This window comes from Pinus tabuliformis, chromosome 1_2 (genome assembly GCF_031772625.1).
Source record: "Pinus tabuliformis cultivar Carrire ecotype Pingquan chromosome 1_2, CPIR1, whole genome shotgun sequence".
Lineage (NCBI taxonomy): Eukaryota > Viridiplantae > Streptophyta > Pinopsida > Pinales > Pinaceae > Pinus > Pinus tabuliformis.
The window spans coordinates 589,285,119-589,429,297 of NC_142298.1; positions in this window are offsets into that span (position 1 = coordinate 589,285,119).

Genomic DNA, 144,179 nt, shown 5'->3' on the forward strand with positions numbered 1-144,179 from the left:
TTTTTGCATGCCCTTTCCGAAAATGCCAAGTTTTCAAAATTCCTAGCAGTCCTCCAAAATGGTCTCACCCGGGGTGAGACCAAACCGTGGGCAAAACCTGTAATTTTACCAAAAATTTCCAAAATCCAAAATTCTCAAAATTTTCACATTTTGATGCTAGATCAAGGCTGATCAGTACCATGATGAGTGAGGGAGGCTTCAGCCAAGATACGGAGTGGGTTTGTCCTTTTCTTCCTCTTCCGGGCCTCAGACAGCTTCCTTTGGAGAATTTTCATTTTAGCCTTGCAAACATGTAACCACTATGATGACCACCTTTGCCACCCTTACGAGGCCTCTGCTGTGTCTCAACCTCTGTAGAAGAAGACCGGTCATCACCTTGCTCATTAGTCTCAGTGGTTGACATGGTGTTATTGAGCAAGGTGGAATAAACAAGTCAAGATGACCGCTGCCTTGCCTGCAAAATGCTGTGAAGTATGCTGTTTTCAAGGGGAAACATCATGAGGGATACGTTAGGGGAGGGAATTTACATATAGGAAAGGGAAAAATATATACATAAACAGGGAATTCTGAAGGAAAAAATCACATAATGCTAAACATGTCATTCCATCTTTCATCATTTGCAAATCAATACTTTATTTAGGGAAACTGTGTTTTTCAAGCACCAAGGGAAAGGACAATGAAAATCTGATTCATGGAGGGAATGAGGGCATCAGTATAGGGGAAATAGGGTAATGAGGTATTAGGGATTAGGTTTAGGGGGACAATGGAACCCATCAACCAAGTCTGCTGCCAACCAATTTATATAACAGCAGTTCATTTAAAACATAGGCAGCCTTATTTTTTCATTTGCCATGAGTAATTAGGGTTTCACTCTGTGATTTGATCATAGGGAGGGATATTCAATTGCACAAGGAGTTTAACTGAAGGGACAAGCAATTGAATTAGGGTTTACATAGGGAATTAGGTAAGGGAAAAAAAAGAGTTTTTGAGGAGGGAAAAAAGATACCATGTTACTGCAAACCCTAACCACAGCAAGTCTGATTTCTTTGATGGCTATGCAAATGAATTTTGTCATGACTTTTATTTGAGCTTTGAAGTCTTTGACATATACACAAGATGACCTTTTTCTTTTGTTTTTTCTAAGGCTATGCAAGTGGCAAATTTCACTGTTTTTACAATTTTTTGAGTGCATGCCTTGTCATCACTTTTTTATTTGTTTTTTATAATGTTTTCTTTTCATTCACTGCTGTACATTTACATAGGCATTTTGCTGAGTTACTGGTGCTTAGGGTTTGATCATTATACATGGGGAAAAGGTAGGGTTTATAGGGTTTGAAAGGACTAGGGTTTGCAAATGATTTAGGGGTAGGATTTGTATAATTGACTTGCAAATGAGATCAATAAGTTTGACATGTTAACATATGCAATTTGTATGGGGAAAATAAAAGGAGGGACAAAGGGAAAAATTTCCTTGAAAAATAACAAACTGTCACACATATTGCTTGCAAAAACAACTATTCATTTAACCTATTTCTTTATGGATTTCTTGCACAAAATTCATGATCATTACCTTCCTTTCCAATCCCAACACCATCATCAAACATGTGAATGAGGCATACCTTAATAACTTGAGAGAATTTGAGGGTGATTTCAGCGTTTGAGTGAGTTTTTAGGGCAAACAGAAGTTCTGGTCGCGCACGGGCTCAGACTGGTCGCGCCCCTGTAACTGGTCGCGCCTGTGTTATTTAACACTGCGCGTTGGCCTGTAACTGGTCGCGCGCACCCAGATGGTCGCGCACGGTCTCAGACTGGTCGCGCGCACCTTTAACACTTGTGCTTTGCAGAAACTTGCCCGAATTTGCTCCTTCCGCCTCTAACACATATTTTTGACTTTCAAATGCACAATGAGAGTGAATTTAGAGGGAAATCAGCTTTTATAGGGTCACTTTAAAAAAAAATTAACTTTAGAACCCACTTTCCAATGTTTTGAACTTGCTTTGCTTTTTAACACTGTTTAGAGTCTTTTTGTCCTGAAATGAGCTCTTTTAATGTGTTTGACTCCGTTCTTTTTGCAGGTTGACCGCCTGAGGGACTGTAGTGAAGGAACCAGGGTTATTGCCGGCAATTTTACAAATTTTTGAGAATTTCTTTATTTTTTCAAATTTCCACATGGCCTTGGACTTAAAAACAGGGTTTTTAAACCCAAGGCATAAAATGAGCTATAGCTGAAGAAAATGATAATGAAACGTATGTACAAGACTCCTTCCGGCTTGCTGGGCACTTGCTGACCATGACTCATGACCTTGAAAAGATTTTGACTCAAAACCCTAGACCTAAGACCATGGGACCTCAAGACAAAAACAAAAACAAGTATGACTCAATTACATTGTTGTATGACCTGATCCAGCAAAGCCAAGAAGGGAACAAGACCAGCTCCTCCATCAGTGTTATGGCATGCCTAACGGGATGCAAGACTGATGCTGATGAGACACCTACAAATGCATATGCAAAGAGCTATTGATCACCGATGGAGGGCTTAAGACCGACACTAACAGAGTCCACAGCCAAAGTGTGATAGTACATAAGATGGGGAAGTCTGCGCTTAGGCATAAGATAAGTGTGCTTCTAATAGGTATGAAAACATTTAGAACATTAGTATCACTTTTACATTGCATACAAATAAGTGAGAGAGACTAAAAGTTTCCCTAGATCATGTTTCCTAGTAGGTACATCCAAAGACCCCCACATATCAAACTAGGTCATAAATGGGAAATTTTACGAAGCCACAAGAGTAGGGACTATCTTGAAATTGGGAATAAAATGACAGGCCATGACCAACCATAAGGGGTCTAGAGATACCACCTAGGTTCCATGTTGTTACATAGATCATCTAAGCATGGCCCAATACAATACAAGAGTGAAATACAACCAACACTTTTTGCTCATCTTGATACAAGGATACAAATAATCTGCCTAAATGGTGGGTCACATTTGGTGCAAAAATATAGGTTGCACTAAAGTGGATATGAGTTTCAAAACCTCCCTTTTGGAAACAGTAACCATAAAGGTATTACCACATCTATTGAGATGAAAATCACAGCTTCCTTAAACATTTTTCATGAAGCATGCCAACAAATTTCATAAGTTGTTGCTACAAAAAGAGCCTTTCATAAATTCATTTCCAAAACAAATAGGATTCTAAAGCCAATATTCATGAACACAAGTAGAAATGTGTTCATGTTGGGAATATTGAATTTCACAATTTCCTTCCTACAAATCAAATTCCTTGTTATTTTACTTGCAAACATGAGAAAATGTGATATGAGTAAATTGCAAATGTTTAATGTCTCATAATAATGTGTATAATAATAAATTTATCTAGTCAAGTCCCACTAGAACAACCGGTTGAGGATGGGCCTCAACAGTAAGGCGACCCAAGATCAAACCTCACATGCGATGGTTGTGCCCTGTGCTAGGAGGAGGCAACATGCTAAAAAAATCCAATCAGCTAAGGGTTGATGTGGCCTAGGCCGAGTGCAATTCCAAAGTGACTTTGATGGATTAGATGCCCCTAGGACGCAACTCCTCAAACCATAGGTCAAGCCTGGAGGATCACAGACAACTTGAAAAACGAACAAAAAATAAGAAATTTATCTAATCTCCTTCTCCATCCATCACAAGAAGAGAGTTATCACGAGACTTGAAGAAGATTGATTCATTTTTCGATTATAGCGATCAAGAGAAATTTTAGGGATGTAAGCTCACTTTGATTATTTATTGAATGGTCGATGTGAGGTTTGAAGCTGATGGAGTGATTTTGAGAGAGGAAGGTTACACCCCCTGCTCCTCCTCTAGGTGGGGCTCCTTGAAATGCTCCATTGAAAAAGGTCAATGGGGATTGAGTGTTAATGACCATGTCAAAATTCCTCACACACTAATTGCACTGAGAGGAACTCTATAGCCCAGTATGGGAGATATTTTGTCAGATAATGTTCCATTAAAAAAATAAGATAATACTTATATTAAAAAAAATAAAGAATATTAATAAAAATTAAAATATTTCAATGCCGGCCACAAATAAAATACTTCATACCTTAAATAATTGCTTACTAATTTTAGTGTGAGGGAGATTTGTAATTCATTCACTACATTACACTCCCACTATGAAGGGGATGCATAGTTCCTCTATTGCTCAAGGTAGAGTTAACATGTGATATTTTAAGAATAAATATTAAAGGTAAAAATGTATTAGTCATAAATAAATATTTTCTTATGCTTTTACCATCCCATATGAACAAGATGTTGTTGGAAAATTGTCATTGATGGCAAAGGGTGATGGAAAAAGAGCATCAAGGTATGGTGTAAAGGTTGTTGAAATGTTGCTGATCAGGAGGTGAAGTAGCTAAGTATGTTAGAGGTTGCTTGCATATGTTTTGATGTTGCCTTTTGCAGAATTTCTTATATATATTTCTATGTTGTGGTGTTGTGATGCTATGGTTGTAATGATTGCTTGAAAGAGGTGGTTGTTATGTTTTTTTCTCACCATATGTTTATGAGGAGGTGTTGCGATGCTAAGGTGTGTTGTGATGCTTTTTATTCTTCTAAAAGATAGTTGATGTATGTTGAAAAGGCAAGGTATGTTGTTGAATCACCTAAGGAGGTTTGTTTATTGTTGTTGAAGCAGTTTAAGAGGTTAATTGCAGAGGTAATTGAAGAAATTGTGATGCAAGGCAATGGAAAATATTGTTGACAATAGTATGTTGCAACTACGGAGTTAAAGTTTCATGACAGAGGTATATTATTGATCATAAGGTATGTTGTAGAGATTTTTGATGTATGTTGTAGAGGTTGCTGAGGTGTATGTTGCAGAATAGAGAGGTGTGGTTTTCCAAGCAGAACAAAGGTTTGGCCTAGATGTGTTGCTATTCAAATATGGATGGAGTATTATCTAATGGTTTATTGTATGGATAAATAAAACTTTAGAGTTTTGATTTTGTAAGCATTAATATTGGCCTATGTTATTTCAGTTTTTAGAATAATTTAAGGTCAATTATTTTTGTTTTAATTCAAAATATGAAAAGAGTTTGGGAACAAAGAGACAACCTTATATTGTTCACTTCATGTTCTTGTGTGGAATACTAACATCCATAATTTTTTTTTATAAAATATGTGATTTTGGAAGGTTGAAATGCTAGAGGCTATGTGGAAGATTTTAATTGTTGTGAGTCCTTGTTCATGAGTTACCTGACACAAAGAGAATATAGGTAGAAGAGCATATGTGAAGAAAATTTCAGCAGGCGAAGAGGTAGAGATAGAGATGGAAGTATGCTAAACTAAAGACCAAGTAAATCAGCACAATATTTCTTGTATGTATCAAGGAATTGTAGTATCCTTTCAGGGTTTATCCTGAAGAAGAATAGGCTGGAGTGTATTGAAGTGGAAGTAGGAGATTCCAAGCAAGTTCTAGCTGGCAAAACAAACTGAGATGGGAGCCTCTTATAGGTTGTAGCCTATAGAAAATTAATGTAAGAAGGAGTAGGAGCTTCCCAGCAAGTTGTAGCTTTCAAAATAGAAGATAGGTTGTAGCCTCTAAAAGATGATGTAATAGAGGAAGTAGGAGCTTGCCTTTGCATCACAACAACAACAAATTCATGTTTTTCTCCCTTTATGGGTTTCCACTTATATCTGGTGTCCATATGTGTTGATTTTATGTTTTCATGGAATGTCTTTTATATGTTAAATTTTCTCTTTATATGAAGTATTGTTGCTCATTGAATGGTTCAGATAAAGGTTGAAAAGAAAAGTAAACTAAAAATTGATGTCCATGAATGCAATAAACTGATTCACTGCCCCTCTCAGTTTAGTAAAATTTCCAAGAGTTTTGTAGTTCCTTCGTAATTTTAAAATATTTCAAATGCAGAGCTTAAATAGAATGTTGTCCATGTTAAGTAATATTTCGATATCAACTTCATTGTGCCGAGAGGCACTCTACAACCCAATATTGAAGATTTGTTGTCACGTAATGTTACATTAAATAAATAAAATAATCATTATATTTAAAAATTAAAAAATATCAGTAGAAAGAAAAATCTTTCAATTTGGCCATAGATAAAATACTTCACACCTTGTCCTAGGGGGGAGGCCGGGGGGAAGGTGAAACTCAATTGGTTAATCCGAGAATTGTGAAATCATTGAAACTCGAAAGACCCAGCTTCAAATCCCCCTATTGTGACCTAGACTACGAGGAGGAGGACATATCGTAGCCCCCTAAAGGTTTACTAGTAGTTAGGTGTTAGGCGGGTTGTTGGGTTCCTCCAGGTTAAATAAAAAAATGCATCACACCTTAGCAAGAAAATCTTTAAATTTGGCCACAAATAAAAACTTCAAACCTTAAATAACATAATTTTATATAACTTTATACATAAAGAGAGAGATAAAGTAATTGAAAGTAAAACATTTATAATTTTGTCAATAACTGCGTAATATTTTTAACATGAGGAATATTTGCAATTCATTCACTACATTACACTCCCACTATGAAGGAGACACATAATTCCTCTCTTGCTCAAGGTAGATTTAACATGTGGTATTTTAATAAATAAATATTAATGGTAAAAATGTATTAGCCATAAATAAAATATTTTTTTATGCTTTTACCATCCCATATGAAGAAGATGTGCAGTTCCTTCACTATTTAAAAGTATTTCAATGTAGAGCTTAAATAAAACATTTGAATATCCATGTTAAATATATATATATATATATATATATATATATATATATATATATATATATATATATATAGGGAGTGTGTGTGTGTGTGTGTGTGTGTGTGTGAGAGAGAGAGAGAGAGAGAAAGTGTGAATTGGGGCTATCTTGGGTGGTTGGGTGGAATGGTTGTTATATTCCCCACCCAAGTTCAAATCCCTATTGGTGACATGATGAGAATTGTTGTAATGGCTTCATGTCTTTGAATATTGTTGTATTGGCTCCATACCTTGTGAAATCTTAAGTGAGTATACTTGTTGGTTGGCTTCGTACTAGCAACCTCACTCTATCCCTCAGGTTGAGAGGGAGGTTAATTTATTTTCTCACGATATATATATATATATATATATATATATATATATCTTAACCATCGTCAAATGGGGTTATCTCAGGAAGTTGGGCAGAATGATTGTTATCTTCCCCCACTCAAGCTCAAATCCCTACTAGTGACATGATGGCCATTGTAATGGATTCATTCCTATGAATATTGTTGTATTTGCTTCATGCCTTGTGAAATCTTAAGTGAGTATACTTTTGGGTTTTCTTGGTACTCGTAACATCACTCTAGCCCTCGAGCTAAGAGGTAGGTTGATTCCTTTCCTCAATATATATATATATATATATATATATATATATATATATATATAAATAAAAAAATATTTTCATGCCCATCTTATGTAAAATAATTTTATCAATTTGACATATATAAAGATCACATCCCGTTGGCCAAACTAATTAGAGCCTAAGCTCGAGGGCAACGAGGAGAATTGAATCTGTGACCTCCCAATGGCAAGGTGTTTTAGTAAGAGGACCTCGACCAATTAAGTTGACCCTCGAGGATTAATAATCAAGTATATTATAAACATAGACATTATTTTATAGAATTAATATTTAACTAGCGCAAATCCATCCTAATTGTGAATCTATCAAGTGATGAGAGTGATCAAATTCCTCAAGGTGCAAACCTCTTTTTTTAGTGTAAAACTTGAGGAAATGTTTGCACCTCGAGAGATTTGATCTCTCTCGGTGCTTGATAGATCTGGAGTTAAGATGGATCTGCACTAGTATATATACGTAAAATGGAATAACTCATTGTGTCAAGAAATGCTTTGTAGACTGATATGGGATAACTCCCTTGCATTGGTGCTCTAAAGAAACAAAGGACTAATGAAATATTTTCATTCCAAGGAACTCTACCACGTTCTTAGAATTCATAATGTTGATACTGACATATAAGTAAATAGAGCTTGATCCTTGGAAGAGACTAAGCTCGAAATAAATTAATCTAGATATTTTCTTCCCATTCCCTAATGTTAAATGTATTTTGATTATCAGTTCATCTACCGATCTCCTCTTTATTTGGAAATGTGTTTTGGAATAAGTTATAAACCCCTCCCCCCTCTACTCCCTCCTCCTATTCCCCTCTTCCCCTTTTCCCCTATTCTCCCTTACCCTCCACCCCCCATGATTATTTCCCTTCATATCACTTCCTTTCTCCGCATCAAGCTCCCTGTAGGCATATCATATCAGAAGGCACGAATCGATACCCCTTGACGTGGCATAACATGATGTCCGCCACCATGAATTCACTTCTACTTTCTGCTCACATGCTTGTTATTAATTCCTCTACCTACCTAGATCTTAGAAATGACCTCCGCTCAGGATAATGATGGTTTTCATTGGAAGCGAAACTGAGGAATTTAATGGTAGAATTATGAGAAATGTGTGGTTGAGTAGGAAAATTCACAATAAATTGGACTCTCGCCTGACCCCTGAAGCATCCATGTTTTGATTAGCTTCTTGACCTATTTCGCCACCTTTTAGAATTGATAATTTTGTTATAGTACCACCCCGACTTTCATTGGGGCTACCAAGAGCACATCCTTAAGGAATCTCTGTGAAAAGGTCCTCCATCTCATATTTCAATTTCTTATCCACTAGATGGTTTTCTTAGTGGCCTCGACATTCTTGTTTGTAGGAAATATGGCGTAAAGGTCTCTCAAGATCACAATCATCTTCAACATTGCCTGACCTGTTATATTTGGTTAGTAACACGTTGCCTCAAGTTCAATTGCATGAAGATACCTCTAGGCTACCTATTTCCAATTTGGTCATTCTCAATAGAAATGTTTCAGAAGGAAACTCGTTTGAGGTAGGACCATATATTGATTCTTGGAGTTTCGATTCAAGTTTCCCTAGAATGGTTTGGGGCTCTATTGGGTGTCTCTTCTCTTATTCTCAAACCCTTTCCCTTTGGTCGTTTTAAGAATCATTTGGTCTGTAACAACCCCAAGTTAAAGTTTCATGTAATAAAGGATAATAAAGGAAAAATAAGACTGAGGTCACATTACACATATTCCAAGTTGAATGTTGGGTAAGCATTATAATGGACATCACTTTTGGTTTATCTATGGCTATGGAAATTGGCAAAGGAATTGGAAAAGGAAAAGAGGCAATAATAGACATTTAATGATGATAATAAAGGAAAATAAGAGAAAACGAAGGTGAAGAGACAAAAATATTCATGCGAGGGAAATTAGAGTAAAAATTAAGGAAAATGAAGAAAAAGGGAGACATCCATAATAAAAAGGCATCAGAGAATCAGTTCACAACTTTTGTCCATCTTTGGAGCAGGTGTAGCAAAGGAAAGAGAACAAGTAGTTAGACAAGAATGTAAAGGAAGGAAAAGGACAAGCAAAGGAAATCAAGGGAGCGCAAGGAGAAGGTTGGATTATCAGCTTCAACACGAAGGTATTACAGGTAACAGGTTGCATGTGTGGTTTTCTTGCTGAGGTGTGAATGCATGGTACATGCATTTGTTTATTTAGTTCATTTATTTTCATTGTCATGGGTTTTTCCTGAGGTGACAGTAGTTTCAACCTTGCCTTTCCATTTCCTAGATAGCCATGGTGTGATGAGACTCATTCTTAGTTGAGCTTTGGATTGCTGGAAGGTTTTGGAATCAGGTGAGGTGGTCTCAGGAAAATTCCTCAAGGTATGGTGAAGAAATTCTGAGGCATCCAAGCTTGGTTTGGTTTTGTGATATCAGGACCAGTTTAGGTGAGATCACGGTAGCTCGAGGGTGGAGGTTGTTTAACCTATATATTCCCTAGTTGTTTATGTCTTGGTTTATTCCATGAGATCCCACATTCATGCTTGGAGTATGGTACAGAGGTGATTGGTTGAAAGAAATATTTGGTTCAGCCCAATCTATGGTTTAGTGGAATGTGGAAGTCCCTAACTTGGTTGAATTTTGAATATGTTAATAAGATTTATTTTCCTATTGTGATATATGAGCACTTGTACTTCTTATTATGTTGATTTGATGGCAGATTTGTCATGGTTTCTATTCTGGCTATATGTTGGTTATAAACATGGTTCTATGATGTGCTCTACCTATGGATCTTGTTCATGACTTGATAAGTATTTAAATGGTTGATGAATGTATGGACTAACAAGTGTTGTTGCAACTAGTTGAGAGGGCAATAGACCTTCTTGGTAATTCTCAAATGAATTTTAGAGGCTTATGATCATATATGCATTCATGACCTGTAGCTTACAAGTCTGCCATATGTTTGACGAAATGTCTATTGTGTACTAGGAATTCTAGGTCAATTTCTTGATTCAATTTTGAATTTTTGGCATTGTTATCATCTTAATCATGATTATAGAAAGTTACAGGCAGTTATGGGAAATGATCGGGAGGCTAGCCTGAAAAAGTGGCTCAGATCTATGAACCACTTTCACAAAAATGGAGGATTTAGGTCATAACCGTATGGAAGAAGGCTTGTGTGTCCGATTGTGGACCCATAACCACACTCTTTCCTTGTTATGTGTGTGGTTGGGGGTTAGGCTTGTGAAAAGGAAGTTCTAACTCAGGATCTAGTCATCAGAGGTTGTGGACTGACTTCTAGGTGATCTAGTGCTCCTAAGGGATATCAATAAGTTTTTGGATTGTAGGCCCGACTTCCTTAACTGGAACTTGGAGGTCGGGTCATGTCATAGCAACACTAAGCCTCAAATATATCCTAGGATATTGTAAAAGTGGGTAAATGTTGGGAGGGGTGGTTACAAAGTGGTATCAGAGTGAGTTTGCAACACTAGATCTCGAGGTAAAAAGTAGATCCTCATACAGGTTTGTATGTTTGGCATGAAGGTATGATGGTTAATGATTGCTATATGCATTGTGGTTATATGCATACCTATCATTCTGTTGTTGTTGTGGTTACATGCATGATAAATGATAGTTAATCAATGTGGTCATATGCACATGCATCGATTAGTCATGCATGATAGTTAACTTCTTGTTATATGCATTACGGTCAAATGCATGATGATTATGGTCATTACAGTTAAGTTCTTGATATTATATGTATCGTGCTAATCTGGATTGGTTTATGTAGATGGTTATGGTTACAATATGCATGTATGAGTCAATATACTTGTGATATTGTGTCCTACTAATCTAGACTAATGTGTGTAGATGTGATAGCCTCCCCTGAGATACATTGAGGTATGAGTTTCATTATGTTGTCTATTTGGTTTATTTAACATGGTATTTTTGGAGGAAATAGAAGGTTAGGGAAGAAGAGCAGAGTAGTAGACTATGGTTCACGTGACTCCCCTTATAGGCCTAATGTGAATTCATTGGAAAGGGAAAGGTCATTTGAACAACAAGGATAAGGTTATTCTCCTAATCTAGCCAATACATTGAGGATTCTTAGGACAAAGATCATAAGTTGCAAGGAAGACAATCAGAAGTTGATTGAGACACATGAAAGACTTGCAAAGAGCTCAAGAAAAGTAGGCAGAAGTTAATGCAATCATCCTTTAGAGCTTTTCAGATTTGTAGAGATAAGGAAAACCAGGGATCAGTTATGGACAAGAAGAAGAGACTAATGGGGAATATGGCAGTAGGTCTCATAGAAGACACAGGTTGGGTAGAGATGACACAGTCAGAGGTGGAATATATTTAGATACACCTGACAGGAGGGGTGGTACTTATTATTTCATTCTAGCTCCAGTTCTGAGAGAAATCATCACCATTACCACCAACATCCTTTTAGGAGGAGTGAGAAGTAGTAATTTCCATAAGAGTTCAAGAAAGCCAAAATAGATACCTTCAGTTTCAAAGGAAAATCATATATCTGGTGGGAAGGTGTTAAGTGTGTCAAAGGAATTAGGGATGAGGAGCTAATTTGGGATGAGTTTGATGTTAGAACATGTAGAAACATTGTGGTCCCAAACCTGTGATGGAGATCATATAGTGCGCAAGAGGCATAAAAGGTTGGGGATGTAGGTGAGAGAATTCCCCTGATCTATGAAGTAGCAGATAACAGGTAGGCAGGCATATCATCAAGAATTCAGTATCGAGATGGATGGTGGAACTAGGGGGAGAATTCAAGGTAGAGCCTCAATGCTGAAATTAATTTTAAATTATTTTCCATTTAAAACTTTTACAGATTTATTTGTGTGGGAGATCAGTTGCATAGAGATATGAATATGTGTGGAATGAAAGATGTGCATAGGGTGGTGTATGTGCGGTAGAACGAGGGTGAGAAGGGAAATTTATTTTGTGGACGCATAACTAATTTAACCATGAAGAGAAGCTTTAATTTGTAATGTAATAATATTTCACATTTTCCAATTATATACATGCAAATTTTCTTAATATACAAATGTTTTGGTTTGTGTTTTATAGAATAAAGTTTTGATTCCATTTTTGTACTCTGCACAATGAAAACTTTCACTATATGATGGATGTGCAGAGGACGGGGTATGTGCGAGAGAACGAGAGTGCAGAGTGAACTTTATTTTGTCAACGCGTAATAAGTTTAGCTATGAACAAATCTCGAATTAATATTATTATGCTTCATTTTACAGAGCTTCCTTGTGTGAAGATTTCTTTTTGTAGAGTTCTTACTATGCAAAGGATGGAGAATGTGTGGGAGAATAGTGGTGCAGAGGGAACTTTATTTCGCAGGGACGAAATCAATTTTAAACTATTTTCCATTTAAAACTTTTACAAATTTAGTTGTGCGGGAGAGCAGTTGCATAGAGCTATGAATTTATGCGGAATGAAGGATGTGCGGAGGACGGGGTATGTGCAGGAGAATGGGGTTGCACAAGGAACTTTATTCCGTGGACACATAATTAATTTAACCATGAAAAAAAACTTTAATTCATGATGCAATAATATTTCACATTTTCTTATTAGATATATACAAATTTGGTGAATATATAGATTGATTAAGGTAGGGTTGTTTTGGTTTTCATTTTGGACAATAAAAGTTTTGATTTTGCTTTTGTATTTCGCACAATGAAAACTTTCACTATCCTTCGGCACTATGTACAATTGAAACACTTATCCTTAATGTGATAAAAACATTAATTATTGAAATCCATGGAAGACAACTTTCGATTTGCAACATTTAGTGCAAAGAAGTAAGTCATTTTTCGAGTGCATTGAACGTGACATATAAGGACATCATATCTTAATACTTAAAATATACTATTATCTACCTAATTAAGATATATATAAATTAGTAATTTTATACTACTGCAAATGTAAAACGCTACTATAAATAGTTTCTACGCACATTCTTTATGTCGCAAATTGTTTCTCTTTCTTGCACATATTACAAAATTATTCTCCATTATGTAAAGATATAAAACATTGTGAATCCATATATGTGTAGGAGAACGAGTGCAGTCGCGAAATTAATTTTAAACTATTTTGCTTTTAAAACTTTTATATACTTAACTGCGTGGGAGAGCAATTCCTTAAAGCTATGAATCTATGTGGAATGAAGGATGTGCGGAGGATGGAGTATGAATCTATGCACAATGAAAGATGTGCAGAGGATGGGGTATGTGTGGGAGAACTTGGGTGCAGAGGGAACTTTTTTACTGAAGGAAATTATTTTTAGACTCTTTTCCATTTAAAACTTTTACAGATTTCATTGTGAGGGAGAGCAATTTAGTTTAACTAGGAACTGAACCTTTAATTCGTAATGTACTAGGCACACTTAGAAAGAGTAGTTTGTAAAATAAAGTAACGAATATTTCAAATTTTCCTTGCTAGTGACTATAACATCTTCCTTGGTGTCAAATTGCGTTGAATATTTATTATTTGAGTGTAAAAAAATTTCATCCATAGTGTTGTGATTTTTTGGATAAATTTTGTGTCAGTGGTTTTTGTTAGCTAAACAAGCTTTGAAGATTTCACTACATACAGAATCTAATTTGCTAACCTTTTAAGAGGGAAAACCCTATCCGCTATTTACACAATCGACCTTGTTGATGAGTGCCTTGTTGCAAGTGACTATTAAAATAGAGGAAATAACAAAGTGACTTAAAGCACCAGTCATTCCCAGATGAAACCCCTTTCTCCTTGTCATGTTTTCTTTGTATTATCATTTTTTTCTTTCACAGTAACCACTAGCATGTTGATATTATCAAAATTTGATAGAAGTCGCTAACATAATTCATCTTGAATTACACTGAAATTGATGTCATTCTCAGATTCAGAATAAAAAATAGTAACTAGAACTCTCACAAACCACACTATTATTAACTCGAATAGTAACGCAATTGCGTAAGTTATAACATGATTGGGAAGAGCGGCGGGGATTTTCTTCAGTTACTGCTATGGAACTAAGAGAAAACTAGTATTTTCTAGTGTGTTTATCCTTTATTATTTCATTTTAAGCTCCTTTGCATTGAAATTTTTTACAGATTCAATTGTGTGGGACAACAATTTCATAGAGTTGTGAATCTTTGAGGAATGAAGAACATGCATAGGACAGTGTATGTGTGGGAAAATGGGGGTGTAGAGGGAAATTTATTCTACAAACAAAAAATTAATTTAATTAGGAATAAAAACTTTAATAAACAGTAAATAAGAAACACTAATATTTCCTTTTAAATAAGAATCATTAATTTATGCCAATAACTTTACTACAAACTATTAATCACTAATAGGAAAAAACATCATTTTTTATATTCTTCAAAACTTTTGATTAATAAGAAAGTTTCAGTTTCATAAAACTTACATTCATTCAATCAACATAATGGAATATCTAAAAAGAAAACATGTCAAAGGGTTTTGTCCTTCAAATCAAAGTTTGTATAGAATAAAAAATTTCAAAAAAAATCGGCCTCCAATAGGCCCTCAACACAAATATGTAACTTGTTCTGAGTCACTCAATCCTTCTACTATCACCATGGTTTTGTGAGCATTTGATCATTCAATGCATCCAAAAGGGAATTTTTCATAACATTAACAACAAACAAATGAAGTCTTGGATCATTGACCAAAGTCTTGATTTTCTCATCCAACAAGATTTTTTATGCTTTCGCAATGCACGATATGCCCATATTCTCAACAAAGAACATTATATAGTCAAATGGATTTTTAACAAAAGTTATGTCCATTCATTTTCACTAAGGCCCTTAATAATTTAGAAACAAAGAGGTGACCGATTCCTATGTCTGTCACTGACCTTTTTCTACTTCGTGTTGCTTCACCTTCTCATTTCCTTGGTAGGAATCGTCATCACCTTGACCTCTTTACCTTCTTTGTGATACATGGAGGGTTTTTGTAAGAGCGATCTTGTCTGCCCACCAATCCAGGGATTCTTTATTGGAACTCCTCATACCACTCCCATATGCATGAGGATCAAACCCCAATCCACTATTACAACCCCCATTACAGGGACTTCCTAGGATCGCATTGTTGAAATATGGCAACAAGAATATTCCAATTTAATTTGTCCTTGAATTAAATTGTGAACTAAAATTGAATTTAGTATTAACAGCTACTTGGAATTAATTAATTTATTTATTTTAAATTAATTAGTCGGAGAAATTCAAGTTAGAAGTCTTTCTGAAGTCATGCAAGAGTTATCCCTTAAATTAAGGAGATAAGATTGAGCTATATTTGAGTTGTAATTAATTAGCTCAGTTTATTGAGTTAAGTCCAATTAAATTAGTTCCAAATTGTTTGAGGAACTAATAGTGAATTAATAGTCAGTTGATGCATTAATGCAATCAACTAGTGCTACTCCAGTTAACTGAAGATTCCCTCATCAGAAACTCGTGCATGTCTATTCTGAGAAAGACCCAGTTGAGATTAATGTTCAAGGACAATGTACTATCAGTTTCATGTGCTTTCTCATGGAGAAAACTCATGCATGCAATCAAGGATTCATCCTTAAGGATTCTGCAATTTTGAAGGCTTGTTTTTCCACTTGGTAATAGGAAAATCATCCACAGGGAACAGCGCAACGAAATAGGAGCTTGGAAGGCAGAGAGGAAGGCTGGAGAGAAGCCAAGATTTCCTGTGAGCATCTGTGAGGATTGTACTGAGAGCTAAGGCTTTGTATAATTCCTATGTATTTCCACCATGTTAGCGTGGGGTTTTTATCCGAGACTTTCCCCAAAGTATTTTCATGTGTATTGTTCCATTGATTCTTCTTCTTCTGGTTATATTGTTCAGCTCGATCTTTAAGCTTCCGCAAATTGATAGTATAAGTAGGTTATAGTATTCTGCGTTGATTTATATTGCATTATCGGGTTAACCTATCACAGATTTTCTACATGGTATCAAAGCTGTGAATAGTATACTGAGAAGAGAATTCGCAGTTTGAAGTTCGGGGTTGTAGGTGCAATTCGAATTCATATCATACTTCAAGGTTGGACAATGGTGTTTTATGGCTTGAGACTCGAGTATGCCTTGGAAGGTAGCTCGAATTACATAGCATGGAAAGATAGAATGGAGGCTATATTAGAATACAATGGCTTGAAGGAATTCATTGATCAAGAAATCCCAAAGCCAGCTTCAAATAATGCACAAGAGTCAGTTGAGTGGAAAAAGTGTGTGGCGAAGGCGAGACGGATCATCCTTGAGGGAGTTCAAGACCATATTGTCCATGGGAAGGATACTCCATTTTCAATGTGGAAGACATTGAAGGACCTCTACCAGAATAGTAGTGACCAAAGGAAATTGGCGCTCAAGAATAAGCTTCAAAGAATCAAGATGGAGAAGGGTGATATTATTTCCACATATTTGAACAAGCTCACCACCTGCAAAGATGAGCTTGGCAATGTGGGAATAACTACTGTCGATGATGATATGGTGAGCCTCGCTCTCCTTGGCCTTCCAAAGAGTTGGAATAGCTACCAAGACTCTGTAAATGGAAGGGAGAAATTGCCAGATTGGGAAGGACTATGGTCAAATCTTATGCAGGCGGAGCACACGAGATGGTTCTTCATCCAAGAATGATGATGAAGAAAATCTGGCCTTATCAAGTAAGGCAAGGAAAGGGAAGGGGAAGCCTTCCCATTTCAAATCAAATTCTTCTCATGGAGGGAAGAAGGGTGACATGTCTAAAGTAAGATGCTTTAATTGTCACAAGATGGGACATTATGTGACTAATTTCCCATCAAAGAAGTCCAAGAAGGGATCCTCGGAAGGATCAGAAGGTAAGGCATTAGCCTCTCAGTTCGAAATGGACTTTACCCTCATTGCATGCATGGTGTCATCGATGATGGGTTATGTCTGGTATCTTGACAATGGAGCCTCATTCCACATGAACGGTGATAAAAATTTATTCAGTGTCTTAGAGGAGAAATACCTCAAGATGAGCATAGAGATGGGTGACGATGAAAGGTATAGTGTTTCAGGAGTGGGCACAATTGCTTTTCAGAGGGAGCATGGAGCTCCTCTCACCTTGACAGATGTGATGTATGTGCTTGGACTGAAGAAGAACTTGATATCGGTCACGATGTTGGAGGACAAAGGCTATGAAAGGAAAGGCATTCCTAAGACACATAGCCATGGGTCAGACCAAGAGGATAGGGATTCGGGTGAAGAATCTCTATAAACTAGAGGTAGATGATTGTGCAGCATTGAGTATGAAAGCAGAATTGGTACAAAGCCAAGACATTGGTGAGTTGTGGCACAGGTGGTTGGGCCATTTTCATCATGGGGCTTTGAAGATAATGCAACAGATATCTATAGGACTTCCCAAAGGTAAACTTGAGAAATTTGACACATGCAAAGGTTGTACCTTGGGAAAGTACACCAAGTCTTCCTTTCATGATCGAGATAGTCGAGTAGAGGCTATCTTAGAGCAAGTTCATACTGTTTTGTGTGGACCATTCTCGACAGCATCCACAACGAAGCAAAGGTATTATGTGATTTTCATTGATGACTATTCTCATAAATGCTAGATTTATTTCATGCAGAAGAAGGACCAAACTTTCACAGAGTTTTGTGAGTTCAAAGTTTTGGTCGAGAAGAGCCAGGGAAGAAGATCAAGACTTTGCGAAGTGACAACGTTGGAGAATATGTCTCTCAAGAGTTTAAGGACTCTATGCAGTGAAAGGAATTAAACGAGAGTTGACGACACCTCATAACCCACAACGGAATGGGGTGGCCGAGAGGAAGGACAGAACTATTGTAGGGGAAGCACGGGCAATGCTGCATGACCAAGGCCTACCACTTCACTTATGGGCCGAGGCATGCAACATAGCGGTCTATTTGCAGAATAGAAGCCCGCATCGCATACTTGGGATGAAGATACCAGAGGAAGCTTTCTCTAGTAAGAGACCAGATGTGGGTAACTTCAGGATCTTTGGCTCATCGGTATATTTCCATGTGACAAAGGATGCACGGAAGAAGCTTGAGACGACAGCAGAGTTGGGGATATTTTTGGGGTACACTGATACACCTCACAACTATCGGGTGTACTTGCCTACCAGTCGGAGGATAGTGGTTCACAGAGATCTCATGTTTGATAAGCAGAAGGCCATGCGAGTTTCCCTTGAGAGGGAGCTCCAACTACAGGCTGTGAAAGAACTGTTGGTTCCTAAGGAGGAGGAACCTCAGACTGATGCAGAGCAACTGCATGCAGAGGTTCCAAGAGTGGAGACATCCACTCAAGCAGAGTCTTCCAGAGATGGACGGAAACGCACAAGAGAAGCTGACAGATTGTTGGAGGATGCGAGAGAGAATGTGGGAGCACCATCTTCTCAGTGCAAACAGAGGAGGTCACCTGAGAGGTACACTGGATACATGGCCCTTGTTGGGGAATGTGTTGATACTGAGCCATATTCCCTTGAGGAAGCAGTGCAGCAGCCGATTTGGGTTCATGCTATGGTGGAGGAGTATGACTCCATAGTTCGTAACAGTGTTTGGGACGTGGTTCCAAGACTGGAGAACAAGTTAGTTGTGAGTTCTTGTTGGCTTTACAAGGTAAAGCAAGCTGCTGATGGTAGTGTGGAGAAGCATAAGGTAAGATTTGTTGCCCGTGGCTTTTCACAGGTTGAGGGGATTGACTATGATGAGACTTTTTCTCCTGCCGCAAGGTACTCATCTATCAGATCTATGTTGGCACTATCAACACAGATGGGTTGGAAGATCCATCAGATGGATGTGAAAACTGCATTCCTCAATGGCCAGATTGAGGAAGAGGTGTACATAGAGTAGCTGGAAGGTTTTGATACCTTTGATCATGAGTCGCATGTGTGCCAACTCAAGAAAGCGTTGTATGGGCTAAAGCAAGCACCTCATTCTTGGTACACCAGAATAGACAACTACTTCAACGGGTTGGGCTTCACAAAGGGTGAAACGGATGTGAACCTGTACCACATTGTGGTGAAAGGTAAGTTGTTGATCATCGTAATTTATGTTGATGATCTCATATTGACTGGTGATGATTAGTTCATTGTGTCTTGCAAGGAGGACCTTGCAAGATAATTCGATATGAAAGACATGGGTCTCATGCATTACTTCCTTGGCATGGAAGTGTGGCAGAAGGATGGGGAGTTTGTTTGTGTCTCAGTGCAATTATGCCAATGAGATACTCAGGAGATTCCACATGGAGAAGTGCAAGCCCATGCAGACTCTTCTAGCAGGTAATTGGAGGAAGGAGGTTGCTACTTCAAGAGAAGTGGTAGAGGCTATTGTGTATAGGTAGCTTGTGGGTTCATTGATGTACTTAATGAACACACGACCAGATTTGTGCTATGCAGTGAACCAGCTGAGTCAAGTGATGGTTCAGCCTACCAAGATGTTTTGGAAGGCGGCAAAGCATGTATTGAGATATCTCAGAGGCACATCTTAGTATGGATTATGGTATAGATGAACAGAGGGAATGAAGCTACAGGGCTTCACTGATGCAAATTGGGCAAGGATTCCATCAGATCATAAGAGAACATCAAGATGGATTTTCAACCTTGGGTCAGTAGCAGTTTCTTGGTATAGTAGGAAACAGAGGTCGGTTGCACTCAACTCAGCAAAGGCAGAATACATGGTTGCAAGTCAGGCAGCATGTCAGGCCATCTGGATGCAGAAAATCCTAGTTGGTTTGTTTGATCAGAGAATGGATCCAACTGCGATCTATTGTGATAATCATATTTGTTTCAAACTCTCTAAGAATCCAGTATTTCATGATAGGTCCAAGCACATCGACATCCGGTACCATCATCTCAGAGACTGTGTAGCGAGGAGGATCATGTTGCTGCAGTATATTTTGATAGAGAAGCAATATGCTGACATTTTGAGAAAGGAATTGTCAAAGTGTAAATTTGAGTTCCATAGGGACAGGATCGGGGTGGCAGATAATCCCTTTCTTGTTGAGAGGGAGTGTTGAAATATTGCAACAAGAATATTCCAATTTAATTTGTCCTTGAATTAAAATTGTGACGAATTTAGTCTTAACATCTACTTGGAAATAATTAATTTATTTATTTTAAATTAATTAGTTGGATAAATTCAAGTTAGAAGTCTTTCTGAAGTCATGCAAGAGTTATCCCTTAAATTAAGGAGATAAAATTGAGCTATATTTGAGTTGTAATTAGTTAATTCAGTTTACTATGTTAAGTCCAGTTAAATTAGTTCCAAACTGTTTGAGGAACTAATAGTGAGTTAACAGTCAGTTGATGCATTAATGCAATCAACTAGTGCTACTCCAATTAACTGAAGATTCCCTCATCAGAAACTGATGCATGTCTATTCTAAGAAAAGACCCAGTTGACATTAATGTTCAAGGATAGTGTACTATCAGTTACATGTGTTTTCTCATGGAGAAAACTCATGCATGCAGTCAAGGATTCATCCTTGAGGATTGCGCAGTTTTGAAGGCTTGTTTTTCCACTTGGTAATAGAAAAATCATCCACAAGGAATAGCGCAAGGAAATAGGAGCTTGGAGAGCAGAGAGGAAGGCTGGAGAGAAGCCAAGATTTCCTGTGAGCATCTATGAGAATTGTACTGAGAGCTAGCTAGCTGTGAGAGCTAAGGCTTTGTACAATTCCTATGTATTTACACCATGTATGATAATACAATAGTGTGGGGTTTTTATCTGAGACTTTCCCCAAAGTATTTGTATGTGTATTGTGCCATTGATTCTTCTTCTTCTGGTTATATTGTTCAGCTTGATCTTTAAGCTTCCACGAATTGATAGTAGAAGTAGGTTATAATATTCTGCTTTGATTTATATTGCATTATCAAGTTAACCTATCACAAATTTTCTACACGTAGGGCCTTGCCATAATCATAGGGCTCCCCCATAACCCCTGTTGAGTTAACATAATTGGTGCAACTGATCTACCATGTAAACCATCCTCTTGAGTGGAAGGAACACTCTCTTTTCTAGGCCCCATAGCGCAATTGGTCCACCATCAATAGACAAATTCCCCTATTTCCCTTCTACCATCTTTGGCTCTCCCAATGTTTTATCTTCTTCCATAACCACATCATACTAGACTGGAAAACAATATATGCTCTGCCCCACTGCACACTCCTTGTTTCTACCATTCTTTTAACTGCTTTTTGTATTAATAGTGTGTCTTTATCTATCCCTCACACCATTCTTGCACTACTCTTCTTATCAAAATTGCAAACTATTCTATTATGTTAAACTCTCACAGACTCTAAAATTTCCTCTATTGGTTCTTCTACTATATTCCCTCCCTTGGTTGGTGTTTTATAACTCGCGCGGACTCGTAGTAGTTTCTCTTTCCCATAGAAGATCATTACATTGGATTCATGATTAGTACTTGAAAATCGAAATCACTACACTCCTATGTGGAAAATGTGTGAAATCTTTTTCAATTCAGTTTGAAAATGATGGCATGCATATGCCACCTCTCAAATTGATACAATTCTTACTAGTATAATCTTCCTTCGATCATATCATCCTAATACCCAATGGGTCAAAATGGTCATCCACATACTCTCTCTTTTTCCGACATGTGATTTGGGGACAATATCAATTTCTTTCTTTCAATTCAATTGTCATTACCATAACAATGATGTCAATTCTTTCTTCTTCGCATGTGGTTCTCGTTACATTGTTTACTATCACCTTGACTATTTCTTAAGCCTTTAGCTGAAGTAAGCTATTATACATCGTCAATATTTCATCCAAGGCATTGGGATGATAAAAAATCTAGATGGCAGTATGTCTGTCTTTGATAGACGATCTATCTAGGGATGTGTTGTAAATACATCATTTTTCTTCCTTTCCCATGAACGCAACAGCTACAAAGCACTCAAATTTATAATTATAGTGAGTAGAAGAGTGGTGGTTATGGCTACAATTAAATGAAGCTACTTAAAGTTGCATGGTCTCATAGAATCAAAAAACTTGTTAACATTATTTATGGGTGTGAAACCATAGGGAATCGAAGGGTTGACATACTATGTGTAGCTTCCTCCATTCATACATTATGCAGAGTGATTAATATTAAGTTTCTTCGACCATTTAAAAATTAGTATTATGTCGAAGGAAGGTGTGTTGGAGAATTGTGTGGAGGGAGATTGCATGTGTAGGTGTGAAACTTTGTGACAAAAAGATTATGTTTGTCATTGCACACACTTGTTCTTCGACGCAAATCACAAATCAAAATGTCTAAGTTTTATTAATCTTTTGTAATTTAATTTTAACAAGTAACGTGTTCGTAGTTTCAATTGTGTTCATCATGCTTTTTTTTACATGCATGTTCCCAATGCATATTCGATTAGTTCTCAATGGGGCTCGTTATGAATGGTTTTTCCCAAAGTTGTCTAAATTGATAGTCATTAGTGTTGTTCTGAGTACTGTGTGGTTTTCTCATTAATGTAAGAATCAAGCACAAAAGTTTTTTATGAAAACACGGACATATTTTATGATATATGTATCAGGTACATTGTGGTTCATTTGTTTTTTGATTCTATATCTCGTTTGTACATAAGAGTTTTACATGAATCGATGTGTATATGCATATGTTATTAATGTGTGCATTTTCTGTTATCTTATGGATTTATTGTGTGTAGCTATATTGTGTTGTTCATTTTCCTGTACGATGTTTATGTTGTAATTATCATGGAGTAGCAGCTCATAGTGAATTTAGAAAATGTTTGAAGTGTGATTTCTAAATCATCAATGGATGTGTTTGTTTATTATAAAAAGAGATTGTACAAATGAAATTCTAAGGAAACATAATCTATTTCATTTAAACAATTTTGCATATCTTGAAGGAGATTTCCTATTCGATACTATGCAAACTCTATTGGATTTTAGATACATGTCAACAAAGTTACGTGAAGGAATGAAAAAAAAATTCAGGAATTATTTACATGAATGGAATGCTAAAGCGATATTATCTTATGAATGTGAATTAAATATAGATGAATTGATACAAATGCATGGTATAAATAGCCTGAATGTTTACTTGGAAAGGATGACAAAATCAACTTCAAATTCTATGGTTGTGGAAGAACGAGGACATTGGGGGGACATATTTTGTATATATTGGTTATCGAATTGGCTAAATATTTTGATAAGGCTTAGGTCAAATACACAATGAAAGATATTTTCATTTTAATTCAAATTTATGTAAATAAAGTTACGACATATTTCTCCATGAAGAAAATCCAATTGTTAGACATTTTGAACCATTTATGTGCAAGAAAAGCGTTCAATAAGAACTGATCATGAACATATAATAAATATAACAACTTACAAACAAACAAAACATAGATGGATGCACATAGAGGAAACCATGAGTAGACATATTTTTAAGAGGTTTTCTGGGTTCAAATGTATTTACAGTGAAAGTTGTTTTGAAACAACATGCCAATTTACGGAGAATGAATATGATGTTCCCTATTTACGACACATAATTGCACAAAATTTTTTTCAATGCAATCAAGCATAATGATTCGTTTGCATTAAATTACATAGAAAAATACATGAATGAAGATTTAATTATGTCATTTATTGGAATAGTATATTGGCAGGGATACGTTATACAATTAGCAATGCCATATGAAAAAAGGAAGATAGACGGTGGCCTTTTTGTTTATAATTGGATACAATATATCTTGAATATAAATATAGACATATGGTCTATTGATACACTAGTTGTTATAGATGAATTTTGTGTATTCGAAAAAAATGCAACGATATTCCATGTTATGCAATTTGGAACAAGTATACGTCATTTTCATTATAAACCTATTGTAGCAGCTACAACCACCATCCAAAATTTTGCCTTAGCCTATTTTGGAGCCTCCCTACCAACCTTACACAACACTTTGTCTTGCTTCGTCAAGTACTCAAGCTTCAGTGCTTTCCTCGCACAAAGGCAGCCTGTCGAACACAGTCGATCCATTCCCCTCACAGGCTGCTTACCTGGACTTGGTCCAGCTACAGGCTAAGCAGCTTCCCCTTGAAAATTGTGCATTCCTGGAGGGCAGCCAGCCTTTCCCTCCAGGAATTACGTAATCCTCTCTGAAAACCTGCTGGTCTTCTGGATTGCGCAATCCTTCTAGCCAACCCTCCCAGTAGGAATTGAGCAATTTTTCTCACTAACAAGCAGTTCAGCCCAGGATTTGCGCAAATCTGGGTAGCAGTCAGCTTCTGGGCCCAGAAATTGCACAATCCCCTTGGGTAGTCAGCCCATATTATAGTCAAGAATGCGCATTTTCCCAAGAAGTTGAGCACTGGCATACATGGACAGTCCGGTTGACCAGTTCCACCCGGGACCGAGGAAACTTGACTTGCATGCATGCATGACTTGATATTCCTGGGAATAGAAAGAGGCAACATGAAAAGGTATCCAATGATTCAGGGAGATATTTTTAGCAGCCAGGGGTTACATGTGAAGTTGTTTTATAAGTTTTTCTCCAAGTTTCATTTTTTCCTAGATTCGTCGCATGTGCATCTTGAGACCAAACTTATTTATTCGACACACCAGAGCTCATTCGTTCACATCAATCTTGGAGCTCTGACATCCCACAGCACATCCAGGACTCTTCGATACATCTGGCTCAGCTATTCACGAGTAAGTGGCCTCAACTTGTCTTTTTCAGCATTTCTACCGCTTTTTGTGTATTCGCTTGTGTGAGTGTTGTTTTCTTGATTTCTTTGAACACCTACTATCGTTTACATATATTCTAGCTTTTCCTAGCTCTGTTTCAATTTTCATTGCAATCTCACTGTTGTCACATGCATGAAATTGTTTTGCATGGATGTTCACCCAACCGGCGAACAACCTCACCCACATGCATGTTGATCTGTTTGCTCAATCTTCCATTCATATTTTGCATGCACTATTTATCACTTTTGCTATCACTTAGTGTCACCATGCATTTCATCGACTTACTTGCTTTAAGTTTCCTGTCGACGAGTCGGGCCAACCCTGGCCCTGTCTCTGACTTCACCAAGGCTACTTTGCACAATCTGGAGAAGGAAGGCTCACCTTCCTCTCCAGATTTGCACATTCTGGCCCAGCACTAACCTCCTAGACTGAAATGCACATTTATGCAGGTCAGTGGCTACTTGGCCCAAAAATTTGCGCAAAAACTGTCCCTGGGCCAACAGTCTTTCCCAACTGGAATCGTGCATTGCGTAATCCCAACAACCAACTGCCCAACTGGATTACGCATTTTGCAGACACAAAAGCTAGTTTAGCCTCCCAATCAGTCCAGATTGCTTTTTCTGTAGTTCTGGCAGCCAGTCACTCAGCCTCCCAGTGAAATTTGTGCAATCTTTCTCATTAGTTCCCCAAGTATGTGTTGTGACCTTCCCCAGATTTGCTTTGTTTTCACTAACATATTTCTTACCATGGATGTTGCTTGTTTCCAGATCTTTCAGGTGTTCATCTGTCTCAATGACTTCCAAGATGACATGATCCCAAGACACTGATGGTGTTGCAATTGGAACAACAGTTGAACAGGTGTCCTCTAGCATGCCGATCTATGAAGATACGAAGTTGTATCTAGACAAGGACATCAAACTGAAGTGGCAAGAGGTGAATGAAAAATTCGCAGGTACTTTTGGGGAAGACCTTGAAGACTGTCATGTGTACGTGAACATTCATAAGTCCGGCCTGTATCGGATTGCATGCAGATACCCCACGTTCCCATGTGCGGATATGATTCACTGGATCGTCTCTCACACTGACCCCGAGACGATGACCTTGAGAAGTGCTAGTGGGATGAAGCTTGCAACCTTCTGGGCATGATACTATGATGAGATGTATCATATGGACAAGCCCATAACTGACATGACCCCTCCGTTCAACTTGCCCAATAGTTGAGGCCACTCTAGAGATATTCTGAAGGATTGGTTAAAGGAGCTAGCTCGTTTCAAGATGACCCCTAACTGGATCTATAAGATGAAGATATTGAGGAAGGCATACCAATACTTGGTCATATTCACATGTCGATCTAGATGATGAGAAAATCTCGAATGACCAAGGATGCGTGACAGCTCCTTTGATGAATCTCAACATAGAGTTGTGCATCCTAACAGAGTACCAACTCTCGAGGACTAAACATCCCCTGCGCAAGTTAAAGAACAATTGATCGTAACTGATGTGCACAAGGACCCAATTGCTTTGGCCGATGCAACTAGAGTGTATGTCGAAGCCACTAACTCCAGTGTTCACTTCCTCATAACCAAGAATGAGCAAATGGCCAACGAAATACAGGTGGCCAAGCAGGGAGGAGACTTGGTGACAATGTCCGCTCGAGCTGAATTGAAGAAGGAAATACTGGAGGAAGTGTTGTCCTTGGACACAATTTTGCGAGCATTGTACTCTAAGTTCGGTAACGTGCATCAAGCAGTTGTTCATCTTCACGGATGGCAGCATCCATATGTGAGAAGAGCTCATATCTTAAAGAACATACATGATGTCATTGATAGCATGCAAGTATGGATGATGAAGTATAAAGGAGCCTAGCTTCATTTTCCCAAGATGATGAAGGCCAATGTGGTTGATCTGCAAGCATGTATCTGGAGTCAAATCCGGAACTATGAGTACCTACCGCAACTCATCACTGGCATACATGCTTCCCATGCATGAGTATTCAAGAGCATGGAGAATGTTGTGCACACATATGTGATTCCATCACTTGGGACTCTCACCCAAGTGAAGACCAAGAAGTAGGTCCAACAGGATCTTGACTCGTACTTCGATGAGTTGATGCACATCGCCACTAGTCCAGATTTGCCTATCAGTGCAGACATCATGCGCAAGTATTTTGCTGGTCTAGCCACATTGAGGACAATGTTGCACATTCTTTCAGATGAGTTGGACAGAGGAGCCCAAGCAGTGTAGCCGGATGCCATGGAGGCAAGGTTCAGGTTCCATACAGATGTCACAGCAGAACACACAGACACTATCAGAGACTATCAATCTTGGCAGCAATATGTTACTGTTGATCACCATGAGGATGTCGAGCAGTAGGACTTGTATAGTTTTCTAAGTCAGAGTGGTGTCTAGTTTGGCTTGTTCAAGCCATTGTTCACATGGGTACATGCACTTTGTATTTTTGAGTCATGTCAAGTGTAAGTCAATTCTCAAAAGTGAATATAACAGTCATAGAGTAGGTTAAGAGTCATGAGGGTAGTTGAACAGTCATAAAGGGGAATGTCAAGGGTCACCCCACCCTTTGCTATAAATAGTCTCTCATAACTCGTTGTATAGGCTTTTGGTTAGCCAAGCTTCTACTAAGACTATCTTGAAGAAGGCTTGGATAGTATTGTAACATGCCTTCGCTTCTCCACTGCACGGAGCTAGTACATCTCTTTGGAGGAGTAGGCAGATGTGGCTATAACGTTCTACTGATAGGGCTAGCAGTTTTACATGTGTAGTATATGATTGTGACTTACACTTCTTTATATAATAAAAGCCAACACATTTTCATGCATATGTTGTTATTGTAGTTGGACTGCTCCGGTTGCCTTAATGATATATGTTGTTTAACTTACCTACTTGTATATGAAATGATTTATATACAAATATAGGAATTTTGTTGTTAATGTGTTGCATATGTTGTTAATGTTGTCACCGTCTATGTTGACAGCTCTGCCGAACATCAGAAAGACCTTTCTCGAAACCTTGTTATATCGACCATCACACTTGTCTCAAACTGATCTATGAGTGTCGTTCGTGTTATCTTACCTTGTATGTGGGATTGTTGCATCTGTGTCGACTGCTCTGCCGGAAGCTGCGCATGTCCTTTGTGTTGTGTGTTCCTAGCCAAGTTGGGACTGATCCCTTTCAACCTAGAACTCACCTTCACCTTCCTCTCCCTTTGAAGTGTTGGAACCTCTCATACTCTTTCCTTGACTCACTGCATCAATCACACCCTTGCTAGTGACAGAGTTATCTTACTTGCATCTGTGCGAAATCGTGGTTAAGGCATTACCTTACAACCCACTACTGGGACTCCTACACCAAACGGTCTGAGGTCTAATTGGGACTTCTTATCGGGGAGATCCCATTGACATGTTGGCGGGTCTAGAACCATCAACAAAACCTCTGAAAGAGATTGTATAATAGAAAAACATTTCATGTCATGTTGAAGCAATTAATGAAGAGAAATATATAGAAGAATCAAATAAAAAATAGTGAGGTTAGTGCGAGTGAGTCTGAAAACATGAACATAGATGAAATTGTCATAGAATTTTTCAAAAGCTTAACAATGCAAACAAGTGACCGTGACTATCATTGCATCAAATCAAAACACATATAATAAACAAGGATGTTTTCAAAACAAGGGTTCTTAGAAAATTATGCAATCCATTAAAGTCTAAATTTAAAAACATCAACATAGATGAAGATACTATGGAACTTAATACAAATCATGTCAATGTAAACAAGAGATGACATTGCTCATTGCATCGAATCGAAAAATACATAAGAAACAATAACGTTATCGAAACAAGTCTGATTAGAAGATGATCAAAGTAGCGAAATTCAACACAGAATACCATATTTTAAGAAAATACTTTTCATGATTGTGCATTATGTCATTAAACTTTATTTAGCAAAGATATCATAGAGAAAAAATTCACAGTGTGTCCAAAGTCAAGGTTATATGCAAAAAAAGTAAAAAAGCATTAGAAAATGACAAAATTATCAAATTTGCAGTTTCATAACAAATTAGGCGTAGTAGAAAAATTTTCATAGTGAAAGAAATTTATGAATAGGAGGAAAGACTAATATCTTTACGATTATTATTTTAGAAAATACGGGAACTTGGACAATGTTTTAGAAAATCATAGTTGGCATTGATTGGTGGACTTATCAATGTACCTGCTAACACATCTCGAATTCCAATTGCACTTCCTCATGACATAAATGAATCTAATACAATGGTTGTGGAAATTAAAATACGTTTAGTGTTTAAAAGCATATTTTTTACTGGGAAAGTATGTGTTCATAAAGTCATGAAGGCATTGAGACTATTGTGTAAAATTCCACTTTATAGACTGGATAATGTCAAAATAAATGAAAACTAAAAGCAAGTCTTTGATCAAAACAAGGATGAATATGCATGTGAGACAGATACAAAAAGCAATGATGATAATGATTACTATGAGCAAGATCTGGTAACAAAAACACTATTACCTGGATTTAGTAATTCATATAATATTTATGATCTACATAATAATCAAATAAACATTTCTCCAGGTGAAGGCTATAGGCCTTTGGGCATATCTAGAGATAGGTGTTTGGTCAATTTAGAGTGTCCTAAATTTCTATATTAATTGTCAATCCGGGAGTCGTAAATTGTTCAAGTGTGGCGCACTATATGTGCAAGATAACCTATTTCTTACTTTTTGTCGTTTTTGGTTTTTTATTTTGTTTTTGGGTTTATCTTCGTTGATTTCCTAATGTGAGATGGAAATTCTAAAAGACAAGTATGGATATAAATGTTCAAAGCAATGATGTCCTTTATAATGATTTCCAAAACTTCAAACTTCAAAAGGGTTTTAAAACATGCAATGATGAAATTAATTCCTAAAAGAAAATGAAAATGTGCCACTATTCTAATCAAACAAACAGTGAACTATTGATCATGAAACCATTATCCCTGCTGTTGTCTAAATGCAAAAGAAATGAATTAAGCTACTGTACTCAAAGAAATCCAAAAATTGCAAGTAAAGTAAAGCTAAAATCAAATTATATCAGTTCATATTCTGACCCTTCGCTAGTTAGTCTCGCTATGGCTTTTGGAGGTAATCATCAACAACCTGAACAATATGATATCTAATTTGCAGAGAAATAAACTAATATCAAATTACACACTCATACTTCAATCCCTCACCATTAGTCTCACTATGGATTTCGGAGGTAACTGATAATGGCATGAGCAATTTAATATCTAATTTGCAGAAAAATAAACTAATATCAAATTACACACTCATACTTCAATCCCTCACCATTAGTCTCGCTATGGCTTTCAGAGGTAACTGATAATGACATGAGAAATTTAATATCTAATTTGCAGAGAAATAAAATAATATAAAATTACACACTCATACTTCAAGCCCTCACCATTAGTCTCGCTATGGCTTTCGGAGGTAACTGATAATGACATGAGCAATTTAATATCTAATCTAACTAATAAAACCAATGAACAATCTTGAAATAAACAAAACAGAACTGAAATTAAAAGCTAGGAAAAGTAAGTCGGCAGAAAGACAAGACTGATTCCATGTCATTAGTCATTGTGAAAACTATATGCAAATGCCCGGGCTACCTACTGGAATCTGGAACAAATACACTGATCAGCGTTAACAGCAATGTAAAGCATGTCAAATTATGGACAAAAATAAAACGTTAATAACATAAGAAATGCAATATATACAAGTGAATAATTATGGCATAATGAACGTAAAGAAACACAACGTGAAATTATAAAGAAATAAACAAAACCTCGGCGTGTGCAGGGGCCCTCTGCACAACCTCGAGCAACAGCTATCAACCACGAATTATGCTCAGAAACAGAGTCTTCTCATATATTCAGAACACAGTCATAACAACAAAACAGTGTCACGGCACAGTGGGCTCGTTAACAGTCAACAATACATTCAAAAGACTCCCTATTATGCGTATGGAAACGCATTATTTATAACAGAAGGCTACATATCTGATTTCCTAAAAGCAGCACTGACAGAGGACACGTGAACGACAATGTCCATGGATCTAGCACCATGGCTGCCATGATGATTAAATCTATTAAGGGTAGCTGTTGGATTCGCCTTATGGAGCAGTCGACATGTGTTGATATGTCCCCAGAGATCTAGGAACGGCCACGCAAGTCTTCAGGTGCTTAGAAACGGAGTCCTGTTGCTATAGGACTCCTATATTTGACCACCGCTTGACCACCTTTGACCATGGCCTTCTTTGATGAATTCGACTGAGCCAATAGGACTCAGTCCATGTCCACGTCATTTTCAACTTGCCCATGTGGCTCGATTTGCCTGAAGACACCTGCAATATAGACTTTAATAAAAAGGCTGCAGAAAGTTGAACTGGCTGCGGAAAGTGACAAGATTCCGCAGCTTATGAGCAAAAGTCTAGTTCAAATAGCAAACATAGAACATACTTAGAAAACCACTTTATGTGCTCTTTTAAACTCAATATGCAATGATGTTGATAGCTTAGGAGGTCCAGGTAAATGGAAAGAGTCTAGGAAAGTGTATAGGAAAGATGCAAGTTTGGGGCTCAACATACCCCAACTGTGAAGGTGTTGCATGTCCCCATGCAACCAAAATTTTGACCATCCTTTCTTCAATCCATATGCTCTGACACCTCTGCCAGCACATCCAGCCCTCTTCTCCTCTTCCTTGGTACTACTACCATCTTGGGCTTCCTCATCAAGCATCTAAATTTGAGGTTGAAAAATGTTGTACTCAACCTCTTGCATTTCTTCTTCAATTTCCTATTCTTTTTCTGCCACAATCCCAGATGTAACATAGTGTTGTCATGAATGATCTTGTCCAATCTGCTTTGTTCCTTTAGTGCTTCATTTTCTTGTTTAATAGGTCTGTTTAAAACCTCCAATTCAAAGACTTCTTGTTTCAACTATTGGACTAGAGCTGCTTATGCTGTGTGAGGCTGAGTGGATGACGTGCTTGGACCTACAGCTATCTTTTCTAAGGATTCTATATAATCATACATATCCTATTTATTCGAGTCTACCTCGGGTGTAGTCTTCCTAGGGCTGACCCCAAAATCCTGTTAAGAGGGACTGATTTCAAAATTTTACCGAGAGGGACTCATGTCAACATCTGGCTATGAAATGGAAGTATGGTGTGGGCTACGGTCAGGATAGGTTGCTGGAGGCTTTTCTGGGGTTCCCCCCCCAAATCAATAAATTGGGGCCTTTTGGTTTTTACTGTCTCACATGCTGTGGACTAGTATCTTCCTCCATACTCTGCTTTCCTTTTCGTTTCTTCTTGGTTGTAGCCATTTGTTCTCGAAGATAAGCTAATCTTTTGGACAATGTTTGGTGGTCTTCTTTTTGAGAAGGCTCTGAAGTTTGATATACAGCTTCTATGTTTCATTTTTCCTTGGTTTCTATCCTTGGTTCTTTCCAGCCTCTCTTCTTGATTAACTTCTTTGGTTTTGCTAATAGGAGGGTCTTGAATTCTTACACTTGTCTCCTTCCTCCTACTCCTTCTTGTTGTACTGCTCTCAGGTACCTCGGGTGGCTCTTGAAAGTAGTTTCTCACCAAAAACCATTCCCAGGTGTCCCTATTTTTCTTCAATTAGTCTTCAATTAGAATTTTCACAAGCCCATGATGATACAAATGGGGTTCTATGTCTTCTATATTCTTTTGGACTGTTGTGCACATCTTTTTCAAGCTCAGCAATAAAAAGAAGGGTAGATTGAGGGTTTGGTTTTCTAAAAATTTCATCAACAACCGGGTATGATACATATACATTGACCCGAAACGGCCCTCACAAGTAATGAACTTTTGAATAATTAACAATATGATGGCTCACTCCTCTTTTAAAGCATGGACATGAATTCCTCATTTGAATGTAGTTACATCCATACTTGGATTGCGTAGTATGACTCTCCAAGCCTTCTCGTCAAAGCTCTTGTTCTTGAACCAACGTTCACCTTCCTCGGGAAGTTCTGTAGCAGCTGCTATGGATGCCTCGGTGACTGTAAACTTGAGGTCCCCAATTTCCACCTCCAGTCCGTCAAAATACTTTGCAAAAGCCTTTGTAATCTCCTTATTGTAGCCCTTAAATTTTTGAATGAAACGTAGACACCGAGGCCTTCTTCAGTAAGTTTTTCAATTGCGGGTATCCTTCCAAAAACTTGGGCCCTTCCGGTTCTGCCCTCAACAACAGACCCATCCTTCCTTCTGTTCTTAAAATTCGTCTGCATGAAGAGGGTTTAGCGGAAGTGAGACAGCTGGGTTATAGGAGTGAACAGAGTTTATGGAGACAACCAGTGACTGTGAGCGAAAAATAGAGGACAGGCAGTGGAAGTGAATTCGTGAATTGGGGTGAAGGCTTATGTGAGCAAGGTGGAAATGCAGCCGTGATGTCAATAGAACAGTAGGGAGAGTAAAGTACATCCGGCAGAATTTTAAATTGGGTGGCTGCAGAGTAGACGCAAACACATTGATGAAACGGCTATGGATTTTGTGCGGCTGAGAAGAGCCGTAGTCAAATCGACCACGTCCTCATGATTACAGGTGGAGTGTTAAAATGCAGCCAACACAAATTAAATTCGAAGGGTAATCATAAGACCATTTGGAAAATAAATGCATGGTTCGTGGAGGAATGTCGTGGAATGGTTATGGAGGCTATCATGCCAATCATTGCATATAGTGGAGCTTATGGTTTAATAACTATGCAAAAATGTGCTTTGATTGCTATTTGAAATAAATTTCTACTCATACCTTGGAATTTTTGCCATTTGTTGTCCATTAACCCTTGATCAGCTGCTCCTTATTGATGCCTTTAGGTGCCTCATGTCTTCATAATATGTCCTCGGTCATACCTGCATTTGATTTCATGATTATGTAACTAACATCTTGACTGTCAATTTTTTGAAAAATAGAGTGGTAGCTGCGGAAACTGCTTCTGGCTGTGGAAACTAGTTTCAGCTGCAGAAACTTGACACAGCAATCATTTGAATGAATGAAGAAGGATAAATGATGACTGAATGAATGAAAATGGTCATAAAAACTTTTATTGGCATAATGAAATGAAGTGGATGAAATAAAGTGGAATGAAAATGAAATGGAGTGAAATGAAAATGAAGTGGAGTGGAATGAAAATGGGAAAGAGAATTTTTTTATTTTTTTTTTGGAAAATATAGGGCGTCAGAGGATTCTGATTTTCGCCCTGTATTTTTTGTATAAGACTGCCAATCTGTGATTGGTTTTCAGGCTTATACAATTTTTTTTTTTTTTTTTTTTTTAGAACAGAAAGGAACAAAAGTTAGGCTGGTGGAGAAGAAGGATTCTTCTTCACCAGCCTTATTGCAGAACTATCTTGAAACATTTTGAAAAATTCCTCTTTTGAGAGAGGCTTATGATAGACCTTTAATCTGTGGCCATTCACAATAAGAGGAGTTTGATATTCATCAATGGTCTTGATTCTTACTGCTCCATTGCTAAAGATTTTGTCAATCTCATATGGCCCAAGCCAATGAGTTTGAAATTTTCCTTTAAAGTCTTTAAACTTGGAATCAAATAGCAATGCCCAATCTCCCTCTTGAAACTTTTTCTCTTTGATGTATTTATCATGCCACTTAGCTCTTTGATACTGAACTAGATCAGTTCTTAGGATTGCTTCTTGTCTGATCTCATCTAGCTCATTCAACTGCTCCATTCTATGCTTTTGGGCTTCTGATAGATCCATCCCCAACTGAACTGCCATCTTGAAAGTTTTGACTTGAAACTCAATGGGGAGTAGGACTTCTTTCCCATAAACAATTTGATAGGGAGAATGTCCTGTTTTATTCCTCCATGTAGTTCTGTAGGCCCATAAGGCTTCAGGAAGCCTTTCTGCCCAATCTCTTCTGTGTAGATAAACAGTTTTGGTGATGATGCCTTCAATAACTTTGTTTGTAGACTCCACTTGGCCATTTGCTTGCGGATGGTAAGGAGTAGATTTTTTGTGCTTGATTTTGTATTCTTCCATCAGCTTCTCCACCAGGTTGGATGTGAATTGGCTTCCCTAATCTATCACTATCTCTATATCCTCATAAAGAAAATTAACAACTGAATTTTCAGTAGCAGAAAATAATGCTTTGGCTTCTACCCATTTAGTGACATAATCAGTACATACCAATATATAGTTCTTTTTTTCAGATGGTGGATTAATAGGTCCAATGAAATCTAAAGCCCATTTTTCAAAGGGTTCGATGAGTACCTGTGGTTGCAATGGCATTTCATTTGAAAGGGTTGGTTTCCCTACTCTTTGGCAGCTGTCACACCTTTTGACATATTCTTTTGCATCTTTGAAGAGGGAAGGCCAATGATATCCTAAAGAGAGGATTTTATAGGCTGTCCTTTTGTCAGCAAAGTGTCCGCCGCATGGTTCATCATGACATGCCTTGAGGATGTCAGGCATTTCATCTTCCCTAACACATCTTCTGATCACAAGATCTGGCCCTGTTTTAAACAATTCGTTAGAAATCCATGAATATTTTGAACTCTCCTGAATAATCTTTCTTCTTTCACTAGGAAATAGATGTGGAGGTAGTTTCCCTGTAACCAAATAGTTAGCAATATCTACATACCAAGGGGTCTTAGTAGTTACTGCAAATAAATATTCATCCGGAAACTTATCCTCTACAGGAGAATCTTCTTTAGTATTCTGGATCCTAGACAAGAAATCAGCTACTGTATTTTGTTTCCCTGGTCTATCCAACACAGTAATATTGAATTCTTGTAAAAGTAAGAGCCACCTTGTAACTCTTCCATTAGTAATAGATGTATTCATTAGATATCTAATCGCAAAATGATCAGTATGGATAAAAGTTTCATAGCCTATTAGATAATGTTTAAACTTATTGATTGCATGAACAACAGCTAAGAACTCTTTTTCAATTATAGTATAGTTCAACTCAGTGGGAGTCAAATTTTTACTGGTATTGTAAATGGCATAAGGAACTAGATCTTTTTGTCCCAACACAGCTCCTAGAGCTGTATCTGAAGCATGTGTAGAAATATGGAAAGGAAGTTTCCAATTTGGTCCTCTCAAGATGGGTGCTTCAGATATTCTTGTTTTAAAAGTTTCAAACGCTGATTGACAATTAGGATCCCATTTGAATTCACAGTCTTTTGTAAGCAATTTGAAGAGTGGAGATGCTATTTTAGTGAAGTTCTCTATAAATCTTCTATACTACCCAGTAAATCCCAGAAAACTTCTAACATCTTTTTGACAATTTGGAATAGGCAACTTGGAGATGACTTCAACTTTTGATCTATCGACTTTATCCCATCCCCTGAAATGTGATGTCCCAAAACAATACCTTCAGTAAACATCATAAATCATTTTTCATGACTTAATGAAAGGTTTTTTTCTTTACATCTTATAAGGACTTTTTCCAAATTCTCTAATGCCTCTTCAAACGAATTACCATGAACTGTAAAATCATCCATATAAACCTCTACACAATCATGGATTAGATCAGAAAAGATTCCTAGTACTGCTCTTTGGAATGTTGGAGGTGCATTACATAATCCAAAAGGAAGCACTCAATAAGCAAAAGTTCCCCATGGACAGGTAAATGTGGTCTTATCTTGATCTTCAGGTGCTACCTGAATTTGATTATAGCCACTAAAACCATCCAAAAATGAAAAATACTTTTTGCCTGCTAGTGTATCTAATACTTGATCGATAAAGGGCAAAGGAAAGTGATCCTTCAAAGTTGCTTTATTCAATTCCCTATAATCAATGCATACCCTCCATTTACCATTCTTTTTAGGTACTATAACCAAAGGAAAAACCCATCGGCTTTCTGAAATTGGATAAATGAAGTTTACATTGAGTAGTTTTTGGAGCTCTTCTTTCACTATCTCCCTCAGGTTTGGATTCATCCTTCTTTGAGGTTGTCTGATTGGTCTACTGTTTTCCTCAATGTAGATGTGATGAATGCAAGTCTTAGGGTCAATACCTTTCATATCAGTATACTCCCATGCAAATGCAGTAGAATGTCTTTGCAAGATTTTGGTTAGCTCTCCCTGTTGTGATTTTTCCAAGTTTTTGTTGATATTGAATGTTTTACCTGGAAAAATCTCAATGGTAGAACTACCAAACTCTTCCATAGAGTAAAGAGACATTTGTATTGATGATAGATACTCAATGTCAGAATCTAACTGGAATTGTGTGTGGTCATATTCTGAAGATGTTTCAAAATTTTCTAATGTGTTCAGAATTTGACTATCTTCACTAATTTCGGAAATGGTAAAGACAAGTTGTATAGTGTCCTCATCATCGACCCATTCATTATCTCCTACTTCTGTAATTGCTTTTGCTGGAGGATACAAATTGAACTTCTTTGTCGAATTACCATCAGAAATGTACATATCTCCAGATCTACAACTAATGAAAGCATTAGTTGTGGCTAGCCAAGGTCTTCCTAAGATGAGTGGGTGCCCTCCTAAATTACTCTTGGGAGTCAAAATCATGAAATCTACTGGATATTCCTAAGAATCTAGGGAGACTGAAATATTTTCTAATACACCATCTGGTTTGATTATTGATCTATCTGCAAGTTGCAGTAAGGCAGGTGTAAAAACAAGATTAGGAAGTTTAAGATGTTCCATGGTCTGTCTATTCATAATGTTGATAGCAGCCCCTAAGTCAATCAAAGTGTTTGGAATTTCTATCCCATTTATATGTGTCTTGACAATTGGACTACCGGGATCTACATACTTCTGCATGGTAATTTTTCCCATCATGATATCTGCAATTTTTCCTACCACTTGAATTCTTCTTGTATCTCTTGGTTTCCTTCCTGGTCTTTTAAGACTCAACTCCTTTATTGTTTTTTCTAGAATAGGAATCTCTCTAATGGCTTGTAGCAAGGGAATCTTGATACAGACATTCTTTAATTCATCTAGGAAATCATAGTCAGGCAACAAGATTTGTTTTTCCACCCCTTTGTCAATTTGTAATCTTTCAGGGAAAGGAGGTGTGGATGAAGATGCAGGTTGCTCAACTATAGGAGTTGTAGGGGTTGACTCATTTTCTTTTTCTTTTTCAGTGTTTGGGTTTTGAAGAGATGCTTCGGAACCTTTATTGGATTTAAGAGAATCTTCCTCAGAAGTACTTTGCTTTTGAGCATCTATAGAAGGTTTTTCTAAAACTCTACCAGATCTGAGTTGTACATCATTAAGAGGAACAATCATATAGGTAAGAAATTGTTGTCTTTCCACCATGTAAGCATTCTGATGATTTTTATTATTAGGATTTGGCAATGGCTGGGATGGTAGTTGATTTGTATTTTGTTGGAATGGAAGCAAGAGTTGAGAATTTGGATTTTGTTGAGAAGGTTGTTGTTGTGGAAATGGCAATGAAAGTTGTGGATTTTGATTTGGAAGTTGTGGAGCTTGTTGATTTTGAAAAGATGGAGGATATTGATAAATCTCCCATAAGGATTTTGCATACCTTGTACCCATGATTGATATGGATTTTGAGGTTGGGACCAAGGTTGTTACCAAGGATTCCAATTTGGTGGGGGTTGAAAGTTCATAGGGTTATTAAACCCTTGATTTTGTTGCCCCTGCCAAGGTCTCCTTGAAACAAAACAAAGAGATTCCACTGAATTTGGGTCTTCTTGAAAGGAAGCTTTGAGCCCAGGAATTGAAGGACAATCATTGGTCTCATGGCTTTCTGAGAAAATCATACATGTTTCTACAACTTTTGCATCCAAGGGGCATTCCCTTAGAGCATGTTTCTTCCTACATTTTGGACAAAAGATGGCCAAGCTTCAGCTTCTACTTTCTGCTTGTTTTGTATTTTAAGGGTGTCTAGTTGTTCACTAAGGCTCCCTAAAATATCATTTTTGAACTCATCAAACATATTTCCAATCTCTGCCCTACTTACTGATCCAATTGCAGATTTGTTTGCTCTAATAACAAAGGATCTCTAGGCCCTTTTCCAGTTTTAGATTTTCCCCTCGAGAGATGGACACATAGTTCTGTTATGTCATAGAGTGGAAGTTGAGAAATATCTCCCTTTCCCATCATGTTTAAAATATCTATCCATTCACCTCTAATGGCTTTTAATAGAAGGGCTTTCAAGGTCTCCTCATCTAAGTTACTCATTTTTTCTCTGTTTAAGTTGTATTGAAATCTTTCAAGTAAATCCTCCAAGTTTTCATCTTCTTTTTGCACCATTTTGAATACCTCATCCTTATGGTTGGTGGGCATGCAATAGTCCAGGTATCTATCCAAAAATGTTTGTTTCATATCATTCCAAGTCCTAATAGATTGAGTGACTAATCCCATGAACCATTTCAAAGCAGCTCCTTTCAATGTTGAAGGAAACAATTTGAGTTTTTGAGAGTCTTCCATATAGTCATAATTTTGGCACACGACTTCAAACTCAAATAGAAATGTTTCAGGATCCTCACTTCGCAACCCATAAAAGTTTGGGAGGACAGATGGTGAGATGTTTTTCATTGTTGTATGAGATTCCTCATCAACTATAGGAAATCCAAATGAGTTATCTCCATCCCTATTTCCCCCATTGTTGCCTCTACCTCCTCCATTGTTTCCTCCTCCTCCAAATCCGTTTACTACTTCCTTTGTCATGATAGATTCCTCAGATATTTCAAAGTCCTTTGGTTCTTCTATTAATGGCGAACGAGGAGGAATTTCTCCCTCTTCTTCCTCAGGTGATTCTACTTCTTTGATTACAATATGTTTCCCTGTAAAAGTGAAGAAAGGTTCTTTCCCTAGGTCAGATTTGATGGATAGTGTGGGAGAGTCTCCTAATTCAGCTGTTGCCCCTTGAATTCCAGGAATCCTAAGGCTGGGAGTGTGAGTTGGAGATGATGATGGTGTATCTTGTCTATTCCTTGAAGTAGGTGGAGTTGTAAAAATCGAACTCTTGGCCCTAGCTATAAACCTTCCCCTAGAATCTCTTGCTCTATGCATGTCATTTTTTTATTTTTTATCTTCAAGTCGGGCTAATAATTCTCTTTCTGATCTTCCAGATAACACTAGGTGCAAGAAGAGAGCATACTCAAGAAACTATTGAACTGATAACTCTCTTTTCTGATCCTCCAGATCACACTAGGTGCAAGAGGAGAGCATACTTGGAGAAGTTATCAATTTTTCCCTTCTTTGAAAAAAAAAAAATTAAGAAATTGGCTACCTAGTTACACTTCCCTGGCAACGGCACCAAAATGTTTGGTCAATTTAGAGTGTCCTAAATTGCTATATTAATTTTCAATCCAGGAGTCGTAAACTGTTGAAGTGTGGCGCACTATATGTGCAAGATAACCTATTTCTTACTTTTTGTCATTTTTGGTTTTTTATTTTGTTGTTGGGTTTATCTTCATTGATTTCCTAATGTGAGATGGAAATTCTAAAAGACAATTATGGATATAAATGTTCAAAGCAATGATGTCCTTTATAATGATTTCCAAAACTTCAAACTTCAAAAGGGTTTTAAAACATACAATGATGAAATTAATTCCTAAAAGAAAATGAAAATGTGTCACTATTCTAATCAAACAAACAGTGAACTATTGATCATGAAACCATTATCCCTACTGCTATCTAAATACAAAAGAAATGAATTAAGCTACTGTACTCAAAGAAATCCAAAAATTGCAAGTAAAGTAAAGCTAAAATCAAATTATATCAGTTCATATTCTGACCCCTTGCCAGTTAGTCTCGCAATGGCTTTCGGAGGTAATCATCAACAACCTGAACAATCTGATATCTAATTTGCAGAAAAATAAACTAATATCAAATTACACACTCATACTTCAATCCCTCACCATTAGTCTCGCTATGGCTTTCGAAGGTAACTGATAATGACATGAGAAATTTAATATCTAATTTGCAGAAAAATAAACTAATATCAAATTACACACTCATACTTAAATCCCTCACCATTAGTCTCGCTATGGCTTTCAGAGGTAAATGATAATGACATGAGCAATTTAATATCTAATTTGCAGAGAAATAAACTAATATCAAATTACGCACTCATACTTCAATCCCTCACCATTAGTCTATCTATGGCTTTCGGAGGTAACTGATAATGACATGAGCAATTTAATATCTAATCTAACTAATAAAGCCAATGAACAATCTTGAAATAAACAAAACAGAACTGAAATTAAAAGCTAGGAAAAGTAAGTCAGCAGAAAGACAAGACTGATTCCATGTCATTAGTCATTTTGAAAACTATATGCAAATTTCGGGGCTGCCTATTGTAATCTGGAACAAATACATTGATCAGCGTTAACAGCAATGTAAAGCATGTAAAATTATGGACAAAAATAAAACGTTAATAACATAAGAAATGCAATATATACAAGTGAATAATTATGGCATAATGAACGTAAAGAAACACAATGTGAAACTATACAGCAATAAACAAAACCTCGGTGTGTGCAAGGGCCCTCTGCACAACCTCGGGCAACAGCTATCAACCATGAATTATGCACAGAAACAGAGTCTTCTCATATATTCAGAACGCAGTCATAACAACGAAACAATGTCACGGCACAGTGGGCTTGTTAACAGTCAACAATACATTCAAAAGACTCCCTCTTATGCGTATGGAAATGCATTATTTATAACAGAAGGCTACATAATTGATTTCCTAAAAACTGTGCTGACAGAGGACACATGAACGACAATGTCCATGGATCTAGCATCATGGCTGCCATGATGATTAAATCTATTAAGGGTGGTTGTTGTATTCGCCTTATGGAGCAGTCCCCATGTGTTGATATGTCCCCAGAGATCTAGGAATGACCACGCAAGTCTTCACGTGCTTAGAAACAGAGTCCTGTTGCTATAGGACTCCTATATTTGACCACCGCTTGACAACCTTTGATCACGACCTTCTTTGATGAATTCGACTGAGCCAATAGGACTCGGTCCATGTCCACGTCATTTTCAACTTGCCCATGTGGCTCGATTTGCCTGAAGACACCTGCAATATAGACTTTAACAAAAATGCTGCGGAAATTTGAACTGGTTGCGGAAAGTGACAAGATTCCGCAGCTTATGAGCAAAAATCTAGTTCAAACAGCAAACACAGAACATAGTTAGAAAACCACTTTATGTGCTCTTTTAATCTCAATATGCAATGATGTTGATAGATTAGGAGGTCCAGGTAAATGGAAAGAGTCTAGGAAAGTGTATAGGAAAGATGCAAGTTTGGGGCTCAACAATAGGTTTTCGAAAGATATGAGCTTTCCCACATTGTTTTATGGAAAAATTGATCAGATAATGTCACAAGAACTTTACATATCACGATATTGCTTGATGGGAATTTTTGCATCAAGATCATTATTTGTGTATCACATATAACAAATTTGTTTTACAAAATAATGTGAATTATCCTCATTCAAGTATTCAATTGTATTTGGATTCGTATAAGAAAAGGAAAGTTAAAAGGCAAAAAACTAATAGCTAGAGACGTTAAAACAAAGGCATTTTCAAAGCGCATTTTGACATTGAACATTACATATATGGATCTTAGACGGATACAAACATCCCCAGACTATTTTTTGCATTTGTGCAAGAAATTATATGCAATGATCCAACAATTAGGTTCACCAACTTTCTTTGTTTTGTTTAGCAATGTTGAACATATATGTGAGCCTTTAGTAAAGGCTTTGTAACAAATACATCTAGAGAAAAAAATCGTTGACTCAAAACAAAGTAGAGGAAGATGATATTGATACATTGATAATAAATGACCTTGTTACTTGTGTACGATTACAGAAGTAGAATGAATGCTCTATGCCAATTAATTTTACATGATTCCAAGGACTTTGGTGACATCGTTGATTATTTCTTTGTAACATAATTCCAAAATCGTGGAAGCCAACATGAACATGGATTGCTTTGGATATAAAATGCTCCTATCTATGGAACAAGTATGAATATTGAAATTGAAAGTTTCGTTGATAAGTACTTGTGTCATGATTCAACTAAACTCCCTGCAAATTTCAAAGTTATTCAATGTCATCGTCATACAAACACTTGTAGGAAAGGAAAACAAATGCATTGCAAGTTCAATTTTCCAATTCCACCAATGTGAAAGATGCAAATACTTGAGCCTATGGAATTCAACAATGCAAAAACAAAAGCGAATGCAAGAACAATATTTGATGCACTAGAAAATATGGAACATGATGAGACATACATTTTATAGTTTTCTTGAAAAAATAGGTATAAGTGAATCTGATTATATCCATGCAATTCAATGTACTCTGAAATGAAGAACAATTCTATTGAAGAGAGAACCAATAGACATATGGACTAATATCTTTGCTCGACATATTCCATTAATATGGGGTGAAAATTCCCAATTTGTACTTGACTCATATGCTACAACTACTTATTGTAGTTCATATATGAAAAAGTTAGATAAAACAATGAAATCAATGTTTAAACATGTATGAAGTGAATGTCAAAAAAATGATGGTGATATCATAGAAACAATTGCAAGACTTGGAAAAGATTTATTGAACTTACAACAAATGTCTGCACAACAAGTTGTATATATAGTGTTGTCAATGTTGTTGAATACTAGTTCAAGAAAATGTATATTTATTAATACTTTAGCAATAGATGATCAAACATTTTTACTAAAGAAACCAAGAGAGTTGGAGCATGAACCAGATGATTCAGAAAACATAGCATGTTTATCAATTATCGACCGTTATGTGCAACAACCAGAAAACATTAAACATGTATGCTTAGCGGAATTTGCATCGTGTTATACACTACAAGGCAGGAAAAGAGGAGGAATTGAGAGACCATGCGCTATAAGATACGAAAATTATAATAAACATAATGATCTTGATAACTATTACAGAGAACGTTTAATGTTGTATGTCCCATATCGTGCTGACGAGAACAGTTTTAAGGAACAATATTCCACTTGGGAAAATGCATATTTATTATTTGAAAAAATAATAAAATGAAATGAACGAAAATTCACGAGCGAAACAATGACAACATGGAATGATATTGATAGCATAGCAACTAAGCTTGAAAACAAAGAGAGTGAATTGTTTAAAAGTGATGTACTTACATATGAAGAAATAGATAATGAAAAACATCATCAAGAATACAATATCGAATCAAATTTTCAAAATTTGCAAAAGGCCAGAAATGAAAAATAAATTGTTGAGAGACCTTACCAATTTGTAAAACAACCACAAGTACTAGAAGAAACATATTTCTATAAAATCATGAGATTTCTCAACCTAGAACAGGCAAAAATAGTGACTATGAAAAAAAATTCAGATCAACCATTATGTACTTGTAACAGGTGGTGCGGGTGTTGGAAAAACATTTTTAGCTATAACAATATTCCAATCTCTAATTCTCTTGTACAACAACATATTCGGATATGACCAAACTCAAGTAAAAGGAACCATAAAAACATATCTATGGAAGGTAGTGTTCAATGCAAGTGGTATAATGTTGCATTTTGCATTCCATTTACCATTTAACAAATCAAAATATATTTTTCTTAAAGGTGAAAAATTAGACACATTGACCAAACATTGTGAATGAATTCTTCTTATGATTATTGATGAGGTGTCTTTGATAGGTTCAACATTATTATACCAAATTGAAAAACGTTTTATGGGAAATAATGCATACTCTATTGGCTTCTTTTGGAAATATTGATGTAATATTTTCAGATGACTTGTTCCAAGCGCAACCAATCAAATATTCTTTAATTTTTGAGAAACCAATTTTAGTAGGGGAAAGATAGTATACTATTTCTCAAAGGAAAAAGTGAAATCCTATGAATTGCACACCATAATGCATCAAAAATATAACAATTCTTTTGAAGTCCTTAACAGAATGCGAGTCAATCAATAATCTGATGAAGACATAAAATATATAAACGATAATTGCTATAAACCTACTCCATTAGATCCATTGTTTTCATATATATTTTACAAGAACATGGATGTATAGAATCATAACAAAAAAATGTTGTCACATGTAAATGAAGAGCTAATAGTTCTTGATGTGATTGAGGAATATCATGGCAAGGAAATAGACAATGTAGCATATGAGAAAAAAGTGAGATTACCATTAAGAATCCTTATCAAATGCAATGTTACCGTTGAGCTATATGTAGGGAACTCTAATACAGAATATGGCCTTATTAATGGTGCGAATGGAATATGAAAAAAAATATACGAAAAATATCATAATGTTGATGTGTTATGGATAGACTTTATAAACCCAGAATTTGGTAAATTGCAAAGAAACAAGTATTAGCATGAACTATATGATGAAAACATTTCACTAAATTGGAATCCAATATTATGTGTTCCAAAACCATTGACATGTCATGGCAATAGATTTAGAACTATAGTGCATAAAGAATTTCCTATACAACTAGCTTGTGCTAGAACAATTCATCGATCACAAGGTTTAATGTTGAATGGACTTACATTTGATCCGAGTGGAATATCGACACATGGACTAGTTTGCACAACATTGTAACATCTTACAACCATGCCATCATTGTATCTTCTTCAGAAACCAACACAAAAGAACTTTTGTGTGAATAAGAAAATATTAGAAGAAATGAAGCATCATAGAAATCAAGATACATAGAGAAGCCGATAGCAAGTGCAAGTACTTTAACAATTGAAATTTTGAATACACAAAGTATACATGCTCATGTGAATGACATTGTGTGTGATGAATACCTAATGAATGCTATGATTCTTTGTATCTAGGAAACACATCTAAAATTTTCGTCGTCAAATACTGAATTTCACAAATTCAATTTCAACATATCAAATTGTCTTCATGGAGTACTTGCATACAAGAAAACATAGAAATCATATCAACGAAAAGAGTTTTCAATAACAGAATTGAACTTGTTTTGTCATAAGTATATTTCAATACTGAATATGCATAATAAATGTATATGTTGTGCCATTTATATCTATTTCAGTAATCATTGAAGTGACAACAATAACAAGGCAACAATTCATGCCCAGTGATTACATTTTTATACTTATTAGAGATTTTAATATTGACATCAATTCAAATAGAAAACAAAGTAAACAACTATTATAATACATGCAGTGTGAACAATTACAAGAAGTAACAAGAAATTTCATTTCCGACAATAAGACAATTATTGATCACATTTGGACAAAAGTTTCTCTTCAATAATGCGATGTTCATATTTCAAATTCATATTGGAGTGATCATGATGCAATTCATGCTTCACTACACTTTGTGTGATTCTAACCTTGCATAAGCTATGCATTTTTTGTTTTGAAGCAGTAAAGTTCACTGACAATTATAAATGTAATACAACAATTTTTTGTAAATCTTAGCTATTCCATATAAGTTGTAATGGCACATTTGTTTGTTCATTCTCATGCAAAGTCCAAAATGGATAAGTATTATTTTAACCGTTCCAAGGCGATAACGACCATAGATTAAAAGAATCGTATATATCAAGGTTGGGTATTCTTAAATCTTTAAGTATTTTTTTTTTTCAATATTTGATAGTTCAGATTTGTTAATTGTATTATGATAACTTAAGATAATTATTGATTGCATAATTGCATAAGATATGAAAGATGCACAAGTGTTGTGCGAAATGTGCGAATGTGTGGAAGTGTTGTTGCTTTTTTTCATGTTCCTTTCCTCATACATGCTCGTTGCTTCACACATTTTCTTTACATATTTCCATCTTGCATGACACTTTTTTGGTACGTTCATGAACTTTTTTTAAATGCGATTAATTTTTGAGCTAAACTTTATCTATCGAATATATTATGTGTTTACAAGAAAAAATGATATATGGTTAACAAATAAGAGAGCGAAGCAATTTGCAATGATTGGCCAATGCTGCATGTGTCTCTGAACTTTTTCAAATTGATTTGTTAGGTTATTCGTAAATCAAAGTCGACAATGATAGAGTAGTGGGGAAAATCCATGCAACCAAATTGATTCGTAATAGGGATAACTAAGCACATATTTTGCAGTGAGAATTATTATCGGATGTCTATAAGCTAATTGCCATTATCATAATTAATTCATAGTAACGCAAAAGAAAGATGTGTAATAAATGGGCGAGATGATTTTAGAATTTCGAGATTTATTTGCACTAGTTTCCATAAATGTTGGCTTTGGTATCTTCAATTGTTATTTATTGAGAAATGTCTTGTATAACAGATTTCACACTTGCAATAGTAAGATCTAATTTTGCGCTTGCAATAGTAACAACTAGTGATTATATACATAACCAAAAAATTGTGCAGTTAACCGACATTGAGAGGGTTATTGATTGAAAAAGTGTTTTCAAGTACAAAATGAACATGGCTAACAGAGGAAGCATAGAATTTATTTGCACTAATATGATTAAATTCCTTTCTCGTATTGATGATAGCTTTCACTAGTTGACTGCATATAAGCATTATTTGAATCTACCAATGGAAGAGAAGAACAAAAACAAGAATTGGACTAGCGAATTGGCAAATGTTGCATCTATGCCAAGAGTTTTTTTATTTCAGGGAAATTGTTTATTTGTGTGCAAATAATTTTGATTCAAGAACAAGAACAATTGTGCTACTAACAAAAAGAATTCCTCTTAATCCAAAGGCTTTCAAATGGATATTCAAGTTACCAGGACTTAATATGTGCTTGAAATTATCGAAATCAAATATTTTCCCAACATCAGAAGTAGGTGAGACTAACATTGTTGGAGATTTCTTTTCACCAAGTTGCCAAGTTCCTTGCCATATTTTTGTACTAGATATTTCTTTTTTTAAACAACCATTTAGGGACTTTTGTTGACTTTGTGTGCACGTCATGGGCCGAGAAACTACAACAAATGTTCTAAAATTCATTCTCTATATGCTTTATCATACATACAAAAAATATTATATATTCCACTAGGCTAATATCGTTTCTAATGAATTAGCTTTTTAGTTAGTCAATTTATCCAAGACCAATAGGTTCTTCATGATGGTGTATCTCATAACATCTTTGGTTTCCAGCCATGTCTTTCGTGGTTTGTTGTATAATCCTAAATTCAATGTGAATCAAGAACTAATGCAGTTCTAGTATATTATACTATGGAAGCATAATGCTTCTTTAAAAAAATTCCTAATTCAAGATGTCTTTGTAAAGCATGTTAATTGCATGATAACCAGACAAGAGCCTCATAAAATATCTTCACAGGTGCAAGTTTTCCTATGGGGAAAAGGTATGCATGAAGAAAGAGAAAGTAATATGCTAATTCAAATTTATGGATTTCAAGGTAAGTCATTGTTGTTGCCAAAATTTGTTATAGATAGGTATTTTATTGCTAAATTCTGTAGGAAATATTGTGGTTGGTTGATTATATTTGAAAGCAAAAAGACAAAGACAATTCATTTCTTTGTTGTTTACTATTGGAGAAATCACAATGAAGAAAAAGGCTCATATTACAGAGCTCGCAAAGACTTTGCATCCTTTTGAGTAAAGTTGAAGCCATTAAAGCCTTTGATAAGGAGGGTCTATTTGGTGCACACTTGGAAACTATTGGGTATGGGAACTTGTTTCCACAAGTTAGAGAGCAAAGTGAGGAAAGTCAAAATGCATCAACAAAAAATCAAGGGATAGTCAAGGATGTTGAAGAAATTATCAAAGAATCAAGTAGCAGTACTTCTGCAGAGAAATCTACATGTTGCACAAATGATATTGATGCAATTTAATCCTTGAGTGAAAAAAAAGGAAGAGAAAATATATTGCAAATACAAAACTGGTTCACAGTAGGCTATCAAGTAGAAAATATGAAAAAAGAGTCTGATCGAAGATTCATTTGAGAAAGAACGTATACTGGTGAATCAACCAAATCTATATGTCCTATGGAAACAGGAAGAGTTGAAGGAGATATAGACGTAGAAGTTAACAACATTGTGCTACCTAATTGAGTTAGTGCTTGTTTTATAGAATATCATAAAACAATGTGGGAAATTCTTGAAGAATTGATTACTTTTGATGACCGTTTTCTCACATTGCAAATTGAAAAGTAGTAAAAAATTGAAGATTGAGAAAGCAAATATTCGTAATAAAAAGTTTTTTGATTAAATAGAAATGCATGTTGATCTATCTAGAGTTGGAACCACATCAATCTTGAAACTGCATCAATCTAGTAGTGACGTACTTACACAACCTGTTAGACAATAGGAAGCAAAAAAATTGAGACTAAAAACAAGAATAAAGGACCTAGAAGATGCTTTAAATCTGGGTGCTTTGTTGATGACTCCATTGGAAATATGGACAACACCATTTGAAATTTCTACTCCCGACACATCACATAGATTTGTTAATCCTACCAATATCCTTAGATTTGTTAATCCTACCAATATCCTTAATGCAGTGAAAACATATTTTATTAGTAATATGTAAAAGATTGCAAATCATTGAACATGCATGACAAACAAATTTCAATTTGGAGCATTTAGTACAAAGAACAAAGTCATTTGTCGACTGCATTGAATGTGATCTCGAAGGAGACTGGTATTTCATCAACAATGACTTATCTTCTTTTAGCCAGATACTTGATTTACTTTCTAAACTAGAAAAAAATGGGCAAGAACTACCAAATTTTAATTAGATGAAGTAGATCGAAGTTGCATGGTCTCAGAGAATTAGAAGACTAGAGAACATTATTTCTGAATGTGAAAACATAGATATTCGAAGAGGAAAAGCCTACGTCAAGGTCGTACAAATTGTGCAAGATTTGAATATTCCCTATATCACATGTGACAGGATTAATTTCAAGAGAAACATTGATGGTTGAATTAGATAAGTTAAAACAATCAAAGGTAACTGAATTTTATAATATAGTTGATTTTAGTACATAGGAAATTAGCGAACGACTAATTAATTTTGTTAATGTTAATAAACAAAACTCTTCTCTAGCTGCAAAATTACAAGAAGAAGCCAGGGAAATTAAGAAGGAGATATTTAGTCAACGTGTCAAATAGAAAATTACAGCTACGCCTATGAAAGCTTACATCCAGGTGAAGTTAAAGAAATTTCTTGAACAAACCCAAAAATAAATAAATTAAGTTGACAGTTAAACAATCAGTATCTATGCTTTTACATATTGTGAGTCTTCTTAAAACTTGGACATTCATTTTCCTATTTACTAGTGATTAAATGTTCAGGTTTGTTAGATATGTTATTGTTGAAGACCAAAATTGTTCCTTTTTGACACCTTCCTTAAACTCCATTCTCTTCCTTTTTTACCATAATAATTCCAATTAAGTGTCAACTTGCAAGGTTATTGGAAAAAACAGGTATTTAGTCATCTTTTATTCATAGTTTCATATTTTATTTATTATTTGATTTAACATTTGCACAAGTTACCGAATTGCATCAATTATGCAGCTAACAATCAATTTTGCAGCCTACTTGAAGAATCTACATGTTCTGAAACATTAGTTGAGGAACAAAGCATATGAATAGGTAGTTGGCAACTAGCACAATGATATCCACCTATTCCTTTGATCTGAAAAAGTGATATGGACGTTGTATGAGTTGGTCAACGTGGAAGTCGACTCAGCGAAATAGACCAAAGACAAACCAGGCGAGTGAGAAGATCGTGGATTGAAGCTGATATTTTGCCTCATGATTTGCTTCTAAGATAGCAAGTCATGAAGAATCATTATCCCATTTAAGTATTGTTATTTTAAGATGATCATTTGAGAAGGATAGGCTTAGAAATCTCCAAATAGTTTAAAGAAGGAGGTTATAAAACCTACCTTTCGACACGATGACAGTGTGACTGGATATTATTTTTTAAAATCTTTGCGATCGATTAATTAAGCTCTTGATTCCACTGTGTTGTGCGTACAAATGTGTGGTTAACCTTTGTTGATCTTTGCATACCTACACTCACGGGAGGCCCCCCTAGGAGCTGTAAGGCTTCATTTTTATTTAAGTTTTCTATTTCATAGGATTAATTTATCACAATGGATATGATTTTGAGAAGCGTTAGTGACAATCAAGATAGAATTTAATATAGATTTTATAATAGAATTTGTTGTATAATGTTTCTTTCATAAATCTAGATCGCATTGTGTGAATGGTGAAGAAAATAATCAAAGGGATTTATTATGCACATGTAAATTGATCATTTGATTTGGAATTTGTAATTAGTTCAAGGTTTGATTTATGATAGCATGAAGAAGATTTTAATTTTGCTAGTGTGATATTTATTTCTTCAATTTAAGATTAGCTTTATTTTCTACAAGTGTGAAGAGGATTTAGATTTGATTTTGATATTTACTTCTGTACTTCAGTTTAGATTTATTTCTATCAATGTGACACTTTCCTTTCCTGCAAGAGTGAAAATATTTTTATTTTAAGTGATTCTTAGGTAAAACATGTACATGAAAACATCCTAATTCAATTTAAAAATTACTCACATAATAAAGAATCCTGGCACAAATTGTGCACATACACTTCATCAATTTACAAGCCCTAGTCGATAATTTATGAAGTAATTTAAGCTCAATTAAATTACCAAACATTTTGGCGTCATTGCCGGGGAAGTGTATATAGGATTTTTTTTAGGATTTTTTAATTTAAAAATAAAAAATTAAATAAAATGAAAAAAATATATTTATGCATAGGGAAAGAGATTTGAGGGGTAGGTTTATAAGTAGAGATAGGAGTTCAATTCCGGCATCACCACTCACCCCACCAAGACCTTGTAGTGTCGCGCCGTCCACTGAAACTCATATTCCATCATTTTCAGGTAGAATTAGACTTCCTGAGGTACATAGATTTGAGATCCAATTGAAATATTCAACAACTTCTTCTACTGAAGTCGTAGTAGACAAACCTACATGATCCGGATCTTGGGGGGGAGGCCCCCAAGATCTAAAAGATTGAAATGGATCTTGTGGGGGGGAGGCCCCCAAGATCTGAAAATTGAATTGCCATAAGAAAAAGAGGAGAATGCTCAATAAACAAAACCAAAAAGAATTTTTTTATTAAAATAGTTATAAAAGGCTACATTGTGTTGGACAATCTGTCCTTTTACAAAATGCGACTTGTTACTTATAGCCTTTTTCGGTTACAATACCACAGGTAAATACCATGGGTGAATGTCACAATACCATGGGAAAATACTATGGGTGGATTCCACTTACAATACCATGGGTGAATAAATACCATGGGTGGATGCCACTTACAATAACATGGGTAAATTCCAAGGGTGGATGAATAACATGGGTGGATGAATACCATGGGTTGATGCCATTTTTCATTCGGATCATTCCTCCCTCCTTAAGAAGCAATGGTCCTCATTGCGTGAACTTCCCTCCTACAAAGCCTTTGTTGAATATGAAGAGCCAATGAAGTGAAGAGTTTTATGTGGTTAACCCATAACCATGATAAACGAAGATCCGAGGATAGAGATACCCTATAATGCTTGTGACCAACTGTGATACTAACAGTGTGCAACCGAGAAAATGGACTTCGATGTAGTGTAGGTTTGTGGATGACCCATAACCATGAGGAACGAAGATCTAAGGGTAGAGATACCTTGTAATGCTTGTGACCAATTGTGATACTAACAGTGTTCGGCCTAAAAAAATGTACTTCGATGAAGTGTGGGTTTGTGGATGACCCATAACCATGAAAAACAAAGATCCGATGATAAAGAAACCTTGTAATGCTTGTGACCAACCATGATACTAATCATGTGCGGCCTAACAAATGGACTTCAATGACAAGGATTTTGTGTGGTTGACCCATAACCATGATGTTGATTGTTGATGAAGTAGTAGGTGCCTACATAGTCTGGGGTGGGACAAAACGTCTCCAAAGAACCCAAGCTGGATGCTACTATGTTGAAACTGATGAATGTGAAGCAGGTGCCTACTAAAGCGGGGTGGGAGGGCATGCCTCTAACGGGAACCCACTCTGAATGTTGTTGAAGAAATAAAATGGGCATAAATCAATCAATATAACTCAAAATATTTATTGTAACCTGTTTTTGGAAACAGAATGACCATTCTGCATCTTCCCATGTGTTGGAAATCCTTATCTAGACACTTTGGAATCTCAGATTTGCACTGCAACTGTTCCACTATCACAAAAGTTCTGAAAAAATAGCTGATTTAAATCAGTGATATCTTCCTCATCCACCAATTTTTTTTGAAATATGGGTGATTTTTCAAGAGGAGATTAGATATACAATAATTTTTCTGAAATTCAGTACAAAAATTGTAAAAAATGATAGGAAAGCCGCCATCCACGAACTGTCGTGAAAATTTTTCTGCAACATAGCTGATTTTAAATCAGCGATATCTCCCTCTTCTGGACTCTAATTCAACCAATTTTTTTTTTGAATTTGGGTATTTTTTTACAAGGAATCTAGAAATGTTATTTTTTTCAATAAAATTTTCACCAAATGTTTTATATCTGATCTGCAAAATTTCCGCCCAAAAAATTCCTGCAAAAAAAAATGAGAAAAAAGAAAATTCTTCCCACTTTTCCCAAGAAAGTGTTCTATGGAGGTCGTAGCACATGCATCAAGACTACTGAAGATTTTGGCAAAAATTTGAAACTAAAATATAAATCGAATCCTCATTCCCATGGAGTCGTAACTTGAATCTAATACCATTGATCCTAATTTTGGAGGGGAGGCCCCCAAGATCTAAAATATTGAAATGGATCTTGGGGGGAAGGCCCCCAAGATCTAAAATATTGAAATGGATCCTGGGGGGGAGGCCCCCAAGATCTGAAAAATTGGATTGCCAGAAGAAAAATAGGAGAATTATCAATAAACAAAACAACAAAGAATTTTTTTATTAAAATGGAGAATAACTGTAAAAGGCTACATTGTGGTGGACAATTTATCCTTTTACAAAATTCAACTTGTTACTTATAGCATTTTTCGGTTACAATACCACAGGTAAATTCCATGGGTGAATGAATACCATGGGTGGATTTAACAATACCATGGGTGAATGAATACCATGGATGGATGCCACTTACAATACCATGGATGGATAAATACCATGGGTGGATGCCACTTACAATACCATGGGTGGATGAATACCATGGGTTGAAGCCATTTTCCATTCGAATCACTACATCCCCAACATAAGGAGTAACATTTCTATCTTCAACTGGAGAACCAATTCTAGGACATGAATCAGAAGTCCCTAGTGAAGAAGAAGAAGAAACTTATTTTATTACATTGATAGAAGAACAATAAGAGGAGCTAAAAAATCCAATTCAAGAACCGTATATTAGCTCTGAGGAATCTACAATGGAATGGGAAGGAGAAGTACATAATGTGAATGATGAACATAGAATTGCAAGTGGAAGAGGTGGAACAGGTAGAGGAGGAAAAAGAGGAGGAGGTGGAGGAAGAGGTGGTAGAATAGATGCATAACCTTTTGCGTTTCCCATTTTAGATGAAGGCACCACAATTACAATGAATAACATCTCACCCTCCATCCTCCCTAATTCCATGGAGTAAGACATGAGGATCCTGAAACATTTCTTTTTGAGTTTGAAGTCTTGTGTAGATATTGTGGCTACTTGCTTGATTCTCAAAAATTGGAATTGTTTCCAGCCACTCATAAATACGGAGCACTTAAATGGTTTATGGGAGTAGGAACACATACCATAAGAACATGGGAAGAAATGAAAAATGCTTTCTTAGACAAAAATTATTGTATGTCTCATAAACGTAAATATGAAATCTTTAAAATGATGCAAAAAGAGGATGAAAATCTTGAAGACTTGGTTGAAAGATTTGCTTATAATTTTAAAAGGGCTAAGATGCATAATCTAGATGAAGAAAATTTGAAATCTATTTTGTTAAAAGCCATTAGATATGAGTGGATAGATCTTCTCAATTTAATGGGAAAAGGAGATGTTTCTCAATTATCATTTAGAGAAATTTGTGAATTATGTACACACATTTCAAGAGGAAAGGCTAGAACCGGGAAAAATCCAAGAGACCATGTTATGTATAGGAAGTAAGTAGAGCAGAAATAGGCAATTTGATTGACAACTTCAAAGCATATATATCAGGGAGTATTAATGAACAAATAGATACCCTTAAGATTCAAAACAAGCAAAAAGCTGAAAATGTTGCATTATCAATTTTTTGTCCTAAATGCAAAAGGGAGCATTCTCTAAGATAATGTCCTCTTAATAGTGTATAAATATGTGCTATTTGTACATAAATTCATATCACAAAGGAATTCCCTTCAATCCTTGGACTTAAAGTAGTCTTTCAAAATGAAGTTGAAATAAGTCAAGCGGAGTCACTTTGTTTTATTGGTAAAAGACCATGGCCACCACAACAATAAAAAATAGTACAAGGTCTTAATCCTTAATACCAATCATTTGCACAACCTCAGAACAATTGGAATACTCAAAAAATTGGCCACCTCAAAATCCATTATGGACACAAGGTTGGCAGTATCCTCCTAGGAACCCTTAGTATAATCAATTTCAACAACCATTTATCCCATATCAACCTCCATATTAGCCTCCTCAATCATACTCCTTTCCACAATCACAAATTCAAACTTAGCCTTCTAATTAACCACTTCCATTACCATCCACATCATACCCCCAAAAAACCAATCAACTACCTACTCAGCCACTTCCAAATCCGAATAATAAAAATTCACAACCTATTTACAATATAGAAGGTCATAATTTCCAAGCTTGCATGATAACTCCATTAGATCTAAATAATGTCCAACTTAGATCTGGTATAGTTTTGGAAAAGAAGTTATCATCTGTTATTATTCAGGAATTTGGAGAGGATGAACCCCTTGAGAAAGAAACATCTCTTAATCAAGAAGAAATTCCTCAGAAAGAAAGCACCCCTATACATGATACTTCAATAAACTCAACTCCCATTGCAGAACAACCTTATGTTTCTGTTCAAAATCCACCTTTTCCTGAAAGGCTAAAAATTGACAAAGGAATAGAAAAACAAATTATGTTGCCTGAATATGATATGTTAGATGAACTGAAGAATGTTTGCATCAAAATTCCTTTGTTACAAGCTATAAGGGAAATACCAATATTTGCAAAGACAATCAGGGAGTTAAGCATTAAAAAACTAGGAAGAAAAAGAAAAGAAGTTAAAAAAATTCAATTAGATACAAAAATTGCAGATATTATGATGGGAAACCCAACAGTTCAGAAATATCTAGATCCAGGTAGTCCCATTGTAAAAACACACATTAATGGTGTCGATATTCCAAACGCACTGATCAATTTAAGAGTATCTATCAATATCATGAGTAAACAAACTATGGATCAATTAAAACTTTTTAATCTTCAATACACACCAACATTATTACAGTTAACAGATAGATTTGTTATCAAACCTGATGGTGTATTAGAAGATGTGTATGTCTCCTTAGATTCTTGGGAATATCCTGTTGATTTTATGATTTTAACTCCCAAGAATAATAGGAGGACACCATTGGTAGACCATGGTTAGCTATAGCTGATGCTTTATAAGTTGTAGATCTGGTGATATGTTTATTTCTTATGGAAGCTCTACTAAGAAATTCACACTATATCCTCCTACAAAAACAATAGTAGAAGTAGAAAGTGAATTTTGGATAGATGATGATAACGAAGACTTTGATATTCAACCAATATTTTCTACTTCACAAATAGATGAAGAAGATCAAATTTTAAATCTGATGAATAATAATGGTTCTTCTTCATATTGTAAAAAAGAGAAAAAATTTCAAGAACAATGCAATGTTAAATATTTATCATCTCATAAAATGGATTTGCATTCTATGGAAAAATTTGGCAATTCTTAATAGAAAATTTTCTAGGAAAAACTTTCAATATTAATGATAATCTGGAAGAATCCCAAAAGAAAGAATTGATAAAGATGTTACAAGAACATTCCTCTTCTTATGCATGGGAATGCATTGATATGAATGGAATTGATCCTAGTACTTGTATGTGTCATATCTATATTGAATAAAATGTTAGACAAGTTCGACAACCCCAAAGAAGGTTGAATCCAAATTTAAGGGAAATTGTTAAAGAGGAGTTACAAAAATCGTTGAATGTGAATTTCATTTACTCAATATCATATAGTCAGTGGGTCTCACCATTAGTGATTGTTCCAAAAAAAAATGGAAAATTGATAGTATGAATTGATTATAGGGAATTGAATAAAGCTACCTTGAAAGATCATTTTTTTCTTCCCTTTATAGATCAATTCCTTGATACATTAACAGGGAAAAAGTATTTTTCATTCTTGGATGGTTTTAGTGGATATAACCAAATCCAAGTAGCTCCAGAGGATCAAGACAAAACAACTTTTACCTGTCCATGGGGAACTTATGCTTACCTAATACTTCCTTTTGGATTATATAATGCACCTACAACATTCCAAAGGGAAGTTCTAGGCATTTTTCTGATCTAATTCATGATTGTGTGGAAGTTTACATGGATGATTTTACTGTCTATGGTAATTCTTTTGATGAAGCTCTTAAAAATTTAGAAAAATTATCATTAGATGTAAAGAAACAAATATCTCATTAAGCCATGAAAAATGTTCTATGATGTTCACCAAGGGAATTGTTTTAGGCCACCACATTTCAGGAGATGGAATTAAAGTGGATGCATCTAAAGTAGAAGTTCTTTCAAAATTATCAGTTCCTACTTGTCGAAGAGATGTTAAAATTTTTCTTGGTTTTACTATTTATTACAGAAGATTCATAAAAAACTTCACAATGATAGCCTCTCCACTTTGCAAATTACATACAAAAGACTATGAATTCATTTGGAATTTTGATTGCCAAAAAGATTTTGAAACATTGAAAGAAAATATTCTGAAGCACCCATCTTGAGAGGACCAAATTGGAGTCTCCCTTTTCATACTTCAAATGATGCTTGAGATACATCTTTAGGAGTTGTATTAGGACAGAAATATTTGAATCCTTATGCCATTTATTACACGAGTTAAAATTTGACTCCAACAGAGTTGAATTATACTGTAACAAAAAAGGAGTTTTTAGTGGTTGTACATGTTATTAATAAGTTTCGACATTATATCACTTGTTATGAAACTTTTTTTCACACAGATCACTCTGCAACTACATATTTAAAGAAAAAATCAATTACTAATGACAAAATTACAAGATGGTTATTGTTATTACAAGAATGGGCCTGGGAAGGAGAATACACTTGTTGATTTTCTATCTAGAATCCAAAATGATAATAAGGATGTTCGTGTAAAAGATAATTTTCTTGATGAATATGTTTTTGCAATATCTATTAAATCTCCATGGTTTGTAGATATTGCTAACTATTTGGCCACAGGAAAGTTACCTTCATATTTGTCTCCTTGGGATAAAAGGAAAGTTATTCAAATTAGTGCATATTATTCATGGATAAATGGAGAATTGTAAAAGACGGGGCTTGATTTAATCATTCGAAGATGTGTTAGAGAAGATGAAGTACCATAAATATTAGAGACTTGTCACGATGAACCATGTGGAGGACACTTTCCTGATAAAAGGACTTCCTATAAAATCCTTCTCTTAGGATATTATTGGCCTTCTCTTTTTAAAGATTCCAAAGAATATGTTAAGAGATGTGATAGTTTTCAGAGAATGGGAAAGTGTGTTCCTTCAGATGAAATGCCTCTACAACCTAAGGTAATTATGAACCTTTTGAAAAATGGTCTTTGGATTTTGTTGGTCCAATCAATCCACCATCAAGGCAAAAAAGGTACATTCTTGTTTGTACAGATTATGTCACAAAATGGGTAGAAGCTAAAGCACTTCCTTTTGCTATTGAAAATGTTGTAGTTTCATTTATTTTTGAGGATATTTTCACTCGTTTTGGTGTCCCAAGGGATATTGTGACACACCAAAGTACTCAATTTACATCCAAGTTGGTGCAAAAGATAATGGAGGAATACAAATTCAAACATTGAAAATCCACTTCATATCACCCACAAGCAAATGGACAAGTTGAAACTACTGATAAAGTACTAGAAGCAATTCTTACCAAAATTGTACATCTGCATAGAAGGGATTGGGTAGAAAATCTTCGAGAAGCTTTGTGGGCATATCGTACCACATGGAGAAACACAACAAGGCATACTCCTTATGAGCTTCTTTATGGGAAGCAAGTCCTATTTCCTATTGAGTTCCAAATAAAGACCTTCAAAACAATAGCCAAAATGGGTCTTGATATATCATAATCCCAAAAGCCAAGAATGGATCAATTGAATGAACTTGATGAGATACGATAAGATGTTATTCACAGAACCAACATAGTTCAATAGAAAAGATCTAGATGGCATGCTAAGGTTATCAAAGATAGGAAGCTCCAGCCGAGAGATTAGGCATTACTTTTTTATTCTAAATTTAAATATTTTCAAAGAAAAATTCAAACTCATTGGCTTGGTCCTTATGAGATTGAAATTGTCTTTGATAATGGAACAATCATAATTAAAACCTTTGATGAAGAAAAAATAACTTTCCTTGTAAATGGTCATAGATCACGAATATATCATAAACCATTGATAAAGGAAGAGTTCATAACAATTTGCAAGATAATATTGATTTGAATTTGGTCAGGGAATATTCTTCTTCCTCTTCGACTTAGTTTTCTACTTTCTTTTTGAACAAAAAAAAAAATTAAATAAAAAAAATGAATAAACATGAAAACCAACATTGTTGGCATGTTTATATAGAAAATCTAACTTGAAAACCAAGAATTATTGGCAGCCTAGATTTTCTTTAATTTCCTTATTCTTGTCCCATTTATTTTATTCCTCTTTTGCACAAATAAAATAGCTACAAAATTGTTAATAATCTACAACTCTCATGAAATTCTGCAGCTGACTTGAAAGATTACAGCCAAAGCAACCTGAATGGAGATCATAGCTAGAGAAACCTAAGAAACCTACAAAAGAAAAAATTAGTAAGGAAGAATGAAAGGTATGTAAATATTAGTCAAATATTAAAAAAAACATTGAATTATGATATAAATACATGATTATTTTTAAACTAATAACCGTTGCCTCCACCATATTACATAATGATTATCCTTATCACGACACAACATTGGTTTTCACGATTCAATGAATGAATTTTTTATAATCAAGTCTTATCACAAGATATGAATGTCATTAAACCTTGTCATCATTTCAATTCATTCTATTCCATCCATATATCATCCCACTTCTTTCGTACCCTATCTCATTTTCTTCACATCATATCCCACTTCCTTTGGCTCTGTTTCATTTTTCTCTGCCGAAAACATCTCAACTGCTAGCCAAATATCATCCTTGCTGCACTCCATAATCCTATCAAAAAGGGAAATTAAGGACCGAAACTTCCTCAACTTCAGAGTTATTATGCGTTCTAAGCCAAATGGGACCAAGTTTCTTGAAGCCTATCCACAGGTGAAGCAACAATTGCAACATGCAAGATAGTTACAGTTCTTTGAGAAGTTTGATGGGCATGGAAAGGAGGTCACAAAGTCGTTTTCTCGGGCTTATGATGGAATAGAAGTAAAAATTGGAGATATCAGGTTGGTCTTGATAGAGTCATTTATGGCAAAAGCTATAGGATTACCAAGAAATAGGGAAAGTTGGTTTAAAAACCAGAAAATAAAAGAAAAAGGCTAGGAAATCTTCCTTAAAAACCCAAGTATGGACATCTCCATTTATAAGAAAGGAATTCTAGTAACGGATTTAAAAATTAAATGGAGAATTTTATTGTTAATCATTTAGAATTTTATAACCAGTGAGGTTAGGTCTAGGAATATGTTCTTCTATCATGCTCGGTTGATGTTGTTGGCTTGTGTTATATTCTTTCCACGACTACCCCACGCACAGGGGGTCCGATAGTCCCCCCCGTACCTTGCACCAGGGGGTATGTAGGGGGGTAGTAGCCCCCCTGCACAGGGTCTGGGGCAGCGCCTCGAGAAAATTTTTTTGGACCATATATTAGGTGGGCGGACCTACCTATGGTTTTGTGCATGGATTTCGCACATGGTTTTGGGCATGATAGTTTACTGTCCATGGCATTTTATAGATCCAGTCAAGAGAACTATGATTATGTTCTAATCCAGGGTTAATGGATGCTTTGATATGTAAATATATCTATTATAACATTAAAAGGAACATAATGAAAACTCAATCTAGTAGTCCCGGTTTTGGGATCCAGGGGAAAATCTCTGTGTATATCTGTTTTATGTTTTATGCTTTCGCCCCCTTGTTTATTTTCTATTTTTAGAATTTGTATACGGGTAATTTTTGTAGGGGTTAAAACCTACATTTGGTATTAGAGTTGTTTGGCTTCAAGGGGACGCCTTTGTTGTTGAGTGGTTTTTTGCTCGAACTTGTGGTAGACCTTGTTCAGTGGGAGATCTATGGGATCGATTCTAGTGGTGAAAGAATATGACGAGCAGTGGAAAGATAGAGATCGAGAAATTTAATGGTCATAGTTTTGAGTTGTGGAAACTCAAGATGGAGGATTTGCTGGTGGATAAAGATCAATGGATCACAATAGATCCGGGTAAAAACAACAACAATGTCAGCTGAAGACTGGGGAAGTTGGATCAGAAGGAAAAGAGCACAATAAGATTCTACGTCTCAGATTCAGTATTGTTGAATGTATCAAGGGAAGCTTCGACGAAGGTTTTGTGGGACAAGTTAGGGACTTTGTACCAATCTAAGTCTCTGGTGAATAAATTGTTCCTACAGAAAAAAGTTGTATAACCTTAGTATGAAAGATGGAGACTCGGTGACAGAGCATCTGAACACATTTAATATTGTGGTAAGCCAACTATTATCTGTTGATATTAAAATTTCAGAAGCAGATAAGTGCATCAGTTTGTTGTGTTCTCTACCAGATTCGTGGGATAGTCTGGTTTTTGCAATAGGTAGCAATGCAACTACCTTGTAGTTTGATGAAATAGTCTCATCCATGCTATCAAAGGAGATGAGATGGAAAAATATGGAGGGCCATAATGGTGATTCCTTGTCTATACGAGGACAGTCCCATAACAAAAACAAAAATAAGTCCTTGAGTGGGAGATCTAAATCTCCAGGAAAACCTATAAAGGTGTGATGGAAATGTGGAAACGAAGGGCACTTCAAAAGGGACTGTAAGTCTAAAGCTCCTGAGAAACGAAAGGGATCTAATGATGCTCCTTCCATAGAGGCAAAATCCACCTCAGATGAAGGTGGGGATATGTACTTGGCTTATTCTTCAAGTACAAATGTAGATCATGAGGCATGGTTGATTTTCTCAGGTGCATCCTTTCACTTCACTCCCCATAGAGAGTGGTTCTGCGAGTATGAGAAATATGATGGTGCTGATGTCTTCTTAGGGTATGACAGGAAGGCTAGAATTGTTGGTCGTAGAAAATTCAAGTTGAAGTTACAAGGTGGAAGGATTATAACACTTCTGGGTGTTCTGCGTATTCCTGCATTGGCCAGAAATATTATTTATGTAAGCAAGCTGGATGATGCAGGTGTAAAAACAGTGTTCAGGAAAGATACCTGCAAGATGGTTCAGGGAGCACTTGTATTGATGCAGGGATTTTAGATTGGAACTCTGTACAAGATTCAAGGTAGCACTATTATTGATGGGTGCAATAGTTTTGTGGTTCCTGAAAGTGGAGTAGAAAATATAATGGTCTCTAGAGAAAATACCATGCTATGGCATCAAAGGCTTGGACATATTGGAGTGAAGGGACTTCGAATACTTCATCGTAATGGTATGGTACAAAGGTATGTTTAATTTCTCTCTGGATTTTGATTTCTATGAAAATTGTGTCTATGGGAAGCAGAATCGGGTGAGTTTCCCCTCTGGTGCTAAGAGGGCGAAACAGATATTAGAGCTTGTGAACAATGATGTGTTTGGACTTGTGTCAGTTCCATCACTGGTAAATTATGTGTACTATGTATCATTTATAGATGAATTCTCAAGGAATACATGGATATATTTCCTCAAGAAGAAATCTAAAGTCTTTGACAAGTTCAAAGAATTTAAGGCTCTGGTGGAAAACCAGACAGAGAAGAAGATAAAGGTGTTGAGGATAGATAACGGTGGATAGTTTTGCAAGAAGGAATTTGAAGAGTTATGTAAGAAGTGTGGTATAGCACGGCAAAAGACTACTCCATACACACCTGAGAAAAATGGAGTTGCAGAAAGAATGAACAATACGTTGATGGAAAGGGCAAGAAGCATGCTCAGTGGTGTCGGGTTAGGATAGGAATTCTGGGCAAAGGCGGTGGAGACTGCATGTTACCTGGTCAAAAGATCACCTTCATCAATGTTGAAGGATAAGACTCCACAAGAGGTATGGATTGGTAAGAAACCTTCTCTTTCACATCTGAGGGTATTTGAATGTGATGCATATGTACATGTTCCGAAGGAGAAAAGAACAAAGTTCGATAGTAAATCTGAAAAGTGCATCTTTATTGGGTATAAGGATGGCTTAAAAGGTTATAAGCTTTGGAACCCAAAAATAACGAAGGTCGTGTACAACCGAGATGTGGTGTTTAGAGAGGTGAAATATTTTATTAAACATGAAGCCCTACAAAAGGAACCCAAGAAGATAGAATTTGAGCTAAAGGGGGAAGAATCAGACTCTACAGTAGAAGAAGAATCAGAAGATGAAGAGCCACAAACTCTGGCTATGAGAAGATGAGTTCAAGAAATAAGGTAGCCAGAAAGGTATAGTCCATCTACTTTCTGTTTAAATTTTTCTTTATCTATTACTGATGATGATCCCAGAACTGTGAGAGAAGCAGTAGATTCAGAGGATTGAAAACTCTAGAAAGAGGCCATGGTTGATGAAATGGCATCTTTGCACAAAAATGAGGCTTGGGATCTGATGGAGTTGTCGGCTCGAAGGAAACCCATTGGCAGCAAATGGGTGTTCAAGAAGAAGATGAATGCGGAAGGAAAGGTGGAGAAATACAAAACTCGATTGGTAGAAAAAGGTTATTCCTAGGTGTCGGGAATTGATGTTGGTTATATTTTTTCTCTTGTTGCCAAGGTAGCTTCTATTAGATTACTTTTATCTGTTGTTGCTACTTTTTATTTTGAGGTAGAGTAGATGGATGTGAAGACAACATTTCTTCACGAGGATTTGGAAGAAGAGATCTACATGAAGCAACCTAAAGGATTTGTGGTGAAGGGTAAGAAAGAACTGGTATGAAAGTTAAAAAAGTCTCTGTATGGGTTAAAACAATCACCAAGGATGTGGTATGATAAATTTTATACATTTATACAGGGACTTGGCTTCTCCAGAAGCAAAGAAGATCACTATGTGTATTTTAAATTAATTGGTGACCGTGTTATTTATCTAGTCTTGTATGTGGATGATATGTTGCTGGTTGGAAATTACAAAGAAATTATCTAGGATTTGAATACCAATTTTCCTCCAAATTTGACATGAAATATCTTGGTGCTACAACCTATATTTTGGGCATGGAAATTAAACGAGATTGGGCAAAGAGGAAGCTTTGGTTAAACCAGAGGAAGTCTTTCGAGACAATGTTGCAGAGGTTTAATATGCAGCATAGTAAACCAGTGAAGGTTCTTATTTCTGTAGGTGTAAAGTTATCTGTTGAACAGTGTCCCAAGACACAAGAAGAGGAAGAGGACATGTCTCATGTTCCATATGCAAGTGCAGTCGATAGTGTGATGTATGCAATGATCTGTACTAGACCAGACATTGCACATGTAGTGGGAGTATTGAGCAAGTTTATGTCAAAACCAGGGAAGGAGCATTGGACAACAATGAATTGGGTTTTGAGGTATTTGTGTGGCACTAGTGATTATGGTTTGTGCTACCAAGGAAGACTAGGATTGGACAGAGTTTTGGACATACATGGTGTTAGGTCCCTATAATACTAGTGATTCCCCCATTACTATTGTCATTGTAGACCTTATTGTTATTTTTGTGCCCCTGTTGTCCCCATATTGTTATTATTGTGCCCCATAGAAGCCCACTATTGTTATTGTCGTGCCCTTATATTATTATTGTTATGTCAGCTTTGATTATATTGTGACCCCTTAGACTCCTATATATAGAAAGGAAGTTTTGTCATTTGAATCATCCAAGAATTATTCATTTGTGTAATGTAAAGGAGGTTTCCCCCTCGAAGAGGCTGATTTTGAAGTCATTGATCTATCTTTTCTTCTATTTTGTGAGCTGGTTACATAACATTTAGTATCAGAGCTTTGGATTCTAGGGTTTCGCTGCTCCAAACAGGTCATTGTGGAATTGTCGCTATAACATTTGACAACGTTTTAGTAGCTGAAAGTAAAACCCATTTGAGACGAAATCACGATGAACCTCAGGTCCAAATTTTAGATCTTTTCTCTCTATATTTTCAAAGATAGATCCAAGGAAGTTAGGGTTTTTGCAGGCTCCTGAATTATATCTCAAACGGGTGACCTAGGGAAAATCGTCATAAATTTCTCTCTGATCATCATATTGAAATTTTGTAAAACGTTACAGAAAGTGGATGGCCTGTAGTTTTATGTGTATCAGTTTAAGATCCTAAGGTCAAAATAGTGACACGTGGTACTTCGTACAAATTCTCTCTACTAAACTAGTCTATAATCAGGTCATCATCAGAGATTTGGCATAAATCGTGTTTGGAGAATCAAATCTTGATCAGACTTGTGGGGTTGGAAAGAGGACTCAGAGGGATACCACAATATACAATTACAGACCTTGGAGATCTGAAATTACAGAGATACAATATATTCAATATCGATCTCCTACAAAGTGAAAAAAGGTGTGTAGTTTTTTTTACGTTTTGCATAAGTTTGGTTTGAAAAATTAGTTTGAATGAATTCAAAGGGAATAGTGAAGAATTATTATCATTAATTGATGCCCCTGAAGAAATAAAATGGAAACACCTAGTAAGAAACCTGAAATCTCTAGCATGACTCATGAAGAAGAGGAAGAAATGCAACTTGATATATCAAAATTACGAGACCAAGTGAAACAAAATTCACTCTCACAAAATGTAACAGAAGCTATGATGGATAGTTTAAAGAAAGGCATGGAAGCCAAGATGGATGGCATGGAAGCTAAGATGGATGATTTAAGTAAAGGCGTGGAAGCTAATATGGATGGTATAGAAGAAAAACTTAAAGGCAACATGGAAGATTTGAAGATAGATTTCACAAATTTGCTACAAGAATTGCTTACTAATGGCAAAAGGGTTCCAAATATTGATTTGAGGAAGTTTGATGGCAAGGATCCCATAACATGGATACTACAGATGAGCAATATTTCGATCTCCATAATGTGAAAAACACACAAAAGCTACACATTTCAACCTTACATTTGGAACCAAATCAGTTTGTATGGTATCGATGGATTTGCTCTCGTAAACAAATTGTCACTTGGACAATTTTTACGGAAGAAATGATAGCACATTATGAGGATACAAAAAGCAACACTTTTTTTAGCCAACTGATAAATCTCAAACAAAAGGGTTCAATGATGGAGCACATTCAGGACTTCCGAAAACTTAATATAAGAGTAAAAGATATTCCAGAGGAGCATAGGATTGATGTGTTTATAGGGACTTTAAAGGATAATATCCAACATGAGGTTCGCCTTTGGGAACCTGATTCAATGGAGAAGGCATTCAGGTTGGCAAGAAAAATGGAAAGAAAAATTATGGAAACAAGGAAGCCTACCACTCACAACTATAAATATGGAAGTGTTGTTGCCCCTAGCCTTCCACAAACTACAAGGTTGACACCACAACAATTGGAAGAAAAAAGATCAAAAGGGCTTTGTTACAGTTGTGATAGAAAATGCACTAAAGGCCATAAGTGTGCCGAGAATAAATTATTTTACATATATTGTGAAGAGGAGGAAGAAAAGGAACAAGAGACATCAAAAGAAGAGGATATACACCATGAAAAAGCCCTAGAGAAAGAAGTAATGAACCCGACCATATCTTGTAATGCATTGATCAGAATTACCACTCCTCAAACTATCAAGATAGAAGGACATATCAATAAGAAAAAGGTAATAGTGTTGATTGATTCGGGTAGTACCCATAATTTTATTCACCGTAAGATAGCCAAGGAATTGAATTGCTTCCTATATCCAACACCAAAGTGTCAAGTGATGGTTGCAAGTGGAGGAACCATAAATTGCTCTAGAAAGTGCCATAATATCAAGCTATCCATGGGAGAATATGTATTGAATGTTGTGTTGTGTTATATTCTTTGCACGACTAGCCCATGAAGTTAACCGGGGGGTTAGAGGGGGGGGCGGAGCCCCCCTTCGTTGCGTTGATTGTGTAGCAGCGAGGGGTCACAGGGGTTTGAGGCGTACCCGTAACCCCACTTTAAGGGGTCCAGGGCAGCGCCCCGAAAACTTTGGTTTTCTACCCTATGTTAGGTTGGGCGGACCCACCTATGGTTTTGTGAATGATTTTTGCACATGTTTTTGGATGCGATGGTTTTCGGTCCATGGTATTGATGCTTCGGCATGTATAAATATGTATTATAACATTGAAAGGAACATAATGAAAAATCAAGCTAGTTGTCCTGATTTTTGGATCCAGGGGAAAATCTCTGTGTATATGTGTTTTATGTGTTATGCTCTCGCATTGTTTATTTTCTGTGTTTTAGAATTCGTATGCAGGTAATTTCTGTACAGGGTTAAAACCTACATTGAATAGCCCAATGCTTTCCATTCCAATGGGTGGTGCTCATGTTGTACTAGGAGTCCAATGGATTCAATCCTTGGGTACAATAGCTTTTAATTTTCAAGAAATTTTCAAGAACTTTTCATGAAATTTTCTTCTGAAGGAAAGGAAGTTGAATTAAGGGGTATCCAAAGGAAATCAGGAAAGATAATCAGCTCTAAAAGAATGACAGAGCTTCTAAACAAAGAACAATGAGGCGTAATTGCACAATTATGTTCACTAGAGGTTCCCACATCGAAATCATCTATTTCTCCATATCTCCAAAAATTATTGGACAGTCATTCCAAGGTATTTGAGAGTCCCAAAGGCCTCCCACCTATTCATGATCATGATCATGCTATTCAGTTGATTCCAGGAAGTGTTCCTCTAAACATCAGGGCTTACAGATATCCCTATGCCCAAAAGATTGAAATTGAGCATATGGTTGCAGAAATGCTAAAGGCTTGTATAATTCAAGCTAGTCAAAGTTGTTTCTCTGCTCCAGTAGTATTGGTGCACAAGAAAGATGGGTCATGGAGCATGTGTCCAGATTATAGGGAGCTCAATAATCTCACTATTAAAGATAAATTTCTCATTCCTGTCATTGACGAATTATTGGATGAATTGCATGGATCAATTTACTTCACCAAGTTGGATCTTCGTTCATGATATCATCAAATCATAATGAAGACTGAAGACATTCCAAAAACAACATTTAGAACTCATGAGGGTCATTATGATTTTTTGGTCATGCCTTTTGGCCTTACCAATGCACCTTCTACATTTCAAGGTTTGATGAATTCCATTTTCAAACCCTTCCTTAGAAAATTTGTGTTAGTATTTTTTGATGATATAGTAATCTACAACAAGTCTTGGAAGGATCATGTTCAACATGTTGACAGGGTGCTCAAACTATTGGAGGAGAAACAATTATATGAAAAAAGCTCCAAATGTTTCTTTGGACTACAAGAGGTGGAAGATCTTGGTCATATTGTATCTCATGAAGGTGTGAAGGTAGACCCTAGCAAAATTAAAGTCATTAAGGAATGGAAAATCCCCCCATCCATAAAGCATCTGCGAGGATTTCTCGGGTTGACAGGGTATTATCACAAGTTTGTTAAGAATTGTGGGTGAATAGCAGCACCTCTAACAACATTATTGAAGAAAGATGCATTTTCATGGACTCCAGAAGCAACGAAGGTATTTGAACATCTTAAAGAGGCAATGTGCCAAGCAACGGTCTTAGATACGCCAAACTTCACAAAAACATTTATTGTGGACTGTGATGCCTTGGGAAATGGAATTTGTGTTGTTTTAATGCAAGAAGAAAGACCCATTGCTTTCGAAAGTCATCCAATGAAAGGAAAGTATTTACTCAAAGCTATTTATGAGAAGGAAATGTTGGCAACACTACATGCACTTAAGAAATGGCGACCCTACTTAATGGGAAGGCACTTCAAAGTAAAAATAGATTATATAAGTCTTAAATACTTTTTAGAACAAAAATTATCTTTAGAAGAGCAACAAAAATGGGTCACAAAGATGTTGGGTTATGACTTTGAAATCATATACAAAAAGGGGAAGCAAAATGTTCTGGCAGATGCACTCTCAAGAAAGGATGAGGATGTCAAAGCATTGCTTTGCGCCATTTCTATTATCCAACCAGATTGGATAAATGAAGAAAGGGATGAATGGAAGAATGATGAAGAAGTGTGGGCACTCATTCAAAAGTTACAACAAGATCCCAATACATCTGATACATTTAGCTGGAAAAATGATTCATTATGGTAAAAAGATCGCTTATACCTATGTAAGAATTCCCGACTCAAACAAAATATTCTTATGGAATTTCACACCTCTCCCTTAGGAGGGCACTCAGGATTTTTAAAAACATACCAGAGGTTTAAGAAGGATTTTTTTTGGATGGCCTTAAATCGGATATTCAAAAATTTGTGGCAGAATTTTTGGTTTGCCAACGAAATAAAGTTGAAACAATTAAGACCCCAGGTCTATTACAACATTTATCCATTCTAAGCCAACGTTGGGGGGAGGTTTCAATGTATTTTAGCATAGGTTGACCCAAGTCTAAAGGAAAGAGTGTCATCATGGTGGTAGTTGACATACTTACCAAGTATGCACACTTTTGTGCATTATCGCATCCATTTAAAGCCAATACAATTTCTACTACATTTATGGAAACAATTCAAAAGCTACATGGAAACCCAAAGATTATTGTAAGCGATAGAGATCCGATTTTCACTAGAAATTTTTGGACAGAATTATTTTCTTGTCTTGGTACTCAGTTAGCTCATAGCTCATCTTATCATCCTCAATCTGATGGGAAAATTGAGATAGTAAACAAATGTTTGGAAGGATATCTTTGTTTCTTTCTATCTGATAAATAGACACAATGGGTCAAGTGGTTGCCTATGGCTGAATGGTGGTATAACACTTCCTTCCATACTGCAGCAAAAATGACCCCATTTATGGCACTTTATGGATATCATCCACTATCCATGACATCATATTTAAGACAAAATGCTAAGGTTCAAGCAGTGGAAGATCACATCGAGCATCAACAACAAGTTCTCCAACTCTTAAAGGATAACCTCACTTTGGCGTAGAATAGAATGAAACAACAGGCAGATCAACATCACAGCGAAAGAAGTTTTGATGTAGGTGACTGGGTATTCCTACGGATACAACCATATAAACAAATTTCCCTCAAGCAATCTAAGAAGGATAATAAATTATCACCAAAGTATTATGGTTCATACAAGGTGTTGCAAAATATTGGTACTATGGCATACAAATTGGAGCTTCTTGTAGCTTCCCTAGTGCACCTAATTTTTCATGTTTCATGCTTAAAGAAGGTTATAGGTGGCAAACTCCCAGTTCAAACTATATTGCCAAAACTTGACAAGGAAGGAAAAGTCATATTGGAACCTGAAGCAGTCATATAAACAAGAACTCGATAGCTACTAAATCAATCAATTTCGGAGTATCTCATCAACTGGAAGAACTTACCTGTTGAATATTCCACATGGGAGGGTGAGAATTTTATACAGAAGCATCCAGAACTACTCAAGCATTGAGGACAACACTTTTTTGAAGGAGAGGGGCATGTTAGGTCCCTATAATACTAGTGATTCCCCAATTACTATTGTCATTGTATCCCTTATTGTTATTGTTGTGCCCCTATTATCCCCATATTGTTATTATTGTGCCCCATAGAAGCCCACTATTGTTATTGTTGTGCCCTTATATTATTATTGTTATGTCATCTTTGATTATATTGTGGCCCCTTAGACTCCTATATATAGAAAGGAGATTTTGTTATTTGAATCATCCAAGAATTATCATTTGTGTAATGTAAAGGAGGTTGCCCCCTCAAAGAGGTTAATTTTGAAGTCATTGTTATATCTTTTCTTCTATTTTGTGAGCTGGTTACATAACATGGCTTTGTTGATGCAAACTAGGCTGGAGATCTGGATCAGAGAAGATCTACAAGTGGGTATGTGTTTAAGCTATTTGGAGGTGCAGTTAGTTGGATGAGTAAGAGATAGTCTATAGTGGCACTTTCAACTATAGAGGCAGAATACATGGCAGCCACTCATGCAAGCAAGGAAGCAGTTTGGTTGCATATATTGTGTTCAAGTATGGGGTTAGTACAGCAAGCTATAAGGATAGACTATGACAGCCAAAGTGTAGTTTTCTTGGCAAAGAACCCTGCTTATCATTCAAAGACAAAGAACATTGATGTTCAGTATCACTTTGTAAGGGATATGGTTGAGGACAAAAAGGTGTTGTTGGTAAAGGTGGACACTTTGAAGAATATTGTAGATTCATTGACAAATTTTGTGAGCACTGAAAAGTTCTCTTGATGTAGAGGAACCATGGGCGTTGTAGGGCTACATCAATGATTAAGCTCTCCTGTGGCCCCATGTGGAAAGAAAACAACAAGTGGGAGAATGTTGGGTTGTGTTATATTCTTTCCATGATTACCCCACGCGCGAGGGGGGGTTGTAGTCCCCCTTGTACGTTGTTTCCTGCATGGGATCTGGGGCAGCACCCCGAGAATTTGTTTTTGGACCCTATATTAAGTGGGCAGACCTACCTATGGTTTTGTGCATGGATTTTGCACATGATTTTGGGCATGGTAGTTTACTGTCCATGGTATTTTGTAGATCTGGTCAAGGGAACTACAGTTATGCTCTAATCCAAGGTTAATGGATTTGAATTATGGATGGTTTGGCATGTATATATATGTATTGTAACATTGAAAGGAACATACTGAAAAATCAATCTAGTAGTCCCGATTTTGGGATCCAATGGAAAATCTTTGTGTATATCTGTTTTATTTTTTATGCTCTCGCCATTGTTTATTTTATATTTTTAGAATTTGTATGCAGGTAATTTCTGTAGGGGCTTAAAACATACAAATGTGCATTTTATTGATGGCAATGAAATCAATTTTCCATGTTTCCTGCTCTATTGTTTAAGAAAAATGGTCGCTAACATCCAAACGAAATTACAATCTATTGAAAGTGTTATGTATCATCACGGGTTAGTAAATTTTTTTATTGAAGCTCATTTGAGGAGTAAAGGGGATAGTTGGGAGGATTTTATGGTTCGAATTCATTTTAAATAAATTGAGCAAGATGAACATAGTTCCAAAATAAGTAGAAACCGATGGAAATTTCTCTCAAACCTTAAGCTTCAAAACAAAAATTTACCTGCACAAGAATCACCACGAGATGAGCATATACAAAAAGATTATGATGATGAAACCCCTCTTGAAAATGTTTTAAAGAGTCTTAGAAAGAATAAATCTGTCAATACAGATGAAGGAACATCAAAATAAGGAACATAACAAGACAAAATTAGTAATAAAAAGTGTGCTCTTACTACTAAAAGACCATCAGGAAGAAGTGCACGACTTATGAAATTGGCCATTAAATAGTCTCCAGGTTTTTTTGATTTAGAAGAAGAATAAATAGAGAGAATACCATCACCAATTTCAAGTCCAACAATAAATCTATGATTATATAGAATATTTTGAATAGAAAGCCCAGGGAAAAGTTGTCGATTTATCCTCAAATCAAGAACAAATTCTAAGTGAAGAAGATCATTTCATCCCTGCAGAAGAATCTAGAATTGAAAATGCTCTTAAATAGAAAATTTATGAACTAGAAGTGTTAAAAAAGTATCTGAAGCAATAACATGAAGCAATGAAGGTACAAAATGACATTCAAAGGACTCAAAACAATAATATTCTCCTACATCTTTGCCACTAGTACAAGAAAAACAAGAAGTTAAAGGCTAAAAATAAACTTCTGAAGAGTAAAATCGGGAGTTTCCAATGTCAATTTTAATGAAGAAACCAAGGATGGAAACCAGAACCAGAAAAACAAAGAATACTAATTTAGATGTTCTTTCTTAAGCCTCGTAGGTAGCTCAGTGATAGAGTGGGTCGTAAAATTTTGAAATATTTTGCATGAGGACATGCAATATCTTCTGTGTGGAGGAATGTTGAAGACCAAAATTTTTCCTTTTTGAGACCTTCCTTAAACTCCATTCTCTTCCTTTTTGACCATAATAATTCCAATTAAGTGTCAGCTTGCAAGGTTATTGGCAAAAACATGTATTTAATAATCATTTATTCATAGTTTCTTCGTTTCTTTATTATTTGATTTAGTATTTTCACAAGCTACCGAATTGCATCAATTCTGCAGCTAATAATCGATTATGCAACCTACTTGAAGAATCTACAGGGTCTGAAACATCATTTGAGGAACGAAGCATATGAATAGGTAGTTGGAAACTAGCACAATGATATCCACCTATTCCTCTGATCTGGAAAAGTGATAAGGACATCGTATGAGTTGGTCAACGTGGAAGTCAACTCAATGAAATAGACCAAAGACAAATTAGGCGAGCGAGAAGATCGTGGATTGAAGTTGATATTTTGCCTCATGATTTGCTTCTTCGATAGAAAATCATGAAGAATTTTTATCTCATTTAAGTAATGTTATTTTAAGATGATCAGTTGAGAAGTATAGGCTTAGAAATCTCTAAAAAGTTTAATGAAGGAGGTTATAAAACCTGCCTCTCAGCACGATGATAGTGTGACTGGTTATTATTTTTAAAACTCTTTGCAATCGATTAATTAAGCTCTTGATTCCATTGTGTTGTGCGTACAAATGTGTGGTTAACCTTTGTTGATCTCTGCATACCTACACTCACGGGAGGGCCCCCTAAGAGCTGCAAGGTTTCATTTTTATTTAATTTTCCTATTTCATAGGATTAAGTTATCATAGTGAATATAATTTTGAGAAGCATTTGTGATAGTCAAGATAGCCTTTGCTGTAGATTTTATAATAGAATTTGATGTATAGAATTTCTTTCATAAATCTAAATCTCGTTGTGTGAATGGTGAAGAAAATAATCAAAGGGATTTATTATGCACATGTAAATTGATCATTTGATATGGAATTTGTAATTAGTTCAAGGTTTTATTTCTAATAGTTTGAAGAAGATTTAAAATTTGATGGTGTGATATTTATTCCTGCAATTTAAGATTAGCTTTCTTTTTTGCAAGTGTGAAGAGGATTTAGATTTGATTTTTCTATTTACTTCTACACTTCAGTTTAAATTTATTTATGTCAGTGTGATACTTTCCTTTCCTGCAAGAGTGACCATATTTTTACTTTGAGTGATTCTTAGATAAAACATGTGCATGAAACATCCTAATTCAATTTAAAAATTATTAACATAATAAAGCATCCTAGCATAAATTGTGCACATACACTTAATCAATTTACAAGCCCTGGTCGATAATTTATGAAGTAATTTAAGCTCAATAAATTACCAAACAGTTATTATGAGCCAAGCCAATTTCTAGATGTAGCTTCTTGCTTTTCTTTGTAGATGCCTTTTTTCATATTGCAGTTCACGAGAGTCCAATTCTAGACATTACTGAGACAAATTCATTTACTTTTGCGATTAAGTATAAAGATAATGTAAATTCAGCTACATAAGGGCTTTCATTTGCACATGCCTTTGTTTTTCTAGATAGATTTGTTTCAAAGTTAGATTATCATTTATTACATGTATTTAATTCATTACGGAAAAATTATTGCTATTTTTCTGAAATGCAGGTGCAGAAAGTTAAAGAGACAAAAAAGTGAAATGAACGTAGTGAATATGCTAGTGAGATGGGATATCAGAAAAGTATCATTATGGATATAATATCTATCATGAATAGACATGTAGTATTATTGTTACCGCAATTGTATTCATTATTGTTTAAAACTTATTATTCTGTGTGAATTATGGTATTGTTTACCAATTTTGTGGACAATTATGAGATGATGGTTCTTTTGTTGATCAGAATGAAAATGAATATTCAATAACAATTTCGGTCATCAGAAATTTGTTTCATATTTGATGTTTATTTTGAACATTTTAATCATAGTTATGGTGATTGGCATTTGAATTTGGATACAATTCTTGTTACGTAACTGTTTTGGTTATTGTTAGACTTTTTAGGCACAAATATTGATCACTCTATTCTAATTCTGAATTTGTTTACCAATTTTTTAGAACACTGTGAAATGATATTTTTGCAAAAGTTTGTGAGGATATGCTTTGTGTTCATCATTATTGTAAAGACTTTTCAAGCACAAACAATGATCACTTTGTTCTAATTCTAAATTTGTTTACTAATTTTGTGAAGTTCTTTGAAATAATGTTTTTTGAAAAAGTTTTCGAGGATATGATTTTTGTTCTTACCTATATACATTGCTTACTTTTGCATAGACTTTAACTAATACATTTAATAGTTTATACTTATTCAGTATTTGATGCACACATAGACCAAACTTTTCATGTCACAAGTTGTTACTTAATTAACTCATTCATAGTATTAGTTCACATATTTGTTTTACCACACAACACTTCTTCCTCACATAGATTGAAGAAACAATTCATTTAATATTGGATAATACGAGTTCAATTGACAAAGGTGAAATCACTAATGCACTTAGTATTTGGTAAATGTGAATAACAAAGTTTTTTTTTAGTTTCAATATTTCCATACAGCTTTGGCCAACCACTGTGAATTTCTCTGCTCTCTTATTTGTTAGCCATATTTTTTTTTTCTTCAAAAACACATAATCTATTACCCAAAGAACTTTTAATTCAAAAATTAATTGCATTTAGAAAGAGTTCATGAATGTATGGAAAAAAGTGTCACGTGAGATGGATGTATGTGGAGAAAATGTGTGAAGCGGAGAGTATGGACATCGAAAGGAACATGAAAAAAAGACAAGATTGCTTTTGCATATTTGCACTACACTTGTGCATGTTTCGTAATTTCTACACTTATGTAGCCAGAAATTATCTTAAGTTATGATAACACAATTTTACTATTGCCTGACAACTCTTTTAGTTTGTGCCGTGAGGATTTATATGCTTTAGCATATATGTACTTCAAATCTTCACATCAGATTGGTAAGAGAGCTTTAGTTAACCAAAATAGAATGGGTTTCAGGATATTAATAAAATAGTATGTTGATATTGATTTCTAAAGTGTGTCAAATGGAGCAATCATTAACGGTAAGAAATTGATATATTTTCTAGTATTAATGTTTTCATTGCTCCAAGTGTTGAGGTGGAGTCAAAGGTTTTATTAAGCAGTAACACTAGCTATAATAGCAAAAATGTCAATGTTAATGCTTTGAAAGCCTTTTCCATAGCTCTGCACTCATCATTACCCATTTTACGCACCTCTGCACATTTAGTCATCCAATGTCTTAATGTTTCATTATGTGGAATCAAAAAACTGATATTGAGCAAATACTGACCAATATTATATATCAACTAATTTCTATGGATTATCCCTCTGTACAGGTCTGAAGGAAGCTTTCATTATGCAGAATACAAAAATAGGAGGATCACAATGCAACAAAAGTACAAAGGGTGAGCGAAAAGTGGAGAGTGCAAAGTGCGGAGATTTTCTGGTTGTGCGAACTTCCACATGTTCGTACTTACTTTGTATCAAGGCTCAAGTTTGAATATTGGTAGCAATGAGTTTCGCATCTTCATATACATTTCCATTGTCGTAGACTTTTTTGATACATCTATTTTCCACAAAGCAATTACTGCGAAGACACACAAGTTTTGCATTTTTCATAGACATTAAGTTATTCACAGATTCGTTCCGCATATTCTGATTTTGTATAATACTTTTATGCAATTTGATAATGGTTAACCAAACTTAGATTTTGGTATGTGCGGGTGGGAGGGGGGGTTAAACAAATATCCAAATAATATTATTATGTTTCTTTATGGTGAGCTTTCACTGTGCAGAGGACGGGGTGTGTACGAGAGAAGGGGATGCTTAGGGAACTTTATTATGTAGACACGTAATTAATTTAGCTATGAACAGAGATTTAATTCCTAATGTAATAAGGGCAACTAGAAAGGGTGGTTTGTAAACTAGAAATAATGAATACTTCACATTTTCCTATTACATACATTATAAGGTAGGCTTAATATACACATTGATTAAGGTGGGTTTGTTTAACATATCGCTCATTTCACAAACAACTATAATAATATTTTGTTGTTCAAACCAACAACAGACTCTAGGCAGTTCTGTCCATAACCAATGACATTTGTGTAAAATATTTATTCGAATTAATCATCTACAACACAATTAGTATCCGTCACTGGAGATTCTTGCATTAGTAAATAAAAAAATTGATGAACCTAAAATTTCGGTAATGCTAAGTATTTGATTGCTTTAATTTTAATTTAGTTAGTTTTGTTCCATGAAGTGCGAAAATATGGAGGAAGAGTTCATCGTGGTTGTTATGTAATTTACACAATGGAAGCTTCTTCCTCAGCTCCATTTTTTCGTACAATTAAAACGAAACACTAATTATTGCTATATACATCGAACTCCATGATTCAATGGACATTCATTCATACCGAACGAATTGTTGTTTTAATGTGAAAGGTAAAGCATTTTTAGTGTCTAAAATAATGACTGTGTGGAAAAGGATTATATACGGAAGAACCTTTACGATGTTTGTTTCACATCTCTGCACACATTTCCCTATGGCTCAAAACGATGCCATGGCAGTTTTGTTTTTATTTTTCTCTCCGTTCATGTCAGCAAGGCATCAATTTTCATGATTTTTTGACACATATGAAATGTCAGATAAACTTAATCAATGTTGGGCGATACAATTTAACATCTATTAGACAATTAATTAAGGGATTTCATTACAAGATTAAATGTAAACCATTTTGGCATTTTTTTTACTAGTCGATGTGTAATCAATCACGGAACCATGAAATCATTTTATGTTGGAGCTAGTTGATCGCGTCTACGCACAATAATTTTGTGTCATTGTATTGACAAATTGTACGATAATGGTCATGATGACAATGAATTCATATTTATTTTAATTTGTAAATTCCTGCTACTTAGTACACACATATCAAAAATATTAAAGCAATAGCGGTCAGTAAAATAGAAGAACAAAATCATTTTTGACTTTCGAGATTCATTTTGACTACTTCTTGTAAACATCCACTTTGGTATTTTCAATTGCTATTTATTGAGAGTGTTGATCGTATCGAGAAATATATAGTTAAACGAAAAGATATTTGAACTCATATCATTAACTCGCTTGCTTTTATCCATGGAAGCTTTCAATAATTGAGTACGTATAGATCAAATCTAAACCCGGTAACAGATAAGAAGAATAACATTAAGATTTGAAGAAGCAAAGTGAAAAATGCCAGTTGTCTTCCAAAAGTATTTGATTTGGGACAAATAAATGAACACATTGAACATATAACTATCAACATAAACTATTAATTAATAATTAATAACATTATTTGAAAAATAAATTTGTCAGAAATCATGGGAAAATGTGTACGCAACAAACTAGAACGTGTTATGATAGTTAGCTTTGTACTATGATCTTCAAAATTATGTGTCAGATTATTTGTAAATCAAATTTGGTTAAGCCTTTTTCGTACTCCAGTATCAAAATAAAATGAATCGACATCGATCTATTGGTAGGGGCTAGCTCAGCCACCAAATCAATTTGTGGTAGAGTTAGTTGGGCATGCCTTCGAATAATATTTATTTTCCATTGTTTACAATTATTGTTAATAGTTTCTAAGCTAATAGCCATAATCACAAATAATGTCATAAATTTATGTTTTTAATGACATGTATTTCAATGATATTAAAACAAGAACAAAATATGGAATAAGTGGACAAGATGGTTTTGGAATATCAAGATTTATTTCTATTACTTCTCGTAAACGTTGGAATTGATATCTTCAGTTGGTATTTATTAAGAGTGTCATATGTAGTTGTTTCCACATGAGAAATAGTAACAACTGGTAATTGGGATTGGAGTGGAGAATTGTGAACTTAAGCGATATTGGGAGCGAAAATAAGAAGCAGACAAACGAAACAAGCTATTTTCACTCATACAATGAACTAATTTTCTTATATAGATAAGAAATTTCAGTGCTCATTTCCTTATCAATGGTATCTGAATCTGTAACGAAAAATAAAAGAAATAACAACATTTGTAGTAATGAATTGACAAATGTTGTAGAGAATAAGTACTTGAAATTGTGTGAAGCAAATAATTTCCTTGGCTCACAACTGGGTGGAGTCAACATTATTCAATAACTCATTTCCTCATTTGCTCGGGTTCTTTCACATATTTCTCTCCAAGGTATTTATTTCTTTACACAGTCGTCTAGGGATTTATATTAGCTCTTTTCACACCTTATAACATAGGAACAACAATAAATGTTCCAAAATCCATTTTCTATTTGATTTCTTAGTGATACGAAATAAATTGTATAATCGATTAAGCTAATCTGATTTTCAATTAAACTGTTTCACAATTAGTCATTTTGTCTAGAAATAATAGATTCATTTTGATGCCATGTCTTTGATGAATTACCCTAATAACCTAAAGTGCATCCAGACAAATAATCAAAGCAATTTTTGCATCTCATAATGTGCAATAAAATAGCTTGTTTAAGTCTTTGTGGTCTAGATTGGATCATTATATTGTTTTTCATCCATCTCAATGCATTTGGAGTGGAAAAAGTGGAGGAATCAGCTCACAGGACCGTTTTTTACTAGCGGGACCTAATTTGGCAAAATGGGGTCTGAAACCTTCTCAGAGCATTTTGAGGCATCAAATGACGTCTTTTGGGGGTAAAAATTTGTCACTTTAGTGCGACACCTTTTCATGTTATTCTACACATAGAGATATTTCCAATGATGCAAGAATCACGTCATTTAGAGTCTGTATGCAAAAGTTATGCCACTCAGAATTTGACCTTCTTGTTTTCACCACTACGGTTCGAGAGGATGTCACGTCAACCCCCATTATTCATGGAAAAAGGGGCTATCCACGTGATTGTGTTGTAAAATACTCTAGAAGAGTCTATATTATAACCTTGCTTAAGAGTTGAGGTAGTCAAACTTAATCACTAGTAGGCTATTGGGTTGTGTTATAACCGGGCCCCTAGGAGGAAGAGCCATTTTCCATTCGTTTGAGTGCATTTGTTCCATAGCTGAGAAAAAATAGGCAAGAGGGAAAAGTGGCCTCATCTTCTAGCTGGGTTTTCTCTCGAAAGGGTTTCCCATAGCATATCTTGTGTATTATGTGTGTGTGAGAGATTTTATTCTATTTTTTTCATAATTTACATCGCATGCATAAACTAATTACAGTAAATTCTATAGATCTATAAATTTAATAAAATCGTAATACTATAGAATTTCATATTTTTAATATAATATTATTAGATTTGTTGTGATGAACAGTCTAATGGAATATCCATGACAGTTTACAGATCATATTGGTATCAGAGCGGGTTTCTTTAGGTATGTTTTAGAGATTTGTAGGGGATCTAGATTGGCGGGGCTGAAAATTGTAAAACCCTAATCATGACTAACGAATATATAAATGACCCTCATGATACTGCGAAGGTGAGGTTTTCGCGGTTGGAACAACAAGTCGCATATATAAATCACAATGTAAACCTCCTCAAGGTGGCCCTAAGCAACAAGCTTAGGGTATTTTGAGAAGATGGGGGTTCAAATGCAAAGAATAAATCATAAGGTTTATCAGGAGATTAGGAAGAAATGAATAACCAATCGAAGAAAGAACCTAAAAAATATCAACTCCGTTCAAGTGTCTTGAACCAATCACAGTCCCTATTTAAAATGGAACCAAAAGTCAATATTAAGTCGTACCATGGATAGATTGCCACTCTAAAGCTGAATCACTTGTTGTAGTAACCAAAAGTTTATTTCAACATCCATCAAAATGAGGAAGGATAAGACATCTCATTTGCGCGACTGAATTAAGAGGGAAATGCACTGACTTGGTGAGAGAGCCACACAAAGATCCTAAGGTTGGAGGGAGAACCTACAGTGACTAAGTGGGAGGACTTCAAAACTATCATTAAGTCACAATTTTATCCCATTGGGTACATAAAGGAACAGTGGATCCAGTGGCACTAATTCAGGAAAAAGTCAGGCCAAAGCGCGCAGGAGTACACCACAGAGTTCAGAAAGATGGATATAATGTTGGGTATCTCTCCAAAGAACCCAGATGTACTCCTCAAGTATTTGGGGGGTCTTCATTGCCATCTATATGAGCAAGTGATGTTGTTCACGCTCAAATCGATGGACAAGGCTTATGTACAGGCACAATACCTCGAGAAAATAGGCCTAAAGAGAGTGCAATAATGTGGATCAAAGTAGAAGGAGAAACATCATGCTTCCGAGGAGGGAAAGAAGAAGAAAAATGGGGAAAAAGATAAAAATACGAAAGCCACAGCACACCAATGAAAAGATCCTAGCAAGCACTACAACCCCTGCAATATTGATGACCATACAAAGGAGAAGTGTTGGAAGTTACATCCAGAGCTAAACCCGAAGAAATAGAAAAAAAAATATAATAAGAAGAAGAATCGCATGGCCACTGATTCGAGCAAACAAGTTGAAAGAAGCTCAGACATGGATGAGAAGATAGTTTGTACATAAGTGGAGAAGGATGTGAATATGAGTATCCTTCATCAAAAGGAAGAGAAAGGAATGACCAAAAGGCTTCCATATAAAGATACAGGTCAAGAAAACAAATATTGATGCTCTATTTGACTCAAGATCGCAGTCGAATCTCATTGAAGCATAGCGAGTCAAAAAGTTGGGGCTAGAAGTTCATGATCATCCAAACCCATATCCACTGGGATGGGTAAACAAGGATGTAGAGTTGAAGGTAACATAATAGTGAAAAATTATATTTTCTACCAGCATTGATTTTATTGATGAAGTAGATCTAGATGTGGTTCCCCTTTATGTATGTGGAGTCGTGTTTGGGAGTCCATACATGTACATGTGAAATGCAACATTCATGAGGATATCCAACCAGTACGAGCACGCCAAGGAGGGAAAATTATTCATCTTAAACGTGCACAAAGGTAAGTCAATAATTTCACTAGTAACTACCAACCAAGCCAAGAAATTGATTAGTTCTAGTAAGAAGTGTGTTTTATTATTTTTAAGAGAAAGTCAATTTGTAGAGGGGTAAATAAAAGGCAAGACATCCCTAGAGGGATGTACTAAGAAACATAAACAACAATTGGAGGAGTTGTTTCAAGAATACATGGATGTGTCCCGTGAGCCTAAAGGGTTACCACCTAAGAGATAAGTGGAGCACGAGATCTAGCTATTTTCAAACTCCCCATTGCTGAATATTCAGTTGTATAGGCAGTATGTTATAGAAGAAAGTAAGGTGAAGAAATAGTTGTAGCAACCGCTAGAACAGGGTGTCATTTGACCAAGTACACCACCATGTGGGTCACCCATCGTCATTGTGCCAAAGAAGGATAGGACTTAGTGGATGTGTATAAATTACAGGGCATTGAACAAAATCACGCTCAAGAACAAATACCCCCTGCCTAGGATAAATGATCTAATGGATCAGTTGTAGCAAGAAAAATAATTCACCAAGCTGGACTTGAAGTCTGGATATCACTAGGTTTGAGTCAAAGAATAAGATACGTGGAAGACCACCTTCAAAACCAGGCAAGTTTTGTATGAGTGGTTAATCATGCCAATTGGCCTATGTAATGCACCAACTACGTTTATGAGATTAATGAATGATGTATTGCACCCTTTTATAGATTCATTTGTTATTATCTATTTGGGTGATATATTGGTATATAGTGCTAGTTGGGAGGAGCACATTTCACATTTGACGTGGGTGTTGGAAACATTGAAGAAGCACCAACTGCTAGAAAATATCAAGAAATGTGAGTTTGCACAACAACCTTTGGTGTATCTGGGGTATGCGATCAGTGGAGGAGAGCTAAAGCTAAATCCTTCCAAGATGGAGGCCATCATGAAATGGTTGGTACCTACTAATGTTTCTGAGATCAGGAGTTTAATTTTTGAAACAGTGCCTGAGGAAATTCATAGCCTCATTTTCAGTGGTAGGAGCACCACTCCACGCCATAATAGCAAGTGGAAAGAGTTTCCAGTGGGGAAAGGGTCAACATAAGGATTTTGAGGAGCTAAACCAGAAGATCAATCAAGCACCAGTTCTGGCATTACCAAACTTGCAATGACCCTTTGAAGTGGAGACAGATGCAATCGAGTATGCTATGGGAGTTGTTTTGATGCAGTGAGGAAGGCATATACGCTACCATTTTGAAGTATTTCATGGGGAAATTCTTAACTACGCTTCCTATGATAAGGAGCTTTATGCCATGGTGTAAGTTTTGAAGAAAAGGAAGCATTATTTGATGGGAAAGGAGACAATAATCCACATAGATCACTAGCCGTTACAGTACTTGCAGACCTAAAGTAAGCTACAACAAACTAGGCATTATTAGTGGATGGGGATTTTTACAGCAGTTTCATTTGGTGATCAAGTATAAGAAGGGCAACATAAACAAGTTGGTTGGCATGCTTTCAAGGCCACCCAAATCCAATATCACAACTTTGGGGACTCTTATGCACATGGAACCATTCACTCATGATGCATACAAAGAGGCATATTTAGAGGGTGAGGAATTCAAGGATGTGTATCAACAGCTGCAAAGTTAGAGTCATGTGCATGATGGTGACAACGTTGTTGAATACCATGTCCAAGATGGGTTACTCTACAAGTTGGATAAGTTATGTGTTCTTAAAGGTGAGTGATTGCAGTTGATTAGAGAGGCTCACACCTCCAAGGTTGTAAGGAACTTTGGTGTAGGGAAAACCATGCCTAATTTGCAGAGGTATGTGTATTGGCCCAAGATCCAAGAGCATGTGGCTAGGTTCATAAGAGGATGCATGCTTTGTTATACCAGCAAGCCTAGCCACAGGAAACAGGGTCTATATCATCCATTACCTACACCTACTCATCCTTGGGAAAGCATTTCCATGGACTTTGTGGGAGGTTTACCAACAAACAGGAAGGTACATGATTACTTGTTTGTGGTAGTTGATAGGTTCAACAAGATGTGTGTTCTGATGCCCTATAAAAAGACCATCAGCGGGAAAGAAGAAGCAAACTTGCTCTTTCATGGGAAATTCTGGGTGCACTTTGGAATACCAAGGAGCGTCGTTTTAGACCAGGATGTAATATTTATTAGTGCATTCTAGACTACATTGTGGGAGAAGATGGACACAAAGTTGAAGAGATCTAACACATTCCATCCCTAGAAGATGGGTAGACAGAAGTAGTCAATAGGAATTTGGTGCAGCTTTTGAGGGGATACAACTAGAAGAATTTGAAGAACTTGGATGAAAATATGTTATATATACAACATTCTTATAATAGAGAAGTCCACACTTCTATAGGAAAGCCCCTATTTGAAACTTTTTTGGATGTTTGCCACTTTCACTTTTGGGTATTGTATATGGGTAGCAAGGAGGAGTGAGGGAAGATCTTACAGGAGATGCTTTGAGGGATGAAAAAATTATAGGGAAGATCAAGCAGATCACTACAGAATTTGCAGGAGAAGTATAAGGCCATACATGATTAGCACAAAATAGAGAAATCGTTCAAGGTGGGAGACAAAGTATGGTTGCAATTGAACAAGGAGAGGTTGCAAGGGCCTGGTAAGAAAATCAAGGCCTGAGGTATGGTCCCTTTGAGATACTGGAAAAGGTGGGTGATAATTCCTATCAACTCAGTTTATCACCATATATGCACATTTACTCAATTTTGAATGTCGATGATTTGAAACTCTATGAGCCTTCCATGTTAGATCAAAAAAAGTAACGGGTCCTACCTTCTGTGGAGGATTTGGCACTAGATGCTCAGGAAAAGTTGATAGAAGATACATTTTTGCATAATAGGTCTAGAACTACAAGACAAGGGCAGCATGAACTTTGGCAGATTAGGTTGAAGGGACAACCTCTAGGTAAATCTAAATGGTACACCAGAGAGAAGGTGGAGGAAAAGTTTCCTCACTGTGTTTAGTAGAAGATTTTGGTGACCAAAATCCTCCCAAAATGGGGAGGTGTGATCCAGATTGGATGATTATATTGTTTTTCATCCATCTCGATGAATTTAGAGTGGAAAAAGTGGATGAATCAACTCACGGCATGATTTTTACTAGTGGGACCCAATTTGGCAAAACGGGGTCTGAAACCTTTTGAGAGCATTTTGAGGCATAAAACAACAATTTTTGGGGAAAAAATTGCTCCAATAGGGCCACAACTTTTAATATTATTCTACACACAAATATCTTTCCAATGACGTAAGAAGCACGTCATTCAGATTTTGTATGCAAAAGTTATGCCACTCAGAATTTGACCTTCCTATTTTCACCACCATAGTTCAAGAGGATGTCACGTCAGCCTCCATTATTCATGGAAAAATGGGCTAACCATGTGATTTTTATGTAAAATACTCTAGAAGATTCTATATTGTAACTTTGGTTAAGAGTTGAGGCAGTCAAACTTAACCACTAGTAGGCTATCGAGTTGTGTTATAACTAGACCACTAGGAGGAAGATACATTTTCCTTTCTTTTGAGTGAATTTGTTCCATAGTTGAAAAAAATAGGCAAGAGGGATATGAGGTAGAGAACATAGAGAGTATTTGTGCATTGTAGTAGCCCACAGGCCATGGGCCATACTTCTTTGTATCGACATCAATATTTCCAGACAAAGAAAGAGAGTGGAGCAACCTCAGCTTCCAGCTAGGTTTTCTCTCAAAAGGGTTTCCTAGAGAATATCTTGTGTCTTATGTGAGTGTGTGTGTGAGCTTTTATTTCGCCGTTCTCTATTTTCTGCATAATTTCCATTCGCATGCATGCACTAATTGCAGTAAAATCTAAAGATCTAGAAATTTAATAAAACTGTAATAGTGTAAAATTTCATATTTTTAATATAATATTATCAAATATATTGTGTCGTAATGTCTAGTGGAATATCCACGTAAATTTATTGATCACTTTGCTTAATTCAAAATATGTTTACACAGTAGATTATTTATAAGACTTACAAAGAGTCAAAAATCAAATACCGGTAATGGATGCTGAAAAAATTGTTCAAGAAACCAACATTCACATGGAAGCAAAACATAGGAAAAGAGGCCTAAATCCTACACAAAAATCTCGAGCTTCCACACTCGTTACCAGTGCAACCTCATCCTCCAGTCCAGGAAAGAGTAAAGTTTCTGCCACTGGAAAACTAGTTCATGGTGATCTATTAGGTTGCCGAAATGACGCATTAGAGAAATTTTGAGGTCTAAGATGGGCCTCAAAACAAAAATGTACAACCAAAATCAACTTTATAAGAACCAAAAAGATTCAAGATGACGATGTCAACCATGGGGGATGATCCACCATTTTTGGAGTAAAAAGGTAAAAGGACTAAAAAATAAAATAAAAAACTATTTTTTTAACTTATATCCCTATGGTTTTACTCAAAGTTCAAGCTAGAGCACTCATTGGATGCAAAATTTCATTCCTCATCCAAGGAGTACACATTTTGCATATTTTCAATGGACCGTGCTACATGAAAATTGAGAAATATATGAAAATGTAATTGCAATCATGTTTTTTCATGTATTTCTCATATTTTGTATAGAAAGGTCCATCGAAAGTATGCAACATGGGTACTCCTTGGATGAAGAATTAAATTTTGCATCCAACAAGTGCTTCCGCTCGAAATTTGAGTAAAACCGTAGCAAGGTAAGTTGAAAATATGAGTTGAAAAAGTAGCTTTTTTTTTCACCCTCTAAAATTTGATCATCTAAAGATTAGAAGTTATTGATCATGATCATCTAAAGATATGATTATAATTATCTATATATATATTTAAAAAATCATATATCATCAATAGCATATGCAAAATATTAGAAGCTATTGATCATGCATGGCAAGCATCTTTTAATGTGATTGTGTTTGCAACAAGATATTAAGACATTGTGAATTTGGTTGGTAGTAATCTTAAGGTAGATAGGAAACTCATCGATAATCATTTAGTTAATCTTAGTCAGAGGCTTGCATTACTCTCCGATATAGAGAAAAAAAAAAGACTTCCAAATGTTAATCGAATAAAGCAACTAGAAGCTTGATGGTCGTGCACTAGAGGAAATCATTTCTGAATGTGATAAGCTAACCAGGAGAAGAGGTGATGCTTATCTGACGATGGTATAAATCATAGAGAACCTAAACGGTCCATGCATCGTACGGAATTCTGAATTAATTTCAAGGAACATGCTAAAAGCTAGATTGGACTAGCTAAAAGAGTCAATGGTGGACGCTTTTGCATACTGTAAATGTTCTCAAACTTCAACATCTGATTTTATATTAACTAATAGTAGATCATTTATCTTTGTTTATTATGTTATGATGACCTTAGCTAATTATTGTGTACAAATTCTTGTTTTTTGTTGCAGATGCCTTTTTTGTATTATGATTCATGGGAGCCCAATCTCAGTTCCCATTGGAACAAACACATTTACTTTTACGATTTTGTATCCGGATTTTCAATTCTCGATGTTACAGTTCTAACTTTGTTCAAAAATAATTTTTTATGACTATGTTTTGAATAAGATCTCGTGTATATCTAAATTATGGGTATGGTGATTGGCATTTGAATATGGCTACAGTTATTACTGAATCTGAGTCTGTATCAATTTTATGACAATGTTTTCTATCAATTTTTGAACATATGATTTGAGCTTTTGTATGATATAGTGTTGTGTTATTGGCTAAATAAATTTCATTCTGTGGAATATGGAAGTCCGCATAAATCTTTCGTTGTAGTTCCTTCGCACTCCCTCATTTCGTGCAATCAAAGCTCGGTTTAATTATGCATACACATTAATTAATTAATTATGTTTTTTGCACACCCTTTCTATGTACAACGAAATAACTCTCGATATTACAGTTCTGATTTTGATCCGGACTTACGCAGGAACGCAACAAAATATAGATATAAACATAAACACAGATATGCAGCACAAAATAAACTTCATTTCATTAATATCAAAGAACTAAAATATGGTTATATACATAATGGAAATAAACTAGCTCGAGCGACGGTAGATTATCTCTGAGAAGAGATGTGCCGGATGCATGCCTCTGAACTGTGTTACAATGAGGCTAGAAGGCCTATTTATTATTGAGAAACAATGAAAAACCCTAAACATCCAAAATGCTAACCCTAGGGGATGAAGCGCCAAAACTATGGGCCCCATTTGGGTAAATTGGTACATCAACTTCCCAAGGTTATAACTTTCACATATGATCTTCATTTGACATGCATAATACCTTTTTAGAAAGATATATCCGAGGACTACAACTTTCAACTACAACCATTATATAAAGACCCATGTTTTCCATTTTTCCAAGAAAACGTTGTTTAGGGCCTCAAAATGGCTCCAGAATTTCAAGACCCGAAAAAACTGTCAAAAATAGTAATTTGTGCTACAATTAAGGAAACTGAAATTGTGCTATAATTAAGGAAACTAAAAGAAACAATGGTGGGGGTCCAAGTGGAATATGTGGGTAGCCACCAATATCCACCTAGATCATTCCTCCCCCCTTATGAAATAATGGTCCCCATTGCGTTGAGTGCCTCCATGAGATGGGAAAACTTTTGCTGAACTTGGTCCCTAGAGAGCCACTTGCCTTGGTGCAGGAGTTGGTCAACTTTGACAACCCGATACAGTTGGATCTTCTATTGCCAATTGTTCTTGATCTGTGTTTCCATGATTCGATCAGTTGTGACTTGTTCCATGTAGTCTGGGTTTATCTCGGTTGGTGTAAGTTGTTTTGCAATGTATGATGTGTCCAGTAAAAGTGGAAAGTATGGTTGAAGGCGGTCCACATTGAACATTGGGTGCAGGACAAGGAATGGTTAGATGTTGAGCTCAAAAGCATTGTCTCCTACAGCATTGGTGATGGTGTATGAAACATATCAAAGTAGGCAAAGCTTGCAATTGGGCCTAGCAAGGTGCTCCTTCTGCAAATGTAACCAAACTTTGTCGCCCACCTAGAAGTTATGTGGAACTCGATGCTGATTATGACGATGCTTGTACTTAGCATTGGCTCTATCCAATATGTCATGGAATTGCTGGCAGATGTGCTGAATGTGCCCAATGAAGTTGTTAGCCCTATCGACTTTAGACTGGACATGAGCCGAACCTGCCTAAGTAGCTGGAAATGGTATGGCTACATCAATGGGACATAATGGTTGGAATCCCAACCCCACCTGAAAGGGGTTGTGGTCAGTTGATCCATGGAGAGCTTTGTTGTAGCTATGCTAGACATAGGGGAGACTTTCATCCCATGTACGAGGATGCTTCGAGTTGTACATGCGTAGAATGTGCATGATCATCTTATTGACGACCTCTATTTGGCCATCAGTTTGGAGGTGGAAGGTCGTGGAATTACTGAGCTTGGAATCCAGCATTGACTAGAGGCTCAACCAAAATGTACTCAAAAACCTGTTGTCCTGATTTGAGATAATGGACTGTGGGATCCCAAAGTGTACCCAAACTAGTTCAAAGAAGAGCTTAGCAATGGCTTCTGTGGTGATACTCTTTTGTAGGCCACTAGAATGGTTGTCTTAGAGAATCTATCGCCGATCAATAGCTTAGTAGACAAAAGGCCCGACATGTAATCCATGGAGTTGGATTCCCAAGGCTGACTAGGAGTAGGTATAGGAGTATATAGGCCTTGCTTCTTGATCATCGGTTTGGCAATGGCGTAGGCAGTACAAGATCTAATGTACTTCCCGACATCCTATCAAACATTCAACCAATAAAAATACTTTTGCAACACCACCATTTTTTTCTCAACTCTGAAATGCCTAGCGAATTGACTGTAGTGTGCCTCCCAAATCATCTTGGCACACTTTCTTAAAGGAACACATAGGTGTTTTAGGTGGCATGACAGTGCACCCTGGAGGTGAAAATTTGTAACTCGCTTGCCTTCCAAGAGAATTTGGTATGTGTTTCCAAATTATGGATCACTCTTCTAAAGATGTGACCATCTCGAAGTCTCATGACCAAAATAGTCGAGCACAGTGGTCATCGCCATAACCGGTGGCCGCTTGAGATAGTATGCAACATTATTGGTGATTCCCTTCTTGTATTTAATATTCAAATGGAACTATTGCAGATATGTTGACCATTTATGATGGTGATCGTTCTTCAACTTTCCTTGTGTTTGTATGAACTTGAGGAGTCAGTGTTCTATGTGGATGACCATTTCATTCCCCAAAATGTAAAGCTTCCATTTTCGGCGGGCCTGCACAATGGAATACATATCTTTGTCATAAGTGGGATACTTTTGGACTGTATCCGAAAGTGCCTCGTTATGATATGCCACCAGATGCCCCTGCTGGGTAGGAACTACACCAATAGCATAGTCAGAGGCGTTTGTATCAATTTCAAATGGTTATTACAAGTCCGGAAATGTGAGCACTGGTGCAGAGAAGAGGTGATGCTTCAACTTGACAAATGCTTTTTGTTGGGATCTAGACCAAAATAACTTTGCTTTCGCTCCGCCCTTGGTGACTTGACTCAAAGGCCAAGTGATATGAGAGAATCCCAACATGAATCTACGATAGAAATTGGCAAGACCCAAGAAGTTGTGGAGCTCTGTTAGAGTGGTTGGGGCTGGCCAATCCTGAATAACCTGTATCTTGGCTGGGTCCACATGCACACCTCACTCATCAATGATGTACCCCAGATATTGAACCTAGGTCAGACCAAAAGTGAATTTCTCCAAATTGGCTTACAATTTGTGCTATTGCAGGGTTTGGAGGACTTGTCATGCGGAAAGAGTCAATTTTGCGGACAAAACTGACCTCCCTAGAAGCTAAGGCTTTCTAGTGACAAACAAGACAAGTAAACACTACCTTTCTCTAAATATGCATTTAGAATACAAGTAATCAGGTGTTTATAACATACCTTTAGTCCAACGCTTTGTAGTAGTCCAGCCTCGCCGATCCGGATGAGCTCCTCCTTCTCTTCGAAACCTGCATTCACTAACAAGCCAAAAGATTACATAGCACCTGAATAACTTATAAAATAACACATATTCATCATATAGACCAAGGAGTATATGAAACAAATCATGTATAACAACTTGTTGAGAAAAATGAGTTTATTTGCATTAAGTGGAAACAAAAGAAACCATTACAACCTGAGCCTTGGTGTTGTGCAGGTTCCTCCCAGGGTCCGGCAAGAGTTTTCCTTTACTTTGATCAGCTCACCCACTTCCAAATGAAACTAAGAAAGGATGGGAATCTCTCCTCTCAAGCTCTATAAGGGAGTCCTAATCTCAGCAGCATCTACCCTTAGGAATGTTCAGCTTTCAACCTCCCCTCCCTCTGGCCCAATGCCTGTATTTATAGTGCTTTGGAGGAAGTTAATCAGGTCCACCATGAATGGGATAAGCCCCTATTTCAATGGGATAGCTCCCCTCTTCATGGGATAAGTTCCTCTTACATAGGGATGCATGAACCATCTGGAGGCACTCAATCCACGTCAAACCATCTTCTAGAATGCTCTAGAAATGACCACAAGTAACTTTTTTGAAGTGAAACTTGCGCCTTTTGACCTTTACAGGAGTACGCACCCAGACCTTTACATACAGATCGTACAAGTACGCAGGTTTTATGAACTGGAGGTGCGTACACGCAGGTAGGGCTAAGAGAAACTGTGTAACCAGATTTAATTGACTTTTAAAGGACTTTCTCTCTTTCTTGGAGTTTGACATGAGGAGCAGAGGTATGAGACTTGCCAAGGAGGATAGTATGATAGTTGATAGAGCCATACTAACTGTAGATAGTCATGGTGACAAATTTTAGTGTAACAGATTGCCCCCTAAAGTGCGAAGCCTGTAGTAGATTTAGGGTTTCATATCATGTAGGAAGGGTGAAGTACTTTATCATTTCAAGGATTATCTTGTGGAGAGCCCGGTTGGAACCTGCAAGTATTCAACACAAAATACATGTATGAGATCATATCATCGCTGAGGTAGGCATTCCCATACTCAGATCAAAAACTTTAACTAGCAAACTAACTACTGCTCTGATACAGGAATGATTTCGAAGTACATCATAATCATAGACTCATGTAGATACAGTATGGACGCAGCCATCTGTTTATAGTTAGTCTACTATACAATGAATACAAAACTCCTCGCAGCCTGGATGGTGGAAACTAGATCCAGGGTCTTCATTTCTACTTCTCGAAATAGTACGATTCTATCCATGCGAATAAATGAGTCGATGTCGAGCATGGTAGAAACCACTTGATTACCAGTCAATGATGTAAACTGTTAACAAGCGTGAGAGAATCCACCAGTGATGTCAATGGTTCTCAAAGTACCCAGTACAATCCATGAGATGTGAATGAATGTGTTGATGTCGAACATGTCACGGAATCCTTCGATCGAAAGTCAATGATGTAAATTGTCGTCGAAGGCGAGAAATCTGCCATTGATGCATGCAGATCTCAAGGTACTGACGATTTCTAGATCATCTTTCTAGATAATGTGCTGATGTCGATAGAAAGCGATCCGTCGTAGGCAAGCCCACGACACGAAATCATAAATCAAGTTGAAGAAATGTAGCTGTAAGGACTGACTCAGGGATGGTCGAGATGGATGACAGGTATTTTGCAGATGAATGGCTTATTTGCAGCGACCTCTTGAACACATAACGACACAACAGATGGCTTGGTAACATTTGACCCAAAGTTAATACCCGACTGAAGACTTTCAATGTGGTTCAATCAACTGTGAGGCAAAGGATTTCCCAACCCAGGTGAATGAAAAGTTTCGTGTTCAAGAGTGGTGATAAGGTTTCTTCTGAGACAAAGGATAACAAATAGGCTCATTTTTCTCTCTTTTCCCCCACCATTTCTGGAAAGTACCTCTTTATTTTTTACAAGCTTGAGGAGGATAACATATGATTGATTATAAGCTCATCCTTCGGATGAGTCCAACTTAGTTTAGATTCGCACCCTAAGAAGGAGTGGTCTGTTCCTGTTTGTAATCGAACAGGTCCTTTACTGTGAAATTTTAACGAGTCCAGTATAGGAGAAACTTAGCGTTTTTCAATTTTAGAGAGTCTGAAAAACTTAAGAAGACTCCAGGGTTGAACTTTTTCGTAAATTTGTGTCTCCCAAGCCCGAAAAAGTATAAAATAATACTTGAGAGAACCGCTTGGTTTTTTTACGACCAAGGAGTACTTTCATAGTTTAGTGTCTTTGACCTGAAAAGTAAAAAGCGATCAAGGACACGTCGTTTTATTTCCAGTATCGAGTTTGAAACGACAAAAACCCGGCAATCTTTTCCTATTTTTACGGTCAGAAAAGGGCTATAAGGGGACCGTCTTTTAATTTCGTTTTAACGAGTGTAAAAGAAACGCTCGGTGATCTTTTCATGTTTTAGGAGTCAAAAAAGAGCTTAAAAGATGACTCTGATGTTTTTGTTTGTGAAAAATGAGAATTTCCCTGAAAACCCTTTATCCTGCACAAAAACCAACACATTACTCATACCTGTTTAAAGATAGATAAAAATACTTTGCAAAATACCTTTTCATGGTGGAAAATAAACAAATTTAACATTCATTTACTCAAAAAACCTATAAAAAGGGGTTTTACCATTTCATTTTTACCATTTTACTGTTGAGGAGAGAAAAAGGGCTTTTGGCAAGAAACTTCCCGTGGTCATTGCGGAGAATCCGACCGTCGAAACCGAACGCCGTCTCATCAGGTATTCTACAACATCCTCTCTTGCATTTCCATCCGTTTAGAATTTGTTTTTAAGCTTTAGTTTCATTTTTTGGAGGGCTTGGGGTTTCAAAGGCCACTTTTTGGGGTACGCAGGTGCTCCATAGGTGACCTGCGTACCCCGACATTTTCTCAGTTGGGAAAATGCCGGGCGTACACAGCTTGCCTTAAGAGAGCCTGCATACACACGCTCTGTCTCTAAAGGCAGGCTGCGTACACCGCGGAGTGGGTTTTTAAACTCCAATTTCTCCAAAATGAACCAAAAACTTTCAATTTTATGGACTCTAACAGATGTTCTATGGTGTGTAGATTGCCCACCATGCTTGATTGGCGCGAAATAGAACACGAAGATGTTGATTTGGCCGCGATTAATCACCAACCTTCCATTGATGCTTTAAAGGCATGCGGTCTTTACAAATACTGGGCCATACCTGGCATGAGGGCCCAGGTGCGCTTTCTAGAGTGGCTGGTTGAAAGGTGGAACATCCAGGATCAGTGCTTTTACATTGGAGGGCACCAACTTGAGATAGAGCCCTCAGACATTTACTTTCTCACTAGTTTGCCCAAGAGGGGCGAACAATTGACTCTGTCCGAGACTAGGCCGGGTGGCCAGTCCATCGCTAGTCTCCGTCTAGAGTGGTGCAATAATCAAAACCAGGAGAGGGGGATAGAAATTAAAAAGATATCCCGACCTGAACTTATGGTAATTGCCTTTACAGTTACCAGACTTTGCGGCGCTGCCGCTTTGCACATTGCCACCGGGTCCCAAATGCAGATGGCGATTGATTGCTATCAGGGCACCATTTTCAACTGGTGCGATGCTGTGTTGGCCAATTTAAAGGGCCAACTGACTAGGGCAAAAAACGGGCAACTGAAGACTTTTGGTTATGGGCCTTTAGTTGTGAGTTTTTCTCTAGAGAGGGTTCCGATGTTGATCCCGCAGCAGCTCACTGTTGAGGCTGGGCTTCCCCGAGAGCCTAAGTTGATGCGATGGGTTGCGGTGATGGCCCGTCATCCTGATGAGGGCACGGAGGTTGTCCGATTTAGACCGGAGTACTTTCACTGGTTAGAGGACCAAGTCTTCTCGATACAGGATTTTCCTTATGCCAGAGTCGATTTTCGTGGCGATCCGGACATGATTCTTCCACCGGGAGAATAGTGGGATGACACAGGTACTTCATTTTCACAAGTTTTTAAATTATCTACTTTTTTTTTTTTTTTTTATATCATCTCAAAAATGACAGTGACAATTTTCAAAATGCAGATGTAGGCCCACGACGTCCAGCCAATCTCCGGCCTTTCGGGAGGAGACAACCAGTTGCACCGGCACCGGTCCCACAGAACGAGGCTACAGAGACCTTAGCTGAGTTGGAACAAGACCTAGAGCGTCTGACGGCAGATATACCAGAGACTACTATAGATGATATTCCTATCAGGCTTCAGCGCTATGTAGTCGGAGTTCCAGGACCTTTTAGGAGGTTCTTATGTAGGGTAGCTCGTGCAGTGGTGTCGTATAGAGATCATCACCAGTGATTGGATGATCGTTTTTGTAGACACATGTGACATTTTGGTTTTTTGTACTTATCATTTTTGCCGATCATAAGGTGTTTTGCAACCTATGATCGAAGACGATGTATTTTTGACACACTCCTATCTATATATATCATTATTACCGGCTTATCTTGTTAAACATGTGTGATTAAATGTTTTTAAATTTACATGTATGATTATCGCAAATGTCTGTCTAACATTCGAGAAGCAATTGCATCTGCTAATGTATTTAAAGACCTTGGAATATGTTGATATTCAATGTAATCAAACTCACGTTCCAAGAGACGCACTCTCAAAAATAACCTTAATAACACTGGATTTATAATGGCATAAACTCTATTAAGATGTAATACAACGAGTTCAGAATCTAACCTCACTATCAAACTCTGAATCCCAAACGAAATAGATTCAGACAATAACTCAATCACTGCACTGTATTCTGCAATGTTGTTTGTTGTTTGACCGAGGCTCACCCCATGCATAGAAACTAACTCGTCAGAGGGTGAATAAATAACCCAAGCTGCGGAAGAGATATTTCGTGTACTACGACAAGCACCATCAGCAAATCCAATGTATGTTTGGAGAGGCATCGACATCTGCAAACATCAAGGGTAAAACCAAGATAAGCAGAATAACGACGAGAAACACACTTTCTAAGCTAAACACACTGTCTAAACTAACAAACATACCAGCTAGAAAGAAAAATTAACCTAACTAACCTAACTAAAATCTCCACACCCATCATTTAAGCATAATACCTCTTTAGGTAAATTCCATTTCTGGGTTTACCCAAAGAGTCCCCGTCAAAGTCAACCAGCTCATAGGCCCCTTTTGCTAGCTTTCGCTTAACAATGTAGGGTCCATGCCACATAGGAACGAATTTTCCAGCACCTAATTTATCGTTAGCTTGATCATACAATGGCACTAGGTCTCCTTCCGAAAAATTTCGAGGGGTCACATTTCGATCATACTGAGCTTTCATTCGTTTTCCATGAGTCTCGATTGCCAGTGCAGCATCGCGTCGAGTCTCATCTAATTGAGCTAAGTATAATAAACGCTTCTCCTCTTCGGAAGTAGCTGGAAGTAATTCGACAGCCATTTGAAGTGACGGGATTTCGCATTCAATGGGCAGCACAGCTTCCAAACCATAAACTAGTTGGAAAGGAGTGAACCCTGTTGATGTTTTCACTGAGGTTCGGTATGCCCAAAGCGCGGAAAATAACATGTTGTGCCAATTCGACCGATGAATACCAATGATTCGTCGGATCATGATAACTAAAACTTTGTTGATGGACTCAACCAGACCGTTGGCTTGTGGATAATAAGGAGTTGAGCTATCATGACGCAAACCAAGCTGGCCTGTAAGTTCTGTCATCATAATGTTTCGAAAATGGCGCCCATGGTCAGTGATTATCTCTTATGGGACACCAAACCTAGCAATAATGTGATTGAATACGAAAATCATAGTTGTCTTGCTGTCTGCCTCGAATGTAGGCATCACCTCGGCCCACTTAGTAAAATAATCAACCGCAAGGATGATATACGCATGCCCCCTGGCCGAGTGAGGGTTACATGTAATAAAGTCAATACCCCATTTGGCAAAAGGACCAACGGCAATTATAGGGTGGAGAGGAGCTGGTGGTGCGCGCATCTTGCGATCAAACACTTGACAGTTGTGGCATTTTCGGACCGCAATGATACAATCTTTAAACATGGACGGCCAGAAGTAGCCAGCACGCAACACCTTCTGAGTTGTGGCATACCCAGACATATGACCGCCACACGCCCCAGAGTGACAATCATTCAAAACCCTTTCTGCCTCTTCATGAGTTAAGCAACGCCGGAAAACTAAGTCTGCCCCACAGCAATAAAGAGTATCTCCAATAATTTTGTACTGTTGGGACTGGAATCGAATTTTCTGACGTTCCGATTTTGAAGCTTCGGGCCGAAATGATTGGGTTTGGAGATAGACGATTATATCCCCATACCACGAATCTAAAGTGCTGATGAGAAACAAAGATTCGTCCGCAATGGGTTCCTCTGCCACAGTTTCCGTATCAGCACGCGGGAAATCACACATCAACTCTGCAAAAACTAAAGATTTCTTAGACTTAGATTTTTCAAATTATAAGTCGAACTCTTGCAGGATAACGATCCATTTAGAGTACTTGCCCCCTAGCAATTGTTTAGTCAAAATGTAAATCATAGGGTTGCAATCTGAAATGACTGTAGTTTTACGGAGAAGAATGTAGTGACGAAAACGTTGGACAGCCTGAACGACTTCCAGGGCCAATTTCTCCACATGCGAATATTTTAGCTCAGTGGGATTTAACGTCCTACTAAGATAATATATCACATGTTCCGTTGCGAATTCGTCTTCCTGAACTAACACCATTCCAATAGTGGAATGAGAGGCGGCGAGGTACAAAAAGTAATCTTGGTTGTAGTTGGGAGGATGCAACAACGGTGCATGGGTCAACACTTGTTTAAGTGCATCAAAAGATTGCTGAGCTATCTCATCCCAAGAGAATTGAGCGTTCTGTTTCAACAATCGTGTAAAACCTTTTGTAACCTCGGCGTAGTTAGGAATGAATCGGCGTAAAAAGTTTGCTTTCCCCTGCAAACTTTGGAGTTGGCGAAGACTCGAAGGAGGAGGCAATTTGATGATAGCTTCTACCTTCAAGGGATCGACGCGAATGCCGGCTTTTGAAACTACAAATCCCAGCAATCATCCCACTTCTATACAGAAGACACATTTGTGAGGGTTCAACTGTATACGATAATGCCTACACCTCATAAAGATTGCTCGTAAATGGACAAGGTGATCAGCTCGATGTAATGAATGAGCGGGCAAATCATCGAGATATGGTTGCACAATGTGTTTGATGTCATGAAACACATAAGACATCGCCCTTTGAGAAGTGGCTCCGGCATTCTTAAGCCCAAAAGGTAGTTTGCAATAAGCAAATGTCCCCCATGGACAAATGAAAGCCGTTTTTGGTTGATCGGCAGGTAGAATATTGATTTGATTGTAACCGGAAAAACTGTCCATAAAGGAAAATATTTCACTGCCGGCACAATCATCAATTATTTGATCGATATAAGGTGTGGGATAGTTGTCTTTGGGACAAGCACGATTGATATCCCTATAGTCGATGCATATTCTTATTGTTCCCTGTTTTTTGTTAACCGGAACAATATTCGATACCCAATCCGTTAAGGGGATCGGATAAATGAAACCTGCTTTCAACAGTTTCTCAACTTCTGCTTTAATTGCAGCCGCTTTTCGTGGGTGAATCTGACGCAAATGTTGCCGGACGGGTTTAGCGTCCGGGTAAGTCTTAATCTCATGGACAACAATTGCGAGATCAATTCCTGGCATTTCCTCATAGGACCAGGCAAACACGTCGTGGAATTCTTGAAATAGGGCCTTGTATGTCTGAATTTCGTCATCTGAACACGAGGCACCTATATGAATGTTTTCAATGATTCCGGGCTTGACTGAAATGTCAATGGGAACAGTGCGAGAGATGTTTCCAAAATTCAGCTCTGAATCAGGATGTTTCATTGGACTCTGAGCTTCCTTGACATATTCAGCTGTAAAAACTGATGAGAAATCGTTTTCAAAGCGATCATCCTCAGGTAAAAACGAAGATCTATGATGGAGAGCTTCCCATGGTAAATCGTCTACACACAGGACTTCACAAAGTTGTTCGTCAGATGACACAACTTCGGGAAACGTTATTAACTCCGAGGTTGAAGTGAAAAGTGATCTCTCACGGACCACATTCATTTGGTCAATTTTGGTTGAACGCGAGTCGGTAAAAGACTGCACGGCTTCGTAAGCAATTTCATATGGACTCAAAGGCATAGTATCACCAAATGAGTCTATATCAGATTCAGAAGGAACGATCCAAGGATCGGCATAAACAATGGTATCTGATGTAATCATATGAATGGATGCAAACGAAGACACGGCGTTGATTGGAGGAAAAGGAAAAGTTACCAGTAAACCGACATCTTTAACTAGTCCTACGCCAACATACTTATAAGGGATAGTCGTTTTACCGACATGCTGGATACTCTCTGAAGAGGCTGGGTCGGATGAAAAGTAAGCCAGCTGGTCTATGGTCACGATCTTGCCATTATGTGGAAATTTTATTACTCTGAAGATCGATGAGATGACCGTTGTCATAGCGTAAGACCAACTTCGACCCAAGAGAAGGTTGTAGTCTAGAGGGGCATCAACCACCTCCACATCCAGACTAACGGTTTTTCCTTCAACCCCTATAGGAAAATCCTGTAGAATGCCAAACGGATGGAACCCACGGCCATCAAAGGCCTTAAGAATTGTCGGGGATTGATTTAGTGAAGGAGAACCAAGTGATCTCCAGCACTGTATCGACATAATACACGTGGAAGCTCCCTCATCAATTACAGTCCGATGAATAGGCCTGTTTTTTACTATCACTGGGATCTGGAAAGCCATCTGATGAGGTAAACGCGGTGTACTATTTTCTAGATCAAAGATTATTAGGTTCGGGTCCTGAACATCAACAGCTCCTATAGCCGACAAAAGTAATTTTCGTTGTGCTAGGCATGATTGCAGCACTTCTAAAGCCGACATTGCTGAGGGTGAAACAGCTAAATCCTCAACAATGTTGTAATTTTGGGCCAATCTCGCATGTGGATTGAAAGCAGACCTTCGAAGTACACCCTTGGCGGGCGGTTTAATTACTAAGAGTCGCCATTGGAGTCGCCATTTTGTCATGCGGAAAGAGTCAATTTTGCGGACAAAACCGACCTCCCTAGAAGCTAAGGCTTTCTAGTGACAAACAAGACAAGTAAACACTACCTTTCTCTAAATATGCATTTAGAATACAAGTAATCAGGTGTTTATAACATACCTTTAGTCCAACGCTTTGTAGTAGTCCAGCCTCGCCGATCCGGATGAGCTCCTCCTTCTCTTCGAAACCTGCATTCACTAAAAAGCCAAAAGATTACATAGCACCTGAATAACTTATAAAATAACACATATTCATCATACAGACCAAGGAGTATATGAAATAAATCATGTATAACAACTTGTTGAGAAAAATGAGTTTATTTGCATTAAGTGGAAACAAAAGAAACCATTACAACCTGAGCCTTGGTGTTGTGTAGGTTCCTCCCAGGGTCCAGCAAGAGTTTTCCTTTACTTTGATCAGCTCACCCACTTCCAAATGAAGCTAAGAAAGGATGGGAATCTCTCCTCTCAAGCTCTATAAGGGAGTCCTAATCTCAGCAGCATCTACCCTTAGGAATGTTCAGCTTTCAACCTCCCCTCCCTCTGGCCCAATGCCTGTATTTATAGTGCTTTGGAGGAAGTTAATCAGGTCCACCATGAATGGGATAAGCCCCTCTTTCAATGGGATAGCTCCCCTCTTCATGGGATAAGTTCCTCTTACATAGGGATGCATGAACCATCTGGAGGCGCTCAATCCACGTCAAACCATCTTCTAGAATGCTCTAGAAATGACCACAAGTAACTTTTTTGAAGTGAAACGTGCGCCTTTTGACCTTTACAGGAGTACGCACCGAGACCTTTACATACAGAGCGTACAAGTACGCAGGTTTTATGAACTGGAGGTGCGTACACGCAGGTAGGGCTAAGAGAAACTGCGTAACCAGAGTTAATTGACTTTTAAAGGAATTTCTCTCTTTCTTGGAGTTTGACATGAGGAGCAGAGGTATGAGACTTGCCAAGGAGGATAGTATGACAGTTGATAGAGCCATACTAACTGTAGATAGTCATGGTGACAAATTTTAGTGTAACAGGACTTGTCAAATATGGTGTATGTTCTCTTCCCAACTGATCTGAAATGGAGCATATTAGTAATGTTGTGCTAATTATCTATTCAAAATTGTTGGAAGAATCACTGCACCTCTATGGAATCGGTAATTTCCACCCTGGGGATCATAGTTACTGGTTTGGAACGTTTACCAACACCTGCGGGTTTTGGTGTAATGGAAAACCTCTTCATGGTATCAGAGCCTGGACCCAGGTTCGATTCCCCCAAGTTGTGTTTGAGGGGGGGTGTTGGAAGAATCACCGCACCTCTATGGAATCGGTAATTTCCACCTTGGGGATCCTAGTTACTAGTTTGGAACATTTACCAACACCGGCGGTTTTTGTTGTAATGGAAAACCTCTTCAAAAATAAAACCCAAGATGCTTACCATTTGCTTATTAAGTGATTAAGGATTCACCATGTTTTCTTAATTAACTAATTCCATGAGAGTTTTTTATGTAAATGTTATAAACAATTTAACATAAAAACATGTGTTGAACAGAAGCAAAAAAATAGTAAAGAACATCAAAATACAACACAACAAGCACATGATAAAGGATTTCACCCCTCCTAGGCTACGTCTCCTTAGTCCAGCTTCCAATGGCTTGGGGCTCTCTATTATGATCAAATTACAACAAAAGTGTGTTTACAATGCTCAGATGCCTCTACAACCTGTCTCAATGAGTCCAGAATAGCCAAAACTACTAGAATTGACTCTTTTTACAACTAATTTGGATAATAACTGAAGAAGTTATGACTTCTCCCAGTTCTCCCACTATTTATTCCACAAATTGCTCCAAAACCGACGAAAAACCACATTTACGCTCCAAAATCTACTAACTGAGCGAGAAATTCATCTCTTTGTGGGCCATAACATGTCTATCGTATCGCAAATCAAAATCAGCGGTAACATCTACGGGATCTATCCTCTTATGCGATTGTGATATGCGATCTCATCGCATCGCAATACTTGCTGATATCTCATTGCAATCCAAACTGCACTGGGGCCGATTCTATTCATCGATCCTTTCCTGCGATTACGATATGCAATATCGCAGATCACAATTGGCACTGTCTCGGGGATGATTCTTAACCTGAACCACTTGCCCCTACAATATGTGATATGTGAGGGCCAATGGCGGGCTGCCACTTGGCGCCTCCTCATTCGCGGAAGGGAAATGCCATGTCATCCAATCCTACCATATAGACAAGTCAAACTTGAACTTTGAATTGCTCTAACTTCTCCATACGAACTCGCATTTGAGTGTCGTTCACACTATTGGATTCAGAATGATGAGATCTTCGATCTGAAGCTATGTTTATATAGATTCTGTCACTTTGATTTTTGAGCATAATTTTGAGCACCTTATCACTTCTCCCCGGTGGAAGCCTTTTGGACCCCAAAAGATTATATTCAGTTATTGAACAGATGAGGGTATTGTTCCCTTACCTTTCTCTTTTCAGTCCATTTTTCCTTTTATGGATATGTACCTTTGAGACCCACCCTAAGATAATCAATACTTCCCCTTTTAGTTGTCCTTGTCCTTCGTTCAAATATAGTGTCTTGTTGAAGCACATCAAGGAATTCTAGAGAAAATTATTCAATAGATAGAATTTGGACATTCTCTCCTTGATCTTCAATCAAAGGAGGTTCATACAATCTCAGATTTTCAACATTAACAACGAAATAGATTTGCATATATGAAGGAAAATCAGGCTTGAAAGCATTATTACCAATATTTTCCATAATTTTAAATAGACCATAACAGATCAATTTCATATTTTTACCTTCACCTTGAATTCTTTCCTTGCTGATGTAAATCCAAACTTCATCACCTACTTGAAACTGATGATGCACATGATGCTTATCATGCCTTGCCTTATACTTACCTTGACTCTTTTCTAGTTGTTCTTGAACTGTTTGTTGAATCAACTGAATTTTCTCAATGAATTTCTTTGCTTTGTCTATGTTGTTATGTCCATCTACAACTACATCTTTCTCAAAAATGAAATCCAAAGGTAATTTAGGCAAATAACCAAGACATGCCTCAAAAGGAAAATTTAGAGTAGAAGAGTGTTTTGCTCGGTTGTAAGCATGTTGAATATAATGCAACTATTCATCCCACAACTTAGGATGTTTGCTGCAATATCCTCTTAGAAAATGAATAACTATCTTGTTAACCACTTCAATTTGACCATCTATTTGTGGATGGAAGGCTGTACTTTTCTTCAACTTGGTGTCCATCAAGTTCCATAAACTTGACAAAAAATTCCCAACAAATCAGGAATCATGATCACTTACAATAGAAGTAGGTAATCCAAAATGAACCCATACATTTTGAAAGAAAAGTTGAGTTGTTTGTTCAACTATACTTTTCTTTTTACAAGGCATTAATATGCACATCTTTCTGAACCTATCCACAACTACATACAAATAATCATGACCTTTCCTTGATAAAGGAAGACCTCCTACAAAATCCATAGAAACACTCTCCCATGGTCGTCAAGGCACTGAAAGTGGTGTGTACAATCCTAGTTTCCTATTACTAGGCTTACTGACTGCACACAATGAACAACCTCTGATAAAACATGACACACTTTCAAGCATATGGAGCCAATAAAAATAATTCTCAAGATTTTTCATTGTTTTACTTACATCGAAATGTCCAGCAATAAGAGAAGTGCGCACTTCCCTTGTGAAATTTACTCTCTCTCCCTGTGGAACACAAAGTTTTCCTAAATGATACAAAAAATTATCATGTACATGGTAGTCTAATTCCTCTACTTGGTGGCCTTGACTCAAGTTTAAATATACCTCTTGAAAGTCAGTATCTTGTGCGTATTGTTCAACATAACTTTCAGGCATAACAAAATGATTCTTGAGTAAAATGGTTGCATTAACAATCGGTCTAGAAAGAATATCAACAACCCTCTTATAAATACCTTTCTTGTACCTGATTACCAAGTGGAATTGCTGTAAAAATCCCATCCAACGAAAGTGTCTTGATTGCTACAATTTTGTTTGAGATTGCAAATATTGCAAAGGCTAATTATCAATGTGAATAATGGTTTCTTTTCCCATCAAGTAATGCTTCCATTTCTTCACACTTTGCACCAATGCGTAAATCTCTTTATCATATGTAGGATAGTTAATAACAACACCATTAAAAATCTTAGAATGAAATGAAATGGGCTTACCATGCTATAAAAGAACTACACCCATGGCATAGTCACTTACATGTGTTTGTATTTCAAATGGTTGTTTCAAATATGGAAATGCTAAAACTGGGGTTGAACTGATCTTTTGTTTTAAAGCATCGAATGTTTTTTTCTATTTGCCTCCCCACTGGAAGACAACCTTCACGCTGGTCAAAGTATGTAGTGGAGCTCCTGTGGAAGAGAAATTGGCAATGAACTTCCTCCAGTACTGCGCTGCTCCCAGAAAACTCCTTACTTCTATGACTGATTTGGGTATTGGCCAATTCATAATGACCGAAACTTTAGAGGGGTCAATATTTAGCTCACCTCCTCCAACTATGTGGCCCAAATACACTAAGGAAGTTTTCCCGAATTCACATTTAGACATCTTCAAAAATAACTATTCTTTTTTCAAGGCATTCAACAGTTTCTTTACATGCTTGACATGCTCTTCTCGTGATTTTCCGAATATCAAAATATCATCCTAATAGACAATTACAAACTCATTAAGAAAAGATCTTATCATCCATAACTCTCATGAATGTAGCTAGAGCGTTGCAAAGACCAAAAGGCATAACCAGCCACTCAAACAATCCCTGTTTGGTTTTAAAAGCAGTCTTCCAAATAGCCTCCTTAATTATTCTAACTTGATGATATCCACTTCTCAAGTCTAATTTAGTGAAATATTTTGCATTTTTCAACTGATCTAGCAAATAATCTATTATGGGCAGTGGGTATCAATTCTTTATGGTAATTTTGTTCAAAGCTCGATAATCTACACACATGTGCAAGGTTCCATCTTTCTTAAGTACCAAAATAATTGGTGAACCACATGGCGAAGTGGAGGGACGAATTACACCTTTATATAACAATTCCTGGACTTGTTTCTTAATTTCTAAACTTTCCAAAATTGATATTCGATACATACTGATATTTGGGAGTGGACAGATTTGTTGTAGTTGTATTTCATGCTGAATTCACATTTTTGGTGGCAATCTTTTTGGTTCTTGGAATATGTCTCCATATTGATTGACCACATCAACCAATTCATCTTTCAGCTTCACATCACAACCTGCAAAGGATTCTTGCCCTATGTCATTCTTTTGCTTGATCATAAGGAGCACGAAACTCTTGATGGAATTGACCAGTCGTTTCATTTGCCCTGCGCTTGCCAAAGACAGAATGAACTTTCTGTGATGGGCTCTCACAATATACTCCACTTCGTCTTTAAACAAATGATATTTGTTCTCAAATCGATGGAAAATGAATTTCCTATCATATAGATACGGGCTTCCCAACACAATTCCAGAAATATCCAGTGGCACAATGTCTAATTCGACTTCATCAACGAAATTGGCAGTGATTGCAAACCTGAAAACGCATTTCCATGTGACCTGCAAATTGGCATCCTTGCTATCCAACCCAACGGATACGGTTTATGACAAGGCACTATTTCCATATTTAATTTCTTGACCAAATATGTAGAGATCAAATTGGCCTGAGATCCATTGTCAAACAACATATCGATTTTTGTATGTTTGGAAATAACTCGGACGTGGAACAACTCGATTCAATTTTCCTCATTTGAAATGTTGTTGGAGTTATTTTTTGTGCTGGTGCTTGCCACGACTTCCTCTTTGCTTGATTTTGCCACGACTTATCCCTTAGTGACCGTGGTCGTGATTTTTGTTTCATCTCCTTGGTCTGAACCAAAGTATTGTTGTGCAGCAGAATTTGTCTTCAGTTTCCCTTTATTCTTAAATTTCTTCGGTCTTAATTTGGGATGAAGCTTCTAGCAATGCACTTCAGCATGACCCTCTTTGGAACAATTCTTGCACACGTGTTTCTCCCCTTCTTTCTTAATAGAAGCATTTTTCTTCTACTTTCCTTTAAATTGCTTCCCCTTTTCACCACTCTGAAACGGCTTCTTCTTACCATCTTCCTATACATTTTTCCCTCTTCCTTCGAAGTGTGTAGCTTAAACATAGACCTCATCAAGATTCGTGGGACTAAACATAAGAATGGTATGTCAAAGATAGCTATGTAACCCTCCTATGTACTTCAACAAGGTATCTTGTGACTATAAGTCTAATCCTAGCATAAGATCTCTTTTCCTAAATTCTTGAGTATACTCTTGCACATTTTTACCTTTTAACTGTCTGAAATTTTGCCAATTCATGATATCCTTTTGCATATGAGCCAAAGGGTAGAACATTCTTTTTATAGCAGCAATGAAATTAGACTAAGTAATAGAGATCTTACAATGTTTTTTGATCTCGTATTGAGTCCTTGATTCCCACCATATAAGTGCTACACCCTCCATTCTTAATGAAGCCAACTGAATTTTGATATCATCATCTTGAAGGTTCTGAATTCTATAATACACCTCCAACTGACGAATCCAATTATCTAGCTTCTTTGCATTCACTTTACCATTGTACATGGACAACTCAAATTTAACATGAAGCTTTAGAAAAGGTGATTTACCAGTTCCTTTTAAAGAATGATGATGAGTATGAGTAGCGATTGTATTAGTGGAAGAGTGTGAATATGATTGTGAAGAAGAAGATGAAGAATATGGTGGAGAAGGTGGAGGTTTTCCTCCATTCCCATTACCTCCTTTTCCATTACCTCCACTTGAAGAACCTTCTCCATTGGGAAGCTTGGAGATTTCTCCTTGCAATCTACTATTCCTCTCTTCATAGAGGACCTTCACCATCTCTATCATATCAAAGAAAGCCTTTCTGAAGGTCTTCTCATCTTCTATCATGATAGGTTCTCCTTCATGAGACATGGTCTCTGGTGTCTCAACTACAAGTTGAGGTTGAACTGGCATAGAGGACTTTGAAAACCTTGCTCTTCTTCCCCTTGACCCAACTTTAGTGATTTCAACCAGCTTTCCTTCACCTGTTTTGAGTCTTAACCTTGTAATCATGACATAAACCTGCAAACAATTAAATCCTTCTTTCACAAAGAAAATCTGGTAAGCAAAAAAACCAGTGCTCTAATACCAACTTGATCTGAATTGGAGCAGATTTGTAATGTCATGATAATTCCCAATTCATAATAAAACCCAAGATGCTTATCATTTTCTTATCAAGTGCTTAAGGATTCACCATGTTTTCTTAATTAACTAATTCCCATGAGAGTTTCTTATGTAAATTTTACAAACAATTTAACATAAAAACATGCGTTGAACAATAACAAAATAACGGTAAGGGTCATAAAAATACAACACATAGAAAGCACATGATAAAGGAATTCACCCATCCTAGACTACGTCTCCTTGGTCCAGATTCCAATGGCTTGGGCCTCTCTATTATGCTCAAATTACAACAAAAGTGTGTTTACAATGAGCAGATGCCTTCGAAACTTGTCTCAATGAGTTCAGAATAGCCAAAACCACTAGAATTAATTCTTTTTGCAACTAATTTGGATAATAATTGAAGAAGTTATGACTTCTTCCATTTCTCCCACTATTTGTTCCACAAATTTCTCCAAAACTGATCAAAAACCACATTTACGCTCCAAAATCCACTAACTGAGTGAGAAATTCGTCGCGTCGTAGGCCATAACCTGTCGGTCGTATAGCAAATCGCAATTGGTACTAACATCTGCAAGATCTGTTCTCTTGTGTGATTGTGATATGCATTCGCATCGCATCACAATACTCGCTGATATCTTATTGCAATCAAAACTACGTCGGGGTTGATTCTATTCACTGATCCTTTCCTACGATTGCGATATCGCATATCACAATCAACACTGTCTGGGGGCCGATTCTTAACCCAAACCACTTGTCGCTATGATATGCGATATGCGAGGGCCAATGGCAGGCTGCCACTTGGTGCCTCCTCATTCACTAAAAGGGCTATGCCATGTCATCCAATCCTACCATGTAGATAAGTCTAACTTGAACTTTGACCTTCTCTAACTTTTGCATATGAACTTAGATTTGAGTGTCGTTCACACCGTTGGATTCAAAATGACGAGCTCATCAATTTGAAGCTATCCAGATTCTGTCACTTTGATTTTTGAGCATAATTTTGAGGACTTGATCACCAACTCTGACTGAATATCAAGATGTCGTCTAGGTACACTACTACGAACGAGTTGGTGAACGGCTGCAAGATGTCATCCATCATCCGCATGAAGGTTGTGGGGGTATTCGTCAAACCAAAATGCATGAAGAAACATTCAAAAAGGTTGTCCTTTTATTTGAAGGCATTTTCCCATACATCAGGGGGTTGAATAGGTACCTGTTGATAACCAGACTTTAGGTCAATCTTGCTGAAGTATTTGGCACCCTTGAGTTGGTCCAGAAGGTCATCAATCTGTGGGATTGGATACCTATTCTAGACAATGATCTTATTCAGCACCCAATAGTCAATACAAAGCCTCCAGGTTCCATCCTTCTTCTGTACCAACATGATCGGGCTCCCACAAGGTGATGAACTTGTCTTGATGTGCCCTTTCGGCAAGAGCTCCTGAATCTGCCTTCTGATCTCATCATTCTCCAAAACAGAGTGTCGGTAGATTAGTCCATTGGGTAGTGGTGCACTTGGGGTTAGGTCATGGAGTGCTTGGCTTGACATTATAGAGGTACCCCTGTGGGTGAGGTGAAGATGTCCCTGTATTCCTCCATGACCTTGTCCACCTTTCGTTGTTGTGCGGCGAAGCCCTGTCTGGAGGCCGTGGAGGTGGCCACAATTTTCTTCTTACTTTTAGGGCGAATCATGAGGAACAAAAATTTCCTCATCTGAGATATGATCTTACTACATTTCTTTGCATAGATCAAAGAGATGGTAGTAGGCAGTGCTACCTCCAGTATCTTGTACAACTTATTTCCCAAAGTAATAATAACAATGTGAGGCCTAGAATCATACACAACATGACACTTCCATAAGTATGGTTGGTCTAATAATACATCACAAAATTCAAGATGAGCAACATCACACAGTACCTCATTTGTGAAGGTCTTGATGTTGTAGGGAAGGTGACACTATTGGCTAACACGAAGATCTCATCCTTGGTGAAGCCACACAATGGTGTACGATTGTGGGTGTGGTGTGGTTGGCAGGCCCAACATATTCATGACCTCTATTGAAATGAGTTTCTTTTGGCTCTTGTTGTCTACAATGAACTGTAGCAGGGAACCCTTCACCCAAATCTATGAGTGGAAGAGGCACTCCCCCTCCTCTAGATCTTCGGGCTCACTATTCTGGATCTTGGCGATGGCAACAGTGGCACTCGGATCTGCATCAATAATTTGCTTCCCTTTTTCATTCCCCTTATCGTGTTCTGACTCAAAATCAGAACATGCATCTGATTCAAAACCCTTCAGCTCAGTTACCAGCAACTGCTTGGCTCGACACTAACTCGTGTTGTGAGTGGGGCTCTTATGGAACTCACACCACTTTCTCGTGTCCTTCTTTGTCTTAGTGGTGTTTTTCTTTGCTTGCAGCTTCGACATGTTGTCCTGGGTCACTCCGCCTTGGCTTTGTCCTTAGTTATGTGGTTTGGGGTCACCCTTCCCTTGCTTTGCATTCACAGACCCAAAGTATCGCTACTTCTGTTTAAACTTCTACTCGATCTTGACAGCATATCAATATGCGACACCGAGCGATGAGATGCTCAAGAAATACATTTCATCCTAGATATACTTAAGTAGACAGTCGCAATACTTGAGTACCAAATGTTGCTCAGAATCCTTGATACCTAGATTCGTGTGAAGGTTATGAAAAGCATTGGTGATGTTATCACAATAAACACTTCACATTTTAAATTTTTTAGAAAATACTAATAGTTGTAGTGTCAACATTTAAAATTGTAATAAACGTAGAAATTTTTTTGATAGCAGGGTTGTCAGCGTTTTCCGAAATCCGATATGGTCTTGTCAAAGAAATCATTAACAAAAAGGGTATCACCATTTTAGTTTTGGTTGACAGGTCAATTTTCAACGCCAAAATGAGTTTTCAAATTTAAAAAATGGTGATTGTGTTGTCCACATTAGCGTCAATGATTTTGTTTGAACGTGTCTCCATTGTTTTCGAAAGGGTAAAGTATAGGGTTAAATCATGTTTTATCCATCGTAATCAGTAAAAGGGTCATGTAACACGTTCTTTGATATGATGTGAATAGTATTCGCAATCATTACCAGGAAATGATTTGATCTTCCACTTACCTTATGTTACCTCGATCATTATGTCAAAACCACCTCAATCTGTCCTGTAAGCAGTTAGTTGGTGATTAATCTAGGATTTTTCACACTTGGCATTGAGATATATTTTCATTGCAGGGTTTCAGGATCAAATCTCGAGGATAACATACACCGGAATGGGAAAATGGGGTAAGCTAGATCGGACCGAACCCAAGAGGCCAAATTTTCTAGACATCTACCTTGATATTCTCTGTTTGTTTCAGCATGCAGGGTGGAGTAGATTTCTCTACTGGTGCTTTGACTACCACGACTAAGTGGCTAAGTCTTTTTTGCAAGGGTTCGATGGAACCGTTTGGAGGTGGGAGGTCTCTTGTTCAAAGCTACAGAGCACACCTGTTGAAAATAGCAACAAGAAATGCTAAAAATAACATTGTTATAAATAGCATTTCAGGATATACTCCAACTCTATTGGAAATAGAAAAAAATAGAAATGCTAAAAATAGCATTGCTATAAATAGCATTTTGGGATAGATTCCAATTTTAATTAGTCCCTGAATTAAAATTCAAATTTAGTCTCACTAGTTGTTTGAAAAATAATTAATTAATTCATATTGAGTTAATTAGTTGGAGAAAATCAAACATGAAGTCTTTGTGAAGACATGCAACAGTTATCCCTTTGATTGAGGAAGTTATCCCTTAATTAAGGAGATAAGGATGAGTTGTAATTAGTTAGCTCAGTTAACTGAGTTAAGTCTAGTTAAATTAGTTCCAAACAGTTGGAGGAACTAATTGTGAGTTTTTTCAGTTATTGCATGCATGCATGCAACTAGTGTTCTCCAGATAAATAAATATTCTCTCATAAATAATTCATGCATGTCAGTTCAGACAGAGACCCAGTTGAGATTAAAGGAAGGGAAAATGTACTATCAGTTGGAGGAATTTTCCTATAAAGGAAACTCATCCATGCAAAAGGAATTATCTCCTTCAGGATTGCGTAGTTATTTCAGAGGTCACTGTTGTGTGCAAGGTGAGAATCACACAGGTTGCAACTGGAGGACCCAGGAGAAACTACGTAAGGAAATAGGATGCTTGGAGGACTGAAGGAAGGCATATGTGTTGTCTATTCTGTCTATGAGCAGTAGTGATGGATTGTACTGAGAGCTGGATAGCTTGTGAGCTAAATCTTTGTGCAATCCTGAGATATTTCCACTTGTATGATAATACATATATCGGGGTTTTTATTTGAGGCTTTCCCCAGAGTATTCTTTTGTGTTTCATGTGTGATTGATTTATTCTTCATCTGTTATATGTGTTCTATTTGATCTTGCTCAAAATCGATTAAGCTTCTGCAAGTTTGATTATAGAAGTAGATTAAGTATTTTGATTTAGTACATTGCATAATCAATTTAATCTACAGTGAGAATTTCTACATGGTATCAGAGCTAGCTGATCTATAGAGAAATTTCTACATGGTATCATAGCCAAGGTGACCAAAGCAGAGAACAGTATACAAAGAAGGGAGAAATTCGAATTTTGAAGTTCTTGATTGTAGAAATTAAATTCTTATCACATTTCAAAGTTCACCAATGGCGTTCAATGGTTTGAGACTCGAGTATGCCCTGGATGGAAGCTTGAATTATATAGCCTAGAAGGATTGCATGGAAGCAGTATTAGAGTAAAATTGTTTAAAGGACTTCATTGATCAAGAAGTCCCCAAGCCAGTAGCAGCTAATGCCCGAGAATTGGCAGAATGGAAGAAATGTGTGGCTAGAGCGAGGAGGATTCTTCTGGAGGGAGTTCAAGACCATATTGTCTCGAGTCTCCATGGGAAGGAGACACCGTTTTCAATGTGCAAAACATTGAAGGATCTATATCAAAACAACAACGACCAGAGGAAGTTGGCGCTGAAGGACAAGCTTCCGAAAATCAAGTGTGAAAAGGGCGATGCGATCTCTACATTTCTGAACAAGCTCACCACTTTTAGAGATGAGCTTGGAAGTGTAGGAATCACAGTAGCTGATGACGATATGATGAGACTTTCTCTCCTTGGTCTTACTAAGAGCTGGCATAGCTACTAGGACTCAGTGAATGGAAGAGAGAAACTACCAGATTGGGAATGACTGTGGTTGGATTTGATGGAGGAGGAGATCAAAAGAAGCACCAGAGATGGTTCTTAATCCAAGGAGGATGAAGAAAATTTTGCCTTAGCGAGTAAGGCAAGGAAAGGGAAAAAGAAGGATTCTCATCCCAAATCGAGTTCTTCTCTTGGTGGGAAGAAGATTGAAAAATATAAAGTGCGATGCTTTAATTGTCACGAGGTGGGATATTATGCAACTAATTGTCCATTGAAGAAATCCAAGAAGGGATCCTCGGAAGGATCGGAAGGTGAGGCATTGGCCTCTCAGTTCGAATTGGATTTTACCCTCATCGCATGCATAGTTTCATCGATGATGGGTTGTGGTTGGTTTCTTGACAGTGGAGCCTCATTCCACATGACCGACGATAAAAGTTTGTTTAGTACCTTGGAGGAGAAAGACCTCAAGATACTCATAGAGATGGGTAATGATGAAAATTATAGTGTTTCAAGAGTGGGCACGGTTGCTTTTCAGAGGGAGCATGGAGCTTGCATCACCTTGACAGATGTGAAGTATGTGCCAGGACTGAAGAAGAACTTGGTATCGATCGCAATGTTGGAGGACAAAGGCTACGATGTTGTCTTCAGTAAGGGAAAGGTGTTCCTTAGACACATCACCACGAGACAGGTGAAATAGATCAGTTCACGAGTCAAGAACCTGTATGCTCTTGAGGTTCAAGATGCATGCAAAGCCTTGAGGAGCAAGGCAACTGTTGGAGACTTGGTGGTTGAGAGGGAGAGTACATTACCTCTCAACATGCGGTGCCAGAAGAAGTCTCAGACAATTGTGGAGGAGCCACAATTGGTGAAGCAGCTTAAGGAGGTTATGGAGTAGCCACAACTAGAGAAGCTGAGAGGAGACCGAGTGGAGGCATCCACTCATGCAGAGACCTCCTGTAGTGGGAAATTTCGAGCCAAGTGGGCAGAGGGATCACATGCAGCCATACCTCCAGGTGTGAGGTGGGGCAATGTGGAGTGATAGTCCCAAAAAGGCTGAAATAGGAGTAGGGTCCTTGAGGTACCCAACCTCTTTGATTATACCTTGCTACGGGAGCCCCGATGAGGAGTAGCAGGACTGGTTGAGTGGGTAGAGACAGATGCGGATGGAGCGACAGAGGGATCTTTAGCATCAGAGGGTGTTTCTATCCCAACAGGGAGGTCAGTTGTGAGATCAGTTACTTACTTCTCAGTAACTGAGTTGTAGTGCAGCAGTGGGCAGCACGATGCAACATGATGAGAGGAGGTGCAATGCTGGGAGATAGGACCAGTAGTAGCACGAATGCAACAGGAGGAATCAGTGTGATTGATGCAGTCAGAAATCAAAGTGACAGAGGCTAGAGCAGTCAGATACTAAAAAGCACAGAGGTGTAGTGTTTTCAGTCGATAGAGGTAATAGCAGTCACAGACTTTGATGACAGAGGCATCATTCTGATTCAAGTTGGATATTTTTTGTGTTATTGGAGTTGGTGGAGCAACAACACTTGAGAGAAGTGTTGCATGCAAAACATTCCAAAGGTTTAGGATCGGGTTCGAGTTGAATGCCTTTCTTGTTGAGAGGGAGTGTTGAAAATAGCAACAAGAAATGCTAAAAATAGCATTGCTATAAATAGCATTTCAGGATATACTCCAACTCTGTTGGAAATAGCAAAAAATAGAAATGCTAAAAATAGCATTGCTATAAATAGCATTTCGGGATAGATTCCAATTTTAATTAGTCCCTGAATTAAAATTGAGAATTAAAATTCGAATTTAGTCTCACTAGTTGTTTGAAAAATAATTAATTAATTCATCTTGAGTTAATTAGTTGGAGAAAATCAAACATGAAGTCTTTGTGAAGACATGCAATAGTTATTCCTTTGATTGAGGAAGTTATCCCTTAATTAAGGAGATAAGGATGAGTTGTATTTGAGTTGTAATTAGTTAGCTCGGTTAATTGAGTTAATAAATTAGCTCCAAACAGTTGGAGGAACTAACTGTGAGTTCAGTCAGTTATTGCATGCATGCATGCAACTAGTGTTCTCCAGATAACTGAATATTCTCTCATAAATAACTCATGCATGTCAGTTTAGACAGAGACCCGGTTAAGATTAAAGGAAGGGACAGTGTACTATCAGTTGGAGGAATTTCCTATAAAGGAAACTCATCCATGCAGAAGGAATTATCTCCTTCAGGATTGCGCAGCTATTTCAGAGGTCAGTGTTGTGTGTGAGGTGAGAATCACACAGGTTACAGCTGGAGGACCTAGGAGAATCTGCACAAGGAAATAGGAGGCTTGGAGGACTAAAGGAAGGCATATGTGTTGTCTATTCTGTCTATGAGCAGCAGTGAGGGATTGTACTGAGAGCTGGATAGCTTGTGAGCTAAAGCTTTGTGTAATCCTGAGATATTTCCATTTGTATGATAATACAGATATCGGGGTTTTTAGTTGAGGCTTTCCCCAGAGTATTCTTCTGTGTTTCATGTGTGATTAATTTCTTCTTCATCTGTTATATGTGTTCTATTTGATCTTTCTCAAAATCGATTAAGCTTCCACAAGTTTGATTGTAGAAGTAAATTAAGTATTTTGCTTTAGTACATTGCATAATCAGTTTAATCTACAGTGAGAATTTCTACAACACCATGACTAAGGCCACGACCTCACCGATGGACAGTGAGAAGATATTTCACAGTCACGTTTTGGCAGGAATCAACATTCCCTTCTTCTTCAAAGAGGAACACAGAGGGAAGAATTGGAGGTCTGGAGTTCGAAAAGAGTGGCTACAGGATCAATGGTATGTCCCCCTATGCATCTGTCAGTAATATTTTTCATCTGAAGGTCGGTATAATAGAGTGAACTTGTATCATTTTTATTTTCTAGCTCATCTAGCCAGACAAATCAGAATTAATCCATGCTTTTACCTGTTAGAGAGCCTGAGACATATGGCTGCTAGATAAAAAGCCTGAGTTAATCCTTCATCTCATTTCATATACCATAAGGCATTAGTTAAATTGTTGATAGAGAACCAATTATCTAAACTAGGAGAACATGGAATCATTTCCTTTTTTGGGGAGGTTTTCAACCTCAACCCATTAAGAGAAAAAGAGGCAGACCACAGACTGCCAGAAAGGTGAAGAAAAAAAGAATCCAGGCTCCTATTGAACCCCCTACCAGTCACAAAACCCTTGGGATCCCATCTACCTCATCTGGTCTGAAAATCCCTAAGGTGTATCAGAGAAAGAGTGTCTGACTTCACAAAGCAAAGCCTACATCCCTGGAGAACCTAGCAGTTGGTATTGACTCTTCCCATACTTTGGCCATACCCTCAAAAGTTTCCCCTGTAGACATAGTTGAACCAGAAAATCCTAAGGAGAAAGAACTAGAGGACTTGAAGGGCAAGGAACCAGAGGTAGAAAACAAAGAAGAGGGGCCTTCACCTAGTGTATTCAAGTAGGGCAATAGACATACCAAACCAACTAACAAATTGAGATATAAGATTAAACTCAGAAGTAACCCGAAGTTGGCTAAAGAGGTAATCGATGTTGATGATATGCCCCTGAAGGACCTAATTATTAACAAAAAGAAGAAGCCTACAGACTCTAGGAAGAGCCAAAACAGAGGATTATGAAAAGAAGACCCATGGAGACTAGGCAGAGTAAAAAACAGAGGTTGGATAAGGTAGATGTGTTTCTTGAAGCTACTAGTACCCTCAGCTAGGATGCCAGGGTATTAAGACTCAGATTTTGCCTACCTATCCAATGAAATCACAATTTTCACTTATCATTGACAACCGGCTTGGTAGATTTCATACACAACATAATAGTTGGGAGAGTTGGCAATATCGTTGTTAGCATTTTTGAAAACCTTGACAGGGCCATAGTTAGCTATTGTGAAGTAAAAATTGTGTATACCGGTTGATAAGAAAATGATATAGGAGAAAGGTCGGTGGTCTTCCTGTCAGCAATTTTAGGGCAAGCGAGAAACACTGACATCTTCGTTGTCAACAATATCTAAACTAGTGGAGAAGATGACCTCCCAGTTGTCTGAGAAAACTATGAATAAAAAACCAGTAACTTGACATCTACATTATCAACATTTTTTCCAGCAGAACTGAAGGAAAACATGATGAACGAAGGAGCAATTTTGATAGAGTTTTCATAGGGACCTGTTTCGCCAGCAAGGAGGTTGAGCTACAGTTTAGGGACCTGTTCTACTTTCAAGGGAGGCAGTTGACCATATATTTTATTTTGCTTAAACATTAGCATATTTTTGTATAGTTATTCTAGGAAAGACAAAATATTTAAGTTATATTTTTGCATACATGAACTTGAAAGATATTTAAAATATTGAGGTTTTTGTAATTATGTGGTGACTATTATTATGCAAGCTGTTATGTAAGACTTATATAAACAGTTTATGAATAATGAAATAGGGTTGGAATATTATTAGAAAAACACTTGTAGTCTAAATATATTTGAGAAATCTTGAATGTATTCACAGTGTTTAATGAGCAGTTAGTAGGAAATTCATGTGTTACTTCTCCCTGTCAGTATTTCTCTGTTATATAATTGTTTTCTTCAATGTCTGAGAATGTTAGTTTATGAGATTGGATTTCATTGATTCTCCTCTCTTAAAATTATCAATCTTTAATATTTTTTATTCTAGTCATATATAAACTCTATTTTTTTCCAATCCTTCTTTCTTCTAAATCTCCCAAACAGTCAAAGGCCTTGTGACTTTCATGCTTTGTACAACTTGCTCATTAGATCTGTGATCTCATTTGTTTAATAGTTGGACTCCATACCCAATGGTAGATTTTGAAAATCACCCAACCAATTTATCCCTAGACCTAAATCTGGCCACCTAAACTGAATTGCACAAAACCTTCTACTATAATGACCATGGGGTAGTTGAGTTTACGGAGAGATCCCTCTCTGGGTTGAAGGGCCAACTTCAACCTAAAAGAGGCTCTGAGGTTACCTTAGGGTTTTTCCCTACATCCAGGGTTTTCCCTAAGTGATAACTTTTTGGCACCATTGTCAGGGAGCAAAAGCTCTATCTTCCCTAGGAAAGAATGACAACGACCTAGATCTGGTTGTTGATGGTGGACAATAGTCAGACATATGGAGGCTATTTTCAGAGAATCTAGATTGCAGAACACTCATGGAAACTCCATTGTCCGAAGCATTCAGAGCTTAAACTGTTGATCTGGTTTCTTTTCAAACAAGATGACAGGGTATGTGGCAGACCCTATTTCTATTGAAGGTTTCAAAGAATACTAGGGTAATTTTGATGATGATCAAATTGATGATGCTTTCTCAAATTTTTTACCTATTTATTAAAGTCATGCAAATGTAGCTATGAAACCAAGACCAACTTTTTAGAAGAGTTTGTTGAAAAACTTGAGAAATATCTTCAAGCCTTGAAAGTTCAAATTCAATCCCACTGCTTGCATTGTCAAAAATCATCCTTTTGAACTAAATTTTTTGCCGAAACGAGAAGTGGTAGTGTTGGATTTTGATATTGGGATTGAGGAATGTTTTGAGAATGGATTTGATGACTCACGGATGAAACTGTATGATGGAAAAGAAAGCATATATGAACTATCCAAGCATGATGATCAATTTGTAGAATACTTTGAAGATCACCAAATAAATCATGTCTTTCATGATCCCATACTTGTCTATATGGAGGAATTGTTCACTACACAGTTCCGATTATTTTTCTGCTGTGAAGACCAAGTCTACAATTAGTTTTCATTGCACTTACATTTTCCAGTTTTTGTTTTGTTGAAACACATTCAAGGAATCACATCAAGTATGCAGCTACTTGATTGGTTTTTTTGGAAATTTTCTATTACTTGATTTTTCAGGGGTATCAACAACTTAAAGTACATAGGACTGTGACTAAGCTTAGCATTTTGAGCATCTTTTTCAGTGATATTTTTCAAATTTTAGTTTGCAGTATATAGTTTGAGTTGCAGTTGGGCTTCAGTTTGGCATTATGATTCGAGTTTATACAAAGGATGTCAGTTTCAGAGTTTTGTTTTCTAGAGTGGGTTTAGTTTCGGTTGAAGATTGGAAGAGGTTGCAATTCACAAGTCAAGAATGGATGACGCAACTAGTCTATGGGGAGTTCTTACTGCCATCATTGATCGAAAACATCCTCGTGAAGCCAACTGTTATCACAATAAACTCTTCACATTTTAAATCTTTTAGAAAATGCTGACAGTTGCAGTGTCAACATTTAAAATTGTAATAAACAGGGAAACTTTTCTGATAGTGGGGCTGTCAGCGTTTTTTGAAATCCGATATGGTCTTGTGAAAGAAATCGTTGACAATGAGGGTAGCACCATTTTCGTTTTGGTTGACAGGTCAATTGTCAGCACCAAAATGAGTTTTCAAATTTAAAAAATGGTGACTGTGTTGTCCACGTCAGCGTCAGCGATTTTGTTTGAACGTGTCTCCATTGTTTTCAAAAGGGTAAAGTACAAGGTTAAATCATGTTTTATCCACTGTAATCAGTAAAAGGGTCATGTATCACATTCTTTGGTATGATGTGAATAGTATTCACAATCATTAACAGGAAATTATTTGATCTTCCACTTACCTTATGTTACCTCGATCATTATGTCAAAACCATCTCAATCTGTCCCGTAAGCAGTTAGTTGGTGATTAATCCAGGGTTTTTCACACTTGGCATTGAGAGATATTTTTGCTGCAGGGTTTCAGGATCAAATCCCAGGGATAACATACATTGAAATGGGAAAAGGGGGTAAGCTAGACCGGACCAAGCCCAAGAGGCTAGATTTGTTGGACATCTACCCTAATATTCTCTATTTGTTTCAGCAGGTAGGGTGGAGAGGATTTCTCTACTGGTGTTCTAACTACCACGACTTGGTGGCTCAATATTTTGCATAAGGGTTTGATGGGAACCATGTGGAGGTGGGAGGTTTGTTGTTCAAAGTTACAGAGCACACCATCACTGAGGCCATGGCCTTACCGATGGATGGTGAGAAGATATTTCACAGTCACGTTTTGGCAGGAATCAACGTTCCCTTCTTCTTCAAAGAGGAACATAAAGGGAAGAATTGAAGGTATGGAGTTCGAAAAGAGTGGTTTCGGGATCAGTGGTATGTCCCCCTACACATCTATCAACAATATTTTTCCTGTGAAGGTCGGTATAATAGAGTGAACTTGTATCATTTTTATTTTCTAGCTCATCTAGCTGGATAGATCAGAATTAATCCATGCTTTTACCTGTTAGAGATTATGAGACATATGGCTGCTAGATACAAAGCCCGAGTTAATCCTTCATCTCATTTCATATACCATAAGGCATTAATTAAATTGTTGATAGAGAACCAGTTAGCTAAACTAGGGAGAACATGGAATCATTTCCTTTTCTAGGGAGGTTTTCAACCTCAACCCATCAGGAGAAAAAGAGGTAGACCACACACAGAAAGAAAGGTGAATAAAACAAGAAGTCAGGCTCTTGTTGAACCCCCTACCAGTCACAAAACCCTTGGGATCCCATCTACCTCATCTGGTCTAAAAATCCCTAAGGTGTATCAAAGAAAGAGTGCTCAACTTCATAAAGTAGAGCCTACATCCCTGGAGAACCTAGCAGTTGGTATTGACTCTTCCCATACTTCGACCATACTCTCAAAATTTTACCCTGCATACATAGTTGAACCAGAGGACTTGAAGGGCAAGGAAACAAAGGTAGAAAACAAAGAAGATGGGCATTCACCTAGTGTATTCAAGCAGGGAAATAGACATACCAGACCAACTAACAAACTGAGATATAATATTAAACTCAGAAGTAACCCGGAGTTGGCCAAAGAGGTAATCGATGTTGATGATATGCCCCTGAAGGACCTAATTATTAATAGAAAGAAGAAGCCTACAGACTCTAGGAAGAGCTGAAACAAAGGAACTATGAAAAGAAGACCCATGGAGACCAGGAAGAGTAAAAAACAGAGGTTGGATAAGGTAGATGTGTTGCTTGAAGCTGCTAGTACCCTCAGCTAGGATGCCAGGGTATTAAGACTCATATTTTTCCTACCTATCCAATGAAAACACAATTTTCACCTTATCATTGACAGTCAACTTGGTAGTTTTTATACACAACATAATAGTCAGGAGAGCTGGCAATATCATTGTTAGCATTTTTGAAAATCTTGACAGGGCCATTGTCATCTATTTTGAACTAAAAACTATGTATACCAGTTGATAAGAAAATAATACAAGAGAAAGGTCGACAGTCTGCCTGTCAGAAATTTTGGGGCAAGCGAGAAACACTCACATCTCTGTTGTTAATGATATCTAAATTGGTGGAAAAGTTGACCTCCCGGTTGTCAGCGAAAAATATGAATAGAAAACCAATAACGTTGACATCTGCATTATCAACATTTTTTCCAACAGAACCGAACGAAAATAGGATGAACAAAGGAGTAGTTTTGATAGAGTTTGTAGAGGGACCTGTTTCACCAGCAAGGAGGCTGAGCTACAATTTAGGGACCTATTCTACTTTCAAGGGAGGCAGTTGACCAGATATTTCATTTTGCCTAAACATTAGCATATTTTCCTATAGTTATTCTAGGAAAGACATAATATTTAAGTTTATATTTTTGCATACATGAACTTGAAAGATATTTAAAATATCTCAATTTTTGTAATTATGTGGTGACTATTATTATGCAAGTTGTTATGTAAACCTTATATAAAAAATTTATGAATAATGAAAGAATGTTGGAATATTATTGGAAAAACACCTGCATTGTAAATATATTTGAGCAATATTGAATGTATTCACAATGTTTAATGAGCAGTTAGTAGGAAATTCATGTGTTACTTCTCCCTGTCCGTATTTATTTGTTATATACTTGTTTTCTTCAATGTTTGAGAATGTTAGTTTATGAGATTGGATTTCATTGATGCTCCTCTCTTAAAATTATTAGTCATTAATATTTGTTATTCTAGTCATTTATAAACTCTATTTTCTTTCAGTCCTCCTTTCTTATAAATCTCCCAAACAATCAAAGGACTTGTGACTTTCATGCTTTGTACAACTCGCTCATTAGATCTGTGATCTCATTTGTTTAATAGCCGAACTCCATACCAAATGGTATGTTTTGAAGATCACCCAACCAATTTATCCCTAGGCCTAAATCTGGCCACCTAAACTCAATTGCACAAAACCTTCTACTAAAATGACCATAGGGTAGTTGAGTTTTACAGAGAGATCCATCTCCAGGTTCAAGGGTCAAATTCAACCTAAAATAGGTTTTGAGGCTACCTTAGGGTTTTTCCCTACAACCAAGGTTTTCCCTGAGTGATAACAGGTGAAATTTGACACATCTTGGTCCCTTCTGTGCTGCAACGTGGTCCACTTTATGTATTTATCTTCATAGCTCCTCACATGGTAATATTGTTCCTTGATGGCGTCTCGGAAAGAGTTCCAAGTGGGTGCGACTGAGAACAGTGAGGATTCCCTCTCTTCCTTTTGCTCACAGTAGGTTTCCCACCAGTCCTTGACATGGGGGGTGACTTTGAGGAGTGAAAAAGTAATATTTTCCTTATTAGAAAGGTCATGAATCGAAAAATATCCTTCCAACATATTTAACCATCTATCTACGGCGTCTGCATCTATCTGACCTTCAAATATGGGAATGTAAAAACTACTTGTACCTTAAAAGGAGTGGTGCCTCTAGAGTGGCTAATGGATGAAGATGCATCGCTTGTGGGTAGTCATCAAAGGATCTGGGCAAAGCTATCCATCATCGCATTGCTCTGTCGCTCGAGGGCCTCCTCGTGCAATATTTTGAAAGGATCTCTTGCCCCCTCTTCTTTCTTCTCTTTCACCATGGGGGACAGTCAGGGTTTGCAAGGTTGGTCTTGCAAAGGTTCAGCCAGTTCAAGCCCTAACTCTTTATACCCTGACCTCGTTGGGGACATGTAAAGAAAACAAAGAAAGAGAAAACCGCTCTAATACCACTAATTCAGACTTATGCAAGAACGCAACAAAATACAAATATAAACATAAACACATATATGTAGCAAAAAATAAACTTCATTTCATTAATATCAAAGAACTGAAATATGCTTACATACAGAATGGAAATAAACTAGCTCGAGCGATGGTAGCTTATCTCTAAGAAGAGATGTGTCGGCTACATGCCTCTGAAATGTGTTAAAATGAGGATCGAAGGCCTATCTATTATTGAGAAACAAAGGAAAACCCTAAACATCCAAAAAACTAACCCTAGGAGATGAAGCGCCAAAACTATGGGCCCTGTTTGGGTAAATTGGTACATCAACTTCCCGGGGTCATAACTTTGGAATACGATCTGCGCTTGGCGCACACAATATCTCGTTAAAAATATCTATCTAAGGACTACACCTTCTGACTACAAACATTAAACAAAAACTCAAGTTTTCCTGTTTTCCAAAAAAACATCGTTTAGGGCCTCAAAACGGCTCCAGAAGTTTAGGGCCCGAAAAACTGCTAAAAATAGTAAACTGTGCTACAATTAAGGAAACTGAAATTGTGCTATAATTAAGGAAACTAAAAGGAAAAATGGTGGGGTTCCAAGTGGAATAGGTGGGTGGTCACCAATATCTACCTGTATCAGTTCAACAAGTTTTTTTTTATGCCTATGTTTTGAATATGATCTCATATATATCTAAGTTATAGCTATGTTGATTGTCATTTGAATATGGATATAATTATCGTCACTCAATTTGAGTTTGTATCAATTTTATGATAATGTATTCCATAGATTTTCAAACATATTCTTTACGAATTTGTTTTATATCTAATTTTGTGTTATTGATTAAAATGAAAATGAATATTTGACAACAATTTTGGATCTCAAGCATAGATATTTAAAAAAATACAATTGCTAACATCAAGTCTTTAGAATTGAATAAATTTCATTTTACGGAATTCAAAAATACAAATAAAGTTTTCGTTGTGTTTCTTCCACACTTCTGCATTCCGCACAATCAAAGCTTGCTACCCTGTACATGATACTCATTTGAAATATTGTAAAAAGTGAGAATGGAGGAAAAAATAGTACAACATGTTATTGGACTAGTTAACGAAGAGCGACAACCACGAGTTATTGTTGAGAATCTTTGTAATAATGATTGTCTAAGTGTATTTAGTGTTTACAATTCTTTCAATTAAAAAATTGTTTCAATTAAGACAATGATAAATTTTCTAAGAGGTGTTTTCTATGTACTCTCTGATATGTAGTATTTGTAGAATAAGCGCAAAAAAACACTTCACAACCTAAAACAAATCCTGCACAATTTATACAACCGTGACATAAGCATTAACTCTTTGATTCCTTCTGTTTTCACACAAAAAAATAATGTTCTCTATTATTTTGGTTCTCTGAAATATACTTCCAAGTTGTGTTATATTTGTGTCTTATTCTCTACACTCCCTTATCTCCACACATACGCTTTCACTTGCACATCCTTCACTCCGCACCACTAGCAAATCTAGCTATAGTGAGTGCAAAATTATGAATCGGCTTGTTAAGTGAAATAACAAGCTCTAAAAAATGATGCCCCTCCTTTGTATCTGCTATATCCAGTTCTTTGCATATATGAAATGAAATAGAAACTTGTACTAAAGATCCATATAATCTTTAAGCACTCCACACAATGTATCAACGTTGTACTTATTTTGCACCTTAAGTTGTTGGCATTATGGTACAGGTGTTGTCCTTGATGACAACCCACTCATAGGTCAGTTTAGATTTGATAAAGGGAAACTCACATTGTAACAGGTCAATTCAGAGGTAACAGGGTAATGGTACAGAAGAATAGGATGATGGGACAAAGGATTACAGATCAGACTCTAGAAATTGAAGAAAGAGAATGGTTTAAGTTGTATACGTTGGTTCACCTTGTCCAAGTAGTGTATACAAGTGGGTTCACAGAACAAAAAGAGCATATACATATGCACGCACTTTCACAAAAGGAAAAGCGCATATGGGATGGAAAATTAAGGTTAATGAATACCAGGGGTTCCTACCATGGTATTGACCCATGGTAATAAGTGCGGCAAAGAATATTGATACCATCAAAGAATACCAGCTGCATAACTATGGTTTTGGTCTGAGGTATTGAAAAAGGATCTAAATATATAAGAAGGAGAAGATCAAATGGCTAAGGGTGAAAGTAATGAATATCTTATGAAGAGTTAGATCAAAATAAAATATGCATGTAATGGGTTTTAGATGTTTTGCTTAATCTGAACTAAGTATGCACCAGAGTGTTTGACGATGGATGAGATCTAATGATGGATCAGGATCATAAGACCTTAAAATAATTATCATTTTGTGTTATGATAATGGATAGTCTAGATATGATTGCTAACACATGTTTTATCCTTTATATGCTATGATCTGAGTATATGTGAAGTCTGGAATAGCGGTGAAGTTATAAGTTATTATCTGCAGATCTATACGCTAGTTCGCCTTGTTGAAGGCACGTATACACGTTGTTTCAGCACTTCGAAGTAGCATATACATTATGACATATGAAGTTGCAATTGGTGTTGATTGTTGATGCAGAGTTCTTTGTTCAACTCTGTGTTCTGGTGACAGTGATCTGATTGTTCAGAATGATTGGTTTTATTGCAATGGTGATTGATTTTGAGATTCAATGTTACTGATGGGTCAAATTTGATGAAACATGGCCTACATATTGTGTTGTTGTGTACCAGGAGTATCCAGTCTAAAAAATTATGAAATGTGGTCCCTGGAGGAAGAGTGAAGGTGGTAGCCTTTTTTAGGTTGGTGCCTATGTACTGGTAAACATATCCGCCAATACAAGAGCTAGGGGTTTGGAGATCCCTTCCAGTAGAAGCTGGAGAAGGAGAGAAGGTAGTAGTCTTCTGTAGGCCAGCGCCAATATATTGGTAAACATATCATCCAATACAAGAGCCAGGGGGTTGTAGCTCCCTTCCAATAGAAGCTGGAGAATGAAAGAAGGTTGTAGCCTTCTGCAGATGGGTGTCTACATACTGGTATGTGTCTGCACCAGTACAATATTGTAAACAGATTTTCTTTATATTAAAAGAAGACAGAGATGACAACATCAGGTGGTTTTTCTCCCACATTGGGTTTCCACCTTAAATCTTGGTGTTCATATGTGTTTCTTATGTGATGGTTTATTCTGTTATTGTTGCACCTGGTTACTGTTTATCTAGTAGTTAATAAAGTACTAATGCACTGGTTGAAGACAAACATATGATGGATTAACTAAATTATAAGTTCAGTCGATATACGGTAGTTGTCTTAAGAACAGTTGTGTGCACACGCAGGTTTGATTCAGTAAAGTCGCGTATAAAAATCTGAATATGAAATGGAAAAGTTATTGATGATTTGTAAATAATGATTCACCCCCCCCCCAGTACTTTTCCCACTAATTGGTATCAAAGAAGGTTCTTTGGCAGAAGCTTGATCGCTTGAAGGAAATCCGTCGAGACAATGGGAAAGAAGCAAAAGAATAAAACAACTCTTAAGAAGAAGATAGCACAAAGAAACAGTGACATTGGTGGAAGCAAATATTCAGATTCAGAATCACCTCAGAATGAAGATGAACAAGCAAAAGAATTATCAGGTACTGATTCTTTGTCCTCTGGTGATCCCTTTCTATGTTATATTGAAGATAGTGAATGTGTGAGAAGAAGGCTCACAGATAAAGTTAGAGATCAACAAGATATGTTTGATAAAAGGGAATGTTCCTACAAAGAAGATATTATCATATTAAAAACTCAATTGGAGGAAGGAAACAAAATAAGGAAGCAGTACAAGGAAATGGAAGATCAAAGTCAAAGGCTACAGCATGAAGTGACATCATTGAGAAATGAAGTGAATGAAAATGATACAACAACCAAGGAACTTATAGAAAGAACCAGTTACTGTGAAGGTCTTGAAGCTGAGGTTGTCTCTCTAAACGAAGATCTTGAAAATTCAAATAAGCAAAATGAAGAGCTACTTCAAGCATATGAAGAACAAGAAAATGAGATCCTCAAATTAAGACAACAAGTGGAAGAAGGAAGAAAAGTTGAAGAAATCATGAAGAAACAATATCTAGAAAAGGAAGAGCAATTTCAGGTTAAGGTAAATATCTTATAAGGTAAATTAGAAGAAAAAGATAAACTTTTGAGATTTCAGGATAGTACTAAGATTTTGGATAATATCCTTAGTAGTCAAAGGTCTCCTACAATCAAATCTGGTCTTGGTTTTCATGAAACTATTAAAGGTGAGTCTAGCTCACCAACTGAGGCAAGGAACTCTAATACAAAATCTGAAATTCTCAACAAGGAGATAAGAGGTCAACCCCTTCAACAACCAAGGAAAGAAAGTCTTCAAATAAAATCATTTACTCCTAACTAGGGAAGTACTAATCGATTCTTTCCCTGATGAATAATGTTGAACGTTTCAGATACCATAATTTTGGACATATTGTAGCCAGATGGAGAAGTAGAATGTTTCAAGCTAATAACCATCTCACAGAAATATCATCAGCTTCCAGGTACTTTAAGGGATATTGTTTTTCTTGCAATATGTTTGGTCACAAAGCTATTGATTGCTATATGAAACATATAAGATGTTATGCTTGTAACAAGTTTGATAATATAGCAAAAGAATGCAGGAACAAGTCTATGGATCACTGCAGACAATATGGTAAGCAATCAAATTGTTATCACTCTGATAATTCTTTTGAAGTAAGAAGAAAGAAAAACCAAAGGTAACCACAAACCACTTTTGGAGATCAAGACCTAGCCTTCCTGATGCTCAGAGAGGACTCTCTCTGTATGATTTAGCTTTGTTTGCTTTGATTTTAGGCTAGTTATGATTGTTCTAGGAGTTTTTGATGTGTATTTGAGATTGGGTGGTGGGATCACTTAGACAGATGGGTAGAAGGATGTCTTTTAGACCATTGGGATATGGAGTCAAACAATAAGGAAGAAAAACTTGATTAACTCACTAAAGGGAAAGTTCAAAGGGCAAGATAGCAGAGTGTTTTTCAGATCTTTGAAACAGAGGGGTGAAAGGGTTTCACTAGGGGTGAGAGAGAAATTAAGGGTTCTTGAACCAAATAATGAATGAGGAATGAAGGGGTAATCGGAATCAAAGGGCAATTAAGAATCCTTAAACCTGGATATTCAAGAAATCAATCTAAACCAAGGAGAAATTAAGAATTCCTTAACTTAGATATCAGTAGAAAACATTTAAATGTATAACTGTTAAGACAAAGTGTAATTAAACAAATTCTGAAGTTTTTTTTTTTTTTCTCTGCAAATACTAAATCCTATTAACTCTAAGGCAAAATAGTTTTACATAGTGTCGAGACCTCAGGAGACTGAGAGCGCTCAACAGAACAGAACTGACCCCTTACAAATAGAAGCTGGGGAGACCAGTTACAAAGATCAAGAAACCAGATAAGAGACATAGAGAGTGACATGTTTAGCCGAGAAAGAGAGCTGAGCCACAGAAACACAAAATCAATGCAAACCAGCACAAAATGTATCACCAAATCCCTAGCTGGAAGCCAAAAACAGTAGGTCATGAGCGCTGAACCCTGACTGTGAGCCTGAAACAGTAGCCGAAACAAAAAATAAAGAGGCAGTCCCAAGTGGCGCTACCCCTCCTTTGCCGTGCCATGATACTTCTCCTCAGCCAAACCTGCACCGCCAGTTCTCAGACTTTCATTGCCGCCCAAGTCGCTGCCAGGGATTGCCATGGAATGGCTTGCTTCACCTTGAGTCCCTTCCTCAGCAATAGGTCCTGTATCTTCAAAGGGAGGAAGATTTTTGAGAAATTCCTCCTGTTCAGACTTCTCATTTTTCCAATTCTCCAGGCTGTCTTTGTCCGTGGAATGCTCACTGCTTTGGGAAGGATCAGGAGCAATGCAAGCCAAAGGGGAGACCTGATTTTCCTCTTCCGAAAGAATAATGGTGATGTGAGCATTAATAAGGGGCCTGTGCAAATTACTTTGAAATTTAAAGTGCGTGGTTTGGAAGGCACTGTTCGGAATAGGCTGACGACCAGAGCTTAATGAAGGCCCAACTTCGTGGACGGGGGGGGATTGAAGGGTTCCGACACAGTTTCCATAGTGTGACCGGCTGGGGGATGCAAGAGGCTTTCACGACGCCCCCCTGAACGATGCCTCTTGCCCAAACGAACCATAATGACAGACAGGAGGTAGGGCGTAGAGATATTATAGACAGGAGAGATGACAGAACATAGTCAGTTGAGGCGAGAGAGATGCCCAACAGAACTTACAGACAACAACACAATATAGCCAATGCGTAAATCCAGAACAGGGGAGAACTTACCCTTGATAGAGTTGGCCTGGAGCTCGCGGTGGTGACCCAAAATCATTCCATCACCAACAGCCTCCGCTAACCAGGTTCCATTGTCGAGTGACTGAGCATAAGGCATGATAAAACCGTTGAGGAACAACATGATTATAACTGAGAGAATGTTGCGTCGATCAGCGCAGTGCATTAATGCAGGTCTGCTAACCGATCCTGCATTAATACCTACCTCCTGCTCGCATGAGGTTAAGTCTCGTGAAGCCACGCTGCTTTGCAGCTGGCAGTACCAGACTTTAATTCTCTGCATGAGAAGCATTAAGGGTGATGGTGCCACCCACATCCGGGAGCAAATTCTGAAGTATTATTCTAGTTATAAAATTTATATTTAGAAACACATTAAAGATGATGAATAACTTGAGAAAAATAACAATAACACATGAGAATACTTCTCTAAAATTCGCTCAACACATGAATCCTTGGAAATATTTGATCTTTATTTACCAATCCAGCTTGCTGGTTCAACAAATGATACAATAACCCTCTGGGTCTTCTGATCAAAAAGTCTATAAAAATGTCTAGGAAAATCCACACTACATAATTCGAATTATGAAGTATTTATACAAAATTATTTACAAAATATCCCAAACTGACTTGGGATTTATTTTAGGGAAAAAATATCTAATTCTAAAAAGGTAATGCCACCTTTCTAACTGATTTCTTTCTGGCACTATTATATTTGATTTCTTTTGATATTTTAGTTGATTGATCTTTTAGCTATCATCTGATACACTTCAACTTATCTTATTTTATTGATACTCTTTGACCGGGACAACTGTCCATTTACTTTCACCATTTTGTTTTTACCAAACTGTGTTAATTGTTGGACTTACTTTGAATTAAAGTAAGTCAGTTAGCTGCTCCCATCTCTCTTCAGTTGGTAACTGAATGTTTTTCAACTTTCTGAAGACCTCATCAGCCTCTGTGTACTTAGCAAATGTAGGCTTATTTACAAATAGGTGTTTTACCTCATGTTGGAGGTAAAATAAGTTCTTCAAAGCTTAGTAAAGGACTTTACTAGAGGGCATCCCCTGTTTTGCTGTGTTGTGGATGGTTGCCTTGTTGGTTTGATCTTTGGCCACTTCCCTGAGCTTGCTGTCATAGTCCTCCTGTGTCATCAATTTATCGTTAATTACCAAAGGAATTGGCAAACCTTTCTGTATCAAAGTGTCAAACTTGAACTTAAATCTATCTATGGAAAGTTGCATGGTCTGACACTTGTCTTCTAAATTGTGCATCAAATTCCTTTTAGTAAGGATTCTTTTTACTTCTAGGATTGTCCCTGTCCTATCATCAATATTCAATTCTTCAAGTTCATATTTGTTTGTAGAATTCAAAATGTTAATGATTCGTGTTCTCTCTTCTGGCATCCCTTCCAGCTTTGTTCTGACTTTTTGGATGGCCTCTTTAACCAGGTCAATCTGCTCAAAAATTATTTGAATGGATGGCCAAATATCATTGATAGAGTCAATGATATTGGTCCAAAGTTTTTCTTTTTCCTGTCCCAGTGGCTCACCTAGAGTCATTTCTTTCTCTAGTTTCTTTATCCTCTCTGTTAACCTTGCTACCTTTTGTTGTTACTCTTTATTCATAATTTGAGCAAGTTTACAGTTTGTCTCCATACAATTTACATTCTTTTCCAGTTTCCTGATTTCAATAGCTTTGAGGGACATCTCTTCCATTTCCTTGGATAAATTATTGGCTTCTTCACTTGTAGAATCTGTTACGGTCGACCATGTTGCTGAAGTAAATGGTGCTGTTGCAGGAAATGCAGTGGTTAATGGAGCTGTAGGAGCTAATGTTTCATCCAATGTAGATGGAACTGCTACGGTGATTGTTGGGATGACAGTGGCTGCAGCTTCCTAGAGGCTGGCCTGCTTGGTCAACTTATCCATTTCTCTCTCCATTTATTTCAGCTAGGTGTTCAATTGTAACACCAAGTCAAGCATTTCCTCATGGTCAGTTTGGATCTCTAACACCTCGGTGGTTTGTGGGCGTAATGAAACAGGGAATTTTAATTGCTTCTTCAAAGCTGTTATATCTTCATTTTTCTTTTTGATCAATTTTTCTGTGGCCTTAATATCTACAAGATCATGGCCCATTTCTATGACCAGGTCTTCTAAGGATTTAATCCTGTTGTCCTTGGCCTGAGAGGAGGCCTTTTCTAGCTTCATTTGTGCAATTATATTATTTAAGGACTCTTGTAACCTGTATGCATCCATGGCCTTACCAGTCAAGGTGGAGTATATCATTTCTCCAGCTTGTTTATGAAACTCTATTTGGTCCAAGGGATGGATGTCCTTTGCCAACACTTCAAATGTGGCCTTCTTATAATCTACTGAAGATTTGGGTTGTGGCACTATTGGATGCATATATGACATTTGCATCTTTCCTTCCTCAATATCAAATGCAAACATTAGTCGGCTTTGGTTAGGAGCTGAATGCTTGAAATACTGAGCATATGTCTCAGCTTTCAATTTTTCATTTCTTAACTTGATCTCCTTATATCTATCTTTGATGGTTCTTTCTTTGTCAATTGGTCTAACAAACGAAGAAACTTATGTTGACTTCTGTCTCTCTAACAGCTGAGTGTTAGAAGTTGCGGGTTCATTGATTGCCTCTTTTCATTTCTGTCCTACTGTGTCTGGCACTGTCTCTGGCATTGGTTCTGACTCTGTTTCTAGCTCTGCCCTTTCTACTTCACTGTGTCCCTACTATTCAGAAACAGGATTCAATTTTCTCCTTTTCCTTGGATCTGTTTGCTCATCCACTGTTTCCATATACGAAATAGAAGTCTCTTCTCTGTTTTTAGGGTTTTTCTCCTTATTCAGAGGTGTTTGCAATGCAGAGGGAGCATCCATATTTTGACCTTGATCTAGGACCTGCAGGAACTCACTCAGGTCAATCTGCTGCTCAATATCATACAAAGCATTTTCAACATCAATAATTGTGTTATCTTTATCTACCAAAGTGTTTTCCAACCATTCAGTTTGGTTGGCATATCTTTCAATTTCAGGTACTAAATAATGTGCATAAGGAGCTAGTTTGACCCTGGTTCTCATTTTGCTTATTACTCCATGAGGGTCATACTGCAACATAAAACTCTTGGTAAATTTCAAATCTTGTAACACGTTGTCTGCCTTTGGTCCAACTTGTCTATTATTGCAAATAAAGGGGCCCAGTTCACTTTTGACTCTGAATTGGGTCTTCTTCTTTGTTTCCATGAAGTGGAAATCATCTAAGTTGATGATTTGCCTAAAATATTCCAAGGCAAAAGTTCTCAAGGGAAGATACTTTGGCAATTTATATGGAGCCAATTGGCAGCCATAGACTCTGATCTCTGTGTGATTCGGGTACAAGTACCAGTCTCCTATCTTACTCTTTTTAGCCAGCTGAAGTACCTTTTTGATCTGAGGACTAATCATAGGTTGCACAGTCCCTGTCAACATATTCATCGCTGGGTGGACAAAGGAATCTATGAAGTCCTTATAATTAGAGATAGTGGAATATCTCTGGACAATAGGTGTCCAATAAATCACAAACCTTTCTTTTCCTCTACTATCACATTTTATGATCTTCATGGGGAATGTATCAGTTTGGTAGTACAAAAACAAATAATACAATACTGCAGAGAATTTAAACACTCTTTCAATGGGCAATCTGATGAGTTGTTCATGCATTTTGTCTGCAATGAACTAAGCATCATCAAACTTGATGGTAGGAGGTTTACCAAGGGTAAAAAGGGACAGGAATGCAAAAATTAATTCATCTACATGTTCATCTGTCCTATATCCAAGGATGGAAGATACCATGGTGATAATATGCCTGGCAGTTTGTGAAAATATGGGGGCCATGTCTGGAGGAGTAAAATTTGGTGTATGCTTTTCTGCAACTATGAAATTTTTGAACACTTTCTTAGCTTTTTCCTCATCAATAGAATTGTATAATTCTAGAAGTCCTCTAATGGACAAAGGAGCTAAATTTGGGTTGGGCTAGACCTGTAACATCTTATTGATGGATTCTAGAGTGATAGTGAAGAGCAGATGTTGATTGGGGCCTACTATAGCCCTTTGGCTAGGGATGTAGCAGGTCTGACAATAGTGGATAATGTCTGGGAGACTGTGGACTTCTAGGAATGAGTAGAGGGGTAGATTTGACTCCCAGAGGTGAATGTCATCAGCATGATTTAAAAATCTATCTTTGCTCCAGAAGTGGAGCTTCATTCTTTTAGAGGCAGAGGACGTATCTTTAATTTGAAAATATCTATCAGCCAAAGGTAGGTGATCTTGGTCAAGGTGGGGGGTTGAAACAGGCTTAACATTCAGGGAAATGTGGGTAGACATTGTGTGGAAAACAGAGGTAAAAATCAGAAATTGACTTCGCAGGGTTCGACCAGTGGTCTGGGTTTTACAGGGTTTTTAAGGGTCTGGGTGAAAATCAATTAATTCAGGGGTAGAAAGCTTAATTTAATTTATTCAATCTTGAATTACTTGAACTTTTATATTAAAAAGGGGCAAATGTGGTGTATTTTGTAGAATACCTGAAACTGGAGGTTGGTGTTGTGAATTTAGTCGAGGTTTTAGGTCACAGATCACAGGTGTTGGCTCTGGACGAGTGTTGGAGGCAAGATGGCAACTGGTAGTTGATTGGCAGTTGTAGATTTCTAGTGCACAAGAAATCTCAGGCTTTCAATTTGCGGATGGTCAAAAAAGTAAAAATGGTGTTTGTGAGGCCTTATTTGGTGAGAACTGAGAAAAGCAGGAAATTTGGTTATTAACAATGACTGGTTTCGAGAGGGTGGTTTTTCCCTCTTCGCATTGCTTTTGGGGGTAGGGTGGTAAAATTCGGAGGGGACGCAAAATGACGCGAAGGTGACATGTCGTCAAATTGGGTCCGGGAAAAACTGCTCATTTCGGGTGCTATTGGGTCGTTAAATTTCGAAAATGGAATGCGCGCGAAATGGAGCGATAACCATTAGATGAGATGGGTGTTAATCAGACGGTGGTCATGCTGAAAAGATGCGCGGAGGGGATTGGGGGAATGGTTAAGGAGGGGCCCGCCTAATCAAATACACTTAAGCCTTTTTAATTAACTTTTAAATCGCAGATTAACTTAAATGATCCATCGGGCGGGTTTTTGCAAGGCGGAAGGGTTTTCAACTTAGGATAAGTTGATTTATGGGTTTTTAGATTAGAAAAGGGGAAAATAACTTTTCACAAAGGGGGAAAAGGGTTTTTACCCTAGGAAAAGGGATTTATGGAACATAATGATGATTTTAGCGAGGGGAAAGGGATTTTAAAGGGAGTTTCTAGGGGAAATTATGGGATAATGAAGTAAGGGTAAAAATGGAGGAGAAAAGGGGTATTTCAAGGGATGATGAAGAAATTAATAAACATGAGAGGGAGAAGCTTGTGAAAGGAGGGGAAGTTAGTTAAACTCATCTTTGCTTAGCTTTGTACTTTGATGAATGTACCTGCGCGTTATGATTTCAGCATGTAAAATGTGCTTAGTATTTTGACCACATGGTCCATTCTGCAAGTTTTCTTCTACTTACCCTTTCTTAACCTAACATTTTTTTCTTCCTTTGCATGGATGCACTTGAGCTAGCAAACCCTTTATTACTTTATTTTTTATTTGAATAAAACCATATAAATCTAACCTTAGTTCTTCCAATGGCTCAAATTAAACAGTTGGGCTCATTTTTATTTCTCTACCTATCTACTAATCTGCCAAGATTAAACAGTTTGGCTAGACTTTATTCTCTATCTATAACATGAAATCTAAAACATGAAATAGTCAAGATTGAAGAGTTTGACTATCATGGGTTGAGGCATATATGACAAGCTGCACACAACCATTATTTAAGACAGTAAAGTAAAAAGTAGTGGCACTTGGACTTGCACACTTTCATGATCTATTTTTTGTTTGGGGTTCATATTTTTTCGTTTTTTGTATTTTTTGATCTTTTCATATTTTTCTTGTCATCTGATATTTCTTTTAAGACATACCCTCTTTACATTTTTAATTTTAATATCGAAAACATTTGCAGAAAGCAAAGGTATGTACAATATTACAAGAATTAACCTCAAACAATTCAAAATTATGAATCCTGTCACTATAGGACTCTAACAATGGCTCCACATGCGGATGGCATTTTTTGGTGAAATGTCAAGAACTATGAAGATCAATAGCCTTTGAATTGTCGCTGTAGTTACCTTTTGAATTGTCCTTTTGTGATTCCTGCTTTATTGATACTTATGACAATAAATCCTCCAACGTTCTGGGCCTTCTCTTCGGGCTTCAACTTCAAAGGATTACCATATAATCCAATCTACACTCTACAATGTCATGTACAATGATGCAAAGTAAAGTGAACTATTGTGAGTCAGTGGAAAAATAATGCTTCAGCATCCTACCATTAATAGGTCCTCCTGGTAGATCTGATCCATCTATGTTTGTCAAGAAAAAGGCATTGTTGCCTCTGTAGCCATAAATGACATAAGGCCCCTGCCACAAAAAATCAAATTTTCCATGCTTGCCTTTGTCTTCTCTCCTTGAATCCCACTTAAGGACTTTATCTCCTATGTAAAAATCATCTACTTTAGTCTTTTTATCAAAGACTTTCTTGATCTTTTCCTAGATTACTTGTGATTTTACATATACTTCTTCTCTGGTCTGTTGCAGGTGTATGGTTTGATTTATTCTTCTCTGAATATCATTTGGTTCCACCTGTAATTCCTGGAGGATCTTCATGACTGGCACTCCCAAGGATGATGGGAAAACTGCATCCATCCCATAAACCAGCTGATAGGGTGATGTTCCAATGGACTTCTTAGTAGTCAGTCTATCTGCCCATAAGGCATTTACTAACTTCTTGTTCCAAGTCTTCTTGTTATCTTCCAATAATTTTTTAATAATATTGACCAGGCTTTTGTTGGATGACTCTGTTAGTCCATTACCTTGAGGGTAATATGTTGTGGAATGGCCAAGGGTGATGTGGTATTTGTTACAGGAATTTATCATTCTTTTGGATTTAAAGGCTGTTGCATTATCGGTAATGAGCTTCTAGGGACATCCAAATATTGACAGGATATTACTCTCTAGGAAGGTGATTATGACAGTGTTTGTGGCTTGCCTAGAAGGTATGGCCTCTATCCATTTGGTAAAATAGTCTGTGGCTGTCAGAATCCACTTGTGCTGAGCTGAGGAGGCTGGGTGTATTTCTCCAATGAAGTCTAACCCCCATTGTTGAAATGGCATCTCAGTGGAAATTGGTTTAAGAGGCAAGGGTAAAATTTTTCTCTTTCCCTAAAAAATATGGCATTTATGACAGGAGGTCACATGTTTTTTAACATCTGAAAACAAAGTAGGCCAATAGAAACCAACCCTCAGAATCTTGTCAGTAGTACTCTTCCAATACAAGTGTCCTCCACAATCCCCTGCATGAAACTCTTGTAAAATCTTGTCAGCTTCATCTTTCAATAAACAGGTTAAAAGAATACCACTATTGTCCTTCCAAAACAATGCATTATCTATAACACAATATCTTAATGACTTCATTTTTAAGAATCTAGCTTTAGTTCTTGTCAATCCAGGAGGAGCTTGTAAGTTTAGTAATACAAATGTAATATCTGCATACCATGGTGAATCAGTAAAAGGTTCACTGATTTGTGGAGTCGCCATCTCCTCCTGATCATCAAGGGCACTAATGAAGTTGATATCAAGGGCCTGACAGTTCGATTCAGCCATCAATTTGGCTAAACCTTGACCTTTGATGAGCTTGGAGGGTTTTATCTCTATGTCATATTCCAATATTGTGGAAATCCATTTGCCTCTTTTAACTTCAGGCCCATTTTGAGTCAATATGTCTTTAACTATAGAATTTGGAACATAAGCAATAATGTGAGAGTACAGAATGTATACTTTGAAGTCTTTGATAGCCTTAACTAAATCTAATGCCTGTTTTTCCATGATATTGTATTTGAGTGTGGCATCTCTTAAGGATTTACTAAAGAATACTATTGGTTTTTCATATCTTTGATTGTTCTTCTACAACAAGACTGTTGCAATGGTGTGTTCTGAAGCAAAAGAAAAAATAATAAAATCTTTGTTAAAGTCAGGACTAATCAGGACTAGAGTCTTGGTTAAAGCTTCCTTGATAGCTTCAAAGGATTGTTTGGCCTCCAATGTCCATTTAATTGTTGAGTCCTTTCTTAGCATGTTATTTAATTCCCTAATTAATTCTGCTAGATTTGAGATGAATCTCCTAAGAAAATTAATCTTACCTAGAAATGATTGTAGCTCTTTAATGTTTCGGGGATGGGAAATGGTCAAAATGGCTTCTATTCTAGCAGGGTCTATCCTAATCCCATATTTAGATATGATGTGTCCTAACAGCTTTCCCTCTTCTAGACCGAAAAGTGTCTTTTTAGGATTTAAAGAAATCCCAAATTTCCTACATTTGATAAATACTCTTCTCAGGTGGTCTAAATGTTCATTGTCAGATTTAGAGAAGATTGTGATGTCATCCTGGTATACTACTAAGAAATCATGGATTTCCTTGGCAAAATCTATATCCATAGCTCTTTGAAATGTGGCACCTGCATTCATTAATCCAAAGGGCATCTTCAAATACATGAAGGTACCCCAAGGAGTAGTAAATGCAGTTTTGGCTTGGTCCTCAGGTTGGACTAAGATCTGGTTATACCCAGAGAATCCATCTAACAGTGAAATCCTAGATGAGCCTACTACCCTTTGCAATATATGGTCCATTTTTGGTAAGGGGTAGTTGTCTTTAAAGAGACCTTGTTTAAGTTTCTAAAATCTACACAAAGTCTAATTTCACCTGTCTTTTTCCTAGTTGTAACTAAGTTTGAAATCCAGTCTGAGTATCTAATGGGGGATATTATTTGGGCATCAAACATTATTTTAACCTCTTTCTCTATGGATGGCATAAGAACTGGGTTTATCCTCCTAAGTTTCTGTTTGAAAGGTTTATGATCTTCTTTTAGAGGTATTTTGTGTTGGATTATGCTGGTGTCATAAGATTTTAAGTCTTCATAACTCCAGGCAAATACATCCTTGGAACTCCTTAAACAAATTGATATATTTGACCTTTTCCTCTGGGGGTAAGGCTTTAGATATCTTAATGAGCTTTGGATTATCTTCAGTTCCTATATTAACCTCTTCTATGTTAGCTCTCAGAGGTTCCATCTTGGGTTTCCTAGCTACATCATTAGAGTCAAACAAATCTTCTAAAGGTACTAATCCTTTAGGCAAGAAATTATTTTTCAAATTAAGAATCTCAGGATCATCATCCATTATTTCATCTATCTCTACATTTTATAAACTATCTATTTCTACTCTAGTAAATTTAGTTGGTTTAGCTACATCGAAAATATTTACATCTAAACTACTTTCTATATTATTGTCTATTGTGCGGTTAGTATCTATCTTGCAATTTTGAAATTCACCTTCATTGCTCATGAAATCGTAGATCTGAGAGTCATGGGAGAAAATCTGCCAATACTTGAGGTTGTCTTGTATAATAGGCCTATGTATGACTTCTGCAGTGTATTGGTGGTTTGTTTGAAATGACAGTTTACAAGTACTAGCAAAGGTGGCCAGACTGTGGGCCTGCATGTTTTGTTTTCTAGGAATGGAAACAAAGTTTGATTCTAGGAGGTCCTTGATCAAGTTTAAAACAATATCCCTATATCTACCAAGCCTAGGGTTGTTGACAGAGTATTCACCACTGATCTGTTTAATAATCAGCTCTGAGTCTCCCATGATGGAAACTCTTTTGGCTCCCAATTTCCTAACCAATTATAACCCTAGAATCAGGGCTTCATATTCGGCCATGTTATTGGTACATTTGAAGTTCAATCTGAAATCATGTCCCTCAACATGATTATTCTCCATATTATGGATCCACACTCCTGCACCAGCCCCTAACCTATTTACTGACCCATCAAAGTCTAAATGCCAAAGTGATTCATGGAATATGTTCTCACTATCAATTGTTCTGTATTTAAGGTCTTTGGCTGTGATTTCCTTTTTATCATTTTCTACATTGTATAAGATGAAAGAGTCCATATCTGAATGCATGGAGTATATGGGAAATTTTTGTGGCTTTTCCTCACTACTGACCATGTACTTCATCAAGGTCTCCCTATATAATTTTCTTGGTTGGCCAAAAACATATATGGTGGCATAAGACATATCCAACTGCAAAGATCCCTGCAGTTTTGCTCCCCATGAGCGAGATAGTAGCATTCCATATTTTGGTGGGATGTCTGCAACTACAATGTCCATTAGAATTCTCTTTGTAGGGCACTAGACAAGAGTCACACATAAGTCTTTGATTAGACCAAGGCATTTAACCTGGTTGGAGTCAAAAGAAAACAAATCCTTATAAGGCCTGGTAATGTCTAGGTTCAGTCTTTCCATTATTGCCTTTGGCATCAGATTGTGGGATGCCCCTGAGTCCAACATAGCGTTATGCAAAATTTTATCATGAATGTTTAGGCTGATGTAAAAAGGAGGAACTCCCCCTTGCTAATGAATACCATTGGCCTCGGGGCCAAATAATAATTCAAGCTGGTCATCATTCAAATTAATAGAATCCTCTCCCTCTCCTATGTTCAAAGTCTCAGTTATCTGTGACCTATAAGATTGATTCTTTACCAGTTTGGTCAAAGGAACTAATATATTTAATTTAGCTATTTCATTTTTAATGTTGAAAGGGCACTAAGGTTTGTTTGTTTGATTTAGATCTTCCTTAATGTGTGTAGTTTGAGTGTCCTTATTATGTTTCTCAGTGGTAGGCATTTCAGTTTGTGTTTCTATTGTTTTGCCTTGATTTCTTTTATTTTGATTGTTTTCAGTAATTGTCTCTGTTTGGGTTTCAGTGGAGGTTATATCTACAATCCTAGGGGTTGAAGTCTCCAGTGTTCCCCTAGGGAGAATTTGCAACACTTTGTTAACTGGAGCTTCTTTTATTATCTTAGTCTGGGTTTGGATGGATGTTTTAATGGGAGTCTCATTATTCTTCTTACTTCTCAAGCTATATAATTATGTACCTCATATATATTTGACTCATATCCTTGTTTAAAATCAAAAGATTCACCAGATTCTAACTGCAACTGCTGAAGCATATACAACTCCTGTTCTTCTTGAGTAAGAAAAACAATGTCTTCCTCTGTGGTTTCCAGTAAGTTAATCTGGGTATCATCCTCTGCTTCTTGGTTCTGTGAATCTTCAACATAGTTTTCTTAGAATGGAGGCCTAATCTGTTGGTCTGGTGTAGCATTTTTTGTAGCATTAGGGTTCTTCCTAAAATTTGGGTTTCTTATTGGGGGTTGTTGTTGTTGATTTTCCCATTGATTTTTCCTCTCCATGTTCTCTAACCTATCCATGATTCTTTCTAAACTCTTAGCTAAAACATCTACTTTTCCATCTGAAGTTGAAGCTTCCTCTTTAAATACAACTTTATTTTCATTCCTCATTTGTGCTTTCTTAGCTAACAGGTTGGCCTCTACACTGACAGCATTGCTCTGCATTTGTTCAAGTGTTTTAGGGTTTCTTTCCCTTAGCTGGTATGACATGTCAGCATCAAAACCATCAGGGAACTTAATTAATGCTAGGTCAGGTGGAGGCTTAATGTTGGCTGGAATTGCATTATAGATATTATTAAACCTAGTGCAATAGTCCTGGACTGACTCATTAGGAGCTCTTCTAATATTGTCATATTCAGAAAGTATTTGCAATGGGTTTTTCTTTCTCTCCCATCTATCAATGAATAACCTTTGAAAATTGGCTAAGTCTACAATATGGTTGGCAGGAAAGGCTTTGAACCATTTCTTGACATCCCCAGTTAAAGTTTGGGCAAACAATCTCATTTGGACATCTGCTTCATCTATTTCATGCAATTCAAAAAAGTCAGACATCTTGTTTACATGTTGTTGGGCAGTGTAATGACCAGTAGCATCAAACAAGAAGATCTTACTCTGATAATCTGCAGGCATGGCATGGAGTTGGGCAGGTAAAACAAGAGGATCATATCGGTTTTCCATTGCTGTGATTCTGGTTTGACTTGGGGGTAAAGTTGTGGTGGTTGAAGAAGGGCTTGAAACTGATGGAGGTGAACTAGATGATGATGAAGATGATTGATTAATAAGTGGTTTAGGTGATTGGATTGTGGTAGATACAATTGGTGAAGTTGTGGTAAAGGAAGGTGTATTTACAGTGAGTGAAGACTATGCAAAAATTTGAGAGGCAGCAGCAGTAAGGGCAACTAGCTCAACAGATTGTTGAAGGTAAGCACTATCTATATTGCTAATCAACATAGAGGTCAAGGCTTCTAACTTGTCAAAAGCGTCCAAGACAAATTTATCTAAATCTAGATGGATAACCCTTTTTGATTCAATGAGTTGAGTAAACTCAGGGTCTAAGACTGTTTCATGGATATCATTCTCAGATTTAGTTCTAAATAGTGAGAGGTCAAATGACAAATCAAAAGGGATTTCCTCTAAAGTTGACAACTCCTCAGGGAGTGAATTGGCTCTATCTAGTTGGCTACTACTTGCCTGAGTTTCTTCATTTTTTGGTTTCCTTAGAATTCTGTCTGGGTCATCAACTATAGTTGCAGGGTTTGGATCTGGGTTTGCCCTGGTATAGTGAATCTTCTTAGGAGCCAGAATTTTAAGTTTTTTAAACTGTTTTTATGAAATTTTTGAAAATTTACTTTGGATAATGACCTTAAGGGGCTCAAGATTTAATTTAAGGTTTCCTTAAAGTTTTATGAGATTGAGGATCGAAGTCCCCAGTATGGTCGCCAGAAATGTTATCACTCTGATAATTCTTTTGAAGTAAGAAGAAAGAAAAACCAAAGGTAACCACAAACCACTTTTGGAGATCAGGACCTAGCCTTCCTGATGCTCAGAGATGGCTCTCTCTGTATGATTTAACTTTGTTTGCTTTGATTTTAGGCTAGTTATGATTGTTCTAGGGGTTTTTGATTTGTTTTTGAGATTGGGTGGTGGGATCACTTAGATAGATGGATAGAATGATGTCTCTTCGACCATTGGGTTATGGAGTCAAACAATAAGGAAGAAAAACTGGTTTAACTCACTAAAGGGAAAGTTCAAGGGCAAGATAGCAGAGTGTTTTCAGATATTTGAAACAGAGGGGTGAAAGGGTTTCACTAGGGGTGAGAGAGCAATTAAGGGTTCTCAAACCGAATAATGAATGAGGAATGAAGGGGTAATCGAGATCAAAGGGCAATTAAGAATCCTTTAACCTGGATATTCAAGAAATCAATCTAAACCAAGGAGCAATTAAGAATTCCTTAACTTAGATATCAGCAGAAAACATTTAAATGTATAACTGTTAAGACAGAGTGTAATTAAACAAATTCTGAAGTATTATTCCAGTTATAACATTTAGATTCAGAAACACATTAAAGATTATGAATAACTTGAGAAAAATAACAATAACACATGAGAATACTTCTCTGAAATTCGCTCAACACATGAATCCTTGGAAATATCTGATCTTTATTTATCAATCCAGCTCGCTGGTTCAACAAAGGATACAATAACCCTCTGGGTCTCCTGATAAAAAAGTCTATAGAAATGTCTAGTAAAATCCACACTACATACTTCGAATTATGAAGTATTTATACAAAATTATTTACAAAATATCCCAAACTGACTTGGGATTTATTTTAGGGAAAAAATATCTAATTCTAAAAAGGTAATGCCACCTTTCTAACTGATTGCTTTCTGGCACTATTATATCTGATTTCTTTTGATATTTTAGCTTATTGATCTTTTAGCTGTCATCTAATACACTTCGACTTATCTTCTTTTAATAGAGTTCAGGCTTCTGTGATCCATATCAAGTTAGGAGAGATTTTTCGGCAAAAATCTTTTACTGATACTCTTTGACTAGGACAACTGTCCATTTACTTTCACCATTCTATTTTTACCGAAGTGTTTTAATTGTTGGACTTAATTTGAATTAAAGTAAGTGATTTAGCTTCTCCCATCTCTCTTAAGTTGGTAACTGAATGTTTTTCAACTTTCTGAAGACCTCATTAGCCTCTGTGTACTTAGCAAATGTAGGGTTATTTACAAATAGGTGTTTTACCTCATGCTGGAGGTAAAACTAGTTCTCCAAAGCTTGGTAAAGGACTTTACCAGAGGGCATCCCCTGTTTTGTTGTGTTTTGGATGGTTGCCTTATTGGTTTGATCTTTGGCCAGTTCCCTGAGTTTCCTGTCGTAGTCCTCCCGTGTCATCAATTTATCGCTAATTACCAAAGGACTTGGTAAACCTTTCTATATCAAAGTGTCAAACTTGAACTTAAATCTATCTATGGAAAGTTGCATGGTCTGACACTTGTCTTCTAAGTTCTGCATCAAATTCCTTTTAGTAAGGATTCTTTTTACTTCTAGGAATGTCCCTGTCCTATCATCAATATTCAATTCTTCAAGTTCATATTTGTTTTTATAATTCAAAAATTTAATGATTCTGGTTGCCTCTTCTGGCATCCCTTCCAGCTCCATTCTGAAATTTTGGA